The sequence below is a fragment of the Dermacentor andersoni genome, chromosome 1 (assembly GCF_023375885.2).
Source record: "Dermacentor andersoni chromosome 1, qqDerAnde1_hic_scaffold, whole genome shotgun sequence".
NCBI lineage: Eukaryota > Metazoa > Arthropoda > Arachnida > Ixodida > Ixodidae > Dermacentor > Dermacentor andersoni.
The window spans coordinates 48190217-48300552 of NC_092814.1; the positions used below are offsets into that span (position 1 = coordinate 48190217).

General features: G+C 44.6%; 2 protein-coding genes across 4 annotated transcripts; one reads left to right on the top strand and one right to left on the bottom strand.

The window, feature by feature from the left end:
- Positions 1 to 29076: 29076 nt before the first annotated feature.
- LOC126546350 (uncharacterized) lies at positions 29077 to 53058 on the bottom strand. Of its 2 annotated transcripts, none has more exons than XM_055061444.2 (9): positions 52918 to 53058; positions 52711 to 52770; positions 50943 to 51038; positions 48634 to 48706; positions 47210 to 47257; positions 37259 to 37326; positions 37095 to 37174; positions 30845 to 30906; positions 29077 to 29214 (listed from the first exon to the last, which is right to left on the bottom strand). In XM_055061444.2, exons 2-9 carry the CDS (start codon positions 52745 to 52747, stop codon positions 29160 to 29162), a joined length of 519 nt encoding a protein of 172 aa, XP_054917419.1. In that variant the 5' UTR covers positions 52748 to 52770; positions 52918 to 53058; the 3' UTR covers positions 29077 to 29159. The 2 variants fall into 2 exon arrangements, with proteins under 2 accessions (XP_054917419.1, XP_054917418.1); XM_055061443.2 differs by having other exon boundaries at positions 52878 to 53057.
- Positions 53059 to 53280: 222 nt separating this feature from the next.
- Positions 53281 to 102612, top strand: nst (phosphoglucomutase 3-like protein nst). 2 transcript variants are annotated; one of them, XM_072287931.1, is made up of 17 exons: positions 53281 to 53407; positions 54384 to 54454; positions 57450 to 57579; positions 61325 to 61494; positions 65785 to 65909; positions 78882 to 79034; positions 79113 to 79155; positions 79224 to 79348; positions 79419 to 79532; positions 89470 to 89571; positions 89648 to 89703; positions 89773 to 89836; positions 93988 to 94110; positions 94201 to 94322; positions 96555 to 96606; positions 97022 to 100511; positions 100720 to 102612. In XM_072287931.1, exons 1-16 carry the CDS (start codon positions 53307 to 53309, stop codon positions 97109 to 97111), a joined length of 1641 nt encoding a protein of 546 aa, XP_072144032.1. In that variant the 5' UTR covers positions 53281 to 53306; the 3' UTR covers positions 97112 to 100511; positions 100720 to 102612. The 2 variants fall into 2 exon arrangements, with proteins under 2 accessions (XP_072144032.1, XP_072144043.1); XM_072287942.1 differs by lacking the exon at positions 54384 to 54454 and having other exon boundaries at positions 53284 to 53407.
- Positions 102613 to 110336: the final 7724 nt, after the last annotated feature.

Genomic DNA, 110336 nt, shown 5'->3' on the forward strand with positions numbered 1-110336 from the left:
CAAGCGCCATGACAATACGTCACGCTGCCCTAGCGCCTCTTACGCTAATTTAACCTAACCAAACCTAACTTAAGGTTAACCTGACCTAACGTTAACATAACCAGACGTGGCTTAGACGAAAAGACAAATCCTGGCGACCTAATCGCTGTGAGAATACGCCGTGCCACCCTAACGCCTTTTACGCCAACCTAAGGTAAGCTAAACCTAACCTAACGTGGGCGAGACGCAAAGCCAATAATCCTCACGGCGTGACATCAGGCAGTGGCGTTAAGCCGCGGTTGCTGAAAAAGCACTGTGCGTTTATTTTACTCAAAGGGGACCACCAAAAATGTTCCTGAAAAGTCGGGGACAGCAGCATATGAAAAGCCTGCCAAGAGCGAAGCTATACTGCACTGGGAGAGCACCTAGGCCGGGCCTCTGCCGCAGGCACGAGAAAGTCTGTCCGACGTACCTTTATACACAGCGATCACCAAATGGGGCGTCCGGGCCCCCTGCCTCCCCATGCGGGCAGCCGGCGTCAGAGCGTAAACAAAGTCGACCCCACTCCACAATGCCGACACGCATAGAGGAGAAACGCAAAGAAACTTCTCCTCTGCAGTGCCTAGGCAAAATCAGATATTCAAGGAGTGAAAGCCCCCACATTTTCTCCCTCCACCCGCTTGTACTCGCGCCTGCGCACAAACGGCTGGCGATCGCTCAAATTATGGTGGCTATTCAAATGAACGTCTCGTGGCTAGAGGGCTGCGCCGAGGCGTCGGCGCGCCGCCGCCACTGTTCTCGCTGCGCCGCCGCCGCCGCCGATGTTTCTTGTCGGCGAGATCGGCGCGCCATTTAAATAGGTATAAAGATTTCCTTCTTAAGTAAATCCAGCTTCGTTTGAGATTTTGCGTTGTCTTGTTCAATTCTTTTACCTGTCTCAGACATAGAATCATATCAAGTTGAGGAGCAATGAAGCAACACAATACAAAGGCAACCCTGCTCTCCACGCGTCTGCGCATACGTGTTGCCACCAGTCAGCTCAAAGTGGGATTCCGAAACTTCTCCTTCGAAAGCGCAATATGGCGCAACCAGAAGAAACATGCAGCGGCCTTGGAACGTCAGAATCACGGCTTGAAGGTCGTGGACACTGTAGTTGCGGGCAGAAAAGGCGATGTGCCTGATACAGCCATCAATGCTAGAGACGCAACTTGTGGCAAGATAGAAATTTCTGGCCCCGATGTGATATTAAGGGCCCCTCACCAGGCCCCATAGCAAATTTTAATTATAGGCTGGAAGTTGTTACGTGTCCTCTAGGGAGCATTCTGCCGCAAAAATGTTTCAAATCGGCTCATTAATAGCCGAGATAGAAATATTTCAGTGCCGCGAACCCATGATTTCAGCAGGCGGGCTCCACTGCAGAGCAAGACGCTCTCTCCACTCGCCCCATCTAGCCTTCGCAAGCGAAATCCCTTCCTTGCGTTCTCCCATGCCGGACCTCGAGGATTGCGTGACACCTACGTCACGGGTCCCATCTTCACTTTTTTTGTCTCCTCGCTTCTTTCTTTTTCGGCGTTGCGCGCAAGCTGTTATCGTTTCGCGCACCGCACGATTTTGCGCGCTGTGCACAAGAATATTATTTATTTTTTGTTATTTACAGCATACTGCAGACCATAGATGGGTCCTAGCAGGAGAGGCAAAACAAAAAGAGAATGACAATAACAACTGCAAAAAAAAAACACAGCAAAAAATCATTGCAGTAAAGAATATATAAACAATGACACGTACATAGCAGGAACACAAAACAATAACTGTGCAACTGTCAATACGTAATTTTGTCAATGGCATCAATACTGGTTAGTAGATCAGTCGGGAGTGAATTCCATTGAGTTATTGTGCGCGGAAAGAAAGAGTATTTAAAAACACTGACTCTAGCGTTGTACGGTGTTAGGGATTCCGCGTGATGATTTCTTGTTAGATGTGGTGGACTTAATAAATGGACCAGGACTCATGGAGAGTTTGTTATTTTTGATTAAGAAAAGTAACTTCAATCTGTGAATTTTTCTTCGTATTTCCAGTGTCTGTATGTTATGTTGTGCCATGAGTGTGGTGGGGGAGTCAATAGAGCAGTATTTGTTAAAGATAAATCGAACAGATTTTCTCTGGATCATTTCCAACGCCTCAATGTTATGTTTTGTGTAAGGGTCCCAGACGGTGCATGCGTACTCGAGTTTAGGTCTGATGATTGAGGTGTAGGCTAAGAGCTTTGCGCTAGTAGGGGCAGTTTTTAATTTGTGCCTGAGGAGGCAAAGTTTCTTAAAAGCTGACGTGCATATGTTTGATATATGTTTATTCCGACTAAGATTATTGGTTATAGTAACACCTAGGTAAGTGTATTCATTAACTTCCTCGAGCGGGTGAGAGGGAAGGTTATATGAAAATGATAGGCTACTCTTTTTATTGGTAACTTTCATGAACACCGTTTTGTCATTGTTAAGCTTCATGTCCCATCGATTGCACCAAGAATGAATGTTCCGAAGGTTAGAATTAAGGATGACTTGATCTTCAGAAGACCTAATATCATTAAACAATACACAGTCGTCGGCAAAAAGCCTAATCTGAACTGGTTCATTAATCATATCAACAATGTCATTTATGTATATTAGGAAGAGTAATGGTCCCAGCACACTTCCCTGCGGTACGCCAGAAGTGACTGGGAGGTGGCTGGAAAGATGAGAATCAATACGGACGAACTGTGTGCGGTTAGAAAGATAAGCAGACACCCAGTTAATTATGAAAGAAGGAAGCCCAGTAGCTTCAAGCTTATATATTAGTTTGTCATGTGGAACAAGGTCAAACGTTTTCTTAAAATCTAGAAAAATAACGTCAATCTGCCTGGACCCGTTTAGTGTATCAGCAAAGCCATGAACTACAGATGTTAGTTGGGTGACTGTTGGAAGTCCCTTTCTAAATCCGTGTTGAAATGGAGATAGAATTTTCTCTGTCACTTAGAAAGGTGGTTATATAAGTGGCTACAATGTGCTCAAGAAGTTTACAAGAAGAAGATGTAAGCGATATTGGACGAAAATTTGTAACAGATGATGCGGTACCTTTCTGAAGTATTGGTACCATCCGCGCAACTCTCCAATCCGAAGGAACACTGCTAGTTGATAGGCTTGCACGGAAAATTATGACAAGGAATTTGGATATCATTTCACTATAACGCTGCAAGAACATATTTGGAATCCCGTCAGGACCAGGAGACACTTTTGTTTTCAAATTTAACAACATGGATAACACGCCTGCAGAAGATACAATGCTTGGTTCGGGAGGACATGATGGAGCTGTTTGTCGTATTTGAGAGTTGGATTTCGAAAAAACACTGTAAAAATGTGTATTAAAATGTTCATCAATGCTTGCTTTATCGGTGACAAGAACGTCATTGTGCATAATTTGGTCGATAGGCTTGTTTTTCTTGGACAAGTGTCTCCAAAACTTCTGCGGAGAATAAAGCTCGGCAGCGTGTGTTCGAAGTAATGACGTTTTGATTCGCTCACAGCTTGATGCAGTGCAAGTCGTGCAGTTGCTATAGCGTTTCGGCAGACACGTGTACGCTTTAATCGCTTTAGTTTTCGTTTTAAATGCAAGACCCTACGCGTGATCCAGGGATTTCTTTTGTGCGTTTTCTTTATTCTATTGGGAATAAAATGTTCTATGCAGTACGTGCAGATTTCTTTAAACTTATCCCATAGTATATGCACATCATTTCCTTTAAAATCGCTCAGGCAAAGATCAAGGTAGTCAAGCACGCTTTCGTCCCTGGCACGCGAGAAGTCTCTTACACAGACAGGCTTTGTAGGTGGAGAGTTGTTGGGATTTTGGATGCTGCATGAAAAATACATCATATTGTGATCGGAGAGGGCATTTTCCACCGAGACACGAAAATTTTCAATCGATCGGCTGATAAACACCAGCTCAAGTATGGAAGCACAAGTACCCTGGACACGCGTGGGTTGTGTAACTACCTGTTGAAGGTTATGTTGTAACATAATATCGAAAATGTAATGCGTGCCAGGGGCAGAACCAGAAACAGGACAATTCCAATCCAATCCAGGCAGGTTGAAATCACCAGCAAGAATTATTTTATCGTTAAATAGCGGTATAATTCGGATTAGCGGTATAATTCAATGCTGCACGAATATTGAAGCAGAACAAGCGGATCGCAGAGCATGATCACGCGCTGGAACACGGTAGAAAATGGCATAGTTTCGCTACCTGCGCACGTGACCGCACGACCGTGGGAACAAGCAGACGAAGCGGAAGTACATCTCTCTTGCTTTGGTGCGAAGTAAAAAAAAAACGCGCAGACATTGCGTTTGTGTGTTTTATTATTTCCGTATACTGAACATAGACGCTTTTAGATATGTGGCCAGTTTTTTTTCCCCAATATGTCGGCTGAAGAGCAGGAACGTTTTGTAGTTCTCTCACTTTCATCACCTCTATATTCGGTTGTCTCAGACCTTAGTGTGAAAAGGCGAGAATGTCAACCAGTTTAGCAACGACGAATGTAGCGAAACGGTTTTTTAAATTTGTGGTTTCGGTTTCTACGCTGCCGGCACCGCCAACGAAAAATGGCCTTGCGCCGCAGCCGATGACGCCGCCGGCGGCCGAAACCGACACGGCGCACACCTCTACTTGTGATGGAGCACAACTGGGCTGAGTTTTATGGTAACGCACCACGGCGGAACTAAAAGCCTAAACAGCTCCGCTGTTAAAACAATCACTGATCAAACCCTATAAGGTTAAAACTATATATATATATATATATATATATATATATATATATATAGCCATTACTTTCTATGGCTACGCATAAGAGAGTTTTGAAGACATTACAGTGTTAAACACAACAATACAATCTCGGCATATCTCAGTACGCATGGGACCATTGCATGGACACTACAAAATTGGCTAGTCTGCCGTCCGCCGACGGAAGCGAGGACTGTTCAATATCCAGGTCCGTGTGTATTCTTGCGCTTCATGCAGCAAGAGCTGTAGCTGGTATAGCATCGCTGGTATAGCAGCGATGCTGGTATGGCATCGATATAGAATTATTTCACGTTATGAAAAAGTACAAACACAAAAGCCAGCCACTTATAGGTATCTCTCTTCAAAAAATAATTGATACACTGCGATAGCTATGTGTCGAACTGTGTTCAGAGCGGTATTTGCGCCCGTATGCGTTTCGCGTGCATTTACACATGTATTTGTATTTATTCTGTACCAAATTGCGTATTTAATAAAGTTTTGACTGATATTAGGCTATGTATGTACACGTTGACAACAGAGTTTAACGCTATTAATTTTACCATGCTTTTATCCATGCTCTTTCCGTGACGTACGAGTAGACGCTATGACAGTGTACCAAGAAGTGCACGTAGGTATTATCATTTTGGGATGATATGTAACAGCCGTGTAAGCCGAGAAAAGCACTGAAATATCTCTCCTTATACATATTCAAAAACAGATTAGTACAGACACCGTCTGTACGCTTACGCGAAACGTTCTCAAGCCGTCTTCAGACGTTTTAAAAACGTCCTAGCAAGATGTAAGCAGAAGACATCTTAACAAGACGTCTCCTAGCCGTCTTTCGCCACACGTCTTCCAGACGTGCACAAAAAGACACCTTGTAGCCGTCCTAAATATTTGTAGACGTTCTAGTTCATTTTGGCTGGTCTAAGACGTCTTCGAAACGTCTTGTGTTCAGTAGGACGGTTGGTCAGCCGCTCTATGTGAGAGGTGCACGTGCTTCCAATTAAATACAAGTGGCTACAATGGTTCCGTTATTCGGTTATTCCGCGATTTTACAATTGCTCTTGTAATCGCAATCGCGCGGTTACGCAAAGGACACTCAAACAGCAGACGAAGCTTAAGCGACACGCAGTCGCGTGACTGCGTGACTAACGGTCAAAAGAGACAAACGTTCCCCCTTAATAAATATATGACAGCAAGCGAACGAGCAATAGTCTAATAAGTAGCGTAAACGTTTCGATCGTGACAGCTGAGACGTAAGCTTGACCTCACAATCATACTAGCATGCATCCTACAACGTGTAAATGAGTAGCAGTTCACAAGTCGCCCAACAGGGGCCGTATTCTGAAACGTTCGCCTTCCGCGAGTTTCGCCGCCGCGATAGTCACGTTCAATAAATCAAGTGACTGCTTACCCGTGACGTCAGCGTGCACTACCAACACGCGCTGTTGAACGCTTCACATCGTATGAGGGAGCGCACCGTGCGAGTGCAGAGCGGCTCGGGTGTGTTGTTTTCGAGTGTAGTGGCCGCAGTACGGGTTCTGCGCATTGACTACGGTTGGCTACGGCCGCTTTAGGTAAAATAAGTTGAATAAAGAAGTGTGAAATATTTTAAGTGAATCAACTAATATCGCGCGAAACAACGCGTGTAAGACGCCACCAAGAAGACTAATATAAACTACAACCTATCTTACCTCTAGTACGCTTCACCACCAACCGAACGCCAAAGGACGTGTTCGTTTATTCAATTTATGGCGAGAGGACCCATCGACACCATGACGTTAAAATGACGTCGGCCGGAACTACTAGACGGCGCTGTTTATTTTCTGATTTTGCTAAAACAGCAAATCAAGGCGCGCCGTTGGCGGAGGCGTGGCTAAGGCAATAGTTTCGCGGAAGGCGAACGTTTCAGAATACGGGCCCAGTTTTGTTATTCCCAGAAAGGAACGGGTATGGCATTATTTGACAGAAACGTGTGGGGAAATTCAGCAGCGCCGCCGGCCAACCATCACGTGCAACAAGTGCTGCTATCGCGATACAGCATTATCATCATCAGTCTATTTTATGTCCACTGCAGGACGAAGGCATCTCCCTGCGATCTCCAATTACCCCTGTCCTGCGCCAACCGATTCCAACTAGCACCCGCGAATTTCCTAATTTCATTGCACCGCCTAGTTTTCTGCCTTCCTCTACTGCGCTTCCCTTCTCTTGGTACCGATTCTGTAACCCTAATGGTCCAACGGTTACCTAACCTGCGCATTACATTACTTGCCCAGCGCCACTTTTTTTAATATCCGCAAATGTTTAGTTATTTCAACCGTACGCCGTTTTACGATCCCTTTCGCAATCGCGGTTACGCAAAGAAATCTCAAACGGTAGACGAAGCCCAAGCGACACGGCTAATCAGTGGGGGCGGGCACGTGACACAAATTTAGAAGTCAGCAAAGATCGACAAACGCTGCCCAAATTACTAATGCTAAACAATACGACCCAGCAGGGCGTAAATGTTTCGATCGTTTCAGGAAGCTGACACCTGAGCTTTGTTAGGGTTGGCGTCTGGCACCACGTGTTGAAAGGAATTTCAACCGACCATCTCTCACGCGACCTTGTTCGTCGAAATGAGGCGTGACTTTTCCTGCGATGGTTGGCGTCTCGCACAACGTGCAGAAAGAACTTTCTCTCACCCGACTTCTTCCACCAGGCCTTGTCGAAATGAAGCGTGACTTCCTAATTTGTCATGACCATTTCGAGTGTCTGCCGGACTGGCGGGAGCCCCGCAGTGTACAGGCCTCGTGCGTGCGTGCGTGCGTGCGTGCGTGCGTGCGTGTGTGTGTGTGTGTGTGTGTGTGTGTGTGTGTGTGTGTTTAGAAAGACCCTTTCCTCGAACAAACTACAGGAGAACTTCCACGAACCCGCAACACGCAGAAGAGACGGACAGGCGTCTACAATTCCCGGAGGCGGGACAACCTCCTCCTTGCAGCAGACTCGGTATAACCAGAGGAGGAGGGGCCCTCTTTCTGTGCCGGTCACGTGACGTCGACGGAAGCAAGATCCCGCCCACAATTGTAGAAAGCCTATTTAAGGGGCTCCGAAATGTACTTTTGATCACTTCATGCACTTCTCATTTTCTTTCATCTACCTTTGAATAAACCGTGCAAGTTCCGCACTAGAAATCGTCTCGCCCTTACTTGGTCGCCATGGTCTACCGGATGCCTGCAGCCCGCCGACAACGCCACGCTACCCAATAATTAACGTCGGTCGAGCTTCGATAGGCAGGCGCCGCTACAACTCGGCAGCAGTACGATACGCTAGCCTGGAGTACGCAACAGCTTCATCTTATTACCATCATAATAACATGCATCCGACAACATGCAAATAGGGAGCAGCCCAACAAGTCTCCCAAAAGCTTCGGTATTTTGAAAAACGTGCGTGGCACTGTTTGGCACAAGTATTCCAGCCCCAAAGACAAGCGTGGTAAAGCTCAGCAGTGTTGTGTTATCATCGCCGCTAGAGCGATAGCTGCGGCGCGACTATCGCGACAGCTTGTTATATTAACCCAGTCACGTGGCCACCGAGCTGCATTCCACTACGAGCCGTCATGGAATAAACGACGTTTGGTTTTGCTTACACCTTCTTCCTTCGTCTGCTGTCCCACCCCCCTCCCACGAAAACACTACATTGGCGGCGAAGATGGGATTCTGACCAATTCTGCGGCAAGCTGACCTGCCAACGGAAGGTCCGGCAGCGGCGGATGCAGTGGCGCAAATCGTGGGTCGACTGGGAGACATCGAGCTCTTTGACGAGTCCGCAAGCGACTGGCCGTCGTACGAGGAACGCTTGTCGTCGTTTCTTCAAGGCAACCGTATCCCCGAGGACGACAATTAAGGTACATGCTTTTTTTGTCTTAAGAGGGAAGTGCAGCACAATCAAGGCGCAACGACGTCCGGAGACTCGTGGAGCACACATGCACAGGGATGTGTTCGCGTGCATTCGTCTTCTTGTGTCCTTGGGTCTGCGCGCTCACCTGTTGTCTTTAGACACCCAGAAGAACCTTGCAGGGCTTGTTTTTGAGGTATTCGTGCACCACTGCACGATGCACGAGCGGTGCGAGTCGTGAAACATTGCGGAGCACAAGCACACAGCTATCGAGGACCACGAAACTGGCCACGCCAGACAACGCACAGCAGCGCACCATGGTGCCACCACCAGCAGCGCCAGCAAAAAGTGCCGGCAGCCACGTCAATCGTCAAACCAATCGTCAAAACGATTCCAGCGCCCGCATCTCCAGTGGCGGGTCTTGCGCCCGATATACGAAGCTTTGGATTAGTGGTTCCACACATTCCATCCCAGATACAACCATGATACAACTATGGGATGACCACGAGTCGTGCATACGAAGAAGCTGCTTACTGCGAGCGCCAGCGAGAGTTGGCTCGTGAATGGGCTCGTCTTCGTAAGGCATGCTCACCACGCGAAAATGAGGTGAAAGAATGGTGAAACAAAATATTTACAATATAGACTACTTGCGAAGTTTGACTTGCATGGTGTAACACTCGGTACAAATAACACAGCTTCGCTGTTCGACCATCTTCACGGACTGAAAGGGGCGGCGATGTTGCAATTCGTCCCCAGTGTAACTGAACAAGACAATGTCATCTGCATACCGAAGGTTGCTGAAATATTCGCCATTGAACCTCACTAGTAAGCTTTCACGCAGTGCCCTTGGCTACAGCCAGCGGACACATATTGGCGATCGTGCATTTCAACTAAAGCATGTTCCCATTCATTTTGACCGCGATTAGGCATATTGTTACGGCACAAGCAAGAGTGGCGCCAGTCAGAAACAGATGGAACCGACAGTAGAGTGACGTAAGTAGTGGCTTGAGGCGACAGGCGGGTGTCTTCGGGAGAGCATAACCGTGGTTGTGTGACTGGTGCAGTTCAGCAGTTCAAGCTGAATGACACTAGACACGCAATCAAAGAGGGCTGAATGGGACGATAAAAAGTCTAAGCCGCGTATAACGTTGTAAGGACAACGGCAAACAAAACAGTCGTCAGGCGCCCCGCGATGCCAATGCGAGCGGTGCACATACCAAGTACGGTAGGCGTTCCTCCGTCGGCGACGCGAAGGGTGCCTGATGCAGCGGGTGCGCGAACTTCGTTCAGGCGGAGGCGCAATTGGGCACTCGTCACGGATACGTGCGCGCCAGTTTCAATGAGTGCTGGGACACTGACGCCATCGACTAAAACGTTCATCAAGTTTTGTTTGGTCGGCAAAGTGATCGGAAGGTTTTGCGGTCCAGTCGTCAATGGAGCGTCACCTCCGGGAGCTGCATTGGGCTGCATCCCTCAGTTTTCCGGAGACTGGCGTCGGGGCTGCTTCGGCGATGGTGTGCGACAAGCCTGCGGCGATAGGGACGATGGTCGACGAGCTGGTGGCGAACGGGACTGGTGACGTCGGAATGACGCTGAGGGACTGTTCCAAGGAGCACAAGCGTCATTGTTTGGCTGTTGCGGTGCCAATGAAGGCTGGTAACGACGCTCGCTCTGTTCGGGGCGGTAATAACTGGTGAATGACGGTCGCAGAGGGGAGGAGACAGTACGGTTGTTACAATGGCGAGCAACGCGACAGATACGTCGGCAGGCAAAACAGATTGGCCGATCGTCTGCGGTTCACCACTCGGCGGGATTTCGGTAGAGTGCAGGATACCGCAGACCAGTCGATGGATCTGGAACACGAGACAGCTGCGAAGCGGCAACGGCACATGCAGAATGTTCGGCTCACTGGGGCGGGAAAAAAGGGTTGCAGGAGCCATGGCTTCAAGTTCTCGCCGCACTGTGCGCGTCAGGTCATCTGATGATGACTAGCCTGTCGTCACAAGAGGATGTCGCAGCTGTGTTTCGCAGACATGCGAACGGCGTTGTAATGCGGCGGCTCTCGGCCTGCTCAAAGCGTTGACACTGTTATGTCCTGTACTGTTTCACAATTTTTGCACATGAGCAGGTTGAAAGTATCGCCAGTGATCCCCTTCAGTAAATACCCAACCTTGACTCAGCCATATCGCTGTCGGCCTTACGGCACAGAACCCGCATGTCCTGGATGTAAGAGACGTATGATTCTGTGGACGTCTGGGTGCGGGTCGCTAGTTCTTAGCGGTGCTCTTCCGCCCGGCGGGATGTCCGAACAATTCCCTTAGCTTCTGTTTGCACGTGTCCCAGCCGTTAAGCTCTTCCTCGTGGTTGTTATACCACACCTTCGTCGCCGTGCCTTGAATATAGGTAGAAGACCATGTTAGTCAACATAATCGTCGGATCCCATTTGTTGGGGGCACTTACACACTCATACGTGGCGATCCAGTCTTCCACGTCGGGGTGGTCGGTGCCGCAGAACGTTCCTGGACCCTGCGGCTGAGGCTCTCACACGTGCTACATAAAAGTGTTTTTCCGAGCGTGAAAGAAGCCCGCGAATACACGCAATATGCCTCGAGCGGCCAGTCGCGCGGTAATGTGCGTGCGTGCGTGCGTGTGTGTGCGTGAGTGCGTGTGTGTGTGTGTGTGTGTGTGTGTGTGTGTGCGTGTGCGTGTGCGTGTGTGTGAAGGAAATTATAAACTGGAAATAGACAAAAAGCAATGTATACACCTTATCAACTTTTTTCTATAGACCGTCTACAGGATGCGAGTAGACAAAAACAGAAACCATATCGACTCTCGCCTATAGACAGTCTGTAGACTTTGTATCAACAAAAGACCCAATCTATAGAAAGGCAAAGTCGTATGCAAGAAGTTCTATAGCCAGTCTAAAGTCATATTTGTAAGGGAGCACAACCGTCGGGGCTGTAGGCGTTGATGTGGGCTGCGCCATGAAGGCTCCTCTTTCGTCCGTCATGTTGTCCATTGTGAGGCAATGACCACTGCGGAGCTCCTTTGTTGTTTCTCGTGGGCACCCCGCACCTCTCACAATATATACAAGCGTACCTGCTTCGGCAGTCGCGTTGTTAGTACGATATTTTCGCTCTGCGACCGATCTCACGACCACATGCCGCGGACTTATTTTGCCGGCATCGGCGTCACGAAAGCCTGTCGTCAGTCGCGTCGGCGGCGTTGCCGGCCTAATATGGCAGAGTGCTTCTCAGCGACACAGTCTGTCTAGTCGGCCGATAGTGGGGCGTCACTGTCTTGTCCTTATCTGGTGGGCGTCGGAGTCCTGTTGGCCTAGTGTGAATGAGCCTTAATAGTTTGCTGTCGAAGCATTATTACTCAAATCGAAAGCAAATACGGGTACCTGTTGGGAGCGATAGTACGGAACCGTGCATGACGACGACTTTAAAGATCCGATGCGGCCGGCATTCGCCTCGAAGGCCGTGTGTGGTCGTGTGTGGTCGTATCGTTGCAGTGTGAAAAGAAAATCGCCCAACTCTCCGCCGACGAATTCCTTCCCGCCGACACGACCGTTGGCGATCCGTCTCCAGACTATTGGTGTCGGTGCAGTGTGACAGAAACGCCGACAGGACGGAAAACGCTGTCGCCAGCAGTCGGCAGACCAAAATTGGTGTTGTGTCAGCCTAGTGTGATCGAGCCTCAACGCATGCTGCACTCACTAAGAAAAGTGGTACCCCAAGCTCAACGTAGCGTCGAGCACAGTCGGCGATCGTCGAAATCTAATCTGCGGATTAGCGCGCCGGCTTTTATACAAGACTCGTCGAACGTACCAGCGTAATCGCTGGCGCCCGCGTGACATCCAGAAAGTTCTACAGAAAGTTCTGCACAATTCGTGTCACGCATACAATGTGATTACACAAAGTTGGCCAAGAACATACATAACAGATAGAATCAGCCATAATATTCGAGTAAGTTAGAAACGATGCAAGCGCGTCTTGCGCTGAGCGATAACCAAGTTGTTGGCGGGCGAAATGCAGTCTCCGGAAATAGGCTAAATAAGTACACGTGTCACTATAATGGGTAGTATCCACACGGCTGAAGAAGCACCAAGGTAAGATCTTAATACCGATTGAGATATAAAAGTATGCCCACAAATTTGCGCGGTCTGTAAAAATGCTTCGCATGACCGCACGACATATAGCTAATCATCAAGGACGGTTTCTGTCTTTACACACACATATATATATATATATACATACAATACATATTTTGCTTTCGGACTGCATTGAATAATGAAGTCAGGTAAAAAGAATTACGCTAAGTACGGCAAGAAACCATTCTCCCTGAAAGTGTGCGGCTAATGCTAATAATAAAAAGAAAAAAATTGTCATAATTCAAAAGTGCAGCAGAGAAAGTACGAGTGCTGCGTTTTATGAGGAAAGGGCAGTATTGAAGTGGAACGCGTGCAAGGATTGTAACGTTATTGCTTCTCCACAGCTTCCTAATTCTGCGGTTCGCCGATTCTAGCGTAGTATCAAGAGCGAAGAGACCGTGGCGCTTAAATCCACGGCTCCTAAAAGACAGGCAGCCAACCGCAGATGTATCATCCATTCTATTACGATCGCTTCATACCACAGCGAATCTAAGTGGCACGGAATGGGATGACGTGAAGGTCAGGGTGCGCGAGTGCTTCAGGTCTTGGGGCAAGCGTCGAGCACGCGAGGAGCGTGAGGAGATTAAAATCGTCTCCGACGCGATCCTCCTGCTCTCGAGGCCACTGTCCGGCGGGCCTGGTGTTGCTTCGGCGCTGGCCTCACTCCGAAAGGAACTTATTCTCCTGCAGCGACGCTGGGATGGCTTGAGGGCCACAACCCGAGCAGAGCTGTGGGAAATGGAAGCGTGGTGCAGCAGAAACGTCCTACGTAAACATCTTTCAAGGAAGAACATAACTCTCTCTTCCCTAATAGATCCAAGCGATGGTAGCATAGTCGACTCACCAGATGGAGTTCTTGCACTGGCGAGGCAGTTTTACATGTCCTTGTATGCCGAACCAGTTGCCTCTCCAGCTGTCTTTCCGTTTGCTTTACCAGCTGAGCCGCCGCAAATGTGCGACTCAGCCATAGATGAGGACGAGCTATTTTCGGCCTTGAAGTCTATGAAGCGTAATCGCAGTCCAGGATCCGATGGTCTTACAGTCGAGTTTTATGTTAAATTTTGGACAATGTTAGGGAAGCCGTTCACATCACTGGTGAACAAGCTACTCAGTGAAGGGACTTTGTCAGCGTCTCAACGAGAGGGGCTAATCACTCTCCTTTGTAAGGACGAGTCGAGGAGCACCGATCTGAGAGCATGGCGTCCAATCACGCTTCTGAACTGCGATTATAAGCTCATAGCAAAGTGCCTGTGTAAGCGACTCACACCAGCGCTCAGCACTGTTTTGGGTCCGTACCAGGCATGTAGTGTCCAGGGGCGCTCTACTCAGCTTCACGGTTTAGCAGTGAGGGACCTTCCCCTGTGGGCAAACACCAGGAAACTTCCAGGTATTCTTTGCTCCTTTGATCAGGAGAAGGCTTTCGACATTATTAGCCATAGGTACCTTTTCCGTGTTTTGAAAGAGGCTGGTTTTAGTGTGGGTTTTCGGCAGATGGTCCTAGCTTTGTATTCTCGAACGACTTCTGCTGTTGTCATACGGGACCGCGTCTCGGAGGCGTTCATTGTGGGACGTGGTGTACGGTAGGGGGACCCCCTCTCACCTGCCCTCTACGTGCTCGCTTTTGAACCGCTTCTGCAGAGGTTGTCCTGTGACAGCAGAATTGGCAGGTTCCTCCTCCCACCAGGTTCCCCTCCGGTTGCACTTTTTGCCTACGCGGATGACTTGTCCGTTGTCGTCCCGGACGAAGCATCAGCTTGCGGCGTCTTTGAGGTCATGGACAGTTACTGCAGGGCGAGCGGTGCAAGGTTGAATAGGTCGAAAAGTACAGCCATGTAATTGAACTCCACTCCGTCCAGTCCGCAGCCCGTCCATGATCTCCCCGTGAAAACGCGGCTGCGCATTCTAGGCTTCCAATTCGAACCAGATGGTCTGTCTCCTGAAAACTGGCAACAGGCTGAGGAGAAGCTTGAAACCAGAATTCAGGAGGTCAGCGCGTTGTCATGCCCATTGACTGCTCGAGCGACAATCCTGCGCTCACTTTTGTTTTCGTTCCTGACGTATGTGGCGTGTGTGTCTCCTGTTCCAACCCGAAGCAAGCTTATCTTGGAGAGGGTCCTCTTTCGCTTCCTTTGGAAGGGTACAAATGGTTGTGTAGCTAGGCGGGTGCTCAAGTTGCCCAGGGATAAGGGGGACTCGGAATTCCCGACCTGGGCATCGTGGCTACTGCACTACACGTCAGATGGACCCAGGTCGCTCTTAACTCGGATATGCTCCTGACTCGAAGCTTTACCTCATTTTTCCTTAGCACCCGACTCCGCTTGTTTTCGCCGAGCACATTTTCCCACTGTGTTCCTCGCTCAGGTACCCCGTCCACCATTTATGCGGCGGCTGCCAACTCTTTGGTAAGCCTCCGCACGGTTAGCCCCGACATCGACGTAGTTTCAACTCCACTCCAAGAATTAATAGACATCCTTACCCCAGGCCTCCCCCCGCATTGCCAAATGTATGACCTGTCCATTCACAGGCCAAACTGGAAGCTCATCACGGCCAGTTTCCTCGACGCTAGGCTAGCCACGTTCATGTATCGCCTGGCGCGAGGGTGCCTGCCGTTGGGCTACAGGCCCTTCACAGCCGTCCCGGCTAGTGGAGTGTGCCCGTTCTGTGGCGCTCGTGAGGACTCGGTTCATGCTTTTGCGCAGTGTTTGCTTCCTGCAGCTCTTCTCCGTAGGATTGCTAGTCTTTTTAATCTCCCAGGCGTTCCTTATCAAACAGTTCGATTTTTGCACCCTTTGCCTAATCAGGCGGTCAACCAGTTCGTGCTTCTCCTCGCCGAGTGCTCCTACCAAGTTTGGTTGGCACGCCGCGATGCAGTTCTCGGGGGGAGGGCACCGGGCCTTCACGAAGTGCTTGCGAAAGCACGGAAGGAGGTCTCCATCTCACTCGGGGGCGGCACCGCTTGGGCGAGAAGAAGTTTCTCGAACTGTGGGCCCGTCCTGCAGTGATTTTTGATGAGTCAGGTGGAAAGCTATCCATTAAGTTATGATGCATGCTCCTAAGGTCGCTCGACTCGGCCGTGTGTGCCAGTCGATCTACGGGGTTTTGTTTGGTTCAATGGAAACCAGAGCTGGAACCGGTGGTGGCGCACCCTTGGTTGGTCGCGCTGCTCCGCGGACGGCTTTGGTGCTCTCCATGGTTGTATGCCTTGGCCTCTTTTGCGCCGAGGCAGTCCGAGGATCAGTCAGGCTTGAGTCCTGCAAGACCGACATGGCTGTTTGTGTGTTGAGTGCAGTAACTCTGTGTTGCCGCACCACAACAGCCCCCTTGTCCGGGAAGGACCGTTGGCCCGCAGCAAAGCCCCCCGCCCAGTCAACCCGGGTTGAGCGGGGGAACCGGGGTCAATGTATCGAATGATGCTGGGTTGATGAGTACACGAAAGCTCATGGACGCGGCGCCTTCAAAGGTGCCAAGTCCTCTTCCCATCTGACAACGGTACCGTAGTTCACTGGAATGTACCGGTTCACTTAAATCTAACCTGTGTTATCCGCGCGGCGCCTCCACGCTGTCTCGTTTTCCTATACCGGCTCGCCCCTCCCTGCCGCGCGTACCTTTCGTTTTTCTCTTCTTTTTTCAAGAGCGCAGGCGTACTACAGGAAAAAAATATTACAACACACCGATCATTGGCTACAATTTTTTGACGTGCTAGTGACAGAAGCTCAGAAAATCCACAGAAGTGGATGACATGGGGGCGACATTTTCATGACTACACTAATTAGCACAGGTGAAGTATAGGACGTAAACTGTACGTTCCCCTACTGTCTTTCAAGACACGGAAGAAGTCGTACTTGAAGTGTCGCTGCACTAGGGCACGACAGGCGAGTCGCCAGACATGGAACAGCGGCAGGGAACGAACGGCGCCATCCTTTGCCAATTACGGTTTCTTTTCCTTTCGGTTACATCGGGTGCCACACTATAGAACTCGCACAAAACCACAGGGACTGCCGCGCACACCGCACACAGCGAGCGAGTACGAGTAGCGCGGGCCTGCATACATCGGCCAACATCCGTCGGCCAGAAAATGAAACCACGAAACCCAGCATTGCACCGACTGAACGGTCCGGCACGGCTCACTGAACGAGCGAAGCGGCTTCCTCTCTCCAAAAGAACCGCTCACTTAACTGAACCGTGGCCCACTAGTTCTTTAAAAAGAGCGCCTCAATAGATCCGCAGCTTGCTCTTAAGCGACCCATCTCATAGTTCAGCGGAAAACCTACCTACAGCCGAGGGTGGTGCTGAACTAACGACCCGGTCACCCTGCGCCGATACGACGTTGATTTTAAGGCGAAGCCTTTAATAGCTCATAATCGCGGAGTCCGTCCGTACCCTGGAACGGTGTCAGCTGGGGCCTCTCCACACTCTCAGCAACCACGTGATGGCACAGCGGCGCGCGCGGCAACGCTCCTTCGTCAGACGTCTCGTTGCAGCACTCGGATGGCTCCCAAGCGGCGCGGTGATGATTCCACGGCAAGCGGTTCGGAGAAGCGCCCCAAGAATCTGGATTCCCGCGATACCAAACGCCAGAAGAAGAATGAGCGAATGCGCATGCGGCGGGCTGACATGTCACTGGGCACCAAGGCCAGGGAAGCGGAAAGAAAGCGGCAGCAGCGAGTGGCCGCGTCACCGGGCATCAAGGCCAGGGAAGCGTAAAGAAAGCGGCAGCAGCGAGTGGCCGTGTCACCGGGCACCAAGGCCAGGGAAGCGGAAAGAAAGAGACAGCAGCGAGTGGCCACGTCACCGGGCACCAAGGCCAGGGATGCGGTGCGCAGATGGCAGCAGCGAGTAGCCGCGTCACCGGGCACCAAGGCCAGCGAAGCGAGTGGCGCGCCACCGCGCACTAAGGCCAGGCAAGCGGTCGGTGCGTAGGCGGCAGCAGCGAGTGGCCGCGTCACCGGGCACCAAGGCCAGGGAACCGGAAAGAAAGCGGCAGCAGCGAGTGGCCGCATCACCGGGCAGCAAGGCCAGGGAAGCGGAAAGAAAGCGGCAGCAGCAAGGCCAGAGAAGCGGAAAGAAAGCGGCAGCAGCGAGTGGCCGTGTCACCGGGCACCAAGGCCAGGGAAGCGGAAAGAAAGCGACAGCAGCGAGTGGCCACGCCACCGGGCACCAAGGCCAGGGATGCGGTGCGCAGATGGCAGCAGCGAGTAGCCGCGTCACCGGGCACCAAGGCCAGCGAAGCGAGTGGCGCGCCACCGCGCACTAAGGCCAGGCAAGCGGTCGGTGCGTAGGCGGCAGCAGCGAGTGGCCGCGTCACCGGGCACCAAGGCCAGGGAAGCGAGTGGCGCGCCACCGCGCACTAAGGCCAGGCAAGCGGTCGGTGCGTAGGCGGCAGCAGCGAGTGGCCGCGTCACCGGGCATCAAGGCCAGGGAAGCGTAAAGAAAGCGGCAGCAGCGAGTGGCCGTGTCACCGGGCACCAAGGCCAGGGAAGCGGAAAGAAAGCGACAGCAGCGAGTGGCCACGTCACCGGGCACCAAGGCCAGGGATGCGGTGCGCAGATGGCAGCAGCGAGTAGCCGCGTCACCGGGCACCAAGGCCAGCGAAGCGAGTGGCGCGCCACCGCGCACTAAGGCCAGGCAAGCGGTCGGTGCGTAGGCGGCAGCAGCGAGTGGCCGCGTCACCGGGCACCAAGGCCAGCGAAGCGAGTGGCGCGCCACCGCGCACTAAGGCCAGGCAAGCGGTCGGTGCGTAGGCGGCAGCAGCGAGTGGCCGCGTCACCGGGCACCAAGGCCAGGGAAGCGGAAAGAAGGCGAGTGGCCGTGTTACCGGGCACCAAGGCCAGGGAACCGGAAAGAAAGCGGCAGCAGCGAGTGGCCGCATCACCGGGCAGCAAGGCCAGGGAAGCGGAAAGAAAGCGGCAGCAGCAAGGCCAGAGAAGCGGAAAGAAAGCGGCAGCAGCGAGTGGCCGCATCACCGGGCAGCAAGGCCAGGGAAGCGGAAAGAAAGCGGCAGCAGCGAGTGGCCGCATCACCGGGCAGCAAGACCAGGGAAGCAGAAAGAAAGCGGCAGCAGCGAGTGGCCGCATCACCGGGCAGCAAGGCCAGGGAAGCACAAAGAAAGCGGCAGCAGCGAGTGGCCGCATCACCGGGCAGCAAGGCCAGGGAAGCTGAAAGAAAGCGGTAGCAGCGACTGGCCGCGTCACCGGGCACCAAGGCCAGGGAATCGGAAAGAAAGCGGCAGCAGCGAGTGGCCGCATCACCGGGCAGCAAGGCCAGAGAAGCGCAAAGAAAGCGGCAGCAGCGAGTGGCCGCATCACCGGGCAGCAAGGCCAGGGAAGCTGAAAGAAAGCGGCAGCAGCGAGTGGCCGCGTCACCGGGCACCACGGCCAGGGAAGCAGAAAGCGGCAGCAGCGAGTGGCGCGTCACCGGGCTACTAAGGTCAGGGAAGCGGTCGGTGCGTAGACGACAGAGGCGAGTGGCCGCGTCACCGGGCACCAAGGCCAGGTAACGGAAAGAAAGCGGCAGCAACGAGTGGCCGCGTCACCGAGCACCAAGGCCAGGGAATCGGTGCGTAGACGGCAGCAGCGAGCGGCTGCGTCACCGGGCACCAAGGCGAGGGAAGCAGAAAGAAAGCAGCAGCAGCGAGTGGCCGCGTCACCGGGCACCAAGGCCAGGGAAGCGAAATGAAAGCGGCAGTAGTGGCTGTCGTCGCAACCGGGTCCAAGCACCGACTACAACAACACACCCAGTACGTCTAGTGACAACACTCCTCGACAGCACTCAGCATACTGCACACGGCTGCCACAAACTACTTCCAGAAGCATTTCGTGCAGAACCCGTTTGGAGCTGCGTGTTCAGTGTCTGATCGCTTGTGGTTTGCCAACGATCTTAGCAAGGCCCCACAACAAAGCCATGGCATTCTCACGGGGCATTTCCCAGAGACAGCGCGTTCAGGGTGTGCCGAACCTGCCACACCTTGCTCAATGAAGTGATGATCCCCAACTACGCGACTAGCAACGAGTATGTGTACCTACCCAAGCCATCATACCTGCCTCGGCTTAATGCACTCAGTGAGAGGCTGATTGCATCTAGGATTCCTTTCATGAAGATTAAGCGACTACTATACCATACTTCAAGGCAGCTGTCAATCACAGGCCCCATAGTCAACATCCCAATCAGCGTCCCCAAGACCGTCGCCATGCTACCCAACAAGCATGCGAATGATGTCGCACTGCACATAAACATCAAGCGACGTATGATCTACAAGACTTCATATGTGCAAGGAATGGTCAAGGGGGAGGATCTAGTGCTGTGGCTCAACTACCTGATGGGCACGGAACTATACTGCTTCTATGGGATCAAAGTCGATATGCAACAGATCGATGACATCTGTGCAAATGCTGCGCCGGTGTCTGGGGATAGTGTAGAAATCATTACCTCAGACTTGGAAGACAGACACGAAACATTGGCAGTCACAGCTGCCATGACCCTGGGGCAAGAGACGATCATCGACGACAGCTCCAGTTTGGTCATGGCACCAGGCAAGGGGTAGCGGCCGCTAAACATCGTCTTTGACGAGCACGCAGAGGAACTGTCGTCCCCACAAATCTACCTCGGACAAGCGCGAAAGATTTCTCCGGGCGCCCGACTAACACCAGTGAGCATGGCGTCCAGCGAATGCAGGCGGCAGGACAGGAGGGGCACAGTCCCTCGTCACATGCTCTACATGGCATAGTCAGTCGAATGGGCACAGGCTTTTGCCGAACACACTTTGGAATTTACAAAGTGTTCTTCAATTTTTGGTCTCTCGAGTTCAGTGTAGTTCATTTCTTGCCATAGCAACATGAAATCGACCGCTTTTGACTTCGTACAATCAGCTCACAAGAGAGAAGTGACCAACACACCCGGAAAGCGAGAACGTGGTACCAAAATCTGCAGTGAGATCCGTTTGTGAAGCCCGGCCGGTCACATAACTCACATAAGCTTGTCCATGTGTGACGCGACGCCAATAGTAAGCGCGAATCTGTATCACTGTCTCGATGTTTTGCAGCATTTCGTCAGTATTTGAGGTCAGTGCTGCATAGTTCCCACAACAACATTGGTTTCCAGTGTATTTGAGGCGAACCACTAACGGCGGCAAATATAAATGGGTGGATGGATGCTATGAGCGTCTCCTTTCGAATAGAGTGGTGGGCTGTGCCCCCATGCTCTTGTTATTGTCCTACCTAAGTTAAAAAAGAAACGGGAAAGGAAAAAACCCACAATGAATTCGCATAACCAAACTTCCTGAACCCCTATTGTGAACTCTGTTTTTGTATGCCGCCGTTGTCATTTCCCTACTTCCACCAATCGTCTCTTACTAATCTCTACATCTCCAGGCTTCGAGTGGCACCTGACACCGGCAAAAGATGCTGAGAACGAGTGGGGCTATACTCGTAGGCATCGACTACGGGGTGGGGGGGCTCCCCCCCTCACATTTAACGTGTCATTGCCAGTTTTGTCACCCACATTATTTGAGCTTTCTTCTGACTTGCCTCGAGCTTTTCACTTAAAATTTTATTGTGGCTAATAGCGTACTGCATCATTGTTGGCGCAGACGTGCATGGATCTTAATTCATGTTTTGCTTTATTTCTGCAAACCCTGACAATAGGAGAACAACCACATTAAAAGTACCAGCGGTGGCTGCCTCATCCATATTTTCTCATGTCAACATTGTTTTAAATCTCCACTGTAAACACCTTGCACATACACAATATATTTAAATACATACACACGACAAAGGTTATTATAGTTTTAAGGAAAAGGAGGTAGCCAATCATAAATTTATTATAGTTTTAAGGAAAAGGAGGTAGCCAATTATAAATTATTTCTAAAGGTATGGATAGCCTATGCTTGGAGAATGAATATGTTGCTGCCTGTTCACCTCGTTTCAAATTGCTTTGCATGCTTTTTTTTGACCCTGAAAAAAAAAACAAAAACCTGCAGACTTCAGTGGACCCTTCGGCAAAGTCTTTTATGAAATGCACATGCATATTACGTGTCTCATCATTGCTTCTCTTTCCAGTAAGCAATGCTAACGACTCGTGAATTAGAAATTTTTCCTTTTTTCACATTTATTAGGGATGGAAACATCAGTTGCATGCAAAGATCAAATATTACAGGTGTCACAATTAACTATCATGCACCACGATTTTAAAAAAGAGCAATGCATTACTCGAAGAAAACCTGGTGCATATTGCTTACCGTACAGTGGAGGAGCTGCCAGTGATTTTTTCGTTACCGAGATTTAATTACGTATTGTAACCATCTAACTCTAGATGTACTATCCTAATCATCAAAGTGTCAATGAGGCATTTGCAGGCACAGCCAAGGGACATCTAACTGTGGTAATGCATTGGCTGACTTCATCACACAGAAGGTCGCGTGGCAAGGTATACCACAAGTCCTTCATTACATAGAAGGTCGCGTGGCAAGGAATAGTGCAAGTACATAATGTTTACAGAGAAGGTGCTTAATTACAACTTTGGGCACTCAGCGACGTTGATCGGGCTCTTTATTAAACATGGGTCTACAATCGGCAGGACGGCAAGCATCTACTGTAGGTAAAATCAGACAAGGCATTGCCAGTTAAACCTATTTTTGATATGTGTGCACTTTTAGGACGCTACCAAAAGCAACATATCCGAGAGATAAGCGAAGAATTTGATACACCAACTGGGGTGATTCTTGTATTAGCATACCCTCGATATCTCTTCACAGCTGCGAACTAATATCGAATGTGCAACTGCTTGCCGAAAATAATAGCTTGAGAAGATTTTGTGATTGTTCTTTGTCTTCCCTGTGCACATCCTTGTTTCTGCATATTGCTGTTCAAGTTAAATAAACACTAGTTGTTAGTCAGTCTGTCATTTTCGTCCTGTCTGAAGCGCTGTTCGATTACCTTCCAAGACTGCACCAACCAGTCCAGCTGAGCTTACTCACACAGCCTGCAGTTCTTCCTCCTGACCTGTCGGGCATGGGAAAGTATGTGTGCTTACATCAGCACAATCCAAATAAACAGAAGCCAATCTCGCAAGCTTTTTTTCTTCCTTTTTTTTTCAGTAAGAGCTGTTTACGATTTGCCAGGCTTCTTTGCTAATAGTCGACTCATTACAATGGACGCTGATAATCCGACAAAAAAGATCCGTTTTATCCGACGTTGGTAATATCCGAAACGCCTCACTTCCGAAACTTTCGGCATGATGTCTAACATTATTGCAAAAAGTAAGTGATTAACTTTTAAAGTAAAAAACAAACAACAAAGTCACCGTTTTGCCCGAAAGGCAAAGCATCCATTGCGATAGCAAATTAAGCAAGATAAGCGCGGCAGCAGCAGTGAGCAAATTGACCTTTGTGCTGTCTCTCGTAACGAGAACGTTGAAAGCACAGCACAGACGAAGCTACCGGCACTGAGCGCACTTTGTCCACATCGCAAATCGCTTTCAAGATACCGCGCGGGCGAGCACTTTGTTCACATCGCAGATCGCTTGCTTTCAAGATAGGGCGGCCGCGCCGTAAGCAGCAGCAGCTGCCGGCGGAGAACCCCCTTCTCCCTCCCCGTGCCTTGCACGTGAAAAAAGATATCGCATTTCCACCCCGCCTTCCTCAGTTGTCGGTCAGTTGTCAGCCCATGTTGACACAGCCAAAGTATGCTTTATATGCATGATTTCGGAAAAAATTGCCGCTAATTTCGTCCAATGTAGCCGTTAGTGCGATAGTCCGTTATAGTGCAGTCTGTTAAAAGTGAACTTCGTTGCATTAAGAAAATAGGTAGAACAAACTAAGGCTAAAATATGGTCTGTTATATCCGAAAGACAGTTGTACACGGGTCCGTTCTAACGATCTTAGACTGCAATATGTCAAATGTACCGGTTGGTTGAGATCTGCTCTCACAAACAGTAGTACTTTGTGCAATCGCTTTGATGCTGCCAAGTTGCCGCTGTGGGTATCATTAATGGCATCTTTGATAAATTGCACTGGGACGCCCTCGTGCATTGTTTTATCCAATTATCATCGCACCGGTCTGATATGCTGAGGATGCCACAAGGTAAAAATGCTGCTTTGTTTCACAATCGATTCAATATAGTGTCGATGATATGGATGACTAGTAACGGTCGGTTTATTGCATATGCTGAGTTTCATTATGTAACAGGCGTACCTAGGGAAAATCTGTAAAAACAGCAGAAAACCCAAACACCACTCCTCAAGAAGGAAATTTACAATAAATTCATCATCTCTGCAAACACATTTACAGCACAAGGTATTCCGCAGTCTTGGAACAGCAGTGTTTGTGAAGGAATGGGACGCATAACAGCTGTTATTGTCAGAAAAGCATGACGATTCAACAGGGAATGCTGTCTGTCGCTCCCTCCTCCTCTTAGCCGATTCAAACTGAATCAGATGCTTGGCTGGGGTCAGCCGAGTGCACAAACTCCTTGCATCCTCTGCGCTTGCTGCTCTCGCCAGGAAGGCGCTGTGTCCTAGTACCGGGTAGTCGCTAAACAAAGTTACCCTAGTACTGAAGCCCTAGCCGGAACATCACACAGTTCATCTGGTCTACGGACAGGTGTGGTAGAATTCAAATAAACGTGTGCACCTCATATGACGTTGAAGTAGGTCCTTGACAGAAGACGAGCATGGATTTGTGGAAACGCTGATGGAGTGCTGCATATGGTCGCACGTTAATGCAGAGAAACACAGTACCAAGTGGTGCGAGACTACGATAAGTATACTCGCATCCTGAAGATACTGAACATGTAATTGCATTAAACGTCCAGAAACTGCACAGTGGGTTATGAGAGACGGCGTAGTAGAAGGCTCTGGATAAATTTTTCTAGGATTATTCAATGTGCACCCAAACCACAGCACAGAGTAGATTTTGTATTCTGCCCCCAATGGGATGCAGCCAGAGATCAAACCTGAGACCTCATGGTCAGAAGCACAACGCCATAGCCACGACGCAAATGGTCACAATTTAAAAAAGAGAGAGAGAGAACAATATTGGGGGAAATATGACGCGAAAGTGTCAAATGGCCCATTGAGTGAAAAAGCCAGCAGTGTCTGTAGCAGCAGGAAAAGCACACCTAACTACCCATTGGCTGTGACGCTGGCTCGCACTTGCTGGCTTGGGCAGCACATACCGCTATGGAGTCTAAAGCATCTACGTTGTAGGCGGCTGCATCCATAGCAATAGTGAATTTTATCCATCCATGCCAGTACACCACATACGAAGTAAGGCAGCGAAATCCAACATCATCGTCAACTCTCTCAATACACAGCAGGTGGAACAAACATTAAAGCAAACATTACTCACAATGTAAAACTCGAAGGACCACTCAGTGGCATTCAATTGGACATCAGTGCTTTCGCATTCACAACACATAAGTACTTAGCTGCCCTCGAATTTTTTTCTTCAGCAATTATATAACTGCCGAAAATTTCCAGCACCCTAAAATAACATAAAATTTGAACTTTCTGCTAAACGGGTATGAAAGGTGAAACCGAAACAGTGCAGTAGAACAGGACAGCTTGTTTTGAAACAACTGTGTTCATAGAAAGATTGTTTGGTGTCACGTTGACTACAGCAGGCTTGCTCAATCTTGTACTTATAGTCAAGCAAATAAAATATTGCGATGGGGATGAGCGCAGCCAAAAGGGATAGGAAATTGTGTTTACAAAATATATACAGAGAGAGACGGCTGCAGGCTAGATGGCAGAATAACAACACGGGTGCTACTCTGATCGTCGTCTTCACTGTCTTTCTGACACATTCTTCCATGCTTGGCAGGATGCGTGCTTCAGTGCGCGGGAATAGCGCGTAACATGGAACTCCCGTTGGCGAGAGCGCTTCAGGAGGACTAGGATTGTGTCCGACAACATAAGGTTTAAGTCGGAAGACGTGCACGATATCAGTGAGGGACGCGGCAGATGATAGACTATCCAATAGAGCTATCTCGTATGTGACGGCAGTGATCTGGCGTAAGATCTTGTAGGGTCCAGAGTAGTGGGAAAGACGTTTTGACAAGTCAACGTGGTGGCAAGGCGTCCAGAGGAGGACCAAAAAGCCCGGAGAGTAATTAACGACTCTGTGATGGTGATCGTAGCAGGCCTTCTGGGACAGCTGGGAGGCATAAAGACGATCCCTTGCAATCTGGCAAGCTGTTGCGGCCCGAGAAGCTGCATCGTGGGCGTAGTCTGTAACAGGGTGCACAGGTGATGGTAAAAGAGTCTTGAAGTGCAATGTGGGATGGTGGCCAAACAAGAGATAAAAGGGGGAAACGCCAGCAGTGTCATAGCATGACGAGTTGTAGGCAAAAGTCGCATAAGGCAAGGTGCTGTCTCAATCACGGTGGTCTGAGGAAACGTAAATAGAGAGCATTGTGGTCAGCGTGCGGTTGAGGTGCTCGGTAAGCCCTTTGGTTTGCAGATGGTAGGCAGCGGTTAGCTTGTGACGTATGGAACGCGAACGAAGAATGTCGTCAATGACTTGCAACAGAAATGAACGACCACGGTCAGTCAGCAGCTGTCGAGGAGCGCCGTGGTGGAGAATAACGTCGTAGAGGAGAAATTCCGCAACGTCAGTGGCACAGCTTGTTGGCAGTGCCCGCATGATTGCGTATTGTGTCGCGTAGTTCATAGCTAGAGAAATCCACTTGTTTCCAGATGTTGGGAGTGGCCCAATGAGATCAAGGCCATCGCGGTAGAACGGGAGACAGGGAATGTCTATGGGCTGAAGAGGCCCGGCTGGCAACAAGGATGGATGCTTGCGGCGCTGGTAGGATTCAAAAGCAGCAACGTACCGGCGCACAAGGCAGTAGAGGCCTGGCCAAAAGAACCAACACCATATGCAATAGTACGTGCAAGTTGCTCCAAGATGTCAAGCGGTTGGGGTGTAATGAAGCTGTTCGATAACAGTGGAATGGAGTGTTTCGGGAACAACTAGGAGAAGCTCTGGGCCATCGGAGCTGGTGTTGCGTTTGTATAAGATTCAGTCACGAAGCACGAATAATTGTAGGGATATGGCAGAGTGATGAGAGCGTGGACGGTGGATAATTGATCGCAAATTGGCATCATGGAGCTGTTCACTGCGTATGTCAGTTAAATCGGATATCGCGAAGACACAGGCGTCCAGACTTGTAAGTGACGTCAAAGCTGTGTTCTTACAGTTTCAGTGCCAAGCGACTAAGTCGTCCAGTCGGATCTTTGAGGGAAGAACAACAGCAAAGTGCATGGTGGTCAGTGATGACCGAAAAGGTGTGGCCGAACAAGTATGGTCGAAATTTGCTGAGAGCCCAAATTAGTGCGAGGCACTCGCGCTCAGTGATAGAAAATTTGCACTTTGAAGTGGAAAGAAGGCGACTGGCATAGGCGATGATGCGGTCTCATCCTTGTTGCTGCTGGGCAACAACAGCACTTATGCCACGTCCACTGGCGTCCATGCAAAGTTCAATGGGGGCTGACGGGTCAAAATGGGCCAAGGTGGGTGGTGACGTAAGTAAAGTCGTGAGCGTCTGAAACGCAGTGGCCTGTTCAGGACCCCAAGAAAATGACATTTTTTTCTTCAAGAGTTGCGCGAGTGGACGGGCAACGTCAGCGAAGTTCTTGACAAAACGTCGAAAATAGGAGCACAAGCCGACAAAGCTCTGTACGTCTTTAGTGGAACGTGGCATAGGGAAGTCTTTGACAATGCAATTTTTTTTCTGGGTCAGGTTGCACGCGTTTAGCACTTACAAGGTCGGCAAGCACAGCGATTTTGCGGCGGCCAAAATGGCATTTGGCAGAGTTGAGCTGAAGGCCTGCTTGCCAGAAAACTTCAAGAACTGCCGACAAGCGGCTAAGGTGGTTTTCAAATGTCGGCGAGAAGACAATAACATTGTCAAGGTAACAGAGGCATGTTGATCATTTGTATCCACGAAGGAGGGAGTCCATCATCCTTTTAAATGTGGCTGGGGCATTACACAGACCAAAGGGCATTACCTTAATCTGGTAAAGTCCATCGGGCGTAACAAATGTGGTCTTGTCCTCCACTTCCACCAAAATGCACGGGGATGAGAGTAGCCAAAAGGGATAGGAAATGTATTTACAAAATATATACAGAAAGAGATGGCTGCAGGCTAGATGGTAGAACAACAACACGAGCGCTACTCTGATTGTCGTCTTCACAGTATTTCCGGAGCATTCTCCCATGCTCGGCAGGATGTGTGCTTCAGTGCCCGGGAATTGCGCGCAAGAATATATTGACAGTCCTTTTATATTTTTTTTTACCTGTAAAGCATACAGAATCTCTCCACAACAAATATTTACAGTGGGCAGTGTGAAACTTGGTTTAGCTCTGATTGTTCCTGAAACAAAAATGATTTCGTTTATGTAATTCAAATTTTCAGGAATTTTGCATCTTTACACCGAGCCACCATGGCAGGTTTGGAGCTACAGTCCCTGGCCTTCATTGGTACCAAGAATGAGGGCCACTCTAGCCACAAACATCAATGAGTACAGTGCTGGCACACTCCACGATAAAAGTAGTCTGTCCAATCTTGTAACACCACAATAACTAAATTATCCCCCAAATCAGAGGGGGATAACAGTAACATAACTACTAGAGTGAAATGGCACTGCAAATTGTTCAGCCACCATGGGAATGACGGTTAGTACAAGGATTTGTTTGATCTTTGTAGTTGTGGATTGAGACATTCGTGTGGCTTTGTTTATTACGCTTTACACGCTACCACTGTCCTAAATTTAAAGCCATCTATACTTGTATAAATGCAGAGGACCCTACCAGCAATTGCCACTACAGCCTGTCGCGGTGCACAAGTCGAAATGCACCAAGTGTCTCAACGTGCTGGCTTGCCCACGAGAAATTCATAAGGGCGTTTTATGGTGCTTGTCAATGCATGCACCTGTGCCGTATTAGTTTCACCACCATCGTGCTTCTGTGCTAGAGGTCCTGTGTTCGAATCCTGCCATTGGACAATTTTAATAATGCTACATTATTTATTACACAGTATTTTGTTGAAAATGATGAGTTTACAAAGTCACGAAGCTGTTTGAAGCCAGAAGGACGAAGTTTAGGCACTATCCATCGTTCACATGCTGGCTGAACTGACCCGCTTACAGGTCCCATAGACACCAGCTCCGGAGTTCACTCTAGTAATTATTGCATGATACTCTATGCCCCAAACCACCTATTTCACGTCCAGTGTGTATAAAGACTTGCAACTGACACCACTGAAGACACAGACGACCAAGTTTATTGAAGCTCCTATACAGAACATGCTGGGATAGACTGGACAAGCACATCTGATGATGATGTTATACAACAAAGTCAAGTGGGCGATTGAATCCTCCCTTCCGATTCATGTACTGGCTGAAAGGAGGACAGGCAAAAGAAGGAAGAAATATACTTCAGAATAGAAAAGAAGAGTACATGAACAGAAAGGACACTCGTATCTGTGCCACATGGGCGAGGTTCATGCCATTATAAGTTAAGGACCTTAAATTTCTTAATGCCATTATGTTTCGATCACTGCTACATGTGCATACTTAATGACATTAAGCGTTGCGATGGCGATAGCTGCAGTGAAATGGTTAAGTTTGCTTGCCAATCGTAATACAATAAAGAACAGTTATCTAGGGAGCAGATGTTTGAGAAATGGCATGAGAAACATTAATAGGCGTACTGTATGTAGTTTACTTCAGGAATGTCATTGTTGCACCTAGCCGTAAACTGTTTGAAGCCAAAGCTAGCTCGACAGCCAATCCATAGCGTAGCCAAAGCATTGAGATTGGAAAAATAGCGCACACAGCTTCAAAGCTCTCAAGCAGCGATCCTAAAGAATTTGACCGTGTGCTCCAGTTTGTTCTGGCGTATGTTCTTCGAGTCAAGCATCGTCGAGAAATTCAAAGGCTTCAGTATGAGGCCAACAAAGCAAGGAGCCGCCGCTGTACAATCGAACAGCTTCTGCTGGCTAATGCGCTCACGATTAATGTTCTAGCCGTGAGTAGCGGTAAGGTCGCCTGCTGATCCCTACGAAAATAAAGAGCTCCTTTTAAAAACGTGAAGCGTATATTAGTTGTTTTTATCGACAAGTTTGCTTAATATCGTGAGAATATGGTCACTATACGGCCACGGCGGAGACATTGTAAACGAGAGTACGCATTCGATGGCCAAGTGAGTTGTAATAATTATAAGAACGCACTACGCTGCAAGAAAGAGCAATTTTTTAAAGAGAGTGAAGAATATATTAATTGTTATTCACTAATAATTCGTTTAGTCACGTCACAACCTGGAGACATTGGGAACGAGAGTACGCATTTGACAGCGAAGTGAGTTACGAGAATGCACTACATCGCTAATGGAATTAAGCTTCAATGCCATTAAGCATGTCCATGTGGCACCCCACAAATGACATTAAAGTTTAAGGCATTAGCCAGTTAATGTCATTTTCTGTGCCCGTGTGGCAGGGGTATCAATTGCAACTGAGATTTATTAAAGAAACATTTACCCACAATATTTGCTGCGCACTCGGTGAGAATGGTGTTTTTTTTAACAAAATCAAAATGACAAAAAGGGAAGGGCCATAAAGGTATCAAGACAGATGCAATAACTTTCTTCTATTGGTAGCTAGATGACACCAGTGGCATCATGGTCAGCATGAGCAAAAAACCGGAAGGAAAGGAGGGGGTGCATAAGCAGATGTCTGCATCAGTGTACTGTCCGTGCACCTGATGGACAAGGAATTACTGTTCCCGACTAACGGTCGATATTTCAGTGCGTCTTGTCCTTTCCTTCAGTTTTTCTCGCTTGTGTCGACTGTGATGCCAGTGGTGCCATCTAGCTATGATAGAAAAAAGTTTCCGCATCTGTCTTGATACCTTTCTACTCCCCACTTTTTTTTTTCCATCTGTAGAATTTTAGCGCTCCCCTTCGCAAAAAAAGAATGAAAGTGTTAGGGAAACAACAGAATTATAACAAACAATAACTTCGTCCTACTCACCGGTACTTTCGCTTGTGAATGACATGCACGGCGCCGACATTGTTACCAGGTATATGCTTTCCCTAGAAAATGCATAGAAAAATTATTTACATATATATATCTTCTTCCAAGGCTGCCGATTGCAAACGAATGTCGACTAAAATGATGAGAAAATATTTAACCTCTCACTTTTGCAATGTGAGAAATAATAACCACACTTTCGAATTCCTTCTGTTGCTCAACTTCTCTGCAGTAAAACTTGACCAAGTACCCTTTATTCAATATACAAAAATTCGGCAAAGCTGCAACTGAAAACCAGGCATCCTGTCTAAAGGTGAAGCAAAACTTATCATTTTTCAGAGATCAGGGCTAAATATATAAAATAAATAAAATAAAATATTTACTTTTGATGAGGATAAGAAACTAGGGCACCATAAATGTCCCACAGAAAGAAAAATACTTTGAAGATGGGCAATAAAGGTGCTATAGATGAGGCACTGCTACTAGCAATACCCGCATAGAGAGGTTATGGACAAGTTGATGGGGAATGAAGGAAGCAGGCATTTATGGATCAACATTTTTTTATTTAATAAGGAAGTAGAGAAAATGCCGCCAAGCGGAGAATAATTCCGTGTGTTTTGAATGACGCTTCTACAGTTATCAATCGAGCTGCCAGACGTAGCCACTTCCCTGCTGTGCTAATGGGGGGGGGGGGGGGGGGGGGGTAGGTTTCTAATCTTCCGCGGTGGGCGCAGTGAGTCTAGAATCGCAGCGTCCTGCGTTCTACACAGTTGTACGAGACTGATGACCACGCATCGTTACGCAACTTCCCAAATAAGAACACGAGTCTGTTTTGCTACTTGGCACAGCAGTAAACGAGGAATCCAAAAGAACTGTCATTGTTCCGCAAATATACATTTCTCTACAATTCTTCCAGAGCTAATTCAAAAAACGTTACTAGAAATCTTTATTTTGCACTTTCGCTTATCAACTTGTTCTTGGCAAGGTTCTTCCTGCCATCTTTCATGCGCGAGTCCATTTGATATGGTTATTTGTTTGCCAAGTAAAGAAGAGGTGTATCTCACAGGCGTAGCTGTGAGATACACGTTATTTTAATTCTCTTTTTTGGCTTTATGCGTCTTTATGGCTAAATGGTCAGCATAATTTACATTTGTACTAGTAAAAGTACCCTCCCCCTCATTTGCATAGAAAAGTTGCCTTGGGTTGGGCCCCCCCCCCGAAAAAAATCCTGCGTACGTGCCTGGAAGGAAGTAAACATTAAGCTCCTAATATTACCTACTTTCATATTATGTTCCCGTCAAAAATTCCTCATGGGATATACCGTATTTACCCGCGTATAACCCGCCCCTGCGTATAACCCGCACCCCTAACTTTGAACTCTGCGGAAAAAAAAAAAAAAAAACTCGCGTATAACCCGCACGTTTACCTGAAAAAAAAAAATGAGCGCTAGAAAGATGCAACTCACACTCAGTGATCATTTCGTTTTCAGAACATTTATTCAAACGACCGCCACCACGTCACTGGTTATCCGATTCTTAATCGTCGCCGCTCTCACTACTGCCATCCGAGGCTTCATCGCCACTCTCAAAGACGTAGTCGTCCTCGGAACCATCCAAACTATTACTGATCGCACATTTTTTAAAGCTTTTCCGCACCAAATCGGCCGGTATCGCTTTCCACGCATCCACGATCCACTGGCACAGCAATGGAATATCAGGCCTTCGCACGCGTCCCGTCGGTGTGAGGGCGTAAATGCCGTCGGCCATCCACTGGGCATACAGCCGCTTCACGTGTGCCTTGAACGGCTTGTTCAGGCACACGTCGAGTGGCTGTAGCATGGACGTCATGCCGCCAGGTATTATGACGAGGTCGGTGCTGGTCTCGGCAAGGCGAGCCTTCACCGCATCAGTGCAGTGGCCTCTGAAGGAATCTAGTACGAGCATCGACCGGCGTGCCAGCAAGGCACCTGGTCTTCGCTCCCAGATTACTCGAAGCCAGTCACCGACTAGGCCACTGTTCATCCACGAATTTTCTTCCGCACGCACAACGATTCCTGGGGGCAGTGGAATGCTAGGTAGCGTCTTGCGTTTGAAAATGACATACGGGCGCAGTTTCGTGCCGTCAGCCAAAGCGCATAGCATGACTGTGCAGCGCAGCTTGGCATTTCCGCCGGTCAGCACGCTGACTGATTTGGAGCCCTTTTTTTCCATGGTCGTGTCCATCGGCATCTCAAAGTACACAGGTGTTTGATCAGCATTTCCCACCTGAGACAGCAAATAGCTGTGCTCCTTCCGAAGTGCGATCACATATCGTTGAAAGTTCAACAACTTTTCCTCGTAGGCTTCAGGAAGCCGCTGGCACATGGTTGTTCGCCGCCGCATAGAAAATCCATGTCTTCGCATGAAGCGCTGAAGCCATCCACGGCTTGCACGAAACTCACGTGGAATGTTCAATTCCCGGGCCAACTTCAGGGCTTCCATTTGCGCCATCTCAGTCGAAACAGCGTGGCCACGACTTCTCTGCTCCTCAATGAACTTCGCAAGCTGCGTCTCGAGGTGGGGGTACGCGCCAGTCTTCGGACCCCGAAACGCTCGCCTGTCCCGGTTCGTTGCTTCGAGACTCTCTTTTTTCTTCCTCCAGTCGCGAATGCACGACTCGTCGACGTCATGCTGTCTTGCAGCAGCTCTGTTGCCGATTTCTTCGGCAGCGGCTATAATCTTTAGCTTCTCTTTCGCTGTGAAACACTGCCGTCGAGTCGCACTCATGATGCCAAAACAAAGCAGGCAAACAGTGCAAACTGGGGTAAGTACACTAAACAGCGCCTAACGCGAGGCTCAACAATGCTGGCCTTTCGTTGGCCCTTCATCGGCTTGACAAGCGTCGATGACGATGGGGATGGCGGACTACACGGGGAGGCCGCCGCACATTGCGGTGAAGCCGACCCCCCCCCCCCCCTCCCAAGGAAAAAATTCGCAGATAACCCGCACCCCCACTTTTTAAACGCGTTTTTTCACATTTTGGTGCGGGTTATACGCGAATAAATACGGTACTTCTTAAGGTGCACAGATTTATTAAAACACGCCGCAGGTCTCAAAAAATATTCAGGGCCTCTTCATGAAGGACCGCAGTAGTTGAGAAAGTGAGACGCCTACAATGTTTCTTTACCCAGAGGCCGCTATGGTGAAGGTGGGTCTGGAAAGTGGAGTGTGAGTTTGCTTATCTACAAAGGTGAAGGGAGAAAAAGCAGCAGCCAGCAAAACAAGAAAATGAAGTAGAAGCAGGCAAATGGAGGCAAAGAAGAAAAAAGCACCAGGGTAGGACAAGAGCCAGGAGAAAAAAACCATAACGGGAACACTGAAGGCAAAGACTGTTCCTTTCAAAAGAGAAGAGAACCGGTAACAAAAAAGGCTGGGTAGTGGGATGGCAGATATGAAGATAACTCGTGGATGTTGCTGCAAAGAGTTTAAAAGAAGAAAAAGGCACCTCATATTTTTTTTTCATGTGGATAGACGGGAGCCCAAGTTTTGAGAAGTGAACGTGGGAGAAAAAACATGAACCAAATAGGGATGACTGTTAAATGGGCATTAATACAACAAGAAAGTGGTAAGCAAAAGAGAAAGAAAAACAGTTTTCTTATTTTCCTTTGAATTGTAAGCTCTACATAGAAGCAGTGTTTGACTAATTCAATGCCATTGTTTCATTAGAGAAACTGCTACAAGAACTGACCCCTTGGAAATGTACATTCACTTGTGTTGGGTAACATGTTGAAAAAGGAAAAAATAACAATAATAGAAAAAGCTGAAGTTAGGTTACGCTGGCCTTGTGGCTATCAATGTTACCATTTTTCATCAGACTACAGTCTCGCCATGATTCTTCGTCCTTGGAAATTTCCCCAGAATCATAGGGTAACACAACGTAAGTTAACAGTGACACATGTACTTGTTTATCCTTTTTCAGGAGACTACATTTTTCAAGTTCAATTCAGTGTGGCAAAAAAAAAAAAAATGTCCAGGCATCAATATACTAAAGACAGCAATCAAAGGTGTTCTAACACCTCCTAAATGAAGTTAAACCACACTACACTACTTATATAGCCCCTGTTTTTTTTCGTTCAGACTGATAGTATATTTAGAAATTGCATGGCACCATTACTGTAATTGTAACTCTTTGGGTGGGGGCAGGCAATACACACATGATGAATTGATTGTCCAGACAGCAAAGTAAAAGAGTCACTAATGATCATAATTATTCACTTAAAAAAGATGCCTGCCTATCAAAAATTCAAAGCATGGTTCGTGCAGAACATACGATGCCAAATTTAAGGACTATTGAAGGATTTCCAGGTTGCTGAAGGCCAAAATTCAAGGAGGTTGAAACAAACTTTCATACATACAAACTAAAAAATATCCAAATCTCCATCTTAACTGCAATTCTTTACAGCTCAGCAGCTACTGAATTGCACACCTTGCATTGCCTTGTGGCACATCACACACTCTGTTCGATGAGGGTTAGTGGTGTCTGGCTTCACTCAAACATATGCGCCAAGTCAAAGCAAAATGGCTGGAACTTGCCTTACTCCAGGCATTCTAGAGCCCAGGCCTCAAAAACATAGCCACGATGGCTGCAAATGTAAACCAACTAGCAAAATGACAAAAATGGTGGTACAGGTTTTTGCTTGATCTGGCTTCGTCTAGAATCATGATACAATGGCGATTTAAACATGTCAGTGCCTGTGGACATGCCAGACTCCAATCGCATAGCAAAATTCTTAGAAGAGACTATATAGGACCGCTTTCTGATACTGTCCACGGCATTGCCACGATGTGGAGTTTGTTCAGGGTGTCTGCCAAGTTGACATTTCCAAAATGCCCAAGTTTGCCCCGAGTGTGTTTGCAAAATTTCCTGATTGACACAGAACTTTGTTTTATGTCAAGACAGGCTGACACCATGTCGCCTGATGCTGTCACTCTCTAGTAAGCATGTCAAAAAAAAAAAATGACTTAACCCAGTTTGAATAGGAAGAAGTAGCATTTATTTCATTCAAAAAGAAATCAGAAGGGAGGGGTTAGTAAAATGCACAGCGAATTAAATATATTTGAAAAAAAAAAAAAAGGTAGAACTCATTGCAAATCGAGCCGAACATTCTCAAATATGAATAAAAAGGAGATGCATACCAAAACAAATGTTTTCGGATGAATGCACGTCTTTTACTGCCGTTATGGGCTCAAATCGCCACAGGCACATCCGAAAAGGCCTACCAGTACATTTGTTAGGCATATCGGTGCTCGTACTGTGACGGGAGATGGCGGGTGGACGCGTGTATACTTAAGAATACTGTGTCCCGTGACAATTGCCCCTTCCCACGCTTGTTATGCTTCACCGCGTAACACTCCTGTATTGAGGCGAAGCCGACTTTCGGGAACCAGCATTATGTTATGCGCCGTGCTTTCCGTGCTTCGAAGCCAATCGCGAGGACAACAAAGATGGAGTCGGTGCCACTGCTTACAGCGCCAAGAAGCTTAATAGCGAACGTTGAAACAGCTAGGCCTAGCGTTTACCGCGGCGGCGAGGTAATCAAAACAGAGGCAGTGGTGGCTTTGATTAATGCCATTTCGGGCCTGCGGTCACAGCAAAAAGTCCGGAAAATCGGACGGCGAAGGGTTCTTGCGTCCGAAATTTCAGATAGTCCGAGAGAGAGAGAAAACAAGGATAGGAAAGGCAGGGAGGTCAAACAGAACAGCATCCGGTTTGCCACCCTACACTGGGGGAAAGGAGAATAGAAAGGAAGAAAGGGAGAGAGTAAGCACTGAGTACGTGTGGGAGGGACACCATACACAAGGACACTATAAACGGTCTCTTAAGCCAGTGCACTTCCAAGTACTGCACTAGTGCACGTATCGCTTTTCAAGCCAGTGACGGGTGTGGCCAAAGTCCGAAATTAGTCTGAAATAGTCCGAAATTTCAGATATTCCTATTCGCTGACTCTACGGGGTACGTGGTGGTGCCGCGAAGCCGTCCGAATTATTGGGCGTCCGGAAAGTCAGTACACTGTTATGATAGTTATGTTGATAACAAAGTACTAACACAAATGGTATATAAGCCAGTGCCAATCGAATGTAGCAGTACATGTTACAGATATAGGGAGAAAAGAAAAGGTATAGATGCTACCATACCATATGGAATGCCCATCCCTGGAAAGAGCTCTACAGCCTGAGTGAACTGACATATATGTAAAAGCACTAAGACGCACCTTGGACGAGTCAAAGTTTGCAAATCCCATCAATTTAATCATCTCTTTCTCCTCTTCCGTTTTTCCTTCCAGGTCTTTAGCTGCAAAAGAATGAAAATAAATTGGATTCAAGAATGTGCCTCCATGCTGAGAGCAGTTCACCGACTGAAATAAAGCTGTGTTACCCGTGATGGGTGGCCGCTCCAACAGGAATTTGGGGAGTGCTCCAGGAGTTTCCTTTTCTTTGCGCTCCCTAAATGGATAAAAGACAAGAACCTACAGTTCTTCACTATCCATTTGAGGCAACAGATCAGACAACAGTAAACCATATGCACGCCTTCTGCACATTGTCCACAGTGCACCAGTTCAAGAGTTCTTCCTGGACTGTAAACTCATTCCTTACCGCTAGAAATGTACTCATGTTCGGTACATTTATGTTCTAACATTTTACTTCAACATGTTTTAGTCATAATGCATACCGTGATACATTAAATTGTATCCTGATCATTGGAGTTTCGAATGGAAGCAGAAATAATTGCTTAGAGAGCTTTTGAGAATTCTTATGTGAAATTTCAAAGAGGCATCTCAAGAAGCCTGAATGGAAGTAATAATTGTTAAATTTTTAGTATAAGTGCTCAGAGTTAAAAAAAGAAAGGAACCTTGCTCCTAGTTCCCAACTTCTGGAAGTTATATCACAGAAAAAGAAATATGAAAAAAAAAAAAACTCGGTGCCTTTCCACTCTGTGAAGAAGGATGACCAGCGAAGCTGTGTATGTGGGCCTCTTAAGGGCGAACTGCAGCTCTGCCGCGGGTCAGCCCGACATTGCACTATCTCCTGGACCGGCCGACGTATGAGCAGTCTTTTGCTTACAACGACGAAAATTTCTTTGGATGGTAGAGGTATCCAGCTTTGCTGTAAAAAAATATTAGCCATTTGGTGGCTTGAATGTGAGCCATAGTGATGCCCATGCTATGCGGGAAAGCCATGGCTTCACAAATGTGAGAACAGGTAAGCGCCTATGGTGCAGGGAGCATTTGCATTTACTGATTGCAGCAAGAACCTGCTTTATTCTTTACTGCATTTTTTAGGCTCTTGAAGCAATGGTTGTCAGCGTGGTGGCATGCACAAGCCTCCTCATACATACTTGATTAATGTGCTTGATGAGCTTTTATTTGCAAGCAAGCTGGTCTAGTCGTGCATCTTGAACCGGCACTGGAGCTTTCATGTGCTTTGTAGAGTACATGTCCAGTACTGTACCTTAATGTACAGTGCTGCAGAGTATTGTACAGTAATAGAGCATTTGCACAGGCGGTGTTTAAAAAAGTAAGAGATCAGAGTGCTAGTCGAGTTTCTGCTGAAGGTCATTCTCAAATCAAATGAGTGCTCTTGTGCGAGTGAAAACTCCACATGACAAGGATTACTTGTAATAAGTTGTACATTCACTGTGGAAAAACTGATGGGTAAACGCAATCCACTGTATGAAAAAAAAAATTAAGTTGCATTTGATGAGTCGAATGTAATCAAAACAACACACACTCCTGAGCATGTACCAATGTATGAGGCATCGTTAATACAGCGTAGTGGTTGGATCAGAAAATTAGACAAGCTAACAGTAAAGTTTCGTTCGTTCTCTGTCCTCGCTTCACCGTTGGAACTTGAAGCTTCTCGGACGATGATCGGCAGTTGTTGATCAAACGCAGGCAGGAAGCGATGAGATCAGATGTACAAGAAATATTTATAGGTAAACTTTTCTATATACATGGCAGGTAAAACAAATACATTACAAACTTGAACAATTGAGAAACAAAGTCTCACTGTTCGAGTGTCTCATTGACTGTTAGAGCCCAGACTCGTTTTAACGTACATAGTACGGAGGCTCACTGATCTATCAGCAATCCTGATTTCAGCCAAGTCTGAGGGACAGCATGTCGTCCCGATTTTTATAGCCCAAATATACAAAGAAAAAAAGGCGGTAGGGCCGTTGGCCCGTCCCACAGGTTCAGTTGCCAATCAGAGTCAACCGTTTGTTAAGCCACAACCCACAGGGATGGGCTTACTCTTAAAAATAAACATATTAAAAAACAAAGCTCTTTTCCTCCTTCCCCAAAACTCCGTTGCCCTCTCGTTTCTACGTAGTTAGTGACGGGCTCAGCAAAACACGCCAGGCCCGAACAAGTTATCGCTAGACCGCCTCAAATCCCAACGGCGTCTAGGCCGCAAATGTCTCGGAAGCAGGGGCATCGACACCACGTAGTGCCGCTGTACTCAAAGTTTGGCCATGTGGGAGACGGATGGCCCTCCTTGTCCTTCAAACTTATTGTCTACAAGACAAAGTTCTCCGAGTGCGTGTTTACAAGACGCCGCCGTCCGAATGCACTCTTCACGCGTGCACTGTAAGCTGGCCTTCACACCACACAGGCAGTCGCACCCAACAACAAGGCTGGCGATTGCGTTCCGGACGCGTAGAAGAATAGATTCCTGCTCCGTATATGCGGCACGGGGTCAAGGTTGCTAAGCCCTTCTTAACCTCGGCGGCGCCTCCAATTAGTCAGGCACTTGGGCGCCAGACCCACGATACCGTGTACAGCGGTCCCTTTCAAGGCAGGTCTGTGCGGACTCGTGTGACCGTCGGCGGACTGCCAACACCCTGCGCACAATACAGACTTCCCGGAATCGGCACTCGCCCTCCTGGCGCCTGCCGCGACGAGTCACCCAACACCACGCGGTCCGTGACCCCACATAACACAGAAACGGTTGCCCCGCTGACATGGGGGGGGAGTGAACCCCCTCTCTATACACACAGCACGTGGCCGATTCGTGACACTTAAGAACACGAACAATCAGAGCGACCTTACACTAACAGAAGCTTTAGTGTTGTCACAGCTGCTGCAATCTAAAATTTAAAATTGACCAAAGTGCATATTTTGCATTGCTCGCATGGGGAAGTGCTAGGAGCACTGGAGGCTAGTTTCAACGATACTGCTTATCATATTTTTATTTTTTTCAGACTCCTCAATGTGCCAAAAATTGTCAAACCTGACTAACAGTTAAACTGGAGTAGTCATTTCATACAGTGTGCAGTGTTGCTTGTGGAAGAAGTTCAACAGCAATATTTAAAGACGCAAGGAAAAACTGTCAATCAAATTTATTGATTTCTTTGGGCACGGTAAGGAAGGAGTTAAATATGCACTACAGCTCACATGCAGATCCACCAGAAAAAACTGTCTGTTGCGGCGAATAAAGCTTGTCAATGTGCTGCTGCACACACGTTTATATGTGTGCTACTCAAACTATTTAAACCACTGTCATGCTGTAGCTACAAATACTAGACGAAAGTATAGTCAATGCGTGCACCAAATCTCTATACCCAGTCAACTTGGAACAGAGGTCGACCGTGATCGAACAGATGAATGATTGTAGCTTCTATGCAACAATGATTATCTGGCACTTCCGTGACTTTATCCCCACCCTTATTGGTGCAGACATCGTCAGTGAAGATAGTGGCATTTGAAGCTACTCCACAATTCAGAGCAACTAAAATTTGTAACAGAAACCAAGGTATCCACCCAAGGCCGTGTTGCTATTTAACAACAAAGTAACGAATTCTGAATGCACAGGACATACACAACAAACATGCAAATGCAGCCTTCACAAGTACTGTGGCTGAGGGTTTCAGAATGTATGTTGGAATGTAAATACAGTCAACGACTGAATTTTCGGACGCCCAAATTTTCAGACATGCCTGATATTTCGGACGTCTTCGTGGCACCGCCACGAGCCCCATAGAATCGATGTATAAGGACATCTGAAGTTTCGGACGCTCGAACCCCCCGCCGTCCAATTTTTTTGACGACTGAAGGTCCTTTGGCTCCTCGCGCAGCGCCCTTGCAAAGGAAATTGACTTGCAGCCGAAGCATATCGCCGCTTTAAACCACAACTAGCCGAATCTAGCCGTCACACACCGATTTGGTCTGGCCACGCTGGCTATGTTCATTGCCGAGTGACGGAGCCGAGACGGACGGATGTTGACAGCTAAGTTCTATTTCTATTTTTATTTCTAATTGCAGCCACGGGAAATATGAATGGAGATAGGGCCAGCATAGAAACGTAGGTTGCAGAGAATTGGAGCACTGCGAAGCCAGGCAAACACTTAGCCAAAGTAGGGCGATAAAGTAGGTCGTGGCCAACACATAACAGTTAGGACTAAAGGTTTAATAGTTAGGGCTAAAAGTGTTTTTTTTTCCTTTTTTTTCTTTTTCCCCTGGTTATTGGTTTGGTTATTTTACTAGCTCACTTTATTCTTCTAGAAATTCCCAGTGGTCTTTATTATAGTTAATTTTTTTCCTCGCTTTTACACTGTTAAATAACAGTAGGACAAGAGAATTCATGGGACGACCGGCTAGAAAAGCCAAGGAGGAAGGGGGGGACCTCGTCCAGCGTGAGAGGTGTGAACGATGGTGTTATTTGGATGAAACGACATTCAAAACCGTGGCGGAGGCGGAAGGGAACGGCTTCGTGTGCAGGCTATGTAAGGTGATTGAGAATTTGGAGAAGCAGCTAAAAGAGTGAAATGGCGAGGACAAAGGAGGAACTCGAGAAAGAAAAAACGAAACGCGCAGAGTTTGAGGAAAGGGTCGAGAGGGAGTGGGCCTCAAGAATGGAGGCTGTAGAACGGAAATGGAGTGAGGAGCGAGAGAAAGGGCAGCAATTGGAAAAACAATTGAAAGAGATGAGACAGAGAGAAGCTGAGAGGGAGGCTCAGCAGGAACTGAAGGAAAAGGAAGCAGGAGGATCACCCAGTGGAGCAGAATTGGGGGCGGACACGTTAACGTGGGGACCGCGGGAGACACAGGTACAGAGGGATGAGACGACAGGAGGCAGAGAAGGCGAGGAGGCAGGGAAGACCCAGCCGACAGAGACAGGAGGGAGGCAAGATTTGCTTGAAGACAGAAAGGTCTGGGTCGTTGGAAGCTCCAACGTATCGCGAATGCAAACAGCACTCCTCAGAACAGTGCAGTATGACAGACGAGTGAAGGTCGAATGCATGCCGGGGGCTCGATTCGAAGCTGTGGCGGAGAGAGCCAAAAGCAAACTGAATGAAAACAGAGAGGGAAGAAACCTCGTAATTTTGCACGCTGGGGTGAATGACGTCCTGCAGAATAGGGGGCGAATGCTGGGCAGACAAATTCAAGAGGGAGTGGCGAAATTAAGGGCGACCTCTGAGGCGGTGCACATTGCCCTGTGTACTGTCCCAGAGGTCAGGGGACAGGGCCCTTTCATTGAAGAACAGGTAGTGGCGGCAAATGTAATGATTAGGGAGTTGGGGCGAGCCCTCAGGTGTGATGTGGTGGAGGTGAACAGAATGATTGGGGGGAAAAACTTCCCCCCTTTCGGCACAGATGGCATTCACTACACTACACCAGCGGGATGGCAGGTAGGAACGAGGGTGGGTCGTAGGGCTCAGGTTTTGCAGGCACGCAGGGCGACCCTGCATGCCAAAACGTAAAAGATGAAGGACAGGGGAGGGGGGGCAGGACAGGAGCACGGAGGAGGAAGAAGGCAGTAAATGTGGGGTTCATCAACATGCAGGGGGGAAGAAATCGCATTAAGTGGGACGAAATAGAAGAACAGTTACAAACGGAAAATTTTCAGGTATATGGAGTTGCCGAAACCCATTTAAGAGATGAGGAAGAGCCACCATTCATTGCGGGATACACCTGGGTTGGGTGCAACAGAAAAAGGAAAGAACCCAGAGGAGGAGGCCTTGGGGCGCTAGTGAAGGGACAGGACTGGGAAAGGGTAAGGGAGAGCTGCAGTGAGCACATGTGGCTCAAGGGCACCATAGGGAATGTTGAGACAATCCTCGGAGTTGTGTATCTGAAAGCGGGGAATGAGTCGAAAGAGGAGAATGCAAAACATTTCAAATGTATCGCCAAGGGCATCAGGGAGTTAGCTATTAAACGGGAGATAATCATCCTAGGGGACATGAATGCACATTTGGAATACTTTGACGGGGCGACAGATGCAACAGGGCAGATGTTAGTAGATTTTTGTGAGGCTCATGATTTTGTGATAGTTAATACTGTTTAAATGCGACGGGAAAATAACATAGGAAAGAAATGACACCCACTCGACAATCGACTACTGCCTGATGTCCCACAAGCTGTATAAACGGTTGGGATGTATGGAAATTGATGAGGAAGGTACAAAAAGCCTGGGGAGTGATCACAAACAAATCAAAATCAGTTTTGGAAGGACAGTACCACTAGTAGAAACTAAAGAAAAGAAAGGTATGAGCAAATTGAATGACAGGCAGCTACAAGAAGTGGCGAAAAACATTGAAAGCATGGTATCCAAGCAACCGCAAAGGGCATGGACATACGACGAGTTAATAGGTATTTTTAAACGAGAGCTAGAGAAGGGACAGATTAGGAAACTAGGAAGTAAGCAGGGAAAATATAAACCGAAAAGCTGGTGGGACCGAGAAGTTAAGGAGGCCATAGAGCAACGCAAAGATGCGTGCAGAAAACACAGAGCAGCAAAGAAAAGGGGAGCCACACCAGAAGAGGTGGAGACAAAATGGGAGGATTACCTTGCAATGAAAAGAGAAGCATTGGCATTAATTCAAGCCAAGATAGCAAAAGTTGGGGTACAGTGGATGTTAGAGATACGAAAAAAAGACAGAAATGCCTCTAAGAAATTTTGGGAACACATAAGGCAACAGAGTAAGAAGACAGAGGTGGTTCAGCACTCACTGACCACACCAGAAGGAACAAAGGTAGAGGGAGAGGAAGCTCAGGAATATATTAGGTTAACAATAGAGGCAGCATTTGCAGAGCCAGTGGGTAGCGAAATGGAGAACAATGACAACAGCAGGACAGAATTAGAGGAGGAGTACAAAAGGATGACAAGTAAGGAATGGGACAGAATTGAACACAAGGTCCCCGTGGGAACAGCGACAGGACCTGATGGCATACCTATGAAATTGATAAGCATATTAGGCCAGAAAAGTAAATTAAAATTACGACAACTTATTGAACAAATAGTAGTAGGGGGAGATGTTCCACAAGACTGGAAATCAAGCAGAATGATATTAGTTTACAAAGGAAAGGGAAGCAAGGACAACATTAAATCCTACAGGCCAATAACTATCACACCAGCCATATACAGAGTAGCAATGCAGATGGTGAAAAAGAGAATGGAGGAATGGGCAGAATGTGAAGAGATCATGGGAGAACTGCAGAATGGATTTAGAAGGAACAGAAGGCTAGATGATAATTTATTTGTTATAACACAGTGCATAGAGATAGCGACAGCCAGGCAGAAACCGCTATGGATAGCTTTTTTAGACATTAGAGGAGCCTATGATAATGTAAACCGAGAAAAGTTGTGGAGCCAGTTGAGGGAATATGGTCTAGATAGAAAGATGATTGAGTTCCTACAAGTTTATACAGATAATGAGGTAGAGATAACATGGGAGGGGGAAACTACAAAGCCAGCTAAAATAAGAAGAGGTCTAAGGCAGGGCTGTCCATTGTCACCTCTGATTTTTATGATTTACATGAGCCAAATGGAAAAGAGACTAGAACAGAGCACAATAGGAACTGACATAAGCTATATGCTGGAAGGGCAGAAGGTAGCTCAAGTACTAGCCGGACTAATGTATGCAGATGATATTGTACTGCTTGCCGACACCCGAGTAGGGCTACAGGAACTAATGAGCATATGTGGAGAGGAGGGAGAAAAATTGGCACTGCAATTCAGTAGAGAGAAGTCTGGGATAATAGTATACAATGAAGAAAGGGGGGAACTATTGGAAATACAAAGCACTAAGATTGATTATGTTGAAAAATACAAGTATTTGGGCATATGGCTAAACGAGGGCAAAAAGTACTTGGAAGAACAGGAAAAAATTATGATTGAGAAAGTGAAAAGGAACTCAGCTGTAATGAAACACAAGGCACTTTGGAACTATAATAGGTACGAGGTGGTTAGGGGCGTATGGAAAGGGGTTATGGTACCTGGCCTCACATTCGGAAATTCAGTACTGTGCATGAAATCGGAAGTTCAGGCATGCACGGAAACGAGACAGAGAAGTGTAGGCAGGTGGGCCTTAGGAGCACACGGGAACAACCCTAATGAGGGAGTGCAGGGGGACATGGGATGGACGTCATTCGAAGGTAGAGAGGCAATAAGTAAACTAAAATTTGAACAGAGACTCCCAGCACTGGAGGAAAAAAGGTGGGCAGGAAAAGTGTACAAATATCTGTACATGAAAAGTTTGAACACAAAGTGGACACTCAGAACGAGGAAGCTGAGGAATAGATACCTACAGCCGAGGGAGGGGGTCCAACGTGGTTCTAGTGGGGGAAAGGAGGTGAAGGAGACGGAAAGAAAAATGTGGGAAGAAAGAATGCTCAGAAAGCCAGCGCTATCAATGTATAGGTCACAAAAACAGGAGATTAAGAGAGAGCTCTTATTTGATAACTCGCGGGGCAGCTCACTATTATTCGAAGCTAGGACGGGGGTTTTGAGAACGAAAACATACAGGGCTAAATTTGAAGACGTGGACCTTCGGTGCACAGCTTGCGGAGCCGAAATGGAGACCACCGAGCATATAGTGCTGAGATGCACAGACCTTCGCCCGACCCTGGCAGAGGGAACAGTGGCAGATATGGAAGGGGCATTAGGTTTTCCCGGGGAATGAGGGCAAACAGACGAGAAAAGAGTGGCAGTAATGAAGGGGAGGCTAGAGGATTGGTGGAGGAAGTCAAGGGAGAGATAATACCATAAATCGGGGAGATAATGTTTCCTCTACTTTTTTAGATAGTTATATTGGGGGGAGGAGGAGAGTGAAAACTAGTTTAAGGAAAAGAGGATATAAAGAAAGGAAAAAAAATAATAAAATAGGAGGGGGAGCAAAAGGCTAGGTGGCGCCAGCCGCCACCTGTTACAAAGGGTATAGCCGCCATCCATCCATCCGCAAATGGCCGCACTTCCGCCTCCGGCGGAGTTTCCGGAGCGACGCTATTTCGTTTCTTTGCACAGGCAGGCGCAGGCCACGTTTTGGCTAGCGTGGTGTGTGGTTGTGCTGTTGTGTCAAGTGTGCTCTGCGACGCTAGGCCTAGGTGCTTCGACGCTCGTCAGCGAACTCCACTGTTCGCAACTTGAGGATTTCGCTTGCCTTCGATGGCCCCCACTCCGTCTTCGTCGTCCTCGCCGATGGCATTGAAGCGCGGAAAGCAGTACCGTGCCCACGGAAATAACTTTTGAACAGTTTGTTGACGCTGACAACGAGCTCAACTTCTGTGCAGAACTGACTGACGAGGGAATGGTCCGTCAGGTTGTGGGGGATTCGGAAGACTCCAATGTTGAAAATGAGGAGCCAATGCCCGCGCCACCTACAATTGCCGAGTTGACGCGAGCATTGTTGACTCTTTCATCGGTGTACAGTGCTGACATGACCCTTGCTCAGATCGAGGCGAATATGATCGCATGCAACCGGAACGCCGTCCAAACAACAATCAACAAGTTCTTCAAGCCACTGCAGAATAACACTAGCTGCCCGACGATGCACATGTACATAATAAACCGTCAGTCGGCTGCATACAGTTTTTGAACGCCTTTTTATAGCGCCTTCATTGATGCTTTGGTAGGGTTTCGGAAGCCTGGTACTTAGCCCTTTACCTCTAGATCCGAGAAAAAAAGAAAAGAAAGTATGTTTTTTGCATGCATTCATTTTTTCGGACTGCCTGAATTTTCGGACGTTTTTACTTTCCCTAGAGGGTCCGAAAAATCGGTCGTTGACTGTAAATTAACTGTATTAACATAATAAAGAAAAGACAGAGCACACATTTAAAGTAGCAGTAACTATCATTTCCCTCACAAAGGAAACATTCCAATCTTTATTTCTCAACTTCTGCAAGCAGCACCTTTTTGCCCACCACTGATTATTTCGATGCTTGTTGGGTGTCTAAAAATGTCATGCAGTCAGTCAACAGTCTGAAGCCCTTGTGGCCACTACAATATTACCTCACAACCAATCAAAGCCCAAAGAAAGGGCTTAGTGTAAAGTGACAAATTACTGAAGCTCAGGGTATGGTTCTAGAAGAGGTAAAAAACATTGCTGTCTCACCTGCTCCTAGACCTCCGCCTTGGGGAGCGAGAGCGCCTTCTGGGAGATCTACCGTAAAAGCAACAACAGACACGATTAATGCCTGCCACAGACAATATTACAGAGTGCCTATTCCCATGGCAGAGAGCACACAGCAATGCACTCAAGAGCACTGCCATAACTTCCCATGCAGCAAACTCTCAACAATGCCATTTCTTCATTCTTTATCGTCAAAATGGGGCCAGCAGTTTCCAAAGCACAGGTGAACATGAAATGGGCAAAATAATGTGACAATTTTACGTATGAAACCTAAAAGCGCCATTTCAAAATCTGAATACTGTAACTTGCCACTACGGCCAGAGAAACGTGCCGACGGATGGAAAATGCACTGCACAAATAACGGCATGGGGTGACTGGAGTCTCACTGTAGAACTATCATCCCTGAGAATATATTATTCTCGAAGAGTGCCTATGGCACAAGGAACACAAGCAAGTGTGGCAAAAATTACTGGGAAGCACCCTTTCCAACAGTATTACTTTGCATTAGTTTGATGGAGCACAGCAGCAGAAACTTACTGACATCGACAACTACCCTTCACTGAAGTGGGGCACCATTATGGATTTTGTATAACATGAGAATGAAAAAGTGAAGACATTGTTGAAAGTGATCTTTCTAGAACATGGCATCTGGCCAACACTGTTACCTTGCCTGTTCTCCCCTCACTTTCGACCACAGAATGCCATGCCTGTTCTTACACAGCACCTAGTGGGAGTTTTAGCAATAGATAAGTGCTCTTTCACCACAACAAATACCGTGCTTGACCTCACACCAATCAAATGCAAGTCATGCAATTGTAAACATGCCCTGCAACTTGGCAAACAGGCAATACAGAGGGAAAGAAAGCCATGTATGGTTTTAACAAGGAGGGAAAAATGTGACTTTCTTGCAACTTGTGGGTTTTGCATGATTCCACTTTTTATTTCAAAAATTTAAATCATGGGGGTTTACATGCCAAAGCCACCATCTGATTATGAGGCACGCCGTAGTGGGAGACTCCGGAAATTTGGACCACCTGGGATTCTTTAACGTGCACCTAAATCTAAGTACACGGGATTCCATTTTTTATTACTTGCAAATGGAAGACATTTCTTACAAAAGTTATTTTAAAATGGTTAGAAAGTGCTTCTATATTAAGTCTCATTTGTTTTTAATTTATAAACACACGTCATGGACACCTCAGAGTGTGGGCATTTAATTTCTGTTTTCATGCTCTTATGACTACTGAAGGCTTCAGAGGAATCCTTGCAACTGCAGATGACAACTTGCAAGTTTGCTCAATGCAGGTTTAACTATATTAACAGTCTGGATATATTTAATGAATCCTCGTGAGCCTACAGTACTTTTGTAAATGGATTTGGCTGCAGTGAAAAGCACAACCCATTACCGGCTTCGTCGGCGCCTCGGTGAACGATTGCGGAGTCTAGGAGACAAAGAGCGGGACCGGCTTCTATGTCGCTCTGAAAAGTTAAAAAAAAAAAAAAAACATTTTACACATGACACAAGCAAACAATTATGTTGCCAAGGCCAGCCAAATATGAAGGGGGTGGGGGGCTTCTACTGAGAGGTAACTTGATGTTTACTTAAAATATGATCTAACAAGAAAAACACACATTGAATGGACCCTAGCTTCCACTAACCACTCATTCAGTCTACTCGAATGCAATGTAAGCATGGCCCCTGTTTCCGGCACAAGCTAGTTTATGTGACACTAATTCCGCCTAAGCTCGAATATGCTTCTGCCATTTGGATCCCCAATCACGTGCATTTAGCTAACAGCATTGAATCCCTGCAAAAGTATGCTGCTCGATTAATCTTTTCCAATTACTCCAGCACAACAGCACTAAAAGGACACGCCAAAATCAAGGATTTGTCATATTGCCACCACATCAATGGCTACCACTATTTCAAAAACGTTATCATAGCTAATATAACTAATATTTACCTCTGTCTAGTATATGACTACTTCATATAAGCTATAACTCTTCACTTCATGATTTCTTTAAAATGCTGACAGAAATTTTTTCTCGAGGCTATCACACATGCGAACTCAGACTTTCCATGTGTTGCTCACACCATGGGACGTATTCTGGGACGATCACTTTCGGCGGTACTATCACCTCAGCCATCAGGCACACGCTGATTGACTCGGTGAGCAAAATCAAATGAGCTGATTGGCTGGTTGAGCCCTATGTCATGCAAAGATGGTAGTATAGCTGAAAGTGATTGACTAAGAGTTTTGCCTGGTCTTCCGTTCCATGAACATCAAGATTGGAATAACCTGCCAAAGACATGGTCACTGAAACTGATCTGGATAAATTCCATACCCTTTTGCACTGCACCTCTAAAGCACAACACATTTTTATTCTTCTTTTACATAATTTTCGCAAGAGAGCTGCCATATGAATTTTTGTCATTGCTGCAGCTGCTCTTGTGTTTACTGAAGTTGTTTTTGTGGAAATGAATTGCGTTTTATTATGATTTTCTTCACTGACGTGTCAATAACTACTGCCAGTGCTCAATAATGTTATGTATATTTGTTTGTGTTAATTCTGTCTGCACTTTGCTTGTGTTCTTTTAACTAGTTATTGTAATTGTAATTTATTTACTGTCCCCCCTCCCATTTAGTACACTCAGTACTTTGAGATAAATGAATATTGCACACACCAGCAAGTAGTAAACATTTGTATGCACGGTGATGCAGCAGACAAATATAAAATACCAAAATATACAATGAATAATAAACACACATCATAAAGTGTGCTTATTCCTACCCTATGTTCCATGTTGTGACACCTATACATTGCTCCAAAATGCAGCTAACCTAGCATACATGGAAAGTACCATGTTACCATGGTTTTTCTTGAGCTCTGTACAACTTATAGGAATTACCAGAGACATGGAAGTAATGGAGACTGCACACACAGTATGGGACCGAATTTCTATGGGACCCCATCACATGAATGCAGACATGAAGCTATCACGCAAAGCACTGATGATTTTAAACATGCATTGATCTGTCTTGATAACAATTGATAAAACATGCCGAAAAGCAGGACAGAAAAGGTGGAGCAACATGTCAGATTTATCAGGTAGAAATTTAAAATCTTGAAATATCAGCAGATGACAATAACTGTGCAGCATTTCACAGGCCATAAAATGATGACATAGAAGTCAGATGTAAAAGCTTGTAATGGGTAGATGCATGTGGCAAAAAACAGAATCCCTTAAATCAATGCAATTAGCAGCTGGCACAATCAAGTTGGTAGCAATTTCCACTTATAAATGTGCAATGCACCTGGCTTTGTCAAAGCCAGAAGGTGAATAAGTATGAGCATCTTTCATTTCATTGTGCGCATGCATGATAAAGAAATGAAGCACTGAAACAACATGTCATTACCACTTGTTCTAGCGTAGCAGTATTTAGTGAGCTAATTGGTGAAAAGCAGCTATTAGAAGAGGGGCACAAATCGACACAGATGGATAGCGGAGTGCTTGCCTTTTCTGGCCTCCTCTGTGTATTCGTGTTAATTTGTGCCCCTCTTCTGATAGTTATCTTAGCATGTTTGCCCTCTTGTTTGAGAAGCTGCTATGAAACATGACAAGAAAAACGTAGAAATCAGTCAACACATTCACAAACAAATTCTACCTGAATACGAGAAGGAGTGCTTATGGCGAAGTCAATGCAACACATACCTCTTGGTAGCCTGCGTTCTCGATCCAGATCTCGCTCGCGCAGTGGGTCCCGAAGGCCATCCCTCTCACGGGATCGAGATCTACCCCGATCTCGCTCTGATGAACAGAGAGATGGACCATAGAAAGACAGAGATGTGAAAAATTATGTCAAGCACTGAATAGGTGTTTGCAGACTGAAAATGCAATGGAAAAAATTTAATCTCACAACATAATACCATATTATGAGAAGCCAACAAAGACACCAAGGAAAACATAAGGGAATTAAATAAATGATAAATTAGTGGAAATGAAAGTGGATTAAAAGACAACTTGCCGCAGGTGGGGAACGATCCCATGTCTTCGCATTACGCGTGCGATGCTTTGACCAATCGAGCTACCACAGTGCGGTTTCCCCATCCACTTTCTTGGGTATTTATGCGTTACTACTAGAACTAACCATGGAAGTCCTAGTAATTGTTACTAACTTCACTCAAGAAGATCACATACTTGTGAAGCCTGCGGCAGAAATCTTTCACCCAGTAACATAATACCAATGCTTTATGAAAGCATAAATGCCACCCGTGAATGTCAATATAGCGTACTCTTTGCTCTGTACACGTGAATGCATGTTCATTTAGCAGATTTAGAGCAAGATAACACATTTCATTTGCTGGGTCTAATATATATTCTTCAGGTTGCCTTAACAGCTAAACATGTGATCACACAGTGAAGCAGTGAAAGGAACGCATTTCCCTAACCGGAGCAATAGCAAAGCGCGAAATTAATCAGTGTTGTTCACCACATTGAACAGTAGTCAAAACAGTGATGGCTGGTCCCTGCAAACAGTCGCACAATATTTGTAACAAGATGATGAGAAGGCAACAAACAAAGACACCAAGGCCAACATAGGGGAAATTACTTGCACTTACTAACTGAATTAATGAAATGATGAATGAGTGGCAATGAAAGTGGATGAAAAAACTTGCGTGAGATGTCGATACGTGAGCGTAATGCGAAGACGTGAGATCGTTTCCCACCTGCGGCAAGTTGTTTTTTCATCCACTTTCATTGCCATTAATTTATAATTTCTTTAATTCAATTAGTAAGTACAAGTAATTTCCCCTATGTTGTCCTTGTTGGTTTCTCATCACATGATTAATAAAAATCGGGCCCCTCGGTTAACCCCTTTTCTTCAATATTCGTAATAAGGACGTTCAATTAACTGGTGGGTCACAACACTTAGGAAGAGAGAATCAGCAGAAAGGTGAGGTCTGGTATGGACGTGAACTATGATACTTGGCTTTGTGCTAAAACTGTGGTAAACAGCGCATTTTCTCCGATGCCCGCAGGCATGTAAATAAGAGGCCCCTGTGAAAATGCTTGCGTGCTTGGATAAGTGTCCTGTCAACATGGACAACATTTGAGCACTTTTACGGCAGTTCTATTGCTCCCTGTGCCATGTGCAACTTTTTCGAGTCCCCAGGTGGCGAAAGTGGAGCTGGCCAGATTGCCAAATGAATCGGAAAACAGGAAGGCCCACCATAGCCTCAATTAGTGACCTACTCGTGTCATACGCGCACCATCAATAGTAGCTAAGCTTTGTCGTCAAAATAGTTGGGGCTCGTTAGCGTTGACTATCGAACACAATTGCATGCAGGTGTGAAGCGACCAAGTTGCTTCCACTACAACCTTCCACTTCAACACAAAATTCGACAGTGGTGGCTTTTCATATTACAAAAGAGGTAGAAAGGTTCAATGGGATTTAAATGTAGTATGTTAGGTTGCTTACCTCTTCTCTGCGGCGAACGAGAACGGCTTCGGCCCATAGAGAAGCAGAAATAATTCTAGGCTGAAATACACTTTCGCAATTCAAGCTTCGACGTCTTCACACAAATGACACTCACGCCATAAATGGACGACGCAAAAAGACGAAGCAGCCACAAGCTGTACACTTACACTTCAAGTGGAAACATGTAAAACGCGCAAGATAACTTACTGCAAGTAAACAAGTTTTTGTTTCAATTTTTCATTTTCAACTAAAAATTCGTTTAGGTCCCCTATCCAGCCGTGTGCACAAGACCTGCAAGACGAATGACAACAAACGCATTCGATCCGTTTCCCAGTGTTGGCCGTTCGCGAACACAAATTCGACTATGGTTCGACAGTGCAGGCCGTTTGTTAATACACCTCAAATCTTAGATAGCTTCCATTACTTATTTAAGTATTTATTGTTTGTATATTTATCAGACATTTTGTTACTGATTTGTGGATTTCTCGTGCTGTTGCCTTTGCCCATCCGCGCTCATCTCGCTGCCAATCTCTCCGTTTATCAGCTATTTTCTTCTCCTGCAGGATTTCCCGCTAGGGAATCACGTTGACGTCAAGATGGCGCTCTTCTTCGAGCAAGCTGTCAAAACTGCTCTGCAAAATTACCCAAAGTCCGTTGCAAAGCCTCTTCACTATGGGACTGCTGGCATTCGAGACAAGTAAGTTCAAGCTCGGGGCTTGATAATTTGGCAGCTTGCAGGAAGGAGCGTTTCATGTTCCGGCGGTTGCTGTGGATCTCGAGAACCGGTCCCTCGAATAGACGTGGCAGAACATTGTCGTCAATGGGCGATTTCGCGGTAATAAATGTGCCTTAAACGGCCGCAACACATGCCAAATGACAGTTTGTTGTATAGTAGCACAATACATAACTTTCTGGCACCATTTCGAGAATATATGTCCTTTCAAGCTAGTCGTGTGTGTGTTCCGAATCCCCAGGATTACTGTGCCTAGGGAAGCGATTTGCTCTTATTAACATTCTCACATCTCTGAAGTTTTTATACCTTATTTGAGCCACACCTCTAAAGGTGCGGTTGTCATCACACAGAGGCCGAGATCGTTTTCAGCCGGCTAAATGAGAAAGCGGGCTGATTCGTAGTGGACGGCATTTTTTTTTTTTTCACCTTCCACCCTGGGTTCACGCGAACTAATGCCGGAGGTTCGCCCACATTATAGTCAGAGTAGGTCAGCTGTTTTTAATTTACTGCTTGGCTCAGCGGTGATCAGCTTGCATTACACGACATATCTTGACCACTCGGTCCGGTGGCCCAGGCACCATATTTGTTCGCTCTCTTGCATTTTTTTTTTCTTCTGTAATTTGCGCGCAGCTAAACCAGATGTATCCGCAAACCTCGCTTTGTCGCCGGCTTAATAGTGTTCTTGTTGTTTTGCTGCTCTCTTCTTGAAATATATATATTTTGTATGGGCCGAGTGCAAACCTCAATTTGTGAGCATACTCTGATGAGCGGTAATGTTAGAACTGGGATGTAAAATTGGGTCAGGTGTAGCGCTTTCGTTCTCGATACCTGCAGGGAATATTAATTTGACTATGGTCGTATTTTTTCTGCTTCTGTCATTAATGTTTTTACTTTGAAGCAAATGGGTACACTGCTGCTAAACGCCTCATTATTTTTACAGAGGAGAAATCTTGGGCTCATGCATGTTTCGCATGGGTATTCTCGCTGCATTGCGCTCGAAGTACAAAAAAGGTAGGAAGCTGTTCTTCACAATTATGTACCCACAGAAGCTCTCATTATTGGTACAGTGCAACCCAGTGGTGGCAACTTCACACAGAGTAGAACTGTGCTCATAGCGAACATAAATGTCAGCCGTGATTAAATTCTGGCAAAAAGTTAAAGAAAAAAAGAAAGCTCTTGTCCGTGTAGCACGGATATCACACCCGTTGCCACATGGAAACAGAAAATGACATTAACTTGCTAATGCCTTAAATTTTAATACCATTTGTGTGATGCCACACAGACAAACCTAATTCCATTTGTCTTAATGTCATTCTTTGTCTAATGTGTTCACCAGAACTAAGTTGACTGAGAAATGCGTACCCTCGACTCCATAGCTTGCGTAGTGCAGTATAACTGAAGTATTTGAAACAGCCTCTACCTTGTAAAAAATAATTTATACATAACTCAGCTACGATGCTCCTGCAAGGAATTGTACTTGGCGAACTTCCTCGGGTCAGCATTGGAATGGCTTGGACATGCCAAGCGCCATTTTGATTTTGGGGTTCGAATTTGACTTTGAGTGGCCGAAGTTGCTATGGTTGGTTGCAACATTGTAAAAGATGGCAACAAACTCAAGCTAACAGTACTATAGTATGCTTGCTTTTATGATTCACTGTTTGGAAGGCACAAAGTAAACTTGTAAATACATATTTACTCTTTATTTAGTACCGTAAAATTGCTCACTTCAGAGGATCCTGTCGTTGACAACCACATCAAATGTAATTAAGTTTGAATGTGTGGCAGCTCCACTGAAAAAAATGTCATTTGTGAACTTAAGTCCTTAACAAACAAATGTCATTTATTGTGCCCATGTGGCACAGGTATTAGCAAGGTTATTGTTATAACAGCAACTATGCTATGAAAAGCCAACAGAATAGACATGCAAAATCTCGTACAGGGACATTTCACAGCATATCTTTAATCTAGTGTTTCTTCAAAACTTTGCATTTGGAAAAATACTAATGCTGCTGTCATCTAATTGCCACATTCAAGTTGATATAAGCCACATGTGTAATATGCTTAAAAATTCGCTTTACATGCTTTGTAATGCAGTACACTGCTTTATGTAGTTTCTAGATCCCTCTGTAGTACTGCTTTTTTATATATCTCTTGCACAGAGCCTGCTTTTGCATCCGACTGCTTGTCTTCATGTTCTCCTCTTCATAAGTCCCACTTTTCTAGCTAGTCTAAATGTATAGAAGAGTGGACGTTTCTGACAAGTTGGTTGTACATTTATTTATTTATTACATAAACCCGCATTCGCTCCAAGAGCATTATAGCGGGGGGCTGTTGACATGTTGACTGATATCTGGCTAATATAGGAACAAAGGGTGCACAGAAGAAACATAAGGACAAAACATGCTAGCAACTATTTATAACAAAGTTATACTGGGTGTTCTCGCGAAGACTGCCAAAATTTTTTTTCAAATAATCTGTGACAGCACAATTCTAGCACTTGAGCTGGATTACTTGATATATAAATTCTTTGGTCTTCCACGCCAAAACCTCAATCTGATTATGAGGAACAGTGTAGCGAGGACTGTGGATTAATTTCGCCCACCTGAGGTTCTTTAAGTGCACCCAGTGCATGGTACGTGAGTGTTTTTGATTCCACCCCCGTTAGAATACAGCCGCAGTTGGTATTGAACCTGCATCTTCATGCTCAGCAGCACAATATAGCCACTGAGCTACTGTAGTGGATCCTGCATTATTCAAAGAGGTGAACATTATGTGCATGAGAAATCAAATTGCATAATCGTGTAATCAACGAAATTTCACCAATTCAAATTTTAGTAATTACTTTTTGGTATATATTGCTATTTGCAAATTGTAGCCGTGAGTTCTCAAGCCTCGCGAAGACTGCCAAAATTGTTTTTCAAATAATCTGTGACAGCACAATTCTAGCACTTGAGCTAGATTACTTGATATATAAATTATATATATGTATATATATATATATATATATGTATATATATATATATATAATGTCCAGATCCCAAAGGTAGGGCAATGTCGGGCCGACCCGCGGCGGAGCTGCAGTTCGCCATTAAAGGGCCCACATACACAGCTTCGCTGGTTATCCTTCTTCACAGAGTGGAAGGCCACTGAGTTTTTGTGTTGTTTTACTGGCAATTACATTTTCATGCTTTTGAGTTGCAGATAGGCAAGGCCATAGTCTATATGAAGTGTAAACTTTCTTAAAACATAATTCAAGTGTGCTTTTGTTATTTTCCATGCAACACATTGTTGGTGGCAAAGCAGGGAAAGGAAATCGCAGAGGAGCCGGCGGCAAAGCGTTTTTTGTCAAACTGCGTCCATGCGAGAGAGGCCAGCAGAGGCTCTAAATGTTGGCAATCGTTAGTACCAAGTTGACTTTATAAACATAACTCTGAAGAGCTTTCCAAGTCAAATTGTTCACTTGAGGTGAATAAACATCCATAAACACCATTTCCAGCACTGAAGAAGAGGCTGTCGTCACTGCAGCCGCCTCACTCTGCACTGCCATTTTAAATCTCGGGGGGAAGTATACTTCCGCTTCGTTTGTGCCAACTGCTCGTTAAAAAAAATTTTTTTCTGGGAAGCTGGTGCCATTTAATAGTGCAGCATTCATACCAAAATGATAAAACGACTAGTCTTTGGCACTCAATAGTTGAAAGGATAGCCTAGACAAGGGATACTTGTCCTTGGTGTGGGAAGGGTTAACCAGGTCGGTCAGGATGATGGTGAACTTTGGAAATGTAATATATAAAAGAAAACCATAGACATAGAAAAAGAGAAAAGAAAAGTTCTTCCTTGGCACGAAAAGATTTAATCAGGCTGGTCATGATGATGGTGAACATTGGAAATGTAATACTTAAAAGGAAAGTCAGCCAGCTGTCTGAGATGAAGTTTTGAGCTGTATGAGAACTTCTCTGCTTTTTTTTATCTTACACTTAAGTACTAGCATGTGCATACTGAATTTCAGCTATGATTGGCGTCATGATCACTGCATCCCACAATCCGGAAGATGACAATGGCATCAAGCTTATTGACCCTATGGGTGAAATGATGGAAACGGACTGGGAAATTTTGGCAACTGAGCTGGCGAATGCTCAGTAAGCTGCTCTTTTTTCTACTTTGTTTGGTTCATTGTTGTGCTGTTGTTCAACAGTGTATTATTTAAGTCTTATTTGTGTAAATTATAAAATTGTCAGTGCACAAACATGGTCATTGATGTGACTACAGTTTAGCTCGTTCAGAATCGCTGCATTAGCTGTTTATATTCAAATTTGTGGCTATAAACTGAAGTGCAGTAAACATATTTTGAACGTTAGTCTTGAACATCAAAGGATAGATGATTGAACTTTGCCAGGTTTACTTTAGGTGCCTATAGGTGTCTTGACATTACTGCATTGGCTACATACCATTGTATCCAAATATCCTGTGTATATTGCCTGCTGTGCCATGTCAAAATGGGAAATCTCTACAGCTTTAAAAGAGGATCAAGGATGTCATGTGAAAAGCTGTGTAAATCAAACCTGGAGCACTACATGGATGTTGTGAGCTCAGAAAGAGAGTTATGTGCAACTCCCTCAGTATCTTATACAGTTCCTCGGCAGGTTGATTATAAACGTAGTGTGCTTGTTGCATTCTTGAAGTGCAATCACCTTCTGTCTGATGATCAAGTTCAGACAAACCTGTTACAATGTGGCTGGCAGATTATTTGTTGCTGAGGGGCACTGAAGCAAAGCTTTGTACTGCACATACATTAATTTTTTTCATCTGTTGTCTTGCTCTGCACTTACTTTAATGATACCTGCCAACTCTTCCAAATATTCCTTAAAGGCTACAATTATGGGCTGACTTTTGGATATTATTAATGTTGTATCAACTTTTACAAAAAATGAATTCTGCTTACAAAAAAGTTTCGCTCATTCATGTCGGAACCTTCTATTAGAAGTCTTGTGATGGTGAAAGAAAGCAACGGGTGTTTTTGTTTTAAGCAAGTTTATACAGACAAGGTAGCATTATCAGCAATACCAAAGTTGCTGAAAAGTCTTTGTAATGTAAAAACAGTGTGTTAGTTGTCACTATTCTCTGTGCCAAGTATGTTGCTGCTTTTGTGCTGCTTCTAAAGGCAAATTGTAAGTCCGTATGTATCCCTGAGGAGATTTGTGTTCAGGGCAAGCTTAAAAAAAGAATTTCTGGTGCCAACACAGTGTCGTGTTTGCATAATTTTATTAATATTAAAGTTCACAGGTTGCCAGGTACGTAGGAAGGAGTAAAGTGCGATTTTGACCCTGGTGCCTGCCTTTAGAGCATCCCAGCAGAGTGCACAGACGTTCTGAGATTGTTTGGCTAATTTTAGTTGGAAGAGTCAATCCACATTTTTCATGGCTCGATGGCACATGTAGATGCTAGGGCACATGCAGATGCCCTAGCAGATTAGTTGGGAAACATTTTGGAAGGGACACGTGCGTGGCGTGAAATTGGGGGAAAGTCCCTCGGGGGTAGGGTGGAATGGGGAATGAAAAAAAAAAAAACAACTTGTATGGACACACACTACAGCAAACACTTGTGCCGTCTACCATGTTGGAACTCTACTGGTAGCTCTACGTCATTGCCGTGCCAGAAACGTGTATAGCGTAACTGTATGCATTATAGCGTAAACTGTATGCATTATGAAGTTATGAAGCGAGAATCAGTAATAACAGCCCGTAATATATGTCTGGATCACAGTTGCTGTTGTTTGAGTGGCTCGGCTGTTCATATTGACTCATCTCGGGGTGGAATAACCCGGTTTTTATGCGCAGATATGTATGTTTTGCTACGTTTTAACATTACTTCATATCAGCAATGCGTTATTTTCACAATAGTCGAGGCTAACAACGAGCTGTGGCTGTAGATATTGATGTAAACAAATGCACTGCTTTGGCAAATTCACCGCGGAAGGCTGCACTTGAAGACTTCTTGAATATGCAAAATGTCTAAAGAATGTGTTAAAGGAAGACAAAAATTGAGGTGCAAGAGCGTACATCAGCGACAACAAACTCCAAGGCAGCCACGCCAGCAGACAGAATTCAGCATGCCTTTATTGGCTGCACTGTTAGCACAACAGCGCACCGAGGCCTGCCCCAGTAGTCGGTCAGTGCTGCATGACTTGCAGGAATGACATGCTACCCTAGAGAAGGCATTAATAATTGAGATCCACAAAACGCACAACCAACACACACTCAACATGGCCACAGGTACACAAGTCAACCGCCGAAAGCCCTGGCACCCTTCCAAAATGTTTCTGCCGGTGTGTGGTAGAGGGCAGCCCAGGAATATGAAAAAAATTGGATTCTCGCAGGTTCTTCATTTTTGCTATAAGGGCTCAGCATGATTTTCCTATAGTAGGAAGGCTTCTTGGAAACATTCTTGCATGTAAGATATATTTTGGGGTATTTTCCTGCCTGCCAAAAAAAAAGTAAAGAAAGAAGAGCAGGTAGTAACATAGCTTTTAGTGGACATAATTTCAAAAGCCAAGCATATCTTGCTATCAAGGAGCTAAGCATAATATATAGGCACCTCCTGCTGTTTACATTAGAATTATTTAAGCTACTTTTTTCACTGACAGCCTCACCAACAGCCACATCAGTATCTTTAAAACATGCCTTCTGCATGAGAACTAAATGCCTTGCGTCTCGCTTGGCCTGGGTATTTTTCCCACACTATCGGAATGTGAGGATGGGAGTCTTCATATTGCTGTAAAATGTTGCTTAGATGTTTTTTACCCAAATACATGTGAAATGTTTGTCCCAGTTTTATCAAAGTCTATGTTATTCATCATGTGCTCACCCAGAGAATTGGCTTGTGAGGTTCTTTGCCACAAGATGTCACAATTGATCATTCTCCATATGTAAGCTTCTTGGTACAGCTTTTGTTTCATCCTGCACTGGCCAGTAACATAGGAATAGTCTCAACCTATGATTCCTTTTGTGATTCACTCACACTTAAAAAAAAAGAATAGTAACTTGCAAAGGAGGAAGGAACTCGCTGAATGTTTTTTGCTGTCACTGACAAGTCTACTTTGAAACCTAGAAGCAAAGGATGCTTTTTGTTGCAGTAATGGTATTCACTTTCATTTTGTGCAATTTTGCTCACATAAGTGATTATTTTTGTACTCCTATGTACTGAAATACACAAAACCAAATAAATGTAAGCCTTGAGGGCTGTTTCAGACTAAAATGGTTTCACAATGCAGTGATCATTGTTTGGCAGACTAATTTTCCAACAGGTGGCATTTACCTAGGTGAAGCCCTAGGAGAGCTGGAAAGTTCTGTAAACCTGCCTTCAAAAATAAAGAGAAATGGTATAAAAAAAAAAGGAAAGCTTATCAGATGTCTGCAGGTATAGTAAGGATAAACGTGTGACTGCACATTCTTGTAGCAAAGTTTTCAAGTAACAGTGGTCACAAGCTGGAATTAGTGTCTGTGCAGAGTGGTTTCTTGTGTAATAAAGACTGTAGAACAGGACAGAATGCATGGTGTAGACAGTAAGAACGAAATGTCCCAACTAGAGACTATAATGGTTAGTTTTCAGCTTGCCTCCCCCCCCCCCCCTCCCTTTTTTGAAGCTGGAGCAACTATTTTCCTTTTTTATAAAGGGTATTGTTAAGAAGCCTTTCAAACATACATTGTAACACTCTAATTGTCTTAAGCCTAAATTCTTTGTACGATGCCATAGTGCCTCAAAACTGGCCATCATTTCGCTTTCGTCCTCTTTCTTAGTCTTTATAATTTTGATTGCTGTATGCTGGTTAGTGCTAAATAATGCAAACCACACTGTGCATGAAGCTGATTGTGTTTGTGTCACCAGGGATAGCTCGTTGGAGTCAGTCCTGGATCGAATAGTGGCAGCAACAAACATCAATCTTCAGGAGCCCTCCACTGTGTACCTAGCTCACGACACACGAGTAAGCAGTCCTAGACTGGCACAGGCTGTCATTGATGGTGTCAAGTCTGTTGATGGTGTCGTCAAGGCATTTGGTAAGCACTGACAAGCCTTTTATTGGTTTTGTGTACACATTTGCAAACACAAATGATAGATGCACATTTGTGAATAAAGTGAATATACTCTCACCCTCTGTCTGTAAAATCAGATATTTGCAATTTGAGAACATAATTCTCAGACCTTCATCTACTGCCCTGTCACTGTCATGTAATATGCATTTTCACACATCCCAAAATATGTGCCATCATTTGACTGCCTGTAACATGAAGTGGTGGGATGTTAAAGCTCTGACACTCAAGTTGCAGTCCTATTTTATTGGGTGCTCACAATATGTAAGATCTTTAGAAACTTTTTTAATCCTTACTGAAAGGTTTACTAGAATCTTGCATCTGTATTTGCAAGTTCAATAACAGTGTTTTAAAGGGTCCCCAAAACGGTTTTAGTCGCACGCCTAGACATAGAGGATATCTCTCTAGGAATGCTTTCTCAAGAGTCCCAACTAGAGACTATAATGGTTAGTTTTCAGCTTGCCCCCCCCCCCCCCCCCCCCTTCCTAAAACAATAAAACAGGTACGAGTGGTTAGACATTACCCTCCTCTCAAGCTGTGGCATTCCCCCTCAACCTTTACACCATGCGGCCATCGCTAGGTCCCGCCTTCTTGACCATAATATCATCTGGCGATGGAAGTGTTGTCTACTTCCTGTTCATTTGAGCAAAGTGTGTTCCCACGTCTCTTTCCTACATAGTTCTTCATGTTAAGCCCATGCTACAAGGAGTAAACCTTCACAACGAACTTCAGTGAATGGAGACACGACAGCACGACAAGCAATGTTTGCTTGCTTGCGCTACATAAAGCAAGAAAAAGGTGGATTACGCTGGGAACTCACCGTGTTGCTGCGAGTATATATCCAATGTACAAACTTCAAAGTGGCTGTTAGCAGTTCTATTTTGGCGTGATAATGGCCTGATAACATGCAGATATTTGACATTTATGTTTATGATTGTCTCTGTCATGCTAGAAAGATTTATTTGTAGCCATCAGCGGTGAAAACAAGTGCTGCCACAGTTGGGATAGAGTTGCCACTAACTTGTGAATACGGTGAAGTGGGCTATTTATGACGTTTTTACTACTCTAGAATAAGAAAGAAAGAGAGAGTGAATTGGGAAAAAGAAATAATACATGGACATCAGGCATCAAGCCCACACTTCTTGAGTGGGAGGCAGAGACTGTGCTACAGTCGAACTCAAGATGGCGGCTTTCTGGCGGACGTTTTTGACTCATAGTAAGGCACATTCAGTTGCCTTTGCAGTTCCTTTTTTTTTTCCAGGTATTGGCTTGTCAAGATATTTCCTGGTACCATTCCAGGCAAATTATACGCAAAACTTAGCTCTCTGACAAATGCAGAACCTGCGGTTGCTGCTGAAGGTGCCTTTCTTTTAAAAACTGTGGATGATCACTGTGTTGACCAAGGAGGTTGATGTTGACATTGACATGCAACGCTCGCGTCTTCTACAGTGTGCAGCCACTGCAGTTTGCTCTCTGCACACACACACACCTGCAGTGCTATATGAGTGTTTACAGGACTGGTACCATTCATGTTCTTGCCGCCAACAATGACATTGCTGCACATATTTTCATTGAGTACTACTCTGTGCCCCATTGGCTGCCGTCGCCATAGCTGTTGCAGATGATCTGCATTGTCAGGTGGAATTGGGCTAATTGAACGTATACATTTATTACATTTACATATTTTTTTTTAAGGGCACGCAAATTTCTAAGCACACGTATGATTTTTAAATATAAACTTCATGAAGCGACATGTTTTTGGCTATCCCGATGATGTGAGGGTAGCCAAATGGATCGCTCGCCCGTGTGGCATCACTCATCCATGCTACGTAGTGTGGAAAGGGGCAGCTGAAAGGAGGGGTACTTCTCTGATCAGTAGCGATGCACACTTTTAAATCTTTGTATTGCACGCTTTACGCTGAGTGCTTAAATCTGTTTCACTGTGATCAGAAGGACCTACCCTACTGACTCAGTATGTTTGTACACAATCGTCAAAATCGTTTCAGGGTTACTTTAATACATATTATGCAGAAAGCTTCAATCTTGGTATGCAAATCTGTAGATTATATGTTTGCTGCTACTGGCCATATTATGGTGCATTTCTAATACCGACTTTGCTGGACAACTCTGCTAAGTCTGCATTGATGCCTGCACATCTACCAACAGTGAATTTGTAGCACTTATTGGTGTTAACATATCTTACTATAGTAGAGCCTTATTAGTAGAACTTTATTAACTATCAGTAACACCAGATATAATAAATATTTCCATTTCAATGAACAACACCACTGCGTATTAAAATCTATGATCCCTATCCGATTGTAAATCATAAGATTCCTGTGGGGGGGGTATGTGTATGTATAATATATGATAAAATTGAAAGCCGTAGAAATTGATTATATTAAATGCTAATGACCTGAGTGATGCAGTGAAAACATGTCCTCTCTGTGAGATCACTTGGTTAATATTCCAGTTTTACTTGTAATCTGCTGATGTTCCACTTAGTTGGCGGTGGAATTTTGGTTAATCTTTGCATGCATCACCTTTTATTACAACTGTTGATGTACTCATGTTTGACTCAAAGTGCACAAAAGGACACAAAAAAGGAAGACCAAACAGGATGGGTGCTACTTCAAACTAAAGTTTAAAAGAAGAATAGAAGTTTAGAACACATAAAACAGCCCTGTGTACTAGAAATTAGGCCTACATGAACTGAAATTTGGATGAGATTGTAAGAATTCATATTTGACTTAAAAGTGCACAAATACAAAGACACAAGTTTAAGAGAAAAGAAGTTTAGAAAGCATAAAAGAGCCCTGTGTACTTGTAGGCTTAATTTTTAGTACACAGGGCTCCTTTATGTGTTCTAAAATTCTATTCTGTTAAACTTGTCTTTGTTTTCGTGTGCTTTAAGTCAAATATGAATTCTTACAAACTCGTGCAAATTTCGGTTCTTGTAGAAGTACTCGTGTGGTGTGACAGACCTTTAACCGCTTTCCTTACTGCAACATAATTGATGTTTGTGCATTTTTACCATCTGTTGATGGGTTAATAAACAGTTTTGTGATAGAGCGGTTTAGTAGCTCTTTCAAGTCTTCACAGTCATTCCCTTGGAAGTAAAAACTTGCTCTAGTAAATATTTTGCCCTGTCTCAACTTGCTTCCTATTGTTACGGGGACGTTGGGAGTATAAGACTATATTTACAATGTATATACAAGCAGAGTCAATGGAGTTAAGATGGCTGACTAGTAACAACACGCAGCAGCCAGCGTCTCGCGATCTTCTTCTTCCTCTCTCTTCGTTTATGCTTCCGTAACACTATAAAGGAATGTTTGCTGAATGATACAAAGCTATTGTGCATGCAGGCATTTTATTTCATTGTTAAAGTGTGAAACTCTTACTCCCTGCTACCAGGTGTGCATCTGCAGTAAGCAAGAATGTTCAATAGTTGGTGTAATTTCTGGACTTTGAAGTGATTCAGTACATCTGATAATTGAATGCTTTGTGCTGCTAGCATGATTTTTAAGGATGTAGAAGGTAACCTATTGTTGTATGTTGTAAAAAGTGCTCACCCACTCTCTTTATTTCTGTAGAAGCTCAAGAAGTCTTATTACAAATTTGGTACTCAAAGCAAGAACATCTCAAGCATCATTTCATTAGCAGCATTTGTTTTCTATCGAAATTAATAGTATATGCCTTAGTTTACATTGCATGAGGAGAGCGTGTACTCACCATACTTTGAAATTATCCCAATTCATCTTTTTCACAGTCACCATCATATGCTGTTCATAAAACTAGAGAAGAATAAATGTGCAGCTATTTAAAATGTTTTTGAAGGCCCATTGCTTCATTTTCTCTTTGTAGATGATACCATGATGCTTGCTTACTCACACTTTACACTTGTAGAATTTTGCTAAAGTAATGCTATAATAGGGAGTTGCTTTATTTTTATTATTGTTATTATAGAGCGTATCATTGACCATCTTGAAGTGATTAGCTGTGGTTGAACATGGAATGTAGCTGGAGCCAAATTTGGACAAAGGGGCTTGTCATCAACCCCATAGCTTCTTTTGCAGTGTTTGCTTCCCCACGACCTGCCTCTGCTTTATATGTCAATTCCTTTTTTTCTCCTGTTTTATCCCTCAGTGCTGAGTATCAAATTTGATGGTTCCTGTGGAGTGCTTCTTAATATTAACCTTTCTTTTGTGACTGCTTCTTAGACACTGAGTTTGAATGCTTTTTGGTTCTACTTCACAGGCCATTTGACCACACCCCAACTGCACTATATTGTACGCTGCAGCAATGACCCAAGCTATGGGGAACCCACAGAAGAAGGCTACTTTAACAAGATAACGAAGGCCTTTATGCAGATTAGAGCCAATGTAAGTCTGGGACATTATCACTAGCAAAAAAAGTTTGTGCATCTTTTTGATTACAGTGTTGGACACAGCACAACAAAAAATGTTTCATATTATTTTCTTATTTCCGTGTTCCTTTATATCACATGATTCCTAAAATTGAAGTTTCCTACTTTCATTGACAAGATATAAAGCAACATTACCAAATTTGCCTGTTAGTTGCCAAGTTAAGCTGCCTTTATCTCAGCTGGCAGTGAAATCTTTTAACTGGTGACATAGCTGTTCCTGCAGAACACTTCCCACAAGCTATTGAATTTCACAACCATTCCATATCAATAGTAATACTATATATTGTTCGTGCTTTTGGAATGTTGTATGTAAATGCTGAATATTTTGTGCTTTTTACTTCTTGTATCTATGCACTTGTTTGGCTCCACTTCATGATGCTTGGTTTGTTAGGGTCACCATCATTCTTCTAGCACACTGTTTCTTTATTTATTCTTATAGCGCCATACCTATATTTGCAGCATTTTTGAAGGTTAATGAAACTGATGTAACACTAAATCTGGCTGGACTGGTGGACTCTTTTTAGTACAGTTAAAAAGAATGAGAAACTGAAGGGTGTGCTTCTGTGTAAAGATAAGATGAACTGTAATGTTACAACATTCTTTGGACAGTTGTACTTCCTAAAATTGTAGAGACCTAGCTGTTCTCTTGAAAGCCAATAATGGCACCAAATAGCTTGCTCCACTACTGAGAGCTCTTGTGAACTTGCAGGAACAAGTCTTGCACTCTCAAAACAGCCCGATTATTGCGATTTCTAGCTACCAGCTGCTTGCTTGAGTGTTCAGTAGAGACGGCTTGGCTTATTCCAATCCCATGCATTTCATTACTTCACTTTATTGTGGACCCCTTTAAGGGCTATTACATGAAGGGTGGATAACAAATAATTAAGTGTTAACCACATGTTTTCAACATGGCAGGCCATTTGCTACTTTTTCAAAAAGGGTGATGGGCGGGGGATTTCGGTAATATGTACTATGGGAAATGTCGTGCCATTCTGCAGCTGCACATGGAAATAAAGAGGCTGAGAAAGTAGCATTGTGGGTATATAGCTGTCTTACTTAAAGGGCATGTTTGGTGCAAGGAGATTTGTGTGCTTATGGGGGTGAAAAAATCTGTACAGTCATTAGTGCTGTAAGAAACTTGTGGAACAGGGCTAGAGTGGCAATTTGGAGATGATGGCAAGAGTAGATAGAGCAGATTCTGCTTTTAAGAATGATACTTATGGTACAACCTAGATGAATTAATAAAATGCGAGGAACAATTCTGTACTGTTTCAAGGGTCATGATGACAATACCATGACAATTCGATCAATAAATAGTTGTCACTGTGAAATTGTCCAAGTCATGTGATGTCTTGTAGCCTGGACGAATAACTTTTTCTTCTTCTCTAATGTCATACTCTTAAGTCAAAACCTATTTGTTTGGTATCTGTGTTGGTGGGGTCCGAAATGACACCAAAATTTAGGCGAGGTATCGTGTCATGGCTCGTAACCTAAATAATTGCATGGCTATTTCGGGCTTGCAGCATTTATTCCTGATTCAAAGTCCTTTAGTTTCATATCTGTGACTCTACAGTCTGCAAAGGCTCGGTCACACTAGGCCGACTTGACACTGACGCTGATCATCGACCGACTAGTTGGCAGACTGTCACTGAGAAGCATTCTTTCACATTAGACTGACAACACTGTCGACACGATCGACTACAGCAAGTCGTCAAAGTGTAACGGGATTTCGTGACACCGACACCGACAAAACCAGTCTGCAGACTGTTGTTGGCCAGTCTTCGTGAAATCTGCCACAGAGCGAAAACATCGCAGGGATAATGGGATTACTGCAGTAACTGCACTTGTATTTATACTTATTCACGCTCAAAATAAATGGATGCATGCTTCCGAAGTTGAAATGAATGATTGTCAGCTCTTGCCAGCAGTCTGTGTCGAGCTACAGCTGGTGTGCAAATTTAGTTCAGCCGATAGCCTACCTGCAGCCGAGGGGTTTTGTGCACGTATACTCACTACCTGCGGGCCTGAACTAATGGCCCCGTCTTGTTACACTGATGTGGCGCTGATTTTGGTCTCAAGTTTAGGCTAGTTCACTTCTGCCCATATTGACATGAGATAGACTGTCTTTGACTTCGTGCAGTCCGCGTACAAAAAGTGGCAACATGGCACAGAAGTGAGAATCTGCTACAGTAAAGCCTCGTTAGTTGAAACCTCATTAATTCAGAAAATTGGATAATTATGACTTTGTTTGGTCCCAGCAGGCATATGCATTACTAAATGCAATGAAACTCATTAATTCGCTGCATATTGGTTAATTCGGGCAATTCTCAGAACTTGGCGAGCACAGAGCGACACAAAAGAGCAAAAACGGCGTTAGTGTCCTCCGAAACGAAGCAGCAGAGTTCGCATAGTCATAGTCATCAGTGGAAATCATATGTGAATGACAGCAACTCTGGAATGCTTTGTGCCTATTTTTGCCTTTAAAGCATTTATTATTGCATTTACTGCTGTGCATAGCACCGCATTGACTTCATGCCATCATGATTGCGTAGTCGCCCTCCATGATCGCGTCAATAGAGGCTGCGGTTTCATCTGCAGCAGTTGCGGCAGTAATTTCGCTTTGACTCAATACGCGTGTCGGCTGCGTGCCTTCATAGCTGCGTAGTCGCCGTCCATGATTGTGTCGCTAGCCGCCGCGGTTTCATCCACAGCGGTTGTGGCAAACAGTAGTTTTGTTTTAACTCTGTGCAAAGCTGTCGAGGATGAAGTGCACTGGCTACATTGCGATGGATAGACGATCTGCTGGTGACCAGCTCACTGACTAAAATATAATTGGGATATGCACGCGGTAGTGAGAAGCGTGTCTCGGATGAAGAAGCGCACCACGGCCCTGTTGTGAAGGAAGCCGCGAGGCCTTCACTACTGTGAGCGCTAATCAGTCAGGAGATGACGAGAATTGAAGCTTCTGCACTGCTTTTGTGCGAAATAGAAATGGGATTTGCTGATTCGTTAAATAAAAGCATGTTGATGTAGTAAGCACTTGTTTATTGTTTTCTTGATTCCCTCGATAATTCGACAGTCATATAATTCGGACATTTTTTTCAGTCATGTGAAATCTGAATTAACAAAGTTTTGCTACCAAAATGGACAGTGAGAGCTGTTTGCGAAGCCTGGCCACTCATATCAGCTCGTCTGTGTGATGCGACACTAATTGTATGCACAAATCTATGTTTTGCAGCATTTCGTTGGTATTTCTGGTCAGGGCTGCATGGTTTCCACTGTATTTGAAGCAAACAAAGGGCGGCAAATATAAACAAATGTGCCCTGTACACGGTGGCCCCATGCACCATAGCCATGTGCCGCTGTGAATGACGAAGTTGTAGGGCCATCTATAGAGCAAGGAAACAAGCAAACATTCATAATGTATTTGCCTCTGGGATATGATAGCACATATAATCTCAGTGGCCATGTCCAGCTTTTATAGCTGCCTTTGTTAGGCCTAATTGGCCAAGAAACTGAGGATGGATTTCGGGAAAAGCTCTCAGTTGTTGCTAATAGTTTGTTGTCGAAGCATCATTACTCAAATCACAAGCAAATATAGGTACCTGTTGGGTGCGATAATACAAAACAGTGCAGGACGACCTGATAGATCCGAAGCGGTTCTCTGTTACCTTTGAAGGTGCTGCCATGTTCAGTCTTGTATGGTTGTGTCGTTGCAATGTGACAAGAAAAATGCCTGACTCTCTGCCCATGAGCCTGTTCCCACCGTTGCTCCGCTGACATGGCTGTGAGCGATTGTTGGCGTCGGTGCAGTGTGACAGGGGCGCTGTCAGGACAGAAAATGCTGCCACCGACTGTTCACAGTCCAAAATCGGTGTATTGTTGGCCTAGTGTGAAGGGGCCTTAATGGATCATATGACGGCTAAATATATGCTGCTCTTAGCTTGGTCGCACAACTACTTCGTGTGTACAGCCTATTCTTCATTCAGAGCCTATTCATCTGATGCCCATGTCAATGGGTTCAAAAGTGAGCCCTGTAAAAATGAAATGTATGCAAAGTCACGTGACTCAACTCTTAATTTGATCATATAACTGTTTTGTACATACTGCCTTATTCTTTGTTCAGAGCTCGTTCTTCTGATACCGATGTTGCTATCAGAAGCGAGTTCTGCAAATGGAAATTGACAGAAGATCATGGGACATGCCGCTTCACCAGATCATTTGAGGCTATTGTAGCTGAGGTCAAGGTCCATTTATTTCATATCCATGTCAATAGAACCAGGAATGTGTCTTTCACAGTAAAATATAAAGGCATTAAAGTAACAGTGTGTCCCATGGTAACAGTAAATTTATGAAAGGAATGCTTGATCTACATTATTTTGTGCACTCTCTTGACACAACTTTCCTTAGATCGAGTGACTGCTTTATTTGCTGTTCTTGCTTCTTACAGACCTTCTTGTTTTGGATACATATTTGAGGCTAGAAAAATTGTCATGTTATAGGATGTTACCAGGATGGAAGCGCTGCGTCCATTGCGCCACACCACCAAGCTGCGCCAATTTGCACCAAAACACTAACTTCGGATGAAGTCGCTGAATTTTGTGGGATGTTTGTGTTCAGTGACAACCACACAGCCATGTGTTGGCTAGCATTTAGCCCTAGAAGCCAAGCTAAAATAATCTGAGTGTCGGTGTCTTTGGAATGTGGGTTTTGGTGGTGCATTGAAATTTGGCGTAGGAAAAGATAAATCTCTGATGCTATACAATGCATTACAAATGTCTTATATCAGTCTTTCACATTTGTGTAATGTGCAGTCCAGCTAAAAACAGGGTGTCTACCAACTGGGAAAACCGGGAATTCTCAGAGAATTTGAATAGTCTGGAAATACTCAGGGAAAACTCAGGGAATTTGTACTTTTATCAGGGAAAATTAGCTGTAACTTTATTGAAAGGGAACGAAAGTCGTGTTAATGCTGGCTCCAGTAACAGAGGAATTGCAACGAATCGTCATTGACGCCATGTCATCGGCATGAGGTATTGCCAGAGTAGTTAACGACCGATTTTCCATATGCCTGATTTTTCGAACATGTCAGATAATTCCCACGGCTTTGCAGCACCACCACATACTTCATATAGTCAATGTATATTGCCCTGACTGCAGGTCTGAAATGGCATTAATCAAAGCCACCACCGTGCCATTTTGATTATCTCGCCGCCTCGAACCGGCACTCTCGCACGCAGATCCGCTGGCAGCCGCAGCCACCATCGCGTCAATGTTAGGCCTAGCTGCTTCTGTGTTCGCTATTAAGCTTCTTGCCGTGCGGTGCTTTGTTTTTCATTGAAAAAATTCGCCGCTGTCAGCAATGGCACTGACTCCGCCTTTGTAATCCTCGCGATTGGCTTCGAAGCTCGCAGAGCACAGTGCGTTGCGTAATGCCAGTCTTCGAAAGGTAGCTTTGCCTTCGTACAGCAGTGTTACGCAGTGAAGGATAACAAGCGTGGGAATGGGCAATTGTCACAGAACACAGTATGTATTCATTAATTATGCACGCGTGCACCCCCGTCTCCTGTCACAGTACGAGCGCTGATATGCCTAATAAGTGTACTGGCAAGCCTTAAGAGCTTTTTCGGACGTGCCTGTGGCAATTTTAGCCCTTAAGAGGAAGCTTTAGCTAGGGCCCAACTCCGACGCGGCCTATTCAAATACATGTAAAACGCAAAAACGTTTTTCTGAGATAACCTCTGGACCGATCTTAATGAAATTTGTTGCATTTGAGAGAGAAAGTTAAATTTTAGCGGTTGTTGGGAGCGGAATTTCGATTTAGGGCTTGAATTTTGTTAAAAAGATTTTCAAATATTCGATCGTTTGAAAAAGATAGAAGTACGACGTTTACAAATTCATAACTCTGCATCAAAAAAGATATCGCGGTTCTGTAAACGGCATTTATTACATCTTTCAAAGCGGACACACTCTTTGTCATTTTACATCTTACGTGAATTTGTTACGTTGTTTACAAGGGTTCTGCAAAAGCTGCATTTTCATATTACAAAATTCTTTATATTCATGTGTAACATATCAATTTTGTCTGCTTTATGTGTGCTATTAGATGCAATTCACAGATTCTTATGATCGTTTTTCGTTATTGAGTTACAGAGTTGTAAACTTGATAGTTTCGTTTTTTGAAAATTTTCTATTTTTGCCAATGTTTAATGAAGAATTGACGACCTAACTCAAAAATTCGCAACCTACAGTCACTAGATTTTAAGCTTTTCTTAAATGCAACAAACCTCGTTAAATTTGGTGCAGTGGTTGCCGAGAAAAACGAATTCTCCTTTTACATGTATTCAGATAGGAGCACCCGAGCTAAAGCTTCCTTTAAGGGCAGGTAAAGACATGCATTCATTTTTTTTCGAACTGCCCGATTTTACAGACGTTTTCGCAGCCCTTAGGGAGTCCGAAAAATTGTACGTTGACTGTACAGCTGATGAAGAAAATGCTTCAAATGGTCTGTGGTGCGAACGCTCGGTGGTGGGAGGATGAGAACAGAAAAGACTAAATGCATTGAGGAATGAACGGGAAAGGAAGCCTGCCGCCACTTTTTTCAAGGAGCTTGTGGTAAAAAAACAAAGTGTTGGCTGACGCCAGCACGCAGGTGCCCCTCATCCAAAACGAAATAAACTCTTTAAAGCAGTGAAACACAATGCTGAGGCGTTGTGCGTAGGCTGAGAGTATGTCAGGAGAGTTGAGGTCGACACACCAGCTGTTGAAAATCTCATTTGTGATAAAGTTCGGGCCTCACACCAATGAGCTTGCTATAAATTGATAAAAGTAGCTCGTATCACCTTCAGTCACGGCATCCACATTTTTAGACACAACCTGTTTTTGCCATTTCTGCGCAGTGATAGCAAGGAATAGAGCATGAACATTAAGCTTAAGGCAAATTGAAGATTCTGATAACCTAAATTACTTCCATTTTGCTTCTGAGTGATATGTATCATTACAGAGTATCGCTTTGGTGAAAACACTACCATGTTTTACGTGACGCTTGATGTTGGGCATGTCGGTAGCAACCTTGAAATATATATATTTTTTTCGTTCTTGAAATGCTTGAGGTTAATGAATAACTTGTGCATGTAATTTGAGCGGGGGATTTAATCCTTTTTATGAAGAAACGTAGCATGACTTACTTTACAATATTCAAAATTTAGTTAAGTTTAATGACTCATCATAAAATGCTCAAAGAGTTGTTTTGTCACCTTGATTTGCTTTCAGTGGAGTCTCAAGCACCACCTATTTTTCACACGTGTATCGACAGTCGATCATAATTCGTGACAGAAGTAGATATTCGAAAACATTTGTTTATGTATGCATCTCGTTTTTATTCATATTTGAAAATGTTCCACTCGATTTGCAATTAGTGTTACCATTTTTTTCAAAGATATTTTATTTGCTGTGCATTTTACTAACCCCTCACTTCAGATTTTTAAAAAATAATATAAATGTTACTCCCTACTATTCAAACTGGATTAAGTCAATTATAGCATGCTTATTAGAGAGTGACAGCATCGGGCGACATAGTGTCAGCCTGTCTTAACGTAAAACAAAGTTCTGTGTCACTCGGGCAATTTTGCAAAGGCACTCAAGGAAAACCTGGAAAACTCAAGGAATTTGGGAATGTCAACTTAGTAGACACTCCGTAAAAATGATTTGAACTGGCGCTCTTTATGGGGCAGTCTGAAAAGAAAACCACGCTCTCAGCTGAATGAATAAGTTGGATGGACTGTCATACAGTTAGGGCTCGCTTCTACGGCTTATTGTTAAGTATGTGTCACATGTTAAACCATACGTGTAACATTAAAATATATTTCACACATGCACAATGTCTGGTAACTATGATGGTAATGCGGCATGCTGACAAAATAGCTGCTTGCTTTCGTGAAAATTATTGACCAGAAATAGCCAATAGCAGCCATAATCATCACTCAAATTCGCACTGCGGGTACCCTATATTCTGCACAATCACAACATACAAAATCAGCCTTTTGTGGCCACAATACTCAAACCGAGGATGTAAAGTTTCGGTTTTAGTCTACCGTAGCAGCCAGATGATGGTAGTAAAGGGTCGGAGTATATGCGAACGACAGAATTGCCTTTGTGGCAGTGATGTTCGCGACGCGACTTGCGCAGTTTTAAGAAACTGTTGTTTGGCATTCAAGATATTGGTCGCAGTTTTGCATTTACTTTGGGGCAGCCCTAGTAATCGAGCTTGTGCAAAATATTGTTCAGCAACACTGATTGGAAAGCCACTGAACATTTTTTTCCCTTTATTCTTTTCATAAATGTCAGTTTGTTTTTTCTTTCTTCCTGTCAAATTTTGTGGAACACTGGCAAACATGTAATGACCGACAAAGTAACTTCGCATTTATTCTGTGGTACTCTGCTATGCCACCTTAATGTCACCAAGAATAAAGAGATAACTGAGTGCATTACGCGAACGAAATTTACTTGTTGATGGGTGTTGTTCATGGTTGTCACAGTCAGTATTTCTTGTTCGTTTTGTACGAATATGTCTAATTAGCTAACTTTATAAACTCAACTAATAGACAAGATGTCAATAAAAAAGTTGTGGAGGATATAGAAACATGAGGAATAACTGGATTTAAAGCAACCTTGGATTTGCATTATCAGTTACCGTTACCCAATAAGTGAGCTAATTATTGTCAGCTAATTAAATATTAGTTGCTTGGGCACAAAAAAAAACACCTTTTGACTAGCATTAACAAAAGCCTATCAACATACAATTGGTGCTGTTCGCGTGGATCCCTCGGTTATTTTTTTTTTCTTGGCCACAATTAGTTGGCGCGTCTGGTATGTAACTTATTAGCGGTTTCCAAGGAACACATATGGGTTTCCTTTGTCGGGTGTATGAAATTTTTTTCCTCTAGTGAACTTTCCTCCACCTTGCAGGCTCCTGCAGAACTGATTTGCCGTAACTTAATAGGGTCCTGCAAAGTCAAATAGAGAGCATCTTTTTTTGACTTGTCTGTATTTCACTCATGTTGAGCCTTACCTAACGTTCTCCAAAACGTGTATCTTCTGCTCTATAACAAACAATTCCTGCTCCATACCTACTCCAATGTGTCAAATTTACTGCTCCCAGCATTGCTCCGCAGCTCCCTTGGCCGCTTCCATCCCTGTACAACAATGAAATTGTATATAACAATTATATTGACTGTACCCTGGTATCGTTGTCACATGACACCTGTGTTGTTGCTATTGCATGATTTTTATTTTGGGTTCCATTAGGCTGTCTCATTAATTACAAATCCTAGGGGGAAAACCTCTTAATATAATATGCATTGCACTCTTATGCATTCAGATTAGTTTCCCTTACGTTTCAATCAATATACCTGGTGCAAAGATAAATTTTCATGGCACCATGGATAATTGTATGGCACTTGGATAAAATTTAGTGGTGCTTAGACGTGGCTATAAAGTTGGCATTTGGATTGAACTGAACAATAAAAGCTGTAGTTGTCTGCTTGAATGCTCCTTTATTCTTTATTGCTGTAAAATTTGTTTTTTAATATATCAACATATTACTGCAGCACTTAGTTAACATATTTTCCGGACTACAAGTCTGTTTGTTCCCAAAACTTTTGTCAGTGTGTCTTGCACAACAGTGCAACTTCTTCATCATCATCAGACTATTTTATGTCCACTGCAGGACGACGGCCTCTCCCTGCGATCACCAATTACCCCTGTCCTGTGCCAACTGATTCCAACTAGCACCCGCGAATTTCCCAATTTCATCGCACCACCTTGTCTTCTGCCATCCTCTACTGCGCTCCCCTTCTTTTGGTATCCATTATGTAACCCTAATGGTCCAACGGTTATCGAACCTGCGCATTACATGACCTGCCCAGCCCCATTTCTTTCTCTTAATGTCAACTAGAATATCGGCTATACTCATTTGCTCTCTGATCCAAACCGTTCTCTTTCTATCTCTTAACGTTATGCCTAGCATTATTCGTTCCAGTGCTCTTTGCGCGGTCCTTAACTTGTTCTCTAGCTTCTTTGTCAGTCGGCTTCTTTGTCAGTGCCCTGATTGTACACCTTCCTTTTCAATGATAATGGTAAGCTTCCAGTCAGGAGCTGACAAAGTCTGCCGTATGCGCTCCAACCCATTTTTATTCTTCTGTGAATATCCTTCTCATGATCAGGATTCCCTGTCAGTAATTGACCTAGGTAAACGTACTCCTTCACAGACTCTAGAGGCTGACTGGCGATCCTGAACTCTTGTTCACTTGCCCACCCGCCGTGGTCGCTCAGTGGCTATGGTGTTAGGCTGCTGAGCACGAGGTCGCGGGTTCGAATCCCAGCCACGGTGGCCGCATTTCGATGGGGGCGAAATGCAAAAACACCCGTGTACTTAGATTTAGGTGCACGTTAAAGAACCCCAGGTGGTCGAAATTTCCGGAGTCCTCCACTACAGCGTGCCTCATAATCGGAAAGTGGTTTTGGCATGTGAAACCCCATAATTTAATTTTTTTTCACTTGCCCAGTTATTTATCATTATTTTTCTCTTCTGCATATTAATCTTAAACCCCACTCCTACACTCTCTCTCCTGAATCATTTGTTGTAACTCGTCTGCAGTGTAGCTGAATGGAACGGTGTCATCGGCAAACTGAAGGTTGCTGGGGTATTCGCTGTCGATCGTTAATCCTAAGCCTTCCCAGTTTAATAGTTTGAATACTTGTTCCAAGCACGCAGTGTGTAGTATTGGAGAGATTGTGTCTCCTTGTCTGACCCCTTTCTTCATAGGTATCTTCCTACTTGTGGAGAATTAAGGTAGCTGTGCAATCTCTGTAGATATTTTCCAGGATATTTGCGTAAGCAGTCTGTACTCCTTGATTACGTAATGCCTCTATGACTGCTGGTATCTCTACTGAATCAAATGCTTTTCGTAATCTATGAAAGCCATATTAGAGGCTGATTATACTCTCTGGATTTCTCGATTACCTGATTGATGACATGGATGTGATCCATTGTAGAGTATCCCTTCCTGAAATCTGCCTGTTCCCTTGGTTGACTAAAGTCCAGTGTCGTCCTTATTCTGTTGGAGGTTACCTTGGTGAATATGTTATATGATACTGGGAGTAAGCTAGTGGGCCTCAAATTTAATGTGCCGTGTGAGACAGATTGTCCGCACCAGCCATTTATTGCAAAATGAAAACACGTATAGGGCTGCGCTCGAATTTTGGATTAGGGAGTATTGTAATTGTCGGTGAACTTTGGTTTTTCTTTTTTTTTTTTTTTTTTCCTGCCATGAAATTTGCGAGTGTTGCATTTTGCAATGAATGTACAAGTCTGAAAAACCACATTTCATCATGCTGACCGAGCAAAAATGTATGCGTCCTTTACACCGCTGTGACTAATATGTCAAGTTTTTCTTCGAAAGTCGTGAAATGTAGTGGGGGTGCAACTTATATAATTGTCTTATAAAGGGTGTTTCACATAACTTGAACCAAGGATTTTAAAAAAGTGGGTAGCCATAGCTGAATGAAACCAATGGCGTATAGTTTGCCATCATGTAATGCAGTATTTTTTATATTCTGTTTACTTAGTTAATTAACTAAGATGAATTATGCAAAATTTTTAATATTCAATTTAGAGCCAAGTGCATTGTGTTGCTTTGCAGAGGAGATTCAGAAACGACCAATCCAATTTTTGTGGCTGCGTACATGCTCCGTGGCGAATTTTTTCGGCGTGTAAAAAAGCCTGCGAAATATTAAATAAAACCATGTGATTGCGCTTTGTGCAATCGGATTGTAGCGCTCTCAAACATGCTTTAGGCAAAAGAACTGTGCGTGCTGTCTGTGGCGAAGTGAGTGGCCGCAGCTCTAGGAATTGGCTTCACGGTGCGCCAGTATCTTTGGCGGTGGCACACGGAAAGGAAGAGCCATCGTCCCTGATACACAATAGGCTCAATGCACGGTCGAGAGCGCTGCAATACGATAGTGCACGTGCACAGTCGCAGGAGTTTATTTCATATTTTACGGGCTTTCTGTAAAGTACCAATGAAATCACCACGCAGCATGTACGTCCTCAAAAAAAATTGGATCGGCCATTCTTGAACCCCACTGCAACGCAATGAAACGCACTTGGCCCAAAGTGAATATTAAAAATTTTTCGTAATTGATCTTAGCTCATTAGCTAATTAAGCAGAATATAAAGAATACTTTCAGAAGCGCCACGTGACGCCAAACCATATCTTGTTAATTTCATTCAGCTGCGGTTAACCACCTTAAAATTCGTGGTTCAAGTTACCTGCAACATCCCGTATAAATGTGTGAATAAAACCCATACCACTTCTCTCCAAAATGGCTCAGGCCTGAACCTATAAATAAATTAAATATATATATGAGCATTCTCAGCAGGGTAGTGCTGAGAATGCACATTTGACTTGGGACCCGTGATTTTGCAAGTAGTTGCTGAAAGTACATGTGCAAGCATTAGAAAGTGTTCTGTTGGGCTTTCTTAATGGTAGAAGATACACATCAACCTTATTGTGTTGCACATACTGGTACAGAGGTGTTAGTGAATCCTTTGTGAAAGATGTTTGCTTTCATTGCATGGCTTTCAGTAGTGGAAGTTATTTTGGGTCTGGATTGAGCAGCCATAAAATGAGCAGATTCTTTGGTTTGCTTGCCCATAGATAGGGTACACAACTATAATATTAATCATTTGCAGTATGTAAGGGTCTTTGGACCACCTTTTCTTATAATTTTGTGTGCCATTGGAGTTGCCACTCTTATAGCTTGTGTTCCCTGCCTCATAATTAGCATTATTTTTCCAGCTTTTGTCGGTCACATTTCTTGTGTGTTGCGTAATGCATGTTGTTTTGATGCACATTTGTTACCTCAGGGGTCAGCTGTACGAAACTATGTCCCCTTCATTCGTCTTGATGGTGCCAATGGAGTGGGAGCTGTGAAGATGAAAACACTGCTACCGCACTTGGGAGGCCTTCTGAAGATAGAAACGTACAATGACGGCTCAGAAGGTCGCTTAAACCACATGGTACATTGTGATCTTTTTATCAAAATATATTGACAAGCAGCTCTATAGTTTTACTGATGTCATTAATTTCTCCTGTAGTGTGGTGCAGATTTTGTGAAAGTCTACCAGAAAGCTCCCGAAGGTGAGTGACAGTTCTGTTGTTTGGCCCTTTCCTGAGTTTACTGAGTTTGCCTTTTCCGTATGGTCTAGGAATTCCACTTGATGTTGGAGTGAGGTGCGTTTCGTTTGACGGTGATGCTGACCGAGTAATTTATTTTTATCACGATGAAAACTTCGTCTTCCATCTTCTCGATGGCGACAAGATTGCCACTCTGGTATGGCATCTTACTCTGCGTTCCTTTAGCCATGAGTATAAAGATTTAAATTATTTATGCTTTTTTCCAGGTGGCCAGCTACCTGAAAGAGTTGCTTGATGCAGCAATGCTTTCTTTGAATATGGTCATTGTTCAGACAGCTTACGCCAATGGAAGCTCAACAAACTACATCACCAATGTGCTGGTAAGCAACTTTGTCTGGTAGTTGATTCAATATTTTTGTGTGTTAAACCTTGGGTTTTGAATGTGAGTTTATTGAATAATATTGAATATGACTGACTTACAACTATAGGAGGCAGAGGTCAGCCTGAAATATCTCAAAGTATAACCCAGATGCATATCATGAACCTCGATTTAATAAAATCTGTGATGTAATAAACATTTATTTAAAACTGTTATACATGGTGCTTAATGGAACTAAGATAGGATAATTTATTTCCTACTTTGTTTCATTGAACACCATTCATTTTTCTTTTCCTGTGACTTAGCAAAGCAATTTGTTCCACAGTTTCGACTGCGCATGATATGCATGTACTGTTGGCATGAAAAGGTTACGGACTGCTGAATCTGGGAAAACGTTGAATTTCTGAGCAGTTTCTGACTGTAGCCAGCAAAACCGTACAACACTATTTTGTTCGCATATATGTACTGAGAACTTGAGAACGTTATTGAAAGCCTATCTTAATAGTATGTTTATGTCTTTTAACAGACAGCACTTCTAGGAAAAGTGCAGCATTGGCATTGGTTCATGTATCGCGCCGCTGATGTGAAATGTATTCTTATCTAATGTTGATCGTCTGCTCAATTTAGCTTTTAAATGAGACAGTACATTAAATATTGTTAAGGTCTTTAGATATATGGATGAATTTTTTATTCTTTTTGACAAACAAGACTCTTTGAAGAGCTGCAATGGTATTTTAAATATTTAAGAACCATGGGAAAGCGCTTTCGGTTTTACGTGAACTACCACAGTGCAACACCCTGCAACTTTTTTAACTTAAGATTATCTTTTCACGACGGGCAAGCTTGTTGGCAATATTTGCCACGTTCCAAGAAAGGGGTGCTGCCGTATGATTCATGCCATTTTAAAATTGTGAAGCGTGGAATTGCTACGCTCTGCCTGGAGTCTGCCCTCAGGAAATCGTGTACACACATGATGCAGGCCTCATTCGATAATCAGATCCAGCCACTTAAGGCAGCATGGTTCCCTGACTCATTGTTGACATCAGTCATCGAAACCCTTTTACGAAAGGTAAAGGTAGAAGTGCCACAAGGGAGGAAGAAAGCGCTAGAACCCTAAGACTTCCAGTGATCCCTGATGTTCATAAAGCCATACATAACCTCAAGACGGTGGAAAGCTGGTATTGGGTACTGTTGGAATCGCACCGCTGGCACGAGTTGTTGGGGTCTCGGTGCCGACGCCCGTTATTGCCAATGGGTCGCAAGCCCCAAGGGTAGCGTTGGCCTGGCGGCCTGGGGCACTGGAAGCATCCGAAGGTCCCGGCAAAGCAAGAGAAGACTGGTAACAGAACAACTTGTTTATTCTAACATAGCAAAAGAGCGGCCGGTCAGGTCGACCGAATTGGAGAGACGGGAGAGCACGTAACTCAACAGTACAAATCGGAGCCTCTCTCCTGGCGTCCGGGGGCAGCTGCTCTTATACTCTCGGCGTCGCGGTCCAAAAGGGAAGGTCACGGGATGAAGGTCACGGGATGAAGGTCACGGGACGGCGGAGCATGAGCCCACGACGGCGCGCACGGTCGAGCCGAGAGACCTGCTGAACCGAGTGCAGTGACGCCTCGCCAACCCGCCCACACGACGGCGCGAACGGTTGAGCCGAGAGACCTCCAGGCTCCTCATTCGGGGAACTCCGCTCCCCGGCTGCCGCGCTTTGACAAGCGAGGGCACACACACACACACGCACACACGAAGACACGTGGCACTGAAACACGCCTGGACACGCTTGGCGGGTAGGCGTTGCGGCGGCGTCGAACGGGCCAAAATGTCCGCCGCTTTGAACAAAGCCCCGGCGTCCGTTGCATCCGCGCCGGCATTACCGCGCGTTGTAGGCGAAACGTAACAGTACCTATTGACTTTTCTGCCCCTGTCAAACTGGTTCAACTCTGCTCCAGAACCGCTCAAGAGGGAACTGGCCAGCAAGGCTGTGGCAAGAAACATTGCACGACTTATGGGAAATGCGCCATGGGGGTGGTCTGTGAAATTCCTCTTGCGTGTGGCAAGTCCTACATTGGACAGACCAGACTTCATATAAATGAACGAGCCAGGGAACACGACCTAAATATAATTTCAGATGGCGTGACCCAGTTCCCGCGCACTGCAGTGCCTGCATGTGCCAACCATGTTTCCAAGATATTAAGATTCTTGGTAGAAGTAAAGATCAGACAGCACGTGAGCTAATGGAAGCTTTATAAAAAAGAAAAACTCAAGCTGTGTTAGTGATGCGTTGGTTATGTTTTATCAATTGGAGACGAGATTGTTCAACCACTGGATATCCTAAGTTTGTGAATAGCCTGCGCATGCGTCCATTTGTCTTTTTATTCCTGGGTCTGCACCCAAAATAAACCAGTTGGAAGGGCCACCCTTGCCTCATCTATGTTTCTTTCTTTGATATGTGTCTTAATTCACAGCAAAGGATGTCCTTCTCATTAAATACATGCTGAAAGTCCAAATACCAGGCTGCTGAAGTATTCAGTGTCTTCTCAAATCCCATGGATCATAAATTTTTCATACTGATTGTATGTATAGCTTTCATTGCTAGCAAAACAAAAGCATTGCACCTTACCTTGTGACGGTGATTGCTTGCTGTAGGCACCATCGCTGTCGCATGCATACATGCGCCTGCAAATCTCAGAACGCATGTGCCAATGCTTATGATCTTGGAATCATTGGCCAACTTTCTTGTCGTACTGTTCGCAAATGCTTCAGGCATGAAGCCATCTACCAGGAATGTTCTAAGAAACTGTAACAAAGCTTTTTTGCTGCAGTCAATGTTTCACTGTCCAACCAGAGTTTTCTGATATGTGACCTGTGATAAAAAGGAACTGGATTCGGAATTTTGTTTCGTACAATACACATCTATTCAAACATGTTGCTACTCTACTTTGCACTGCTGTATGTATTGGTGACTTTCTTAATGGCTGTTTAGAAGGATCCAAGAAGCTCTCGGTGTTCACAACAGTCTCACACAAAATGCACTCTTTTGTGTTGTGCATATGTGAAGCTTCAGGCAATAGACTTCACTTCCGCCATAGCATCCTTAGTGCAGCTGCATCTTTAGTGTTTCGCATCAGACTTCCATCCTCTATCTATTTGGCATATCACTCATTTTGCGTTTTGGATTGCATATGCTTGGGGCTTTCCACCTACTCTGGGGATAAAACATGTAGTTTCCCCATGGTAGCACTTTATCAGCTACTACTGGAGTCAGTGCACTGGCAAAAGAGAGTGAGCTGGTCCCTGAAACACTGCACTTATTCATGCTACACGGTGCCAGCTTTCCTGCTCCTGAATTGTCAAATAAAGGTAGATTCGCATGACACACTGAACTACCTGTTCCTTCCGTGGACAGATCATAAAGTGGCTCATCAGCACCGAATCATAGTGCACTTAAGGCATCTTTAGTCTAGCTGCTCACACAGTTATTTGTTTCCATTAATTATCATTTCACGCTCCATCTGCATGCTGAATCAGGGATTTGGTCCATCATGTCAATCCACAGCTGGTACTGTAGTATATAAATGCTCAGGAATCCCAGTGTTTCTGCCCCCTTGCCTATGTGTGCATGGCCCTTGGTCACTTAGTCGCTCAAAAAGGTTATGCAGTTGAACCTCGATATAAGGAAGTAAATATAAAATCTAGTTGGTCATGCTTTATTTCAATGAAATATTCTACTGCTATAGTGAAATCGCGAATGAGGTAACCGACACGGGTATTCATTATAACGAAGCAACTTTTTGTTTGCATGTGCCTCACAATAGATATTCTTGTAGGAAATATGTCAAATACACTCGCCAAGGTATTTTTCATATGCCTGATTTTTCGACCTCCACGATTCCTTCATCGCAGCCCCCTTCCTTACCCCTAGCATCCGTGTATAACGGTAATAACCAAAATTTCTGATGGAAAACGGTGTTTCAGGCATGAATCCGCCTTTCTCACGGCGCAATGGCACATGCGCCTTACCCTAGTGGATTAATCGAGAAATGTTTTGGAGGGTTGTGTGCACGGCAGCACGGCCCAATCTCTGCGGAAAGTCCCCCCCCTCCCCCCCCCCCCCCCCACACACACAAAAGAAAAGTGCTCTGACGCGTGCTGCTGCAAACACTTGTGCCATGTACGGTGTTGAAATTTCACTGGTAGCTTGATATCGGTGCAGTGCCGAAAAATGTGTAGTGTAAGACTGCAACTCCACTTTAAAACAAATAGCGGCCAGGGCTTCGTCCGGACTACATCTTGAGCCACGTAGTTGCTGCCTTTCATTGATGGCTAGCAAATGTAACAAAAAACCCCCGCGTTACGCTTGGGTGACACTTAAATACATCATGTTGCTGATGAAATCTTCTTGTAGCGTTGGCCCACACTTGCTGGTGGTGGCAGCGCATGCCTGACTTCACGTACTCGTTTAAGGCACAGTAATTAAAGGGACCCTGAAACAATTTTGATGATTTTGTACAAATGTACTGATTCGTTAGAGTAGGTCCTTCTGATCATTAATTGACACATCTAAGTGCTCCGTGTAAAGCGTGTAATTTATTACAAGGTTTTAAAAATGTAGATCGCTGCCGATCGCAGCACACTGCTCGGCGAAATTTTTAGCCGCCCCTACCCATATGACATAAATCACCCAATTGACGTCATGTGGGTGAGCTATCCGATTGGCTGCCCAGGGCGCTTCTTCTATAATTTTTCCACCTTTATGGTGAACAAATTATGTTCGTAATAGTTGGAATGTTAGTTAATTTGTTTCTATAAAAAAGAAGTAACAGAAAGAGAGTGCACAAGAACAATTTCTCACTACACTTAAGCACTTCCGGCACACAGTAAGCGTTGTCTGCTTGTGTTAAAATGTGCTCCATTTTGACGAGAGCTCCGCAGTCAGAGTCAGTCTCAGTCTTTTCGCGAGCACTACGATTAGATTTTTTTGCATTGTGGACTGCAAACATGGTGACTGGCAATATGTCAAGCTACGACATCGTGTCCCTCTGCAAGGCAGCAGACTAGCGGACTGGCCGCAGCGGATCGGACTGCCGCTATCCAATCGGTGCCAGGATTTGCGTATTTGCGGCCATCACTTTACACCGGAAGATTACTAACGCAATAGTGTTTCGTGAGTCCGGTATAAGCGTAAATGCAAGTGCAAGGGGACACGGCCTGGCTGTGTCCTTGCGTGTCGTTTCACGGGATGAGCAGAAGTGCAAATGTGAATGGTCTGTATGGTGCAGCCTCCAGGTGGCACAGAGCTCAACCACACACAGTAGCAGTAACAAAATGTATTCTTAGCTGCTGGTGTAAATTTTCCACAGGAGTGTAATCGTTAACACATTGATTTTGTAAATGTTTAAAATGTTTTACACTTGGTTAGAGCAATACAGTTGAACCTCGCAATAATGAAATCGGCGGGAAACGCGAAAAAATTCGCTGTCGCGAGAATTTCGTTGTTGCGAAAAGAGATAGCACAGATAGGTAATGCATTGCAGAACAAAGCTTTACTGTCCAAATTCCATTAGCTTACTTTGCAAGCTTTGCTCGAGGATATGGAACCGCATTGTTGACAGTACAAAGTGTGCTGCATGTGTCGACCAGCAGTGGCAGTAGTGCCGTAGAGCAGAATTTACGGTCAACTTCTTTCGGAGATGCGATCACTTGCCGAGATTTTGCGTAACTCGGCATCGGACACAGAGCAACAGCGCATGCAGCAGCATTTCTCCAGCGCACGCTGTTGCCCGTAGGCGCCGACACGGCCGGTGCCGATCGCAAAAGTGATCGTATCTCGTGTACGCGAAAGCAAATGATCGAGATAATGGCCCTTTCCGCAAATTTACATCCGGCGTAGAATCCGCACACGATGCCTGTCGGGTGGCACCAAAACCAGCGTTCTTGAAGCAAGGGATGCGTATTCCCGGACGATCGGTCAATCATGGCCCATGCGTGACACTCCATATGCCGCGATCGCCATCTCAAGCGTCATAAACAATTCCACGTAGGTGGGACGTGGATTTCATTGTTTTTGCTGCATTTTTCCCACCGAGGCGCGCATTACGCAGTGCACTGCTCGATCGGGGATTGTTGTTCGAAACGTGCATCCAGTTTGCGTTCAGTCTTGCCTCACGCGATTGGACTAGGCCTCGCCGAGTCGTCAACCGCGGGGAACGCAAAATGAACGCGCGTTTCGAACAACGATCTCGCCTGGTAGGCGCGCGAACACCGTCGTCACATGTCGGTAGCAACATGCGTGCCGATCATGGTGCCGCTTCAAACGGGCGATCAGCAAACAAGATGGCGGCCATGACGTGTTTCCAGCGCACTGATCGCTTCCGGCGCTTGGTTGTTCTGGTGAACAAAAATGGCAGCGGCCACGCAAGTGTAATGTGGTGGTATTTTACGCACTTTTAATGCAAAACAATCGCATTTGAGCACATTTTGGAGCCTGCTAGCCTTACGCAATATGCGGAGTTACGTTCCGGCAAATTTCGTTGATGCGGGATTGCAGTACCGCTACATTTCGTTGCCGAGAGGTACGAAATGCATTGAATCCTATGGGCGTTCGCCGGGGATACGAAAATGTTTCGTTGTCACGGGAATTTCGTTGTTGCGGTATTTCGTTATCGCGGGTTCTGACTGTATTAGCACTTTGTTTCGCTGGTTAAGCTCTGTGCCAACGGGTGGCTGGACTGTGGAGACCGATCAGGCAGCTCACGTACGTCTACGCTAAAGTTGCTTCATCAGCTTGAGTTTATGCCTCCACTGTTTCGTCGAAACACCCAGCTAGCTTGTGGTTACTGGAATATCGGACACGTTCGGCGCTGCGACAGAATGCTCGCGACCCGCGCTGCTTCGATAGCTCTCGCTTGGGGTCGACTGCCAGGCCGCTGGTGGAGAGTTTGGAGAGGCTTCAAGCGCTTACTCCTAGAGAACCAGAAGTCGACGACACAACGTGCCATCAAGACGCAGAGTCATTGAAGGCGGAGCTTAACCCCGATCACTTGGCAAACGAGTTGAGGAAAAAATGCATGACTATGGAGGAGGGTAACTTGTAATGATCCGTAGCTCTCTTAATGTGAGACGTTTCACACAACTTGTGGTGCGAATGATTAACTTTAGCTGTACCCTACGCATCTACAAAATTTGTCCGAACCGTTTCAAGGGCCCTTTAACACTTGGTTGATATGAGACTGACAAGACACTAATGCCAATGGTTAGCTGACAATTCAGCGTATTATGCAGCTAATGCCATTTTATTATACCAGGCCGATGACGACGCAACCGACGATTGCAAATTGTCGTAGTGCGACGGAATTTCTTGTCAACGGCACCAATAAAATCTGCATGCTGACCATTGTTCAACCGAACCCGGCGCAATCTGCCATCAAACTGACAATGCGATAGCCATAGCGCCTTCGCTTATCTATATAATTAATTGCGTTCGAAATGAGCCATGACATGCCTACGAAGTTGAAATGCGCAAGCTTCAACTCTCTCAAGCTGTGCATGTGAAGTTTGAACCAATGCTGGTCATGTTCAGCGAAGGCTAGGCCTGGCGCTGTTGAGTTCGTGCACCCACTGCCGGTGGACCGCTACTGAAAAGTAAGCAGTTAGGATGACAGAAACTGCTTTTATAGTTCAGTTCTGACCTTAGCGGTTTGAAATCAACTTGTCTTCACTTTGCATGGTGCGTACACACTAAACGGCAAGCGGCAACACGATGCGGTGCCAGCATCTGCATGTCACCGTTCCCGCAGGCTGCCGGTCACTTTTCCTACGTAGATGGATAGGTCTGTACGTGTTGTTATGTTGAGACATTTCCTAATTCAACAGATGCACTGTTTACCTCGTCATCAAATGGGAAACGAGACGGTGCATTCAGTACAGCAGCATAAACAACCACCTGGCTCAGTTACTAATGGTGTCAGCAATGGCATCCGCGTTTTTGTGAGAGAACAACATGGCCTATAAATTAGTGCTTGTGGAAGCATAGTTTTCTCTAATAATGGTACATGGCACACATAAACTGTAAGAATGATGAAGTTAAGGAAAAGCGAGACTCAGTCATAAATTAACAGCCCATGACATGTATCTGGATCACAGTTGCTGTTGTTTAGGTGGCTCAGCCATTCATATTGGCTTGTCTCAGGGTGGAACAACACTGCTCATATGCACAATTATATGTGCTATGTATGTTTACCTATGCTTTGACATTATTTCATATCTGCGATGCACCCTTCCCCGTGTATTTGACGCTAACAATGATCTGTGGCTGTATATGTCAATGTAAACAAGTGCACTGCTTTGGTAAATTTGACACAGAAGGCTGCGCTTGAAGATTTCTTGAATATGCAAAATGTCTAAAGAATGTCGAAAAAGAATACAAGAAGTGAGGTGCAAGTGCAGAAATCAGTGACAACAAAAAGGCAGCCACATTGGCAAATGGAACTCAGGGTGCCTTTATTGGCCTCGCTGTTAGCGCAACAGCGCACTCAGGCCTGTTTACCCGGAAGTCAGTGAGTGCTACATGGCTTCTGGGAAACGACCGACGTGCTGCCCCAGAGAAGCCATTAATAATTATGCGCTCTCCACGAAACGCACGACCAATGTGCACTCAACATAGGTGCAGGTAGACATGTCAACTGGCGAAAGCCCTGGCACCCTTCCAAAACGTTTTCAGTGGCGTGCAGCAGAGGGCACAGGAAAATGAAAAAGGTGGATTGCACATGCAGTGCTGCAAACGTGGCATCCATGACCAAAGTTGCCGCCAGACTTATGACAACTTTGGTGGCTGACTCTAGACGAAGCAGCCACAATTGGGCTTGTGTGTTATTAGGCCTAGTTGCTTAAGCAGCGCGGCCTAATCAGATGTACGGGCTAGACTGATGGCCGTAGTAGCAGAGTACGGATCCATGCGCAGCCCGCTCTGTACGGATTTATGGAGTACGGATCCATGGACAGCCCCCTCTGTGTCCGAAAAGTCTGTTGACGGCGTTGGCATTTCGGCCAGTGGCTTGACTTGGTTGGATAGTAGCTGGCAAACCAACTTGCCCATCCCGCACGATAACACCGATCGCGCACTTGCATATTCGCTGCAGTGCAAGAGCATGTGTATGTAATTTAGTGTTGTTCCTGTGCCAAGGTTCAGATGCTGATGAGTCTTCAAAATCCTCAGGAGACCCTTTGCTGGCCCGTTGGAGGCATCCCGCTTGCATTTCTTTCGCATAGACCTGATCGGGATATATTTTTGCTGATATCTGCTTCTATGTTTATAATAAATATAGGATATAACAGAGGTATTCTCTTGTCCAATGTGACTTCGTGCTAACGAGGTTGAACTGTACAAAGTTTATTCCAGAGTGTTTACAACGAAAAATACTTCCATATTAGTGTAAAGAGTTTACTTGTTTGCCTTTAAAAAGTCATCATATGGCTCAACTGAAGCTAGAGTAAGCTGTTATCTCAGGTATGATAATATAACTCTGAGACCGGGCAAGGTTTTAAGGTAGCTGCTGTACCAAAGTTTGACCATTTTCTCCTTCAAGGTCTTCCCCTTGTGCAGCAATGTACTTTTCCTAGTACCTTTTCCTTTTTGGAAAGCTCCCTGGAAGCCCTCTTCTCGAAACAAGCTAGAACTTATCAATGGGTTCGAACTGGCGGCACACTTAGTTTGGACCAGCACCACCTTGGCAACTGGCTACATATCAATGTGACACTCTTAAACTATTTTGCTATTAAGAGATGTTCTGCCTTGTTCTTTCACATTCAGGCTTCATTTGTTGATGAGCGTACATGCCATTGACTTAAAGTGATGCAAATGTTTAATACTTAGTACATATCTGCAATTTTTTTTTTTTTACATTCCTTTTCGGCTAGACAGCTCTTACTGTCTTTTGCAGAAGTTACCTGTGAAGTGTGTACCCACAGGAATTAAGCATTTACACCGGGAGGCCCAGAAGGCAGATATTGGAATCTACTTTGAAGCCAATGGTCATGGCACTGTAAGGCTGTGCTTTTTCTTCCAATTGTTTGTTGTGATGCTGTTCATCTCATTGTACTGTTTTTCTGCAAAAACAGGTACTCTTTAGTGAGAAGGCACAGCAGGCCATCCAAGAATTGGCCAATGATAGCAAGTATGTTGGATTTCTTGCATTGTTGCCATGCTTCATGGTCATGTGGGATTTTTCTTATTTTTCTTTCAGCCAATATGCTGAGAGGCAACAGGCTGCCAAGAAGCTTCTGCACACAATGGACCTCATAAACCAGGTAGGTTTTCTTTCATTGTGCCTACATGAGCTGCTGAACACAAGTGCTTATTGAGTGATCTATTTTGATTATCATTAAGGAGCAGTAGTTCTTCTCACAGGGAAGCAACTCTTTTTTTGGCTTATATAAAGATAAATACCCAGAGAAATACGCTCACTTTTATTTGTAAACATATATTGGGATTTGCCATGGCTTCAAACACTTCAGAGCAGCTGGTACTACTGTGTATACAGTGCTGCATTTCTTTGAATTTACCAATTTGTGCAAGTCTTAGAAATCCCTTATACTGTAATAGTCAAGTTCATATATGTAGGACTTGGGGGAAAAGAAAAATAGTTAAAAATATTGTTTATTTGGTACATGAGAGAGATGTTTATGTAGTGTGACCTGAATTCTGTGCTCATCTTGTATAATGTCCTGTAATCATGCACGCTGTATGTTCCAGAATATATAGCATCGAGCAGCTGCAAACTGATGGTTTCATTAGCAGCAGTGTGTGCAACATCGTAGACCACCGAACTGTCTTAAGAGGAAGCTTTAGCTCGACTGCTCTTATCTAAATACATGTAAAAGGAGAATTTGTTTTTCTCGGCAACCACTGCACCAAATTTGACGAGGTTGTGTCATTTAAAAGAAAAACTTAAAATCTAGTGACTGTTGGTTTCGAATTTTTTAGTTAGGTCGTAGATTTTTTTATTAAAAATCGGCGAAAATTGAAAATCTTCAGAAAACGAAACTATCAAGTTTACAACACTAACTAAACAACGAAAAAGGATAATACAATACTGTGTATTTCATCTAATAGTACATCTAAAGCAGACAAAATTGATATGTTACACATGAATATGAAAAAATTTAGTAATATGGAAATACAGCTTTCGCAGAACCCTTGTAACCAACCTAACAAATTCACGTAAGATGTAAACTGACATATCGTATTTGTCCGCTTCAAATGATCTAATGGATGCCGTTTACAGAACTGCGATATCTGTTCTTGATGCAGAGCTATGAATTTGTAAACTTCAATGCTTCTATTGTTTTCAAACGTTCGAATATTTGAAAATCTTTCAAACAAAATTCAGGCCCTAAATCAAAATTCCGCTTCCAACAGTCACTAGAATTCAACTTTCTCTCTCAAATGCAACAAATTTCATTAAAATCGGTCCAGGGGTTATCTCAGAAAAACGTTTTTGCGTTTTACATGTACTTGAATAGGCCGCATCGGAGTGGGGCCAGAGCTAAAGCTTCCTCTTAAGCGTGTATTGGTGTTTATCATTTGCACCGAAGTGTGATATGCAGCATCAGGTAAACACAAGCCACCATCTGCATCACACAGACTGTTGTGTGCACATGTTGCAAGCCACACATGCTGTATGCAGCAGCATGTTGCACACTAACTGGCATCCAAAAGGCATTTTATTTTGTGCATAAGCATCATAGAAATGCCACTGCCACCGCAAAGTATGGTATAGCTACTGGGAGAGCCGGAGTGTTGTGGGAACAAGTGGGCTTGTGAAAAGCTGTCAGGTCAGCCACATCACATCCACCATGACTTAAGTCTTTGAAAGACATTTATTTTTTTCCAGAATATTATACACAAGTAACAATCACTTGTCGGCCCTGTAGCCGAAGGCTAGTTGAAGGTCTGATAAAAAAATATAAAGGAAATCCTAGCATAGCAGGAATAAAAAAAAAGAGCAACAGTAATTGTATATACAAAGGTGTTGATTGTTAATTCACAAGTCAACTAATAGGAAGTGAATACATCAGAGTACCAAAGAACAGTGTAAGGAGCACAGTTCAAATACAGAATACATATCGCAATGTAAGGAAGTGTACTGTAATGTCAACTTCTCTTACGTCTCCCACAAAAAATTGCAAACAACATCAATTAGTACTGAACTGGCTGATAAAGCATACCATTTATGAAATTCAATACGTACATGAGAAAAACGAGAGCAATATGCTATTTCAATGCATGACAAAACACAATCGCGTCATACTAATTACATAGAATAAGCAGAAAATAGTCTAAAAAATATAATTATTCTTGCTTTGTACAGATCTATCACGAAACTGATGATTTACTCTGTCTTTAACCCTTTACTGCACAATTTTTTGTTTGCTCAAAATATTATTCATGGAGTTGTAGGGAAGCACAAAAGTAGCTGCACTCCCATGGAAACCAACTTTAGTGAATTTATGTGGTTGGAATTTGCAGAAAAAGGGTATGTTGCATATCTGCAACAACGTGCAAATAAAGAAGAAGTTTAAGATGAAAGATAGGGCTTAGTGCGATTCATACTAAGATGTTTATTTGCATGTGACGATCATTGGTGCACTTATGTTTTAGTGTGGAACAAAAAGGAGCAATTGTTTTTGTTTGTGCAGCACAGGTGGTTCCCACGCTTCGTGCAATATGTCATGCAGATCCCTGTGCAGCCAGGAAACAATGCAGTGTTTTTGCGTTATTGTCAGAATTTAGAACATTGAAGCACAGAGGTAAGGTTTTGCCCGTGACGACGGGACACGGCAGCGTGCGGATGTACCGCATCCTTCTGAAAAAAAAAAAAAAAAAAAGGAAATTCGACCAGAAAACATCTTGTGCACATATTGACTCGAGACGGACTTGCACCTTTGGTTGTCGTCACTCCTGGAAAGGTCGCTGCCTTCATTGTCAGGGGGAATTGCTCGGCCATAATAGCGTTTGGGAGCCATTTCACTTTTCCGAAGAAAGTAAACCATGTACACATTGTTGCGTTTGCACAACATAGCAACGTTCTGTCGCGATCAACAAACTATTCCGAGATAACAAAGTTTTTTTGAATCTACAGAGTCAGGAGGATGTGGAACTTAGCGTAAGAATTTTTTTTTCGCTTTATCTTATGGAGAAATGCATTTACAATTGGCAAAACTTGTATCAGTGCTCGCGGGAGCGTGCAGCCTCTGCCACGTTTGTTTCGCTAGAAGATGCGAAGGGTGAGCACAGATGGCTGCAGAAGGCGCCGTTTTTTAGAAGTATGTTGCGGAAATGCAACAACGTGTACAGGCAGCTCCAAACGGACTTTGCTTCTGTTTTTAACGCCATTCATCGGAATGTTGCATAAATGCAACAAGGTGCAGTAAAGGGTTAACAAGGAAAGAAAATATTGTTTCAGGGCACTGGGGAAATTTGAGGAATTAATGACTCCCGCTGGGAGTCTGTTCCAGGTTTTAATGCCTGTGAACTGTAGCATACTGAGAGAAAGGGCATAAGTGGCACCGTACAGTGAGCTTTTGTGTACACAGCGAGGTTCCTCTGTATTTTACTCGGTAGCTCATCACAGCCATATCCTCCAACTGTAGCGTTGCATTTTTCTTGTTCACATAATTTATTATAGTTGCACGAATATAATGCGAGTTTTTTTTCTTTCGTCCCCCCACCCCCTTTCCTTGGAATTTTTGCCCCCAGAATCGTGTCTCGCATTATAGTATTCGGGTTTGTGTCATCAATGTAATTCATATTTTAAAAAATGTCATTTTCACCTGCTCGCTGTGCTCTCTGTGCTCACAGCCACTTCACCTCGCGCAAGAGCGGCGAGCTGGGAGTAGCCACTCTGCATTTTGCAGTGTCTTTCTTTTTCTGATTTAGAATGCTGGTAATGCTGGATCAATGTGGTTACAGCATATTAATTGCAACTTTGAGCAAGATGTTAGACGCTGTTGTGCAGGCGTGCAGAGTGATTGGTCTTCGAAATTGCGTGGTGGATCACAGCGCCCCACGCCAATCTGGGATTGTGTCACAGGCATTTACAAAGTGCCGTTTGTCACTAGTCTTAGGGAGGTGTCACAAAGGATGACTGCGTCTACACCAATAGTGACAAAGACGTCGGCACTCGTCCTTTCACATTATCTTGTGAGGGCAGTTCGCAGTAATGATGACTAAAGTCTTTCGAGTGTCAGTTTTTTTTTTTTTTTGTTCGTTGTTTCCTGTTTTCTTTCATAATATTCGTAATAAATTTTTGTTTTTCTTTTTCTAACAGACCGAAAGTCCCCTCTCGTGTTACCCATATTCGTGGTCACATTATTTAAATGCAAATACAATAAATTGAATGCATTAATTTTTTACTGTGCATTCAAGGTAGCGCTGAAGGATGGGATTCTTTATGCAGACGGTGGGGGATGCCATCTCAGACATGCTACTAGTGGAGACCGTTCTTCATGCCAAGGGCATCTGTGCCCCTGAGTGGAACTCCTTTTACGCTGAACTTCCGAATAGGCAACTGAAAATTCATGTAAGTTACTGTGCAAACACACAGTGTCTTTACTTTGCTTCCTGTGAAGTCTTGCTTTGTATTAACAGAGACATGGTCATCTTTATCCAGGTAGCAAATCGGAACATAATTACAACCACAAATGCAGAGCGCCGGTGCCTGTCACCAAGTGACTTACAGCCTGCAATAGATCAATTAGTTCAAGGCTACCACAGTGGAAGAGCTTTTGTCAGGTGAGGTTATAATGCATCTTAAACTAAGCACTGTTCCTTTTCTTCTTAGTTTTCTTTTTTTCCCCATGTTATACCTTGAAGCTTTTCTATTACTCTCCAAAAGAACCTTAAAGGGCCCTAACAAGTTTGGACTTTGAAAATTGCACAGACAAATGTGGCCTGTAGATAACATGTTAACAGTGGCGTCTACAAGGTATTGCGCTGATGTATGCAGCGAAAACAGCTTAAAATCCAAATGGCAGCCCCTGTGCCCTTAGATTCAAGCAAGTCTTGCTTGTACTTGTAGCAGATTATGGCATGTGATTTCAGTCAATTGCAAAATGCTCAGAACCGCCACAGTAAGTATGCCATCCATAAAAAAAAAAGAAAAAAAGAAGAGAAGGCAAAAAGAGGAAGTGGGGCTTTAGATGTTAATGTGACATAGTTTTGGGGCTCCAGTATGGGAGAAGGCAGAGAAGAAACGTCACTTGCGGACGTCAATCGAGGCAAAGGGAGAGAAAGTCTACGTTGGCAGTGAAGCTCTCCTCCTGGTAACATGGCAATGCAACATTTTAATTTCTTCCATTTCCTCTAATAATGAGCCAGTTTGAAAAAGTTTGGTATAATACTGCTTAGATGGCATTTTAGATTCACAGTGTATAACCAAAATTTCTTATGGGGCTTGGTAGGGGCCCTTTGAAGGGCCCCTCATCAGGCCGCATAGTAAATTTTACTAATACGCTGGAAGTTGTTACGTGTCCTCTGGGGAGTGTTCTGCTGCAAGAATTTTTATATTGGTTCATTAATAGTTGAGATATAAACATTTCAGTACCGCAAACCCAGGATTTCAGGTGGCAAGGGCCACTGCCAAGAGAGGTGCTCTCTCCACTTGCCCCGTCTAGCCTCCACAAGCGAAATTCCTTCCCTGCATTCTCCCTTACCGGAGCCTGAGGATCGCGGGACGCATACGTCATGGGCCCCGTCATTTTTTTTCCCTTGCTTTTTTGCTGCGCGGTGCACTTCTGCTGACGGCGTCACACGTGAGCTGTTGCCTTTGTCTCGCTGTGCACAAGAACACATGGCTAGCGGTATAAGTCAGTACTACGCGAATAATGAGGCAGACACAAGCGGTTCATAGTGCATGATCACATGCTGGAACATGGTAGAAAATGACATACCTACTTTGATTGTCTGCACATGCGACTGCACGATGTGGGAACAAGCAGACAAAACGGAAGTGTACATCTCTGTCTCTGTGGTGCGAAATAAAACAAGAACACGAAGACATTCGGCTTGTGTGTTTTATTATTTCTCTAAAGTTTAATTCGTCTATTGAAGCCACAGGTTGAAGCCCATTTTTATGCTTTATCATCCCTGTGGTCTCTAAGAAGCAGTTTTAAGAAAGTTTTAAGGATCTTTTAAACCTTTCAAACGTGATTATGCTTCTTCTGTTATAAAATAAACTGGATGAGATATAGTGAATCTAAAAGACATCTTAAAAGTTGGGGTTGGGAACTTTACAAAATGTGCAAGCTTAAAACTCTTTCTGGTTTAATGATTCTTGTAGGAGTCACAGTGACTTATGAGCTATGTCTGATTAAGAGCAAATCGTAGTGAAAACTGATGTGAAAAATCACATTTCTAGCAATTCTGGTTACTTATCTAGACTTTGTGGCATGGATTACTGGCTTTTCCTGAAATTTTGAAAATGTCCACACAAGTTGAAGTTTATTGTTATTGCATGTACAAGAAACGGGCTTGCATGTTATATACAGCATCCACATATACACATTGTATGTGGATATGTACGTATACATATATACACATTGCATCACACTGCTATTAGGGCTCTGTGCCGCATTCCTGGAGCCTGCCACATAAGACTGGCTACTTGAAACATCCTTCAAATAATTTGTGACCCTAATTCACAGACTAAGGACTGCAAATTTAGGGATTTGAGATGTCACAAGCTACATGAAGGCTTCTACATATTACAAAAAACTTCACTGCGAACGTATTTTTTTCCCTCATTCAGATGCTCAAAATACATACATATATATATATATATATATATATATATATATATATATATATATATATATATATATATATATATATACGCTTTTGATGCTAAAAACAAAATTCAGACCTGAAAGGATTAGGTGTTACATATGCTAAGGAAATTGGGTTTCTGAAATTCTTCACTCCTTGACATTTGCTATGGAATGCTGAGTTCTTCTGACCTTTCTCTAGGCCATCTGGAACTGAAGATATTGTCCGTGTTTATGCAGAGGCTAGCACTCAGGTGAGTTTAGCCTCTTTCCTATTACAGGTGCACTGTCAGTACCCTGAGTACACTTGTGCTATGTGAAGTCTGCATGTGATCGGCCATTCAAGTAGTGCTATTGGAGTTAATACAAGAGAGGGTTGTAGCCTGTTTGCGTATTTATTACCATTCACTGATTACCAAAGATGTAGACATAAGTACTGAGCACTGGTGGTGCCATCCTGTGATGCCTTCTACCAGTGCTCATAGTATACTATTATTGTGATGGCTGATTATGTTCTGCTTTTACCATTTTTAGGAACTACTTATTGGTTCCCTTATTCAAAAATAATAATGTGTTGCTCAGACTTTTGCTTACTATTCTTTTGTACTGCTGGCAAACATTCCTTTACTGTAAGCTAATTAGTTTTACATGGTTCGCACTATATTTCAGGACGGGGCCAACAAGCTCGCCTACGAAGTTGGCATGAAGGTTTATGAACTCGCCGGTGGTATCGGTGAAAAGCCCAAGCTGCTGGCCTGAAGTGTGACTTTTGGGGCCATTGAACTCAAAGGGACCCGCCCTTCACGTGCGAGGCCACAGTGACAACAGCACTCCAGCCAAGTTCACCTTTTCGATCAGTGTAAATGTTACACTTTTACCTGAAATTATGGGAGGAGGCAAATTTTTCAATAAGGGCAAGAAAATTTGATCTTACTGGCACACTGTGGTCTGTCTCAGACATTTACTGTGTTATCTCTGCCTGACACTGTGCTATTCCTGCGAGGGTTTCAGTGAAGTGTGAACAAGATGTCCTCCAGATGTAGGCGAGCTTGGTTTGAGAGAGTTACTTTTGTGGCTTGCACAAGCTTTTGTCCCCAAGGGACCATGGATCATGTTTCTGTTTCTGTCTGTGTGCCAGAAACATGTCATGAGGTCAGCCATGTTATTGGAACCATCTCTCATCCTGTTCTAAGCTTCCACTCAGCATTTCGAGTTAATAGCATTTTGCTGGTGGCTTTTGTGATAATCAACTGTTCTTCTGGATGTTTCTGAGCTGGTCTGCTGCCACAGCATAAGTAAGCATGTGTGAGGGTGTGTGTGCATGTCTGTTATCAAATGTGCTACAGTATTCCTGCAAGTCACCACCTCTACTATGTAATAGGAAAAGACTGTGTACTAGCTTGGGAGGCTGACCTGAGTAGTTGTTGGTGTCACTGATGCAATTGTTTTGGTGAGGCAATACACAAGCCCCACTTGTGTTTTGTGCATTGTGGCAGCGACCTTCCATTACCCTTATGCCAGCAGCTTGTGCACTCTGCGTCCTTGTGGCTTTACTTTTCTGTTCATCCAGTAATAGGTGCTCTTCGCATTGGGTGCTTGGTGCATTCTGGTGCCGAGCTACAAGTGACATTTTGTTGCAGGTAGGGGAGTAGTTTTTACACGATATACTTACTGTAACTGTTTTGCTCTGCAGCCCTGTCGGGCCAATCTATTGCACGCCTCTTCGGGAAGCGTACCTTTTGTACTTTTATCATGACATACCTTTACCTGCCTGAATGAAAGGCAGGCCCTCATACCTTGGCATAGCACAATCTTGTCATTTTTACTCTGAGTGATGTCTTTGCTGAATGCCAGTCAAGCTTGTTCTTACCTCCAACTGTATCTCTTCTAAAGCATAGATGTGACTTGTATAGGTAGGCAGCTGCAAGCGTTGGGTATTTCTCATACCCACGTAGTAGCTTGGAAATGTGCTGATACTAAGGTTGTGCATGTCATTCCAACTGCTTGTTGCTTAGGGTGTGACCTTGTTTGGTCGTATTTGTTGCTTTGCTATGCCTCTTCAATTCTGCATTAGCTGCTGACTTTGGCCAATTGTTGCTTTCCTTGTGCACTACCTATCTTTCAAGCTAAGTTTACCAAAGCATGAGGAATGCAAATGCGCAAGTGACTGCTGCCTTCACATTCTCTCTGTTGGAGCAGATCTGTGTTGTGTGCTCTTTACTTTCTTGGAGTCTATTTTGTCCCCAAACTTCTGGTGAGCTTTGTTAGCACCTTCACACTAGTTTCTCAAGCAACTTGGCCTTCTGGGAATTCTAAGCCCTCCCCTTTTTGCTATAAGTAATCGGAAAGCCTCTTCTTGCTACGACACAGAACTCTTAAGCAGCACATTGCAGATTGCAGAAGGTCTGCTGGAGGCAAAGTTTGTTATGAATCTTATGCCATTGCCATGCTACTGGTGTTAAGCAACCTCAGTGCAGAAGTTCTGATTAGGTCCTATGATAAGTCTGTGACAAACACGTGTTGAACTAGGTAGGTGCGTGTTAGAATCACCTCACTTGCAAGGAAAGCAAAAAGTGGTTTGTCTGTAGTGGTAGTTTGGAGGTCTGGCACTCTTAGTAGCACTTCATGTAGCTTGGTACACTGTTTTTAAATGTTGTATATTTGTTCCTTAATTTATTTTAAAAGTTATATTTTGCTTAGCGCTGATCTTTTATCATTAGCAGTTAAGTGTTGAAAAAAGCTGAGGAGAACACCTGGGCAAGTGCTTTGACTCTTGTAGTGTGGAATAAATAGTTTTGGGGAGGGCATGCTCAGAACATAAGCTTAAGGCAGGTCACCCCACCAGTGGTAGACTGCCAGAGTGTATACCAAGTGGGGGGGGAAAAAAAAGACTTAGCTAGTGACATCAGAAAATTAACAACAAAATTTCGGAAATTATCACATAGTGCACATGAGATTGGCTCAAGACAGCAATTATTGGATGCTTAATTCAAGTTTTAGTGATGCTTATTCCCCTGGGAGTTGAAGTATTTCGTGGCACTATGAATATTCTTTTTCATCAAGAGATTCCATTGTACTTATATGGTTTTTTGTTCTACTTGCATACCAAGCTATGCACTTTATGCACTTGGATTGATGTCTATTCACAGATAACACGGCAGTGTCTGCAGCGCAATCTTCAGTGGCTAGAAAAATTTCAATTTTTCACTCGTGGCCATGATAAAGCTAGAAAAACTGCAGACTTGAACATTTTGTAAGATTTCTTATTGCTAAGCAGAGTGAAACAAGTTTAAGGAGGTACGTCTTTTTATCAGTGCTTAAAGGGACACTAAAAGCAAATATTAAGTCGGCGTGGACTGATAAGTACCATTCCAGAAACCTCGCAATGCTTGTTTCATGCCAAGAAAATACTTAATTTACGAGAAAATTGCATCTAAGGGCCTGAATATATTTATCGAAATTTAAATCTCCCACCACCCAACCGGGGGAGTGGTGACGTTGCGTATCACTCTAAAAAATGTTTGCACCCTTTGGGGTGTATATCTGCCACACAACAATAATCGTCATCTGCCTTGATGCGTTTTCTTTCTTTAACACTGCGAGCCCGATACTTTCCAGTAACGAACGGCATACATGTTATCAGCATGACATAGTATTTCCAACAGGAAAGTAGCGGGCGCGGCGTTTTCAAGAAAGGAAACGCATCAAGGCAGATGACGATTATTGTTGTGTGGCAGATATACACCCCAAAGAGTGCAAACTTATCTTAGAGTGTATGCCATCACCACCCTTTGCTACCTTCGGTGAGTAAAATGGCACCCGACAAACAGTGGTACCAAGCCAAGAAAGAGCGGTGGATTTGCCGCTGCAGCTGCTTTTTGGTCAAAGGGCGTAGACCGTTCTGGCATCTGCGACATCACACGGAAGTTGAATTCTCCACTACTTGCAGTTTGTGCGAGTTCCGCGAGCCAGCAAAACCAGTGCGGCACTACGCGATAACTACTGAAATGCAAAAGCGTGGGTGGTACGAAGTCGAGCGAAAACGAAACCTTTTGACCGCGTGCGTCGTTATTAGGGTTATTTCAATTAGTTCTTTTTTCTAAAAGTGAAATAGAACGGAACAAGCAGCATTTTCTTTCGTCTTATAATACAATACAAGGCGATGAGCAAAACGTGAACAAGGTGAATGCAGGAGCCAACGTTTCGGCAAGTAGACTTGTCTTCTTCAAGGCGACATATGTCGCCTTGAAGAAGACAAGTCTACTTGCCGAAACGTTGGCTCCTGCATTCACCTTGTTCACATTTTGCTCATCGCCTTGAATTGCCATCTCCCGGATTCCCCGTCTTTTCTCTGAATACAATACAAGGATAATTTGTGCAATGAGTTTGAAAGTTTATTTAACATAGATAACGTATACAATTGCAGAGTACACACTTGTGGGACCCAACAAATTTTTTAAAAGGTGATTTAATTGAGGAGTGTTTTCATCATCATCGGGCAAATACTTGAATGTCCTGGGGGAGTCGCTAATTATGTCCTGCAGCTACCTCAATTTCTCGGTTATTAAGGCTCTGTTCGTCATAATATTGTCGCCTTAGAGATTCTTGAGCACTAATCTATCACTTTAACTTGACTTAATATTTGCCTTTAGTGTCCCTTTAATGATGCACCACACCATACAGTACTTGGTCTCGTGTGTTGCAAATGTGTGCACATATTTTGTTGTACTGAATACACATGCATTTCAATGAATCTTCAGGAGCAGCATTTGAATTGACAATCTACAAGACCTTAAACTGTGTATTAAATGGCACTTTTAATGGATTAAACGAGATTTCTTTCTTTTTTAACCTATTTTTTCATAATGACATTGCCGGCACAGTAGGCATGAAGTAGAGTGGAAACTCTTACTAAATTCTGCTTGCCCACTTTTGTGCTTGAAGAAATCTCTTAACCACTGGTTTCATTCACATATATCGAGATTTGAGGCTGTCCTATTATGCACACATTTCTTCCAGTATTTCCACGTACATGAATATAGTGCTGAGATTGGTTTTTGTAGGCTTTGGCAGTCTTTCTTCAGTTGCTTTCAAACCTTCTTGACCTTTAGTCGACTATAAGTGACCTAAGTGGGATATTTCCTGGACATTTATGTTACCTTGGTAATATTCACCAGGTGTTTTTCTTTTTCTTTCAAATGAGTAATCTTTGGCAAATAAGAGTTGTATATGTATACATGTATGTATATGTATATATATATATATTTAATGGGGTAGGTTGTTGAAGCAGATACTTAAGAGTTGTATTGGTCTATTTTTGCCTGTATCCCTTCCCTGTGATAATGCTTTGTGGTGGCTCTTGACAGACCTCACTTGTGCCAACCTTGTTTCTTGTGTGTGCTTGTGGAGCTGCTGGAGGCTCTTTTATCCCTCTGGTTTTGTGATGGCATAGTCCACTTTTATGGACTGTATTCAATAACCATAGAGCTCTTTGATCATACCATTTGTGAAATTACACCACCGAAATAGAATGCAAATTAACTAAAATGTTGGGGCATTAGATTCTTTTATAATTTTCTGGGAGACAGGTTAATGGGTGTTTCTGATACATAGTACCAGAGTGGCACATGTGGGGTTGTTTTTAGAGTTTTCCACGAACCTGTGTGTCTGCTTTCTGCAACTCCGGCATTTCTGGCTGGATGTATTAAAGCTTGGCATCACAACTAGGTACGATTAAAGAACTGTTTAGTGATATTTTAGCAGTGGATTCCATTCTCAGGGCTAGTAGAGAGCAAATACTTTTGAAGCTTATTTATTAGTTTTCTTTTAAATTGCCCATTACAGTTTGCTTTTGTCAGAAAGCATGGTGAGTGAGTTGGAGTCTTTTTTTTTCACGCTGCAAAAATGCATGAATATGAAACATGAACAGGAGAGCAAAAATCAACTGCTGCAAGCAACTAAGCTCCTGTACTGAGCTTCCAGCATACTCCCTTTGTTTGTGTCTAACTATAAGAATAATACCAAGACACACTTTTTATTGAAAGTGTTCAAATCCCCTGGGGTCTAATCACAATGTGGTGACTGTTTCTGTGTGGTTGGCAAAGGTGGTGCATAGTTTTATTTATTTTCCTATGGCGCACATTTTTGCCTGTTATACTTGGCTTGCCATTGTGGCCATTCTATTTTGCCACATTTTATTTCAGCTTTGTTATGTCTTCTATACATTTTGATTTATTAATAAACACTTTTATTGCAGTTTTTGAGCTGGTGTATTCAAGTAATGTGATAGCTGCACTGAACTGCATACGAAGCTGTGTATCAGTGCAGTAATAGCTTGAAGTTAACTCTGCAGTATACGTTGGGCTATCAGGCCATCTTGCTTTGTCCGTATTAGTTGGCACTGTGTGTCAAATTTTTAGCTCCCTTGCTGGGCTTCTATGTTCATCAAACCCCTTTCTGCCACTTAATTTGTTGAAGTAGAAAAACATTCCTGGGACTCAAAGGATGGTACAACACAAATTTTCATCTTTTACTGCATCATTCTTACAACCCATGTTGCCCACTGGCTTATGAGAAACGTGTATCGATGATAGATGGCTATGACGGTATCGGTGATACCATCTGTGATCTGCACCGTTTGTTATCTGAGGCCATAGTACCAGTACTAGTATACAATTCAAGCTGTCCTGATGTCTGAGTGGCAGTGAGGGGAATGATTGGTGGAGTTAGGTACAAGGTAAGATGCAGGCGACCTGAGCATAGTCAGAAAGGCCAGCTAGGTGTCCTTGGGCCTTAAAGCCTTAAGTTTAGCACAGAGAAATTGGGAATTGTGATCCTTAATGAAGAGACAAGTAATTACCTGGTGTCAATTCAACAGCAAGTCATACCCATAGTCAAGCAATATAAATACCCTGGCGTATACATAAACGAAGGAAAGACTTACTCAAGCACCCACCAACATAACCTGAAAATAAAGGGGAAGCGGAAAAAAATTATAGGATTTTACATGCTAAAACCACCGTCTGATTATGAGGCACGGCAAAAAGGGGAAGCGGAATGCAGCAATTATGAAACAAAGCACTTCGGGGCTGCAATAAATAAGAGGTGGTGCATTTAATCTGGAGAGGACTAATGGTTCCAGTGCCAGCGTTCATAAATGTCATTGTGTGCTCTAAATTGGATACCTTGTTGCGATTGGAAGTTTACCAAAGATTGACGGGCCAGTTGGCTTTGTTAGCCTACGGTAAAATCACAAATCAGGCAGTGCAGGGTGAAATGGCTTGGGCCCCTTTTGAAGTCTGAGAAGCGCAGAGCAAAATTACGTTTTGAAGAAAGACTCGGGAATATGGGTAAAAATAAAAGGGTGACTGAAGTGCACAAGTATCTGTACTTTAAGAGGGTGGACACAGAATGGAGAAAGAGGTCAAGGAAAGTGGGCAACCAAGTACAGGTTAATTGAAAGTGTAAATAGACAACCATGATATCTTCAGAAAGAAAGTGAGGGAAAAAAACATAGAATTGGATGCAAAGAATGAAAACAAAAAAGACCATGGAGATCTACAAGAATGGGAAGAAATTGGCAGGTAGAATATGCGATAACACAAAGGGCAGTGCCTTGCTATTTGAGGCCTGAGCTGATTGTCTTTAACTCCCATCATGTTACATGGGGTTTAACAACAAACCTGAGGGGCACTCGTTTCTGGAATTGGTCCCTGGACAACAATCTTAATTGTGTAAATTCAGGGCGACATACTTTAGTCGGAGGTCGGGCTGCTTCTGCCCTAGACTTTCGAAAGCTCCAGCCTCTCCGTGTCTGCCTGGTTGACTGTTGATTACGCCACAAATGGCGACCGCATACCAGTCATGTTTTATATTATACGTCAATTAACCTTCTCAGTTTCTAATGTATGCACTTTCGTACATTACAGTAAACTTCAAAATTCCTTGTTATCCTCATTGGCATCTTTGACTGATGCTTGTCCCAAATCAAAAGCATTGAACATTTGTTCTGTTATAAAAGATTCTCAGGAAAAATCCGAATTTGTGGAACAATCAGGGGGCTAAATCGAATTCTTTTCCTTGGCGGAATGATGATTGTTCCCATGACTACAGGCGAAAAAAGGCAGCTTGGAAGAAGCTGTTGCGTAATGAGAGCTCTCAAAACTGGATGGATTACAAATTCTATGCTGGTACATTTAGATGCATAGTGTTGAAGGCAAAGGATGAGCATGACATAAAGCATTTAGAATTTCTTTCTAAATAAAAAAATTAATGCGCACTGTATAGCTTTCTGCACGCCAAAAAAATGATTCCGCGGCCGATAAATGCAGAATCCGCAGTTTTGTCTCACGAAGAAATGGATTCATTGGAGGTAATCGCTAGAGGGTTAGAACATCACTTTTCTTCCCAACTTCCATTAGCTTCACTGATATCAGCAACTGAGGAAGGTTTTACGGAAATCTCGAATTATGTGAAGTTTTACGAAGCTTACTATCAGCGGCTCCAGGCCGCAGTGGAATTGCTTCGTCCATGTTAAAAATTCTATATAAAGAATCACAAGATAATTTATTAGACATTATCAATTATTCAGTTAGAAGGGCATGACTTCCATGGGAGTGGAAAATTGCCAAGGTCATGCCCTTGCTTAAAAATCCTGGTCACGATTATGTATTAGACAATATTAGGTCCATCGCGTTAACTACAAATTTATTTTGTAAAATTGATTGAAAGAGTTATAAATATCCGGGTGACAAATTTTCTTAACGATCAATCGATCTTGAGGCCAAAACAAGTTGGTTTCAGATCACAGTGCTCAATATGGCAGGCCCATGTTGACTTTGAAAGCCGTGTTCAATTGGCATGGCACCAAAGGCAGTATGCGGCATTAGTCACTCTAGACACCTCAAGAGCATATGATAGTGTTGAGCATGTGATAATGCTCAATCAGCTTCGAAACATCCAAAATACCTTCAAGCATGGATTGCAGAATTTTTAAGGAAAGGAAAATTTTACTCCTTCCAAAGCAGCATTTCTTCGGCTAGGTACGCGCAGACAAGAGGTGTTTCACAAGGGGCAGTACATTCTCTAGTCTTATTTAATATTCTGATGATATCCATCCCATGTTATGATGATGTACTATCGGCCAAAATAGTAAACGGACCACTACTTACGTGGCCGGAGCGGCTGCGGGGCCACACCGGGGCGCTGCTATCTCGCTCGGCGCGCTGACGGCGAGAGTGCCCCGAGTGACGCCAGACTTCGCCCTCACTCTCACTGGCGGCCTCATCACGCTTGATAAATTTCTAGTGTACCGTTCGGTTGCTCTGGTGCTGACGGTCGCGATGAAGGGGACCGTGCATCGCTAGTAGTCCAGGACATGGCGCTGTCGTGCAGTAGCGGGCGGCTGCAGGGCATCAAACCGCGTAACTGAGAAGGAACGAAGACCCGTTCTGATTGTTGTTTTGCTTATATTCACCTTGTCTTTCATAGTGCATGTCGCCGGCGTCCACCACTGCTCAATTTTAGGCTACATCGCGCAAGTAGCTACAACGTCGGCTACGGTGACGCGCGCTCTTTCACGTCGGCGTGACAGAGAGCGGGAAGCGCTGCACGGACACACGGACGTCAGAAGCTATAGCGGCGGCGCTCTCGATGCCAAGGCGACTAAGCCAAGTCATCGCGGTCGGCGGCAACATTTCATCGCACTGAGGATCCCTTCAAGCCATGGAATGCTTCTGTGAATAAATTTTCGCGACTGACTAGTCATTCTGATTCGGCGTCCCAATTATGTCTTCCTGGCCGTACTTATGTAAAGTTTCATAACGGCCTACGCATTGTAGTACCTAATTAAAGCAGTTTTCAGAGGCGTCGTTGATATAAATATTAAATGCACTGCTGGAGACAATGCCGGAAAAGTAATCTCGACAGAAAAGCCGTGCCCTCAGTAAAGCTTGGCGCCTGTAACTTATCACAGCGGCGTGAAAGAGCGCGCATCACCGTAGCCGCCGTTGTGGCTACTTGCGTTATGTTGCCTAAAATGCAGCAGCGTTGGACGCCGCGACATGCACTAATATGAAAGACAAGGTGGATATAAACAAAACAACAATCAGAACGGGTCTTCGTTCCTTCTCAGTGCCGCGGTTTGATGCCCGGCTGCCGTCCGGTACTGTGCGACAGCGTCATGTTCTAGACTATCGGTAATGCACGGCCCCCTTCGTCGCAACCGTCAGCACCAGAGCAAACGAACGGCGCACTAGAAATTTATCAAGCGTGATAAGGCCCCCCTTGAGAGCGAGGGCGAAGTCTGGCGTCACTCGGGGCACTCTCGCCGTCAGCGCGCGGAGCGAGATAGCAGCGTCCCGGTGTGGCCCCGCAGCCGCTCCGGCAAGCCGTGGTCCGTTTACTTTTTTGGCCGACAGTACATACTTACGTGTATGCTGATGACATAGCGTATTTCTCGTTGGCAAATGAAATCCGAAATCTTTACAACATATTACAGACATACTTGTCTGTTATAGAAAGATGGGTTGATGTGATGCATTTCTGTCTCAACGTTAACAAATGCTCATTGCTCGCATTTCCATTAAAGGACCCCATGTATATTTCTCATCATCTTGGTATCATCCCACAAGTAGAGAATGTCAATGATCAAGGCATTATATATGACAGTTCTCTGTCTTGGAAGACGCACATCATCATCATCATTTATTGATCCTTAAAGCCCCCTGTTTGGGTATTACATGAGGGGGGAGCATAATTAAGGAAAATATTCATTGAAACAGTCAACTGAACTAAGAACAACAAAAATTTGGAGGACGCTTAAGCTTCGTTTTTAAGAGTGGCACGCGATAGCAATCAAAGATCCCTGACTGCTTCTCACGCTTCCCGGCAACGAGCGCATGTAACCGTAATGTTTGCCGGGAAACGCTGGCCGCCGATGCTATGCACGAAGGCGGGCTTTGTGGTAGAAACGCAGCCTCTTGCGTGGGCCGCGATGCGACGGAGGCGAGCGGCAGCTGGAGGTATTGCAAGGAACCGGGCGCGCCGCTCCGTGGCTCCCAAGACACCGGCGCGCGCAAATGGCGGACGCCGCGGCCGGTCTGTGTGTGTGAAGGGGTTTCTTTGAGTTTTCGCGTAACAGAATTAGGTTTTCTCGTATAGTCAAATTACAATCCGAGAGCTATCATGTCTGTAGGTTCTGTGTAAGTCGTAGTTTACGATTTTTCCACGTATTTTAGCTTGATCAAGTCAATTAGTTCAGTAAATTCCTTGCGTCACATGGAGGGCCTGGGTATGGGTGGTTCGAAAATCTTTTTGCCGAAACGACGTCCGACGTGAGACGCCGTCGCCGGATTTCTTGCGACACGGGCTCCTTAACGCTATCGCGTTAATAACATTCACAAGGGTACAGAAGGTGAAATGCAATGCCAGTCATACACGCAAAGTAAAAACCAATGCAATCATAAAAGGTGCTAAACAGCAGAAATAAATCAAAATACGTTACGCGTCAGTACTCGGAAAGTTCGTTAGCACATATCATCATCATCATCATTTATTTTCCCTTAAGTACCCCTGTCGGGGTATTACATTAGGGGGTAGAGTTACAGAAGATAAGGATAGAAACAAAGATATGGTTACAATTTCTTACAAAATTCAGCCTGTGGATTCGTATTAGAAGAAAGAAAGCCAGGGGGCGCACTGTATAGAATGCAAAAGCAAATCGGCAGAACAGTCGCAATGTGAGACGGCAATCGCAAAAGAATGAACGCACAGTACGGTCATTATAAGGTTAGGGTTTATGGTGATCAGTCAGAAGCAGCTGCTTGAAGATAATGGGGTTGCGCTCATTGACAACTCTATCCGGTAAATTGTTCCACTCTATAATGACGCTAGGCAAAAACAATTGATTAAAGATTAACGAAGATCGAAAACGAAGATTAAATCTCGAAACTTGGTAGGGTTACGATCGATTACTACGCGGTCAGGTAAACTATTCCATTCTGCAATAGCTACCGGCAAGAACGTTATTGAAGGATTTAGAGCCGTGAAGACGTTGAACACAGGTTGTTTGAGAGACGGCGTGAAGTAAGGTTTGGTGGCAAAAGAAGCGTGTCGCGTAAATGTGGAAAATTGTAACAGAGCGTTTGAAAGAGGCATAAGCGAAATATTTTTCGGCGATGTGCTAATGATACGATGTGGAGGGATGATTTGATGCCTGTAACACTTAGCCAATAGTCGTACTGGAATGTAATAAACCGGGCTTCGCGGTTTGGATGGCTTCAAGTTGCTCAACAAGGTACGCTTCGTGGGGATTCCATATTGCCGACGCGGATTACAGTTTAGTACGGATGAATGTCACATATGTTAGTTGACGGATCGCAGGGGGTGATGATGATAGCGACCGTCTTATGAATCCCAGGGATTTATTAGTTGCAGTAACCAGATTATGGATATGTTCTGGAGGGATATGTTCTGGGACTATATTGCAGCAAAGGGTGTCCTACGGTTGGTTTGCTACGTAGGCTGAGCAATAGTCGATCAAGAATGCGAAGAAAAACGCTGTTATCAATTTACTGCATGTATATTCACCCGGTATTGGAATTTGGGTGCATATTGTACCCTGGAGCACCTGCATATAAACTTCGTGCCCTGTGTTCTTCTGGACAGGCATTGTTCTAAACATTGTTTAGGACTACTCAATTTTTAGCGAATGAAGTTTTATATGTGGAAGCCAAGATAACTTTTAACGCGGTTTCGATTATTAGCTGTACAATCATATTTAAGGCCGTATGAACCCGCCGTGGTTGCTCAGTGGCTATGGTGTTGGGCTGCTGAGCACGAGGTCGCGGGATCGAATCCCGGCCACGGCGGCCGCATTTCGATGGGGGCGAAAACACCCGTGTACTTAGATTTAGGTGCACGTTAAAGAACCCCAGGCGGTCGAAATTTCCGGAGTCCTCCACTACGGCGTGCCTCATAATCAGAAAGTGGTTTTGGCACGTAAAACCCCATAATTTTTTTTTTAAGGCCGTATGAATCTCCTATAAGACGTTCACAGACAGTTATCTCCCAGCCGGTTTTGTTTTTTTTGGCTTGTACTGGTTGCGATTCCGCACACCTCAAATTATTTTTATACAAACTCTCCTAGATCAGTTAAACGTCGAAATTCGTGAGGTGACCCTGAATGTTGCAACATCAGTTCCATTAAAGTTCAGTTAGATGATATTTTCCCTAAAAATGCAAAGGTACTGTCTTGCCGCACGCTAAGCTCTATGCTGGGAAATATCGAGCGCCGACCAATCATTGAAAACAAAAAGGAAAAGTAAAATGTTTCGACCCCAGTACGGGAGCCTTGTTCGCAATGAAGGAAATGAAGCGAGGATTGGTTATATACGCTTCATGATGTGACGTAAGCATCGGGTGTATATCGGGGGGAAGGCTGCCTGAGTTGCGATTGAGCGTGTGAGACGTCGTCTGGATATGAAGGGATTCCCTGTAAAGCCTTGCCGTCTTGTTCTTTTCCAATTATCTTTCGCGTATCTCGGGACTATCAATAAAGTTATTCCATTCATCCATCCACCCATCTTCGCGCTATCCCAGTCGCTGCCATGTCCCGTGGACACGACGTGTTTGGCCAGCGCATTTGTTGCCTCGTGCTTGCTGTTGACATCATAGTTGTGCTGTTTTAATCTTTCCGAAATCGCCCGTTTCACCGATGTACACGTGTTCACAACCAGCGCAAGGAATCGTGCACACAACACCAGGGAACCTTTGCGAGCTGTATTTCACCGTCACCATTGCGTGTCTGAGCTTGGGCTTGTGGACAAAATTCCCGTAGTGAGGCCGAAACGTCCTTTTTTTTTTTTTTCGGTCTTCAACAGTTGGTCGGCGCTCGATATTTCCCGCCATGAATTTTCCCGACCAGAGGAGTTTCCGTCGAACCCTGGATTGTTCAGCTCTACGTTAAATGATTACTCTTTGCACG

Bases quoted from the DNA above. Each gene is read 5' to 3' on its own strand.
- LOC126546350 (XM_055061444.2), bottom strand. From the start codon at position 52,747: ATGGGCCGAAGCCGTTCTCGTTCGCCGCAGAGAAGAG. The intron at 47,258-48,633 runs GTAATGGGTTGT...CTTTTACGGTAG, and splicing joins CCGAGGCGCCGACGAAGCCG to ATCTCCCAGAAGGCGCTCTC. The intron at 29,215-30,844 runs GTGAGTAGGACG...TCCTCCTTTCAG, and splicing joins ATTCACAAGCGAAAGTACCG to CCAGTACATGAATCGGAAGG.
- nst (XM_072287931.1), top strand. From the start codon at position 53,307: ATGGCGCTCTTCTTCGAGCAAGCTGTCAAAACTGCTCTGCAAAATTAC. The intron at 54,455-57,449 runs GTAGGAAGCTGT...ACTGAATTTCAG, and splicing joins GCGCTCGAAGTACAAAAAAG to CTATGATTGGCGTCATGATC. The intron at 94,111-94,200 runs GTAAGTTACTGT...ATCTTTATCCAG, and splicing joins ATAGGCAACTGAAAATTCAT to GTAGCAAATCGGAACATAAT.